Source organism: Xenopus tropicalis, chromosome 4, assembly GCF_000004195.4.
Source record: "Xenopus tropicalis strain Nigerian chromosome 4, UCB_Xtro_10.0, whole genome shotgun sequence".
Classification (NCBI taxonomy): Eukaryota; Metazoa; Chordata; class Amphibia; order Anura; family Pipidae; genus Xenopus; species Xenopus tropicalis.
The window spans coordinates 237,939-350,052 of NC_030680.2; the positions used below are offsets into that span (position 1 = coordinate 237,939).

The 112,114-nt window shown below is 50.3% G+C and overlaps 1 protein-coding gene across 20 annotated transcripts; it reads right to left on the reverse strand.

Moving 5' to 3' along the window:
- Positions 1-448: 448 nt before the first annotated feature.
- LOC101734942 (receptor-type tyrosine-protein phosphatase beta-like) lies at positions 449-83,534 on the reverse strand. Of its 20 annotated transcripts, XM_031900304.1 has the most exons (56): positions 83,166-83,533; positions 64,288-64,312; positions 62,505-62,729; positions 57,367-57,642; positions 56,450-56,722; positions 55,895-56,170; positions 55,019-55,291; positions 54,464-54,739; positions 53,555-53,827; positions 53,000-53,275; positions 52,084-52,356; positions 51,529-51,804; positions 50,653-50,925; positions 50,098-50,373; positions 49,182-49,454; positions 48,136-48,411; positions 47,224-47,496; positions 46,670-46,945; positions 45,191-45,463; positions 44,636-44,911; positions 43,719-43,991; positions 43,165-43,440; positions 42,025-42,297; positions 40,979-41,254; positions 39,817-40,089; positions 39,262-39,537; positions 38,346-38,618; positions 37,792-38,067; positions 35,862-36,134; positions 35,308-35,583; positions 34,432-34,704; positions 33,878-34,153; positions 30,055-30,327; positions 29,556-29,828; positions 28,510-28,785; positions 27,594-27,866; positions 27,039-27,314; positions 26,123-26,395; positions 25,077-25,352; positions 23,600-23,872; positions 23,046-23,321; positions 21,898-22,170; positions 15,924-16,061; positions 13,814-14,018; positions 11,452-11,582; positions 10,768-10,852; positions 10,198-10,239; positions 10,081-10,092; positions 9,901-9,988; positions 8,731-8,821; positions 7,945-8,018; positions 7,731-7,865; positions 7,380-7,499; positions 1,675-1,835; positions 1,113-1,248; positions 449-787 (listed from the first exon to the last, which is right to left on the reverse strand). In XM_031900304.1, the coding sequence occupies exons 1-56, from the start codon at positions 83,220-83,222 to the stop codon at positions 644-646; spliced, it is 12,573 nt and encodes a 4,190-aa protein (XP_031756164.1). In that variant the 5' UTR covers positions 83,223-83,533; the 3' UTR covers positions 449-643. The 20 variants fall into 20 exon arrangements, with proteins under 20 accessions (XP_031756164.1, XP_031756175.1, XP_031756168.1 ...); XM_031900315.1 differs by lacking the exon at positions 28,510-28,785 and having other exon boundaries at positions 83,166-83,534; XM_031900308.1 differs by lacking the exon at positions 53,000-53,275.
- Between the last annotated feature and the right edge of the window lie 28,580 nt (positions 83,535-112,114).

Below are 112,114 nucleotides of genomic sequence, written 5' to 3' on the forward strand. Positions count from 1 at the left end.
ATATATAACAAGCGATCCATTGGGCGGTACCAGTACCAGCAGGTTCCTGAGCTGAATAAATAATCACTTTGGTTAATATGTCAATCTCTGGGCACAGGGGGCAGTTAGTGGGCGCCATTCAGCCAATGAGCCTGAGTGGGACCCCCATTCCGTTATACACTCATTCATGTACCCGCAGAACAAACCCAGTGAGAACCCCCAGTTCAGGTTAGGGGGATCAGTTTGAGTAACTAGTAATTGGCTGCGTACCCCGGCACTCCTGTACCCCCTGCACCCCTGTACCCCCCGCACCCCCCTGTACCCCCCGCACCCCTGTACCCCCCGCACCCCTGTATCCCCCGCATCCCTGTACCCCTGCACCCCCCACATCCCTGTACCCCTGCACCCCCCACACCCCTGTACCCCCGCACCCCTGTACCCCCGCACCCCCCGCACCCCTGTACCCCCGAACCCCTGCACCCCTGTATCACACACAACATGGTGCCCTACTATGATTAAAATCACATTATCACATAAATTCATTCCATAATCACAAATAATAATAAGAACAAAACCATCCAAAGTGCTTTTTCCTTGGTCTCCCTGAAAGTCCAGTAGAGTCAGTGCTGGTTCTCCTGCCCCCCCCCGGGGCACAATTCCCTCATCAGACCCTTGAGTTACCCAAGCGGAGGGATCTGCTGACATTCTCATAGATTGCGCTCGAGTTCTGGTAGATCAGGTCCGGTTGGTTTGCCCTCTGGGCTCTGATGGCATCGAGTGCACATTGGTTCAGGAAGATGTACTGGTTCTGGGGGGAATACAATAAATAAAGCAAATGAGTAGAACTAAGGCAGATATAGGGGACCCATAAATGTCACTCGCCCAGATAATCACTCAGATCTCTGACTATTGGTTCATTGTTTCCTTCTTATATGAACAACCCAAATATTCTGGGCTGGAGCGTCCAATGAGAGAAGGCAGGGGCAGCAGGGGATTCTGGGACCCATTGCTGTAAGTGCTGCTCCTCTCAGGGATGCGCCATAGAAACAATACCCTGTGTGCCCATTAGGGGCAGTGTTGCCCTGCAGTTCCCTATGTGCCATATAGTGATCTCTCTAGCGCCCCCCGCTCACCTCCGTTTGCACCATCAGTACCCGGTGCACCCTCAGACTGTGCACGGTGCCAAACACGTCTACCGCGTCCTCCTTATCAATCTGTTTCATGATCCGATCCAGTGCGATTAATGTGCCGGTCCTGCCGACGCCGGCGCTGGGGGGGGGGGGAGAGATCGATATCAATGATTAGCCTTATTATAAGATAAATCTTTAACTCCGCGCACTCAGATAGTTTTTGGGGAGCCTGAGAACTTGGAGGGAAGGGAAAGGTGGGAGACGTTGCCCAGAGGGGGTAGGATGAGGGCAGGTACACGTGGTACAGAATGGGGCAGATATAGTGGGGCAGATATAGGGGTGTCTATGTTTGTACTGGGTGTTATTAAAGATAAGGAGGAAGGACACCCCTGTTCCAAAGAGCTTACAATCTAAATAAGTGAGTAACTTGGCATTGCCCCATCAGTGCCCAGGCTAGAGCAGGCATTATGCCAGTGCTCCCAGGTAGGACTCCCTACAGAGGGATTTGGGGGTGCTATGTGCCATAGAGGGGGCCCAACACCTCCAATGCCTGGAAGCCACTTACCTGCAGTGAACCAGCACGGGGGAGTTGGGGGGGGACAGTTTCACGTAGTCCCACAGTAAATTCCTGAAGCCAATGAGAACGTCGGTTGTTTTGGGGACCCCGTGGTCGGGCCAGGCGGTGAAGTGGAAATGGCGCACGTGTTTGCTTCGGTTTTCTCGCTTCTGTGGGGGGGGGTAACAGGTCAGTTAGTAAAATAAACAGATGTTTTTCTGCCCCCCCTCCCCCATAATCACAAAGCACCGCGGAGGAGCCATTTCTTGCCCTATAGCCCCCCCTCCCTCCCCAACTGAATGTGATCTGGGGGCAGAAACACCCAGAAACTGAACCCACCCCATCAGTACCATTACAGACCCCCCCTGTATCACTGATACCCCATCAGTACCATTACAGACCCGCCCTGTATCACTGATACCCCATCAGTACCATTACAGACCCGCCCTGTATCACTGATACCCCATCAGTACCATTACAGACCCAGCCTGTATCACTGATACCCCATCAGTACCATTACAGACCCACCCTGTATCACTGATACCCCATCAGTACCATTACAGACCCCCCCTGTATCACTGATACCCCATCAGTACCATTACAGACCCACCCTGTATCACTGATACCCCATCAGTACCATTACAGACCCGCCCTGTATCACTGATACCCCATCAGTACCATTACAGACCCGCCCTGTATCACTGATACCCCATCAGTACCATTACAGACCCAGCCTGTATCACTGATACCCCATCAGTACCATTACAGACCCCCCCTGTATCACTGATACCCCATCAGTACCATTACAGACCCGCCCTGTATCACTGATACCCCATCAGTACCATTACAGACCCAGCCTGTATCACTGATACCCCATCAGTACCATTACAGACCCGCCCTGTATCACTGATACCCCATCAGTACCATTACAGACCCAGCCTGTATCACTGATACCCCATCAGTACCATTACAGACCCCCCCTGTATCACTGATACCCCATCAGTACCATTACAGACCCCCCCTGTATCACTGATACCCCATTAGTACCATTACAGACCCCCCCTGTATCACTGATACCCCATCAGTACCATTACAGACCCCCCCTGTATCACTGATACCCCATCAGTACCATTACAGACCCGCCCTGTATCACTGATACCCATTAGTACCATTACAGACCCCCCCTGTATCACTGATACCCCATCAGTACCATTACAGACCCGCCCTGTATCACTGATACCCCATCAGTACCATTACAGACCCGCCCTGTATCACTGATACCCCATCAGTACCATTACAGACCCCCCTGTATCACTGATACCCCATCAGTACCATTACAGACCCAGCCTGTATCACTGATACCCCATCAGTACCATTACAGCCCCGCCCTGTATCACTGATACCCCATCAGTACCATTACAGACCCCCCCTGTATCACTGATACCCCATCAGTACCATTACAGACCCAGCCTGTATCACTGATACCCCATCAGTACCATTACAGACCCAGCCTGTATCACTGATACCCCATCAGTACCATTACAGACCCAGCCTGTATCACTGATACCCCATCAGTACCATTACAGCCCCGCCCTGTATCACTGATACCCCATCAGTACCATTACAGACCCAGCCTGTATCACTGATACCCCATCAGTACCATTACAGACCCACCCTGTATCACTGATACCCCATCAGTACCATTACAGACCCCCCCTGTATCACTGATACCCCATCAGTACCATTACAGACCCGCCCTGTATCACTGATACCCCATCAGTACCATTACAGACCCAGCCTGTATCACTGATACCCCATCAGTACCATTACAGACCCAGCCTGTATCACTGATACCCCATCAGTACCATTACAGACCCAGCCTGTATCACTGATACCCCATCAGTACCATTACAGACCCACCCTGTATCACTGATACCCCATCAGTACCATTACAGACCCCCCCTGTATCACTGATACCCCATCAGTACCATTACAGACCCGCCCTGTATCACTGATACCCCATCAGTACCATTACAGACCCCCCCTGTATCACTGATACCCCATCAGTACCATTACAGACCCCCCCCTGTATTACTGATACCCCATCAGTACCATTACAGACCCCCCCTGTATCACTGATACCCCATCAGTACCATTACAGACCCGCCCTGTATCACTGATACCCCATCAGTACCATTACAGACCCAGCCTGTATCACTGATACCCCATCAGTACCATTACAGACCCAGCCTGTATCACTGATACCCCATCAGTACCATTACAGACCCAGCCTGTATCACTGATACCCCATCAGTACCATTACAGACCCAGCCTGTATCACTGATACCCCATCAGTACCATTACAGACCCGCCCTGTATCACTGATACCCCATCAGTACCATTACAGCCCTGCCCTGTATCACTGATACCCCATCAGTACCATTACAGACCCCCCCCTGTATTACTGATACCCCATCAGTACCATTACAGACCCGCCCTGTATCACTGATACCCCATCAGTACCATTACAGACCCAGCCTGTATCACTGATACCCCATCAGTACCATTACAGACCCCCCCTGTATCACTGATACCCCATCAGTACCATTACAGACCCGCCCTGTATCACTGATACCCCATCAGTACCATTACAGACCCAGCCTGTATCACTGATACCCCATCAGTACCATTACAGACCCGCCCTGTATCACTGATACCCCATCAGTACCATTACAGACCCAGCCTGTATCACTGATACCCCATCAGTACCATTACAGACCCGCCCTGTATCACTGATACCCCATCAGTACCATTACAGACCCAGCCTGTATCACTGATACCCCATCAGTACCATTACAGACCCAGCCTGTATCACTGATACCCCATCAGTACCATTACAGACCCGCCCTGTATCACTGATACCCCATCAGTACCATTACAGACCCGCCCTGTATCACTGATACCCCATCAGTACCATTACAGCCCTGCCCTGTATCACTGATACCCCATCAGTACCATTACAGACCCGCCCTGTATCACTGATACCCCATCAGTACCATTACAGACCCGCCCTGTATCACTGATACCCCATCAGTACCATTACAGACCCAGCCTGTATCACTGATACCCCATCAGTACCATTACAGACCCACCCTGTATCACTGATACCCCATCAGTACCATTACAGACCCCCCCTGTATCACTGATACCCCATTAGTACCATTACAGACCCCCCCTGTATCACTGATACCCCATCAGTACCATTACAGACCCCCCCTGTATCACTGATACCCCATCCAGTACCATTACAGACCCGCCCTGTATCACTGATACCCCATTAGTACCATTACAGACCCCCCCTGTATCACTGATACCCCATCAGTACCATTACAGACCCACCCTGTATCACTGATACCCCATCAGTACCATTACAGACCCACCCTGTATCACTGATACCCCATCAGTACCATTACAGACCCGCCCTGTATCACTGATACCCCATCAGTACCATTACAGACCCGCCCTGTATCACTGATACCCCATCAGTACCATTACAGACCCAGCCTGTATCACTGATACCCCATCAGTACCATTACAGCCCCGCCCTGTATCACTGATACCCCATCAGTACCATTACAGACCCAGCCTGTATCACTGATACCCCATCAGTACCATTACAGACCCACCCTGTATCACTGATACCCCATCAGTACCATTACAGACCCCCCCTGTATCACTGATACCCCATCAGTACCATTACAGACCCGCCCTGTATCACTGATACCCCATCAGTACCATTACAGACCCAGCCTGTATCACTGATACCCCATCAGTACCATTACAGACCCAGCCTGTATCACTGATACCCCATCAGTACCATTACAGACCCAGCCTGTATCACTGATACCCCATCAGTACCATTACAGACCCACCCTGTATCACTGATACCCCATCAGTACCATTACAGACCCCCCCTGTATCACTGATACCCCATCAGTACCATTACAGACCCGCCCTGTATCACTGATACCCCATCAGTACCATTACAGACCCCCCCTGTATCACTGATACCCCATCAGTACCATTACAGACCCCCCCCTGTATTACTGATACCCCATCAGTACCATTACAGACCCCCCCTGTATCACTGATACCCCATCAGTACCATTACAGACCCGCCCTGTATCACTGATACCCCATCAGTACCATTACAGACCCGCCCTGTATCACTGATACCCCATCAGTACCATTACAGACCCGCCCTGTATCACTGATACCCCATCAGTACCATTACAGACCCGCCCTGTATCACTGATACCCCATCAGTACCATTACAGACCCAGCCTGTATCACTGATACCCCATCAGTACCATTACAGACCCAGCCTGTATCACTGATACCCCATCAGTACCATTACAGACCCAGCCTGTATCACTGATACCCCATCAGTACCATTACAGACCCAGCCTGTATCACTGATACCCCATCAGTACCATTACAGACCCGCCCTGTATCACTGATACCCCATCAGTAACCATTACAGCCCTGCCCTGTATCACTGATACCCCATCAGTACCATTACAGACCCCCCCCTGTATTACTGATACCCCATCAGTACCATTACAGACCCGCCCTGTATCACTGATACCCCATCAGTACCATTACAGACCCAGCCTGTATCACTGATACCCCATCAGTACCATTACAGACCCCCCCTGTATCACTGATACCCCATCAGTACCATTACAGACCCGCCCTGTATCACTGATACCCCATCAGTACCATTACAGACCCAGCCTGTATCACTGATACCCCATCAGTACCATTACAGACCCGCCCTGTATCACTGATACCCCATCAGTACCATTACAGACCCAGCCTGTATCACTGATACCCCATCAGTACCATTACAGACCCCCCCTGTATCACTGATACCCCATCAGTACCATTACAGACCCGCCCTGTATCACTGATACCCCATCAGTACCATTACAGACCCAGCCTGTATCACTGATACCCCATCAGTACCATTACAGACCCAGCCTGTATCACTGATACCCCATCAGTACCATTACAGACCCGCCCTGTATCACTGATACCCCATCAGTACCATTACAGACCCAGCCTGTATCACTGATACCCCATCAGTACCATTACAGACCCAGCCTGTATCACTGATACCCCATCAGTACCATTACAGACCCAGCCTGTATCACTGATACCCCATCAGTACCATTACAGACCCGCCCTGTATCACTGATACCCCATCAGTACCATTACAGACCCAGCCTGTATCACTGATACCCCATCAGTACCATTACAGACCCAGCCTGTATCACTGATACCCCATCAGTACCATTACAGACCCGCCCTGTATCACTGATACCCCATCAGTACCATTACAGACCCAGCCTGTATCACTGATACCCCATCAGTACCATTACAGACCCAGCCTGTATCACTGATACCCCATCAGTACCATTACAGACCCAGCCTGTATCACTGATACCCCATCAGTACCATTACAGACCCGCCCTGTATCACTGATACCCCATCAGTACCATTACAGACCCAGCCTGTATCACTGATACCCCATCAGTACCATTACAGACCCAGCCTGTATCACTGATACCCCATCAGTACCATTACAGACCCAGCCTGTATCACTGATACCCCATCAGTACCATTACAGACCCACTGGGGGTTAAACTCACGTGAGTGACAGTGAAGTCCCTGATGACCCACTCGGGCTGAACAGACTCCTCTATGAGAGACACGGAGATGTCGCCGAACTCCTTCTGCCCGCTGCTTGGCCAATACTGCTCACATTTTACCTGGAATAGATGGGGGCACAATGAATCAGCCCCTGGGTGCCATCAGGGTCGCCGACCCCAGCAACTAAAAGCCAGATGGGCAGTGAGACTCCATTATGAAGCTCTGTCTCGCCATGGCTGCTGGCAGGGACACTGCCCTCCTTTTCCAAGAGGCGCGGGCTATTGGCCACTGGGTGGGAACAATAAGTGCCCCCCTAGGAGAATAAGGGGGGGAGGGGGTGGAGTCAGTACCTTCCCCAGTTCCACGCATCGTGTCAGCATCACCGCGGCGCTAATGTTCTTCTCCCAAATCATGCGCCAGAAATCTGTGACGGTGTTGGGCAGGGGCCCTTGGGCAGCGATAAACTCCCTGCTCGTCATGTAACCCTGAAACAGCAGAATGGGGGCACCGTCAGTAAATAGCCCCCACCCCCTCACCCCCCTCCCTGGCACCCCCGGCACTTACTGGCATGTAATTGGCATTGATATAATCCTCCGTCTGGTGATTAGGAGCCGAGAGTTTCACCCGGGAATGATCGTCTGGGGGGGAGACACGGGGGCGGCTGTTAGTGAAGTAGCTAAATGGCAGCACCCACCTTACCGATCAGCTATTGGCCAATATTCTCACCCCTCTCATTGGTACCAGAGCCTCTATTGGTAGAAACATTTCCCAACTGGCCCTTTGGGGCTTCTGTATTTGTGATTATGGAAATGCTCTGAGCTCAGATACGGGGGGGCACTAGCTGTAAGTGACTATATTAGGGTTAATGGCCGACCCCAGAACTTAACCCCTTAACCACCAGAACAGAACAAGCGCTAGTCTGTCTCCAGCGTCGCACACACATGTGCATTCCAGTTGGGCTTTATACATACGTGTGACTATTAATAATAACTAACCCCGGGTAGCGCCCGAGGCACAGGGGTACAGGGTGCAAGTGAGCGGCACACTCACACACTCACTCACACACACACACACACACTCACACACACTCACACACACACAATAATAATGGTGTGAGGAGGTGCTGGGCCCCAAGGCAAGGTCCCCGGGTAGCGCCCGAGGCACAGGGGTACGGGGTGCAAGTGAGCGGCACACTCACACACTCACTCACACACTCACTCACACACACACACACACACTCACACACACACAATAATAATGGTGTGAGGAGGTGCTGGGCCCCAAGGCAAGGTCCCCGGGTAGCGCCCGAGGCACAGGGGTACGGGGTGCAAGTGAGCGGCGCAGACTCACAGGGCAGAACGTTATTGTATCTGTTCTTGGCTTTGTTCTCGGGCAGCTCGGAGGCTTCTTTAGGCTGAGAAATTCCCACCGATGAAAATTTCTGTGTTGAAGTAAAAGGAAGAAGAATAAGGGCGAGAATGAGTTCCATTAATGAGCGTTAGTGCCCCAGATAAGTAGCGCCGTTAGTGCCCCAGATAAGTAGCAGTGTTAGTGCCCCAGATAAGTAGCAGTGTTAGTGCCCCAGATAAGTAGCGCCGTTAGTGCCCCAGATAAGTAGCAGCGTTAGTGCCCCAGATAAGTAGCAGTGTTAGTGCCCCAGATAAGTAGCAGTGTTAGTGCCCCAGATAAGTAGCAGTGTTAGTGCCCCAGATAAGTAGCAGCGTTAGTGCCCCAGATCAGTAGCAGTGTTAGTTCCCCAGATAAGTAGCGCCGTTAGTGCCCCAGATAAGTAGCAGTGTTAGTTCCCCAGATAAGTAGCAGCGTTAGTGCCCCAGATAAGTAGCGCCGTTAGTGCCCCAGATCAGTAGCAGCGTTAGTGCCCCAGATAAGTAGCAGCGTTAGTGCCCCAGATAAGTAGCGCCGTTAGTGCCCCAGATAAGTAGCAGTGTTAGTGCCCCAGATAAGTAGCAGTGTTAGTGCCCCAGATAAGTAGCAGCGTTAGTGCCCCAGATAAGTAGCAGCGTTAGTGCCCCAGATAAGTAGCAGCGTTAGTGCCCCAGATAAGTAGCAGTGTTAGTGCCCCAGATAAGTAGCAGTGTTAGTGCCCCAGATAAGTAGCAGTGTTAGTGCCCCAGATAAGTAGCAGTGTTAGTGCCCCAGATAAGTAGCAGCGTTAGTGCCCCAGATAAGTAGCAGCGTTAGTGCCCCAGATCAGTAGCAGTGTTAGTTCCCCAGATAAGTAGCAGCGTTAGTTCCCCAGATAAGTAGCGCCGTTAGTGCCCCAGATAAGTAGCAGTGTTAGTTCCCCAGATAAGTAGCAGCGTTAGTGCCCCAGATAAGTAGCGCCGTTAGTGCCCCAGATCAGTAGCAGCGTTAGTGCCCCAGATAAGTAGCAGCGTTAGTGCCCCAGATAAGTAGCGCCGTTAGTTCCCCAGATAAGTAGCGCCGTTAGTGCCCCAGATAAGTAGCAGCGTTAGTTCCCCAGATAAGTAGCAGCGTTAGTGCCCCAGTAGCACTCACTTCATACTCCTCGCTAAAGCCCAGGTTAGTGTTGGCCTGCTGCTTCCGGAAATGCGCCTCAAAGCCGGACTTGGGAATGGGCTGGGACCTGTAAGAGAAGTACCGGGTCAGTGTGACCGGCCCAACAGGACCCAACAGGACCCAATAGAACCCCAGGGGTGGAAAGGCCAAACGACTTACGTTTTCGCTTGCCTGCAGAGAGAAAAGAGAGAGACGAGTTAGAGCTCCCCTTCCCACCAACATGGCGGCACTTCCTGTACGTTACTATGGAATAAAGAGACAAATAGCGCCACTCACTTGATGCTCGAGAACGGCACATTCTCTCCCTTCTCCTGATGTCTGTGGGAATAGCAGGAACCCAATGTCATTGTTATTCTTCCCTAGCGCTATCAGTGCAAGGGTAAATAAGCCTAAAAATGATCTGAATTGCTTTATTATATACTGTACTTACTGTCATGTCATGCCCCCCACCCCCTGATTGTGTTAGGGCATCCTTTGTGTGTCAGTGGCACTGCACATGCTCAGTGGGCTGCTGGGGAGGAGCTAAGCTTAGGGGGCGGGGGAAATCACATCTGTCACGGAAGCTAGTGCTAGAGGGCTGATTATAACATTCTGATGCAGACTGCACTGGTTTCTATGCTACCGTTCCACGTAGGAAAGCCTAAACAGGGTGGTTGATGTTAGGGGCGGGATCATCATGTCAGGGGGTGGGACTATGAATCAGCGATCCTGTCTGGATTTCTGGGCCGACTGTCTGGGTCAGAACTGGATTCTATGCTGCGCTGCCCTGAGTCCCATTTCCCTGTATTGCGCTGCAGCCTGTACTTATAACCATAATGCCAGTGTATTACAGAGAGTGGCTTTTACCTTCGTCTCCTCCAGATGAAAAAGGCCAGAATGGCAATGACCGTGGCTCCCAGGATGCTCCCAACCACGGCCCCCACAATCGGACCTAGAGGGGTAACAGGGGGCATTTATATTCATCAGCTCTACCTACTGCTTGTGAATAAGCCATACAGCCGGCCGGTACCTACATCATAGTGTTACATAGGGAACGTCACCATAGGGTCCAACAGAACCTGAGTGGGAGCTGGGGCGGACCATGACTAGGGTGCAAAGGATGGGTGCAATTCCCTAATTCCCCATGCTCAAACCCACAAGTGTGAATAGGAACGGTGCCCCTCCTGCAGCTACAATACCCCCCCACAGTGCCAGCATAGAATATATACAGTGGAACCCCAATCTTACGTTTCCGGGGGGGGCGTCATAACGGCAAAAAGTTTGGGGAAACGTTAAATCCGCAAAAAAAGAAAGCCGTTTGTCTGAATGGGACCACAAGGAAACAGGGAGGTAAAATTGGGGTTTTACTGATGAACCCCAACCCATATAAACCCAGCAGAGGGGCCCCAAACAAATGTAGGTCATCGCAAAAGGTTCCGCTTCAGTCAGCTCCCAGCCATGTTTGCGCCCCCTTGTGGCTGAACTCGAAATACTTCACTTTGTACAGGGAGAGCCACAAAGCCCCATGGGAGCTGTAGTCATTGCTGGTACCTGGATCCTGCTGAGCCAGTGGGGCAGTTGTGATGGGGCTTGAGTATTGGGTTGTCGCTACGCTGCTGAGACTCTCTATAACTCGGCTGTTGTTATCAAACAAAATGTTAGTAAATCCAGCAACCGCCAGCCTGAAAAAGACACAAAGCAGAGATGTTACCTGAATGCCTTGGGTTCCACTCACCTTGTACTAGAGCAAGGTAGGGTTCCCACTGGAGGAATAAGGTGTATTACAGAACTGGGGGGTAGGGTATGGGTGCCAGAGGAAAGTAGGGTTCCCAATGGAGTAATAGAGTGTATTACAGTACTGAGGGGGGGGGGGGTAGGGTATGGGTACTAGAGCACGGTAGGGTTCCCACTGGAGGAATAGGGTGTATTACAGTACTGGGGGTAGGGTATGGGTACTAGAGCAAGGTAGGGTTCCCACTGGAGGAATAGGGTGTATTACAGTACTGGGGGTAGGGTATGGGTACTAGAGCAAGGTAGGGTTCCCACTGGAGGAATAGGGTGTATTACAGTACTGGGGGTAGGGTATGGGTACTAGAGCACGGTAGGGTTCCCACTGGAGGAATAGGGTGTATTACAGTACTGGGGGTAGGGTATGGATACTAGAGCAAGGTAGGGTTCCCACTGGAGGAATAGGGTGTATTACAGTACTGGGGGTAGGGTATGGGTACTAGAGCAAGGTAGGGTTCCCACTGGATGAATCGGGTGCATTACAGTACTGGGGGTAGGGTATGGGTACTAGAGCAAGGTAGGGTTCCCACTGGAGGAATCGGGTGCATTACAGTACTGGGGGTAGGGTATGGGTACTAGAGCAAGGTAGGGTTCCCACTGGAGGAATAGGGTGTATTACAGTACTGGGGGTAGGGTATGGGTACTAGAGCACGGTAGGGTTCCCACTGGAGGAATAGGGTGTATTACAGTACTGGGGGTAGGGTATGGATACTAGAGCAAGGTAGGGTTCCCACTGGAGGAATAGGGTGTATTACAGTACTGGGGGTAGGGTATGGGTACTAGAGCAAGGTAGGGTTCCCACTGGAGGAATCGGTGCATTACAGTACTGGGGGTAGGGTATGGGTACTAGAGCAAGGTAAGGTTCCCACTGGAGGAATCGGTGCATTACAGTACTGGGGGTAGGGTATGGGTACTAGAGCAAGGTAAGGTTCCCACTGGAGGAATAGGGTGCATTACAGTACTGGGGGTAGGGTATGGGTACTAGAGCACGGTAGGGTTCCCACTGGAGGAATAGGGTGTATTACAGTACTGGGGGTAGGGTATGGATACTAGAGCAAGGTAGGGTTCCCACTGGAGGAATAGGGTGTATTACAGTACTGGGGGTAGGGTATGGGTACTAGAGCAAGGTAGGGTTCCCACTGGATGAATCGGGTGCATTACAGTACTGGGGGTAGGGTATGGGTACTAGAGCAAGGTAGGGTTCCCACTGGAGGAATCGGGTGCATTACAGTACTGGGGGTAGGGTATGGGTACTAGAGCAAGGTAAGGTTCCCACTGGAGGAATCGGTGCATTACAGTACTGGGGGTAGGGTATGGGTACTAGAGCAAGGTAAGGTTCCCACTGGAGGAATCGGGTGTATTACAGTACTGGGGGTAGGGTATGGGTACTAGAGCAAGGTAAGGTTCCCACTGGAGGAATCGGGTGTATTACAGTACTGGGGGTAGGGTATGGGTACTAGAGCAAGGTAGGGTTCCCACTGGAGGAATCGGGTGCATCACAGTACTGGGGGTAGGGTATGGGTACTAGAGCAAGGTAAGGTTCCCACTGGAGGAATAGGGTGTATTACAGTACTGGGGGTAGGGTATGGGTACTAGAGCAAGGTAGGGTTCCCACTGGAGGAATAGGGTGTATTACAGTACTGGGGGTAGGGTATGGGTACTAGAGCAAGGTAAGGTTCCCACTGGAGGAATCGGTGCATTACAGTACTGGGGGTAGGGTATGGGTACTAGAGCAAGGTAAGGTTCCCACTGGAGGAATCGGGTGCATTACATGGGTGTCAGTAGGACACATTAGTGCTGCTCCTGTGTCTATTTGTTCTTACTGTCACTGGATCACACTTTTGCCCCTGTTACTGGGTGTTAAGTTCTCAATCACATACATTTGGCCCCTCAGCCCTAACATCATTCTAACCTTTATGCTGTATATGCCATTAAAGGGGTATTTTGGGGGGCGGATGAGTCAATGAGATTCTGTGTAGCAGCTGACAGATATCAATTGGCCACAAATGGTGTCACGTTACCACAAAAAAGCCCTTTTCTCTTTCTTATTCAGAACTCTGGGCAACGCGGTGCAACCCTTTACTGGCCATACGATGCGTATGATGTGACATTTGCAGCTAATTACCTATAGGACGTTCCAGGCTGTAAAGGCCCGTTGTAGTAGCCCCGGGTTGTAGAATTATCCCCAATGGTGACGGTGTATGTGTCCTGCCCCGCGGATCTTCCATTCCTTTGGCCGAATTCCTTTATCTGCGACACATACGCGTTTGTATCCTTGTTCTTAAAGTCATAGTAGGTCTTGGACAAAATCCCGCTGGGAGGGCTTCCGGCTGCAGTGCGGAGAGAACTGTGAGTTTGGATTGTTAGCCTTGGCGCCCAGGCACATTGTGCACAATGAAACTGTCCCCAATAGGGATGTAGCAAACCTCGCCAAAAAAGTTTGTGAACCCGTTCGCCAAAAATCGTGAATATTCGCGAACTTTGCGAACCCCATAGACTTCAATGAGAAGGGGAACTTTAAAACCTAGAAAAGCCATTTCTGGCCAGAAAACTGATTTTAAAGTTGTTTAAAGGGTGCCCCGCCCTGGGCAGTGACATGCAGGGGGGGGATCAGGGGCAAAAACGTCTCTGAAAAATACGTTGTTGACACAGCGTTGCGTAAAACCTGGCAGACCTAGCGGAAATACGCTGCGTTTTTTGCTATTTCGCACTATTAGCACCATGGAAACGGGATCTAGTGAAAAACGCCATGTGTGGCTTGTGCAGCGTTTTTAGGCCGAGAAAAAACGCAGCGGAAAAACGCCACGCGGAACCCAAATTGCGAACATACGCGAAAAGTTCGTGAACTTGCGAACAACCGATGTTCGCGCGAATTAGTTCGCTACATCTCTATCCCCAAGGGGCAGATTTACTGAGTGGAAATGTCACCGTGATACATTGGGCGCCACTTTGTGTGGGCACCGCGTATTTACTAATTATGGTAATTCCGCCAGTGCGAGTGGAATGAGCCCCAATTTCCCAGCTGAGCCCCATTTGGGCCCAATCCAGCCTTTTCTTGAAGGATTTGGTTTCGGCTGAGCTGAATCCTAATTAGCAAAATTTGCATAGGGGGAAAAATGTTCAACCCTTACCAATGCTAATTAGGGTTTGGTTCTGGATTCGGCAGAATCCGTCAGGGTGGATATTCGGGGGTTCGGTGCTAATCATTACCTCTGGCAAAGACACGGCGATGTTGGCCGATGCACCCACATTTGTTGTACTTAATACATTCCTATTGCTGCGGCAAATTTTTATTTGTCACTTTAGTAAATATGCCGATAGGTGAGCAAAGTGTCCTCTGGGCAATGGGGTGCATTTTATGATTTGGGGTACATTTGAATATGCAAATGAGGGTTAGGATTGTGTTCGGCATTTGGCCAAATAATCACAGGGAGTTGGCACACTGGTGCTTGTTATGGGCTACCTAGTACTTGCCCAGCCTCTGGCCTTTGAGTCCCTGTAGCCTGAGCTGTATGGGGGGAAGGGACCCAGCTATAACCCTATAACGGTGCCAGCAGGGACCTGGGCACACTAATGAGCCTTCCCAGCCTGTAACAGATCTGCCTGTCCCCCCCAGAGCGAGGGCTTCTAGGAACCTGGGCCCCCAGTTACTGAATACCCCAATGCTGCCCCTGCTGCAGTCTGTGGGACAGAGAGCCTGAGAATGTGCTTTTCAGGGTTCCCCCAAGCCCACGTTCCCTACTATTAGCCACTCATGTTGCCTAACCCTGACAGACAGCGTGGCAGAGTTGATTGCACCAGGGAAATAGGTTACTGTAGCTTGAATGTTAAAGGCTGATTGGTAGGCTGTGATTGGCCGATCCACTGGTCTCTGCGCGTTTGTGTGCCAGCACTCACAGGCGTTGGGTTGGCCTGGGGGCAGAAACATGGATTTTGGTACAGAAATGAACAAATATGCATTTTCACAGCAAAATCCACTCCATGTGTCTGCACCCAGGCCAACCCAATGTCAGTGAGTGCTGGCACACAAACGCGGGGTACTGAGAACACACCGGGCCCCCCTGCAAACAAATGTTTTGAGGGGCCTGAAGTATATCAGTACATTAATGAGTCCAAGGAGAGCGGCTATAAAGGGAGCAGACCCCCACAGTCTGGGCCCCCCCGCCCCTGTGGCGCTGCTTCCTCTATACTTACCTCACTGGATGGGAACCAGTTTGCCAGTAGTTAGAACTTACCGTTGCTATCGGTTGTCACTATCACAGCGTACGCCTTTATCAGCCCAGGTATACTGCTAAACGCACTGAAGGTGTATGATATTTCCGTAGGTGACAGTGAGCTGGATGGCACAGAGGCAGGGGCCCCAGGGGTGGGAACTGAAAGGCACAATGAATTACAAATAACAGATATACAGCTTTATCAGCCCATTTACACTGCTAAACGCACTGAAGGTGAATGATATTTCTGTAGGTGACAGTTAGCTGGGTGGCACAGAGGCAGGGGCCCCGGGGGTGGGAACTGAAAGGCACAATGAATTACAAATAACAGATATACAGCTTTATCAGCCCATTTACACTGCTAAATGCACTGAAGGTGAATGATATTTCCGTAGGTGACAGTTAGCTGGGTGGCACAGAGGCAGGGGCCCCGGGGGTGGGAACTGAAAGGCACAATGAATTACAAATAACAGATATACAGCTTTATCAGCCCATTTACACTGCTAAACGCACTGAAGGTGAATGATATTTCCGTAGGTGACAGTGAGCTGGGCGGCACAGAGGCAGGGGCCCCGGGGTGGGAACTGAAAGGCACAATGAATTACAGACAAGAGATGTGATGCTGAAGCACAAACACAGCTTCCCAAATTGATTCATAGGGGCACCAGCAGCATGTAGGTGTGGTTTATTTGCTCTGGGGCGTGGCCTATTGAAAGGTGGGTGTGGTTTGTGTCAGAACATTTTCTTTTGTGTGCTAACTGAAATGAAACATAGATTTAATGGAGGTGTAAGACTGGAATAACATCTTGGGGAAATGTAATAAATGGGCCTACGTTTGCTACTTGCCCAGTAACCCATAGCAACCAATGAGCATGTATTGGTCAGCTGTTTGAAAACAATCACCTGATTGGTTGTTATGGGTTCCTAGATGTGGGCAAACGTATTCCGTTGCTCAGCATGTAACAAGCCTGAAAGGGGAAGGCGCCATTTCTGTTAAATAGTAAAAGAGAGAAGAGCAGCGTTGGTCAGTTATGTGGCGCCTGGGTAAGGGCCAATCGGTGGGCTCCTCTCACCCTGCCACCAGGGTCAGACTGGGGGGTGCGGGGCTTCTGCCTCAGGGTCCCCTGCACCCAGGCCTGGATTTGTGGCGATAATCCGCATAATAACCCTAGCTGTGCCAGTATAATTACTGTAGAAATGGCCAATAAACACCCCATTAACTCCAGACATGCCAGTAAGATCAGTGGCTAGAGTGAAAGCATTACGTACACCTGCACAAGTAGAAAATCAATAGCAAAGTTTTCTTCTTTCCTTGTGCTCCCATGCTGCTTGGCACTGTCTCTCTCTGCCTGGATTTAATGTCTGTAAAAAAAATCCAAGATGGCTGTGAGTTCCACAGTGGAATGCACAGCCATCTTGGATTTTTTTCCAAAGACCAGGGAGCAAACAGAGAAGAACAGAAGAGTCAACGCAGAGTGAGGAGGGCAGCAGTGATGGCATGGGGGGGGGTAGGCCTCAGAGGGAGGGAGGTAGAGTTGTCACCTGTCTGGGTCAAAACTGCCTGCCCGGTCTTCTGATCTTTATCTATCTGCCCCTCCCTGCCTTGTGACCTCACCGCCTGCCTATCCCCGCCCCTATGACATCACTGCCCTCCCCCTGTCAGTGTATGGAGCCCGGAAATGTGGCAACCCTAGAAGGAGGGAAAAAAATGAAATACATAGTGGCACAGCGGGCCCCCCAAATCAGTGGGCCCTGGCCAGGTGCCCCCTTAACTGGCCCTGAGGAGAATGAGCAGCAATTTTTAAGGAAGGCAGAGCTCTTGAATGAAGTGAGGGCCTGTCTTAGAATTACTGTCATTAACCAGTAACTAGTCAACTCCCGGCACCCACTGCCAAATGAAGCAGCCAAAGGGGGCCGGGAGTCAGAGGGCAGGTTTAGAAGGGTTGAGCAGATATAGTCCTGAGGAGTAGTGCTCCCATATAGAGGGGCTAATTCTAAGCAACCTTTCAACTGATCTTATCCTTATTATGTATTTTCTATAGTTTCTTAATTATTTTTCTGTTACTTTTTATTACTTACCTTTCTATTCAGGCCCTGTCCTACTCATATTCCAGTTTCTCATTCAAAACAGTGCCTGGTTGCTAGGGTAATTTGGCCAATAGCAACCAGATAGCTGCTGAAATTCCAAACTGGAGCTAATTCATTAAAAAAACACAAAAAACCCCTCCCTCCGGCTTGAAATTGAAGTCCTTCCATCACCCACTCAGAATGCAGAGCAGAGACATTGTTTTCCACATAGCCACAGACTCCCTGCCTCTGTCTCTGCTTCTGCCTCTACTTCTGCCTCTGCTTCAACTTCTGCCTCTGTTCTGCCTCTGTCTCTGCTTCTGCCCCTGCTTCTGCCTCTACTTCTACTTCTGCGTCTGTTCTGCCTCTACCTCTGCCTCTGCTTCTACTTCTGCCTCTACTTCTGCCTCTGCTTCTTTCTCTGTTTCTTCTGCTGCCTTTGTCTGTGCTTCTGCCTCTGTCTCTGCTTAGGCCTCTGCTTCTGTCTCTGCCTTTGTCTGTGCTTCTGCCTCTGTCTCTGCTTAGGCCTCTGCTTCTGTCTCTGCCTTTGTGCTTCTGCCTCTGTCTCTGCTTAGGCCTCTGCTTCTGTCTCTGCCTCTGTCTGTGCTTCTGCCTCTACTTCTGCCTCTGCTTCTGTTCTGCCTCTACTTCTGCCTCTGCGTCTTTCTCTGTTTCTGCTTCTGCCTTTGTCTGTGCTTCTGTCTCTGCTTAGGCCTCTGCTTCTGTCTCTGCATCTGTCTGTGCTTCTGCCTCTACTTCTGTCTCTGCTTCTACTTCTGCCTCTACTTCTGCCTCTGTCTCTGCTTAGGCCTCTGCTTCGGTCTCTGCCTCTGTCTGTGCTTCTGCCTCTGCTTCTGTCTCTGCTTCTACTTCTGCCTCTACTTCTGCCTCTGTCTCTGCTTAGGCCTCTGCTTCGGTCTCTGCCTCTGTCTGTGCTTCTGCCTCTGCTTCTACTTCTGCCTCTGCTTCTGTTCTGCCTCTACTTCTGCCTCTGCTTCTACTTCTGCCTCTGCTTCTACTTCTGCCTCTGCTTCTTTCTCAGTTTCTGCCTTTGTCTGTGCTTCTGCCTTTGTCTGTGCTTCTGCCTCTGTCTCTGCTTAGGCCTCTGCTTCTGTCTCTGCCTCTGTCTGTGCTTCTGCCTTTGCTTCTGTCTCTGCTTCTGCCTCTGCTTCTACTTCTGCCTCTGCTTCTACTTCTGCCTCTGCTTTTACTTCTGCTTCTTTCTCTGTTTCTGCTTCTGCCTTTGTCTGTGCTTCTGTCTCTGCTTAGGCCTCTGCTTCTGTCTCTGCTTCTACTTCTGCCTCTGTTATGCCTCTATTTCTGCCTCTGCTTCTTTCTTTGTTTCTGCTTCTGCCTTTGTCTGTGCTTCTGTCTCTGCTTAGGCCTCTGCTTCTGTCTCTGCCTCTGTCTGTGCTTCTGCCTCTGCTTCTGTCTCTGCTTCTGCCTCTGCCTCTGCTTCTGTCTCTGCTTCTGCCTCTGTCTCTGCTTAGGCCTCTGCTTCGGTCTCTGCCTCTGTCTGTGCTTCTTTCTCTGTTTCTGTTTCTGCCTCTGCTTCTGTTTCTGTCTCTGCTTCTGCCTCTGCCTCTACTTCTGCCTCTACTTCTGTCTCTGCTTTTACTTCTGCTTCTTTCTCTGTTTCTGTTTCTGCCTTTGTCTGTGCTTCTGTTTCTGCTTCTGCCTCTGAAGTGTCAAACCAAAGCAAAAATATTCAGAGCTCTCAACCAAGCCGATGCCTGAGAGAGATAATGATCTACTCCTGTTTTTTTTGCCCTGAATTCCTATTCACAATAAGGTCTCAAAAAGGCCCGGAGTGGATCATTATCTCCCTCATGACACGCCAAAAATGCAAAGTCTCGCGTTTTTGCGGATATCGGCTACATGTGACTGCACCTAGGCGTATTCAATGCTTTTGGGGTGCAGGCAAAGGTAGGAGACTTTTCAAGCGTAGGAGCGTATTATCGGTTGCGTTTTCGGCTTGCAGAGAATAAGTGTGGCATTAGCCTAAACTTGTGAGTCTCAGTTCCCCCAAGAGACCTGTTTAGCTTATTAGCTACAATTGTATCTCAGGTGTTGCCTGTTAACTTTTCTGGGCTTTGCCAAAAGCCCCCTTATCTCATTAGACTATTGCCACACGTTGTAGCGTATGACACATACAGTGGCTTGCAAAAGTATTCGGCCCCCTTGAACTTTCCCACATTTTGTCACATTACAGCCACAAACATGAATCCATTTGATTGGAATTCCACGTGAAAGCCCAATACAAAGTGGGGTACACGGGAAAGACCAATACAAAGTGGGGTACACGGGAAAGACCAATACAAAGTGGGGTACACGGGAAAGACCAATACAAAGTGGGGTACACGTGAGAAGTGGAGGGAAAATCAGACATGATTCCAAACATTTTTTACAAATAAATAAGTGCAAAGTGGGGTGTGCGTAATTATTCAGCCCCCCAATACTCTGTAGAACCCCCTTTTGCTGCAATTCCAGCTGCCAGGCTTTAGGGTATGTCTCTACCCGCTTTGCCCATCTACAGACTGAAATCCTTGCCCATTCTTCTTTGCAAAACAGCTCCAGCTCAGTCAGATTAGATGGTCAGCCTTTGGGAACAGCAGTTTTCAGATCTTGCCACAGATTCCCCATTGGATTTAGATCTGGGCTGTGATTGGGCCAGTCTAACACATGGATATGTTTAACCCATTGTTGCCCTGGCTTTATGTTTAGGGTCGTTGCCCTGCTGGAAGGGGAACCTCCGCCCCAGTCTCAAGTCTTTTGCAGACTCCAAGAGGTTTTCTCCCAAGATTGCCCTGTATTTGGCTCCATCCATCTTCCCATCAACTCTGAGCAGCTTCCCTGTCCCTGCTGAAGCCCCCCCAGAGCATGATGCTGCCCCCCCATATGTGACAGTGGGGATGGGGGGTCAGAGTGATGTGCAGTGTTAGTTTTCCGCCACACATAGCGTTTTGCATTTTGGCCAAAAAGTTCCATTTTGGTCTCATCTGACCAGAGCCCCTTCTCCCACATGTTTGCCCCCCCCCCCACATGGCTTGTGGCAAACTGCAAACAGGACTTCTTATGGTTTTCTGTTAACAATGGCTTTCTTCTTGCCCCTCTCCCATAAAGGCCAACTTTGTGCAGTGCCCGACTAATAGTTGCCTATGGACAGATTCCCCCCCCTGAGCTGTAGATCCCTGCAGCCCCCCCAGAGTCACCATGGGCCTCTTGGCTGCATTTCTGATCAGCGCTTGTTGGGCCTGTGAGTTTAGGGGGGGCCGTGCCTGGGTAGGGTTACAGTTGTGCCATACTCCTGCCATTTCTGAATGATCGGTGGAACAGGGCTCCGTGGGAGGTTCAAGGCTTTGGGAATCTGTTTGTAGCCTAAGCCTGCTTTATATTTCTCAATAACTTTATCCCTGACCTGTCTGGTGTGTTCTTTGGGCTTCATGGTGTTGTTGCTCCCAATATTCCCTTAGCAACCTCTGAGGCCGTCACAGAGCAGCTGTATTTGTACTGACATTAGATTACACACAGGGGCACTCTATTTAGTCATTAGCACTCATCAGGCAATGTCTATGGGCAACTGACTGCACTCAGACCCAAGGGGGCTGAATAATTACGCACACCCCACTTTGCACTTATTTATTTGTAAAAAATGTTTGGAATCATGTATGATTTTCCTTCCACTTCTCACGTGTACCCCACTTTGTATTGGGCTTTCCCGTGTACCCCACTTTGTATTGGTCTTTCACGTGGAATTCCAATAAAATGGATTCATGTTTGTGGCTGTAATGTGACAAAATGTGGAAAAGTTCAAGGGGGCCGAATACTTTTGCAAGCCACTGTATTTTGCCAATTGAGTGAGATCCCCAACAGGCAGGCAAAACTGGGGAGCATGGGAAGAGTAAAATGAATGGATGTGGATCCTTACTTGTGTACAGAGATATAGAAATAGGGTCACTCTGATACCCCAGAACTCCGACCGTTACTATCTGGATGGAGTAGTTGGTTCCAGACTGTAGATTGGGAATTTGCACAGAGGACTGATTCCCTGGATTTAATGAATACACGGTTCCTGGTAAAATGCTGTAGGTGACATTGAAGGAATACTGTGCGCCCGTCATATTCTGGGGTTGAGTCCAGTTGAGGGAGATACTGGTTGTGGTACTGCTGTTTGATATCCATGGCCCGGGGGCAGAGGGATCTGTGTAGGAAAAGGACAGAGAAATACATTGCATTGTCAGTTTGGAGGGCGCTAATACAAATACACAGACCTGTAGAGGAAGAAAGAGCCCAAGAAATGAGACCCCAGTGTAAGACAGAGGTGTCCAATCTCCCATGCTGTAGGACAGGGACCCCCAACCTTTTATACCCGTGAACCACATGGGGGTGCCAATATCAACTATAATTGGCTACTTAATAGCCCCTATGTAGACAGGCAACCTACAGTAGGCTCTGTTTGGCATTATACTTGGTGTTTATGCAACAAAGACTTGCCTCCTTACCAGAAATTCAAAAATGAGTCCCTAATTTGAGGCCACTGGGAGAAACATACAAGGGGTTGGTGAGTAACAAGTTGCCCCTGAGCCACTGGTTGGTGAACACTGCTGTGGGTAGATAAGTTAGGTTATAATAAAATTGTGATTTTACAAAAATTAATGAATCAGAGCCCATAGGCACACCAAGAGACAAAAAACTGCCTTGGGGCAACATCCAGCCTGCAGGACTCCAGTTGGACATCCCTGGCCTAAGGGAAAGCCTGTTTCTGGGGAGAGGGGAGCGCCTTATAACATACAAGCATATAAATGGGGGCTAGCGTTAGAGTCCAACAGAAAAGGGGAGCCCAGCTGAGCAGGGAGGAAACTGGGTCGGAACCACTGAGCAGAGCCCCTCTGTAGTGCTAAAGGCATAACCCTGTTAGTGGGTATTTGGGACCCTCAGGATATGCACAGTACAGTCCTACAGAGAATTGTTATGGGCACTTACAGACGCTCCCTTACTGCACATGATATATTTGCACTGAATATCAGCAAAGGAGATGTTTGTAACCTGTAAGCAGAATCCATGAATGCTACTCACATGTGGCTTGTGTAATAGGCAGGGAGGTATTGCTGAGATTCCCGCTGACTGTCTGTATTGTTACATTGAATTCCCTCCCAGGGAGTAAGCCTCTGAATACCACGGGGGGGGCAGATGTGTTTTGATTCCATTGGGCAGCATATGAGGTATCAGTACTTATGAGGGATACGACATAGAGCTCTACATTCCCAGGCGGGGGAACCCACAGAACCTCCAGGAAATTGGTAGATTTGTTATTTCTCACTGTGACATTGGCCGATGGGATTCTCTCAGGGTCTGAATGAGAAAAGAATGAAATATTCAGCTTTAATAACTGTAATGGATATGCACATTCACTTTCCCTATAACATTCCTTTTTTAATGAATAGAAATGGCTGAAGGTCCCTAAATCCATTTATTGGAATTTCAGGTGAGGGAATCTTAGCCAGTTACATTCCCAATCCACAAGGGCCACAGTGCACTAAATAGCAGAGAGCCAATGATATCCCTTCCCCAACAGGCAGGCAATACTGGGGAGCATGGGAAGAGTAAAATGAATGGATGTGGATCCTTACTTGTGTACAGAGATATAGAAATAGGGTCACTCTGATACCCCAGAACTCCGACCGTTACTATCTGGATGGAGTAGTTGGTTCCAGACTGTAGATTGGGAATTTGCACAGAGGACTGATTCCCTGGATATAATGAATACACGGTTCCTGATGAATTGCTGTAGGTGACATTGAAGGAATACTGTGTGCCCGTCATATTCTGGGGTTGAGTCCAGTTGAGGGAGATACTGGTTGTGGTACTGCTGTATGATATCCATGACCCGGGGGCAGAGGGATCTGTGTAGGAAAAGGACAGAGAAATACATTAAACCAGTAATTATATTGTACTGAGGGGTTTTTGGAGCATTTTTCAGTTTGGAGGGTGCTGATACAGATACACAGAGCTGTAGAGGAAGAGAGAGCCCAATAAATGACCCCAGAGCTTCTTCCCCTCAAAAGGAAGCTTACAGAGGACTTTCTTGGATGCGGAATGCAGAATCCATGCCTTTAACCCCAAGTCATGATGGGCAGATATGGTAAAAGTCACCATGTTTTTACAGCCAACTTTGCCATGTCTACAGATGCTTCCAGGCAAAAACTGCATGCCTTCTTAATGTCATCTAGTATCTGTATGGATTGCTCATTTACTGTTACTCCCTCCATACTTTGAGTAGTCTCCCCTGACTATAAAGATATGGCTTTAATAACTGAGATTAAGGCCCCTGCAACCCTATAGGGGCAGATCTAGAAAAATGGCAGTTTAGAGCTCAATACATAAAAACTCACCCACCTTCTATTCATTCCTATGGGATTTTTATCAATGGGTTAAAGGTAGAACTCACCATTTGATAAATACGCTTCTAAAAATCCCGTAGGAATGCCCCATAAAGCTTTTTCAACTCAGACTCTATTCTCTTCTCCATAGGCTGTCTAAGACCAGACAAGTCATTTATAGAGAGGGCCATCTCTTATGTCAGACAGACAATCGAAGCATCACCCGAAAAATCAACAGTTGGTTGTGAATCCTAAAACTCTGCACATTGTACTGGGACAGGATACATCTTTTCTATCCTCGGCTCAACTATCACTTTCCTAGGACCTTCCTGCCAATCTGCATTTAAAAGGTCTTTTCAGAGGTATGCACTTACCAATAACAACGTGACCCATCATACACCTGAAAGAGCCAAGAAACCATTTTCGGCAGCCAGTTTTACTCCCACATTGGCTCAGCGAATAAACTCCCTGGATAAGGTGCTGGAGCTAACTGATGGTACGTCACCGGGTCACTATTGGATTCGCGCACAATTACGAGAAGCCAGCAATGCTAACACTACGTCCCTGGCCACTAAGAACAACCCCAGGCTGAGCTATGGCAGCAACAACACTAGTTGTGCATTCAGCAGAGAGAGTTTAAACTGTGATGACCCAAAGGTTTATGTTGACTGGGGATGGCCAGAGAAATGTTTGTAACCTGTAAGCAGAATCCATGAATGCTACTCACATGTGGCTTGTGTAATAGGCAGGGAGGTATTGCTGAGATTCCCGCTGACTGTCTGTATTGTTACATTGAATTCCCTCCCAGGGAGTAAGCCTCTGAATACCACGGGGGGGTCAGATTTGCTTTGATTCCATTGGGCAGCATATGAGGTATCAGTACTTATGAGGGATATGACATAGAGCTCTACTTTCCCAGGCGGGGGAACCCACAGAACCTCCAGGAAATTGGTAGATTTGTTATTTCTCACTGTGACGTTGGCCGATGGGATTCTCTCAGGGTCTGAATGAGAAAAGAATGAAATATTCAGCTTTAATAACTGTAATGGATATGCACATTCACTTTCCTTATAACATTCCCTTTCTCAATGAGTGGAAATGGCTGAAGGTCCCTAAATGTGTTAATTGGAATTAAAGGAGAAGGGAAGGTAAAAACTCAGTAGCTTTTTCAGAAAGGTCTATTTAAATACAGCCATAAGCACTTACAGTAATGCTGCACTCTGAGTCCTCTATCAAAAGAAACACAGGATTTCTTGTCTCCTTTTATGTAAACTTTTTCTTTGAGTGTCTGACTTTTTAACTCAGAAATATCCTACATTCCTGGGGCCAGAGTCTGTGCAGCTCTTTCCTATCTCCCTTCTCCCCCCTCCCACAAGAATTCTAAGAGCTCTCTCCCAATCCCTTAGGAATGTGTAATCTTAGCTATAACAACTAGAGCTGCAGCAGGAAGCTACAAACACCAAGCTAAAATGGCAGCTGCAATATTAAGCAAACAGAGAAAGCTTCTAGGGCTCTAAACTCAGGTATGGTAATGCTTTCTGCAGAATAAATATAGCGTTCTAGGTGGCACTAATGTGGCAAATCTATTGGCAGTAAAATGCCAAAATGACTATCCTTCTCCTTTAAGGGTAAGAAAGTCTTAGTCAGTTACATTCCCAATACTCGAGGTGGACAGTGATCCAAATGGTAGAGAGCCAATGATATCACTTCCCCAACAGGCAGGCAATACTGGGGAGCATGGGAAGAGTAAAATGAATGGATGTGGATCCTTACTTGTGTACAGAGATATAGAAATAGGGTCACTCTGATACCCCAGAACTCCGACCGTTACTATCTGGATGGAGTAGTTGGTTCCAGACTGTAGATTGGGAATTTGCACAGAGGACTGAATCACTGGATTTAATGAATACACGGTTCCTGGTAAAATGCTGTAGGTGACATTGAAGGAATACTGTGCGCCCGTCATATTCTGGGGTTGAGTCCAGTTGAGGGAGATACTGGTTGTGGTACTGCTGTATGATATCCATGGCCCGGGGGCAGAGGGATCTGTGTAGGAAAAGGACAGAGAAATACATTAAACCAGTAATTATATTGTACAGAGGGGTTTTTGAAACATTTTTCAGTTTGGAGGGTGCTGATACAGATACACAGAGCTGTAGAAGAAGAGAGAGCCCAAGAAATGAGACCCCAGTGTAGAACAGAGCTGTTAAACATCCTAGAAGTTGTTTGTGGGCCGGGTTATACTAAAATGGTCATTATATAAAGTTAATGAATCAGAGCCCATGGGCACTACGAGAGCCATAAAAATACCTTGGGGGCACATCCGGCCTGCAGGACTCCAGTTGGATATCCCTGGCCTAAGGGAAAGCCTGTTTCTGGGGAGAGGGGAGCGCCTTATAACATACAAGCATATAAATGGGGGCTAGCGTTAGAGTCCAACAGAAAAGGGGAGCCGAGCTGAGCAGCTAGGAGATTGGGTCGGAACCACTGAGCAGAGCCCCTCTGTAGTGCTAAAGGCATAACCCTGTTAGTGGGTATTTGGGACCCTCAGGATATGCACAGTACAGTCCTACAGAGAATTGTTATGGGCACTTACAGACGCTCCCTTACTGCACATGATATATTTGCACTGAATATCAGCAAAGGAGATGTTTGTAACCTGTAAGCAGAATCCATGAATGCTACTCACATGTGGCTTGTGTAATAGGCAGGGAGGTATTGCTGAGATTCCCGCTGACTGTCTGTATTGTTACATTGAATTCCCTCCCAGGGAGTAAGCCTCTGAATACCACGGGGGGGTCAGTTGTGTTTTGATTCCATTGGGCAGCATATGAGGAATCAGTACTTATGAGGGATACGACATAGAGCTCTACTTTCCCAGGCGGGAGAACCCACAGAACCTCCAGGAAATTGGTGGATTTGTTATTTCTCACTGTGACGTTGGCCGATGGGATTCTCTCAGGGTCTGAATGAGAAAAGAATGAAATATTCAGCTTTAATAACTGTAATGGATATGCACATTCACTTTCCATATAAAATCCCCCTTTTCAATGAATGGAAATGGCTGAAGGACCCTAAATGTGTTTATTGGAATTTCCAATGAGGGAATCTTATCCAGTTACATTCCCAATCCACAAGGGCCACAGTGCACTAAATAGCAGAGAGCCAATGATATCACTTCCCCAACAGGCAGGCAATACTGGGGAGCATGGGAAGAGTAAAATGAATGGATGTGGATCCTTACTTGTGTACAGAGATATAGAAATAGGGTCACTCTGATACCCCAGAACTCCGACCGTTACTATCTGGATGGAGTAGTTGGTTCCAGACTGTAGATTGGGAATTTGCACAGAGGACTGATTCCCTGGATATAATGAATACACGGTAATTGGTGACATGCTGTAGGTGACATTGAAGGAATACTGTGCGCCCGTCATATTCTGGGGTTGAGTCCAGTTGAGGGAGATACTGGTTGTGGTACTGCTGTATGATATCCATGGCCCGGGGGCAGAGGGATCTGTGTAGGAAAAGGACAGAGAAATACATTAAACCAGTAATTATATTGTACAGAGGGGTTTTTGAAACATTTTTCAGTTTGGAGGGTGCTGATACAGATACACAGAGCTGTAGAGGAAGAGAGAGCCCAAGAAATGAGACCCCAGTGTAAGACAGAGCTGTTAAACATCCTAGAAGTTGTTTGTGGGCGGGATTATACTAAAATGGTCATTATATAAAATTAATGAAATAGAGCCCATGGGCACTACGAGAGCCATGAAAATACCTTGGGGGCACATCCGGCCTGCAGGACTCCAGTTGGACATCCCTGGCCTAAGGGAAAGCCTGTTTCTGGGGAGAGGGGAGCACCTTATAACATACAAGTATATAAATGGGGGCTAGCGCTGGAATCCAACAGAAAAGGGGAGCCCAGCTGAGCAGCTAGGAGATTGGGTCGGAACCACTGAGCAGAGCCCCTCTGTAGTGCTAAAGGCATAACCCTGTTAGTGGGTATTTGGGACCCTCAGGATATGCACAGTACAGTCCTGCAGAGAATTGTTATGGGCACTTACAGACGCTCCCTTACTGCACATGATATATTTGCACTGAATATCAGCAAAGGAGATGTTTGTAACCTGTAAGCAGAATCCATGAATGCTACTCACATGTGGCTTGTGTAATAGGCAGGGAGGTATTGCTGAGATTCCCGCTGACTGTCTGTATTGTTACATTGAATTCCCTCCCAGGGAGTAAGCCTCTGAATACCACGGGGGGGGCAGATTTGCTTTGATTCCATTGGGCAGCATATGAGGAATCAGTACTTATGAGGGATACGACATAGAGCTCTACATTCCCAGGCGGGGGAACCCACAGAACCTCCAGGAAATTGGTAGATTTGTTATTTCTCACTGTGACGTTGGCCGATGGGATTCTCTCAGGGTCTGAATGAGAAAAGAATGAAATATTCAGCTTTAATAACTGTAATGGATATGCACATTCACTTTCCTTATAACATTCCCTTTCTCGATGAGTGGAAATGGCTGAAGGTCCCTAAATGTGTTAATTGGAATTAAAGGAGAAGGGAAGGTAAAAACTCAGTAGCTTTTTCAGAAAGGTCTATTTAAATACAGCCATAAGCACTTACAGTAATGCTGCACTCTGAGTCCTCTATCAAAAGAAACACAGGATTTCTTGTCTCCTTTTATGTAAACTTTTTCTTTGAGTGTCTGACTTTTTAACTCAGAAATATCCTACATTCCTGGGGCCAGAGTCTGTGCAGCTCTTTCCTATCTCCCTTCTCCCCCCTCCCACAAGAATTCTAAGAGCTCTCTCCCAATCCCTTAGGAATGTGTAATCTTAGCTATAACAACTAGAGCAGCAGCAGGAAGCTACAAACACCAAGCTAAAATGGCAGCTGCAATATTAAGCAAACAGAGAAAGCTTCTAGGGCTCTAAACTCAGGTATGGTAATGCTTTCTGCAGAATAAATACAGCGTTCTAGGTGGCACTAATGTGGCAAATCTATTGGCAGTAAAATGCCAAAATGACTATCCTTCTCCTTTAAGGGTAAGAAAGTCTTTGTCAGTTACATTCCCAATACTCGAGGTGGACAGTGATCCAAATGGTAGAGAGCCAATGATATCACTTCCCCAACAGGCAGGCAATACTGCGGAGCATGGGAAGAGTAAAATGAATAGATGTGGATCCTTACTTGTGTACAGAGATATAGAAATAGGGTCACTCTGATACCCCAGAACTCCGACCGTTACTATCTGGATGGAGTAGTTGGTTCCAGACTGTAGATTGGGAATTTGCACACAGGACTCATTCCCTGGATTTAATGAATACACGGTTCCTGGTGAAATGCTGTAGGTGACATTGAATGAATACTGTGCGCCCGTCATATTCTGGGGTTGAGTCCAGTTGAGGGAGATACTGGTTGTGGTACTGCTGTATGATATCCATGGCCCGGGGGCAGAGGGATCTGTGTAGGAAAAGGACAGAGAAATACATTAAACCAGTAATTATATTGTACAGAGGGGTTTTTGAAACATTTTTCAGTTTGGAGGGTGCTGATACAGATACACAGAGCTGTAGAGGAAGAGAGAGCCCAAGAAATGAGACCCCAGTGTAAGACAGAGCTGTTAAACATCCTAGAAGTTGTTTGTGGGAGCATGGGAAGAGTAAAATGAATGGATGTGGATCCTTACTTGTGTACAGGGATATAGAAATAGGGTCACTCTGATACCCCAGAACTCCGACCGTTACTATCTGGATGGAGTAGTTGGTTCCAGACTGTAGATTGGGAATTTGCACAGAGGACTGATTCCCTGGATATAATGAATACACGGTTCCTGGTAAAATGCTGTAGGTGACATTGAAGGAATACTGTGCGCCCGTCATATTCTGGGGTTGAGTCCAGTTGAGGGAGATACTGGTTGTGGTACTGCTGTATGATATCCATGGCCCGGGGGCAGAGGGATCTGTGTAGGAAAAGGACAGAGAAATACATTAAACCAGTAATTATATTGTACAAAGGGGTTTTTGAAACATTTTTCAGTTTGGAGGGTGCTGATACAGATACACAGAGCTGTAGAGGAAGAGAGAGCCCAAGAAATGAGACCCCAGTGTAGGACAGAGCTGTTAAACATCCTAGAAGTTCTAGTATAAATAAATTTGAAGCAACTGGACTTGTTTAGTAATCATTGAAGACGTTTCACTACTCATCCGAGCAGCTTCTTCAGTTCAACTGACTGGTATGGGAAGTCCTCAGCATATATACTCTTCCACTAATCCAATCACAATGGCACTATGTAACTCTTCAGAAAGGTGACATCTGAAACTCACAGAGGTGTGAATGCTGGGGAGTTACTTTGAAAGGATTACCCAAGTATCATGCAACTCTTCAAACAGGTGTTACTTGTTAGAGTTGCATGAATGGATGTGTGAAGAGTTCTGAAACTGCCGGGGTACAGATGTTAGAACAGCAGTGTATGTAGCAGACAGATGGTGTCGAAGTCCCCCACCTCTGTTAAGGGATGGTTTCTCCACTTTGACATGAATGGCCTCTTTTACACCGCTTTCAAACCAGCGGTCTTCTTTGTCCAAAATTTGGACATTGCTATTTTCAAAGGAGTGTCCCTTGTCTTTTAGGTGTAGAAAGACAGCAGAGTCCTGGCCTGTAGTGTTCGCCCTCCTATGCTGAGCCATTCGCTTGGAGAGCAGTTGCTTTGTCTCACCAATGTAAAGGTCGGTGCACTCCTCGCTACACTGGACTGCGTATACAACATTGCTTTGTTTTTCCTTTGGTGTTGGATCCTTTGGGTGTACAAGTTTTTGTCTCAGTGTGTTGCTAGGTTTGAAAAACACAGGGATGTGGTGTTTGTTGAAAATTCTCCTGAGTTTCTCTGACACTCCTGCTACATATGGGATGACTATATTGCGCCTTCTCTCTGCCTCAGGACGGTTATTCCTTTTGGTGTTCCTGTTGGGCTTAGTTGCTCTTGTTTTGACAAAGGCCCAGTCTGGGTAGCCACAAGCTTTCAGTGCTCCTCTGAGATGTTTACATTCCTTGTCCTTGGACTCTGTATCAGTTGTTACACTTTCCGCCCTGTGGTGTAGAGTTCTAATGACACCCAGTTTGTGTTCCAGCGGATGGTGGGAATCGAACAACAGATATTGATCCGTGTGAGTGGGTTTCCTGTATACTTCTGTTTTCAAGATACCCCCCTCTTGAATGGATATCAAACAGTCCAAAAAAGCAAGTTTGTTCTCATGGACATCCTCCCTTGTGAACTTGATGTTGTTGTCCACTGAGTTAATGTGTTCTGAAAAGGCCGCCACTTCGTTGGATCTGATTTTAACCCATGTGTCCTCTACATACCTGAACCAGTGACTTGGTGTAGTTCCATTGAATGTGAGTAGGGCCTTCCTTTCCACTTCTTCCATATACAAGTTTGCTACAATGGGAGAAACTGGTGAACCCATTGCACAGCCATGTTTTTGCCTGTAAAATTGGTCCTTGTATTTGAAGTATGTGGTGTTCAGGCACAAATCTAACAATAAACATACTTGGTTGGGAGTGAGTTTCGTTCTGCTGCTGAGGGTGTTATCTTTCTGCAGTCGATTTCTTACAGTCTCAGTTGCCCCTGGGGTAGGTATACATGTGAATAGTGAAGTGACATCATATGATACCATAGTTTCTTCTGCCTCTAGTTTAACTCCTTGAATCTTGGTGACAAACTCTTTGGCATTTTGGATATGATGCACTGTTTTACCTACCAATGGGGCTAAGATGTTGGCCAAGTATTTAGCAATGCTGTAAGTCACTGAATTGATGCTGCTGACAATAGCCCTGAGTGGTGCTCCATCTTTATGTATCTTGGGGAGTCCATATAAGCATGGTGTAGCTTCTCTGGGGTACAGGCGGTGGTATAAAGCTCGATCAATGGCTTCCTCCTTTTCAAGTTGTTGTAGGCAATCTATCACCTTTTTCTTGTAACTGCTGCTTGGGTCTCTCCTTAAAGGTTCATATGTATTGCTATCACTGAGTAGGGAGGTCATTTTGCAGTGATAGTCAGTTGTGTTGAGCACAACTGTGCATCGCCCTTTATCTGCTGGCAGGATGGTGATGTTCGGGTCCTTACTGAGAGATGTGAGAGCTCTCCTCTCTTGTGTAGTAAGGTTAGAGGGGGGTGCTCTGGCACTTGACAATGCAGCTGACACTTTTAGTCTGAGTTGTTCTGCTTCCTCCACCTTTATATGGTTGTTATTGATGGCAGATTCTGTGGCTGTGATGAGCTCAACCACTGGGATGTGTTGTGGTGTCACTGCATAGTTTAACCCCTTGGCTAGCACGTCCTTTTCTGGTTGAGTAAGTACCCTGTCTGATAGGTTCTTAACCCATGTATCTTTGGTGTTCTTGGATGTCTCATCTTTCTGCCTCCAGGTTAGTTCTTCTGTCCTCAAACCGCTGCTACGTGACAGTAAGCTGGTGAACTTGCCTCTCCTTACTCTTAATGTGTTGGGCCATCTGTGCATGTTCAATGAACTGAACCACCCTTTCCAGAGTTACATCAGGTAGCTGTTTTGTCAGAGTCTGTTTCAGTTGTTCAATTTTCTGTTTAAGGGCCTCAATGGTGAAGTTGATCTGTCTAACCCGTTCATTTAGTAGATGTTTTTGGGCCTTCTGTAAGATATTGCTGGCTCTGTGACCTTTTAGAGTCTCTTCACACATCCATTCATGCAACTCTAACAAGTAACACCTGTTTGAAGAGTTGCATGATACTTGGGTAATCCTTTCAAAGTAACTCCCCAGCATTCACACCTCTGTGAGTTTCAGATGTCACCTTTCTGAAGAGTTACATAGTGCCATTGTGATTGGATTAGTGGAAGAGTATATATGCTGAGGACTTCCCATACCAGTCAGTTGAACTGAAGAAGCTGCTCGGATGAGTAGTGAAACGTCTTCAATGATTACTAAACAAGTCCAGTTGCTTCAAATTTATTTATACTAGATATACCATGACCTGGATGAATGAAAATCTTCATAGACATATCCTAGAAGTTGTTTGTGGGCCGGGTTATACTAAAATGGTCATTATATAAAGTTAATGAATCAGAGCCCATGGGCACTACGAGAGCCATGAAAATGCCTTGGGGGCACATCCGGCCTGCAGGACTCCAGTTGGACATCCCTGGCCTAAGGGAAAGCCTGTTTCTGGGGAGAGGGGAGCACCTTATAACATACAAGCATATAAATGGGGGCTAGCGTTAGAGTCCAACAGAAAAGAGTAGCCCAGCTGGGCAGCTAGGAAACTGGATCAGAACCACTGAGCAGAGCCCCTCTGTAGTGCTAAAGGCATAACCCTGTTAGTGGGTATTTGGGACCCTCAGGATATGCACAGTACAGTCCTACAGAGAATTGTTATGGGCACTTACACACGCTCCCTTACTGCACATGATATATTTGCACTGAATATCAGCAAAGGAGATGTTTGTAACCTGTAAGCAGAATCCATGAATGCTACTCACATGTGGCTTGTGTAATAGGCAGGGAGGTATTGCTGAGATTCCCGCTGACTGTCTGTATTGTTACATTGAATTCCCTCCCAGGGAGTAAGCCTCTGAATACCACGGGGGGGTCAGATTTGCTTTGATTCCATTGGGCAGCATATGAGGTATCAGTACTTATGAGGGATACGACATAGAGCTCTACATTCACAGGCAGGGGAACCCACAGAACCTCCAGGAAATTGGTGGATTTGTTATTTCTCACTGTGACGTTGGCCGATGGGATTCTCTCAGGGTCTGAATGAGAAAAGAATGAAATATTCAGCTTTAATAACTGTAATGGATATGCACATTCACTTTCCTTATAACATTCCTTTTTTAATGAGTGGAAATGGCTGAAGGTCCCTAAATCCATTTATTGGAATTTCGGGTGAGGGAATCTTAGCCAGTTACATTCCCAATCTACAAGGGCCACAGTGCACTAAATAGCAGAGAGCCAATGATATCACTTCCCCAACAGGCAGGCAATACTGGGGAGCATGGGAAGAGTAAAATGAATGGATGTGGATCCTTACTTGTGTACAGAGATATAGAAATAGGGTCACTCTGATACCCCAGAACTCCGACCGTTACTATCTGGATGGAGTAGTTGGTTCCAGACTGTAGATTGGGAATTTGCACAGAGGACTGATTCCCTGGATTTAATGAATACACGGTAATTGGTGAAATGCTGTAGGTGACATTGAAGGAATACTGTGCGCCCGTCATATTCTGGGGTTGAGTCCAGTTGAGGGAGATACTGGTTGTGGTACTGCTGTATGATATCCATGGCCCGGGGGCAGAGGGATCTGTGTAGGAAAAGGACAGAGAAATACATTAAACCAGTAATTATATTGTACAGCATTTTTCAGTTTGGAGGGTGCTGATAAAAATACACAGAGCTGTAGAGGAAGAGAGAGCCCAAGAAATGACCCCAGAGCTTCTTCCCCTCAAAAGGAAGCTTACAGAGGACTTCTTGGATGAGGAATGCAGAATCCATGCCTTTAACCCCAAGTCATGATGGGCAGATATGGTAAAAGTCATAATGTATGCACTTACCAATAACAACGTGACCCATCATACACCTGAAAGAGCCAAGAAACCATTTTCGGCAGCCAGTTTTACTCCCACATTGGCTCAGCGAATAAACTCCCTGGATAAGGTGCTGGAGCTAACTGATGGTACGTCACCGGGTCACTATTGGATTCGCGCACAATTACGAGAAGCCAGCAATGCTAACACTATGTCCCTGGCCACTAAGAACAACCCCAGGCTGAGCTATGGCAGCAACAACACTAGTTGTGCATTAAGCAGAGAGAGTTTAAACTGTGATGACCCAAAGGTTTATGTTGACTGGGGATGGCCAGAGAAATGTTTGTAACCTGTAAGCAGAATCCATGAATGCTACTCACATGTGGCTTGTGTAATAGGCAGGGAGGTATTGCTGAGATTCCCGCTGACTGTCTGTATTGTTACATTGAATTCCCTCCCAGGGAGTAAGTCTCTGAATACCACGGGGGGGCCAGTTGCGTTTTGATTCCATTGGGCAGCATATGAGGTATCAGTACTTATGAGGGATACGACATAGAGCTCTACTTTCCCAGGCGGGGGAACCCACAGAACCTCCAGGAAATTGGTGGATTTGTTATTTCTCACTGTGACGTTGGCCGATGGGATTCTCTCAGGTTCTGAATGAGAAAAGAATGAAATATTCAGCTTTAATAACTGTAATGGATATGCACATTCACTTTACTTATAACATTCCTTTTTTAATGAGTGGAAATGGCTGAAGGTCCCTAAATCCATTTATTGGAATTTCGGGTGAGGGAATCTTAGCCAGTTACATTCCCAATCCACAAGGGCCACAGTGCACTAAATAGCAGAGAGCCAATGATATCACTTCCCCAACAGGCAGGCAATACTGGGGAGCATGGGAAGAGTAAAATGAATGCATGTGGATCCTTACTTGTGTACAGAGATATAGAAATAGGGTCACTCTGATACCCCAGAACTCCGACCGTTACTATCTGGATGGAGTAGTTGGTTCCAGACTGTAGATTGGGAATTTGCACAGAGGACTGATTCCCTGGATATAATGAATACACGGTTCCTGGTAAAATGCTGTAGGTGACATTGAAGGAATACTGTGCGCCCGTCATATTCTGGGGTTGAGTCCAGTTGAGGGAGATACTGGTTGTGGTACTGCTGTATGATATCCATGGCCCGGGGGCAGAGGGATCTGTGTAGGAAAAGGACAGAGAAATACATTAAACCAGTAATTATATTGTACAGAGGGGTTTTTGAAACATTTTTCAGTTTGGAGGGTGCTGATACAGATACACAGAGCTGTAGAGAAAGCTCAAGAAATGACCCCAGTGTAAGACAAATGTGCCCAACATCTCCCATGCTGTAGGACACAGGTGTCAAACACAAGGCCCGCGGGCCAAATCCGGCCCACCAGGCCTTGCAATGTGGCCCGCACCGATCTCGCCGGCCGTACTTGCTATCTATTACGCATGCGCATAGAATCTATGCGCATGCGTAATAGATAGCAAATACGGCAGGCGAGATCACAAGCCACAAGTCACGCGAGATTCAGGAGGCGAGTGCTAAAGAGCGTGTGCTAAATAATACACAGGAGAGCGTATGGCCGTATGCTAAATAATACACAGGAGAGTGTGTGCTAAAAAGTACACAGGAGAGCGTGTGCTAAAAAGTACACAGGAGAGCGTGTGCTAAAAAGTACACAGGAGAGCGTGTGCTAAAAAGTACACAGCAGAAGCTGCCAGTTCCTGGCATAAAGTGCAGGCATAAAAATCAGAATCTGCTATCTGTACCCAGCCAGGCATTTATTGACTGACTCCATCTGCCAAATCAAGCTATCCCTGTGCAGTTTTCAACTTTTTCCTTCTAACGCAGATTTCCAATAAACTACATCTTTTACTGCCAATATTGATCCCAAAATGTCAAGGAAAAGAAAAGTTGACGGTGAAGGCAGACAATTTAAGTGAGTTGGTTAACAGCACTGTTAAGGAAAAGATTGTTCCACTCATTTTAAATTCACATTTCTGGTTAACGTTGTCAGTTTATGACTGTTCAGTAAACCATTCGGCCCGCGATTTAGGCTGGATTTTAGATTTTGGCCCCTTCTCTGATTGAGTTCGACACCCCTGCGCAGTGTAGGACCTTTGATACCCGTGAGCCACATGGGGGTGCCAATATCAACTATAACTGGCTACCTAATAGCCCCTATGTGGACTGGCAACCTACAGTAGGCTCTGTTTGGCATTATACTTAGTTTTTATGCAACAAAGACTTGCCTCCTCACCAGAAAATAAATAATGAGCCCATACTTTGAGGCCACTGGGAGCAACATGCAAGGGTTGGTGAGTAACAAGTTGCCCCTGAGCCACTGGTTGGTGAACACTGCTGTGGGTAGATAACTCGGGTTATACTAAAATTGTGATTTTATAAAATTAATGAATCAGAGCCCATGGGCACTACGAGAGACAAATGCCTTGGGGGCACATCCGGCCTGCAGGACTCCAGTTGGGCATCCCTGGCCTAAGGGAAAGCCTGTTTCTGGGGAGAGGGGAGCGCCTTATAACATACAAGCATATAAATGGGGGTTAGCTCTGGAATCCAACAGAAAAGGGGAGCCGAGCTGAGCAGCTAGGAGATTGGGTCGGAACCACTGAGCAGAGCCCCTCTGTAGTGCTAAAGGCATAACCCTGTTAGTGGGTATTTGGGACCCTCAGGATATGCACAGTACAGTCCTACAGAGAATTGTTATGGGCACTTACAGACGCTCCCTTACTGCACATGATATATTTGCACTGAATATCAGCAAAGGAGATGTTTGTAACCTGTAAGCAGAATCCATGAATGCTACTCACATGTGGCTTGTGTAATAGGCAGGGAGGTATTGCTGAGATTCCCGCTGACTGTCTGTATTGTTACATTGAATTCCCTCCCAGGGAGTAAGCCTCTGAATACCACGGGGGGGTCAGATTTGCTTTGATTCCATTGGGCAGCATATGAGGTATCAGTACTTATAAGGGATATGACATAGAGCTCTACATTCCCAGGCGGGGGAACCCACAGAACCTCCAGGAAATTGGTGGATTTGTTATTTCTCACTGTGACGTTGGCCGATGGGATTCTCTCAGGGTCTGAATGAGAAAAGAACGAAATATTCAGCTTTAATAACTGTAATGGATATGCACATTCACTTTCCTTATAACATTCCTTTTTTAATGAGTGGAAATGGCTGAAGGTCCCTAAATCCATTTATTGGAATTTCGGGTGAGGGAATCTTAGCCAGTTACATTCCCAATCCACAAGGGCCACAGTGCACTAAATAGCAGAGAGCCAATGATATCACTTCCCCAACAGGCAGGCAATACTGGGGAGCATGGGAAGAGTAAAATGAATGGATGTGGATCCTTACTTGTGTACAGAGATATAGAAATAGGGTCACTCTGATACCCCAGAACTCCGACCGTTACTATCCGGATGGAGTAGTTGGTTCCAGACTGTAGATTGGGAATTTGCACAGAGGACTGATTCCCTGGATATAATGAATACACGGTTCCTGGTGAAATGCTGTAGGTGACATTGAAGGAATACTGTGCGCCCGTCATATTCTGGGGTTGAGTCCAGTTGAGGGAGATACTGGTTGTGGTACTGCTGTATGATATCCATGGCCCGGGGGCAGAGGGATCTGTGTAGGAAAAGGACAGAGAAATACATTAAACCAGTAATTATATTGTACAAATGGGTTTTTGAAACATTTTTCAGTTTGGAGGGTGCTGATACAGATACACAGAGCTGTAGAAGAAGAGAGAGCCCAAGAAATGAGACCCCAGTGTAAGACAGAGCTGTTAAACATCCTAGAAGTTGTTTGTGGGCCGGGTTATACTAAAATGGTCATTATATAAAATTAATGAATCAGAGCCCATGGGCACTACGAGAGCCATGAAAATGCCTTGGGGGCACATCCGGCCTGCAGGACTCCAGTTGGACATCCCTGGCCTAAGGGAAAGCCTGTTTCTGGGGAGAGGGGAGCGCCTTATAACATACAAGCATATAAATGGGGGTTAGCGTTAGAGTCCAACAGAAAAGGGGAGCCGAGCTGAGCAGCTAGGAGATTGGGTCGGAACCACTGAGCAGAGCCCCTCTGTAGTGCTAAAGGCATAACCCTGTTAGTGGGTATTTGGGACCCTCAGGATATGCACAGTACAGTCCTACAGAGAATTGTTATGGGCACTTACAGACGCTCCCTTACTGCACATGATATATTTGCACTGAATATCAGCAAAGGAGATGTTTGTAACCTGTAAGCAGAATCCATGAATGCTACTCACATGTGGCTTGTGTAATAGGCAGGGAGGTATTGCTGAGATTCCCGCTGACTGTCTGTATTGTTACATTGAATTCCCTCCCAGGGAGTAAGCCTCTGAATACCACGGGGGGGTCAGATTTGCTTTGATTCCATTGGGCAGCATATGAGGTATCAGTACTTATGAGGGATACGACATAGAGCTCTACATTCCCAGGCGGGGGAACCCACAGAACCTCCAGGAAATTGGTGGATTTGTTATTTCTCACTGTGACGTTGGCCGATGGGATTCTCTCAGGTTCTGAATGAGAAAAGAATGAAATATTCAGCTTTAATAACTGTAATGGATATGCACATTCACTTTCCATATAAAATCCCCCTTTTCAATGAATGGAAATGGCTGAAGGACCCTAAATCCATTTATTGGAATTTCGGGTGAGGGAATCTTAGCCAGTTACATTCCCAATCCACAAGGGCCACAGTGCACTAAATAGCAGAGAGCCAATGATATCACTTCCCCAACAGGCAGGCAATACTGGGGAGCATGGGAAGAGTAAAATGAATGGATGTGGATCCTTACTTGTGTACAGAGATATAGAAATAGGGTCACTCTGATACCCCAGAACTCCGACCGTTACTATCTGGATGGAGTAGTTGGTTCCAGACTGTAGATTGGGAATTTGCACAGAGGACTGATTCCCTGGATATAATGAATACACGGTTCCTGGTAAAATGCTGTAGGTGACATTGAAGGAATACTGTGCGCCCGTCATATTCTGGGGTTGAGTCCAGTTGAGGGAGATACTGGTTGTGGTACTGCTGTATGATATCCATGGCCCGGGGGCAGAGGGATCTGTGTAGGAAAAGGACAGAGAAATACATTAAACCAGTAATTATATTGTACAAAGGGGTTTTTGAAACATTTTTCAGTTTGGAGGGTGCTGATACAGATACACAGAGCTGTAGAGAAAGCTCAAGAAATGAGACCCCAGTGTAAGACAAATGTGCCCAACATCTCCCATGCTGTAGGACCTTTGATACCCGTGAGCCACATGGGGGTGCCAATATCAACTATAACTGGCTACCTAATAGCCCCTATGTGGACTGGCAGCCTACAGTAGACTCTGTTTGGCATTATACTTCGTTTTTATGCAACAAAGACTTGCCTCCTCACCAGAAACTAAATAATGAGCCCATACTTTGAGGCCACTGGGAGCAACATACAAGGGTTGGTGAGTAACAAGTTGCCCCTGAGCCACTGGTTGGTGAACACTGCTGTGGGTAGATAACTCGGGTTATACTAAAATTGTGATTTTTTAAAATTAATGAATCAGAGCCCATGGGCACAACGAGAGACAAATGCCTTGGGGGCACATCCGGCCTGCAGGACTCCAGTTGGACATCCCTGGCCTAAGGGAAAGCCTGTTTCTGGGGAGAGGGGAGCACCTTATAACATACAAGCATATAAATGGGGGCTAGCGTTAGAGTCCAACAGAAAAGGGGAGCCGAGCTGAGCAGCTAGGAGATTGGGTCGGAACCACTGAGCAGAGCCCCTCTGTAGTGCTAAAGGCATTACCCTGTTAGTGGGTATTTGGGACCCTCAGGATATGCACAGTACAGTCCTGCAGAGAATTGTTATGGGCACTTACAGACGCTCCCTTACTGCACATGATATATTTGCACTGAATATCAGCAAAGGAGATGTTTGTAACCTGTAAGCAGAATCCATGAATGCTACTCACATGTGGCTTGTGTAATAGGCAGGGAGGTATTGCTGAGATTCCCGCTGACTGTCTGTATTGTTACATTGAATTCCCTCCCAGGGAGTAAGCCTCTGAATACCACGGGGGGGTCAGATTTGCTTTGATTCCATTGGGCAGCATATGAGGTATCAGTACTTATGAGGGATACGACATAGAGCTCTACATTCCCAGGCGGGGGAACCCACAGAACCTCCAGGAAATTGGTGGATTTGTTATTGATCACTGTGACGTTGGCCGATGGGATTCTCTCAGGGTCTGAATGAGAAAAGAATGAAATATTCAGCTTTAATAACTGTAATGGATATGCACATTCACTTTCCTTATAACATTCCCTTTCTCAATGAGTGGAAATGGCTGAAGGTCCCTAAATGTGTTAATTGGAATTAAAGGAGAAGGGAAGGTAAAAACTCAGTAGCTTTTTCAGAAAGGTCTATTTAAATACAGCCATAAGCACTTACAGTAATGCTGCACTCTGAGTCCTCTATCAAAAGAAACACAGGATTTCTTGTCTCCTTTTATGTAAACTTTTTCTTTGAGTGTCTGACTTTTTAACTCAGAAATATCCTACATTCCTGGGGCCAGAGTCTGTGCAGCTCTTTCCTATCTCCCTTCTCCCCCCTCCCACAAGAATTCTAAGAGCTCTCTCCCAATCCCTTAGGAATGTGTAATCTTAGCTATAACAACTAGAGCTGCAGCAGGAAGCTACAAACACCAAGCTAAAATGGCAGCTGCAATATTAAGCAAACAGAGAAAGCTTCTAGGGCTCTAAACTCAGGTATGGTAATGCTTTCTGCAGAATAAATATAGCGTTCTAGCTTGCACTAATGTGGCAAATCTATTGGCAGTAAAATGCCAAAATGACTTTCCTTCTCCTTTAAGGGTAAGAAAGTCTTAGTCAGTTACATTCCCAATACTCGAGGTGGACAGTGATCCAAATGGTAGAGAGCCAATGATATCACTTCCCCAACAGGCAGGCAATACTGGGGAGCATGGGAAGAGTAAAATGAATGCATGTGGATCCTTACTTGTGTACAGAGATATAGAAATAGGGTCACTCTGATACCCCAGAACTCCGACCGTTACTATCTGGATGGAGTAGTTGGTTCCAGACTGTAGATTGGGAATTTGCACAGAGGACTGATTCCCTGGATTTAATGAATACACGGTTCCTGGTGAAATGCTGTAGGTGACATTGAAGGAATACTGTGCGCCCGTCATATTCTGGGGTTGAGTCCAGCTGAGGGAGATACTGGTTGTGGTACTGCTGTATGATATCCATGGCCCGGGGGCAGAGGGATCTGTGTAGGAAAAGGACAGAGAAATACATTGCATTGTCAGTTTGGAGGGCGCTAATACAGACCTGTAGAGGAAGAGAGAGCCCAAGAAATGAGACCCCAGTGTAAGACAGAGGTGTCCAATCTCCCATGCTGTAGGACAGGGACCCCCAACCTTTTATACCCGTGAACCACATGGGGGTGCCAATATCAACTATAATTGGCTACTTAATAGCCCCTATGTGGACTGGCAACCTAGAGAAGGCTCTGTTTGGCATTATACTTGGTGTTTATGCAACAAAGACTTGCCTCCTTACCAGAAATTCAAAAATGAGTCCCTAATTTGAGGCCACTGGGAGAAACATACAAGGGGTTGGTGAGTAACAAGTTGCCCCTGAGCCACTGGTTGGTGAACACTGCTGTAGGTAGATAAGTTAGGTTATAATAAAATTGTGATTTTACAAAAATTAATGAATCAGAGCCCATGGGCACACCAAGAGACAAAAAACTGCCTTGGGGCCACATCCGGCCTGCAGGACTCCAGTTGGACATCCCTGGCCTAAGGGAAAGCCTGTTTCTGGGGAGAGGGGAGCACCTTATAACATACAAGCATATAAATGGGGGCTAGCGTTAGAGTCCAACAGAAAAGGGGAGCCGAGCTGAGCAGCTAGGAGATTGGGTCGGAACCACTGAGCAGAGCCCCTCTGTAGTGCTAAAGGCATTACCCTGTTAGTGAGTATTTGGGACCCTCAGGATATGCACAGTACAGTCCTACAGAGAATTGTTATGGGCACTTACAGACGCTCCCTTACTGCACATGATATATTTGCACTGAATATCAGCAAAGGAGATGTTTGTAACCTGTAAGCAGAATCCATGAATGCTACTCACATGTGGCTTGTGTAATAGGCAGGGAGGTATTGCTGAGATTCCCGCTGACTGTCTGTATTGTTACATTGAATTCCCTCCCAGGGAGTAAGTCTCTGAATACCACGGGGGGGGCAGATTTGCTTTGATTCCATTGGGCAGCATATGAGGTATCAGTACTTATAAGGGATATGACATAGAGCTCTACATTCCCAGGCGGGGGAACCCACAGAACCTCCAGGAAATTGGTGGATTTGTTATTTCTCACTGTGACGTTGGCCGATGGGATTCTCTCAGGGTCTGAATGAGAAAAGAACGAAATATTCAGCTTTAATAACTGTAATGGATATGCACATTCACTTTCCTTATAACATTCCTTTTTTAATGAGTGGAAATGGCTGAAGGTCCCTAAATCCATTTATTGGAATTTCGGGTGAGGGAATCTTAGCCAGTTACATTCCCAATCCACAAGGGCCACAGTGCACTAAATAGCAGAGAGCCAATGATATCACTTCCCCAACAGGCAGGCAATACTGGGGAGCATGGGAAGAGTAAAATGAATGCATGTGGATCCTTACTTGTGTACAGAGATATAGAAATAGGGTCACTCTGATACCCCAGAACTCCGACCGTTACTATCCGGATGGAGTAGTTGGTTCCAGACTGTAGATTGGGAATTTGCACAGAGGACTGATTCCCTGGATATAATGAATACACGGTTCCTGGTGAAATGCTGTAGGTGACATTGAAGGAATACTGTGTGCCCGTCATATTCTGGGGTTGAGTCCAGTTGAGGGAGATACTGGTTGTGGTACTGCTGTATGATATCCATGGCCCGGGGGCAGAGGGATCTGTGTAGGAAAAGGACAGAGAAATACATTAAACCAGTAATTATATTGTAAAAAGGGGTTTTTGGAGCATTTTTCAGTTTGGAGGGTGCTGATACAGATACACAGAGCTGTAGAGGAAGAGAGAGCCCAAGAAATGAGACCCCAGTGTAAGACAGAGCTGTTAAAAATCCTAGAAGATGTTTGTGGGGCGGGATTATACTAAAATGGTCATTATATAAAATTAATGAAATAGAGCCCATGGGCACTACGAGAGCCATAAAAATGCCTTGGGGGCACATCAGGCCTGCAGGACTCCAGTTGGACATCCCTGGCCTAAGGGAAAGCCTGTTTCTGGGGAGAGGGGAGCGCCTTATAACATACAAGCATATAAATGGGGGCTAGCGTTAGAGTCCAACAGAAAAGGGGAGCCGAGCTGAGCAGCTAGGAGATTGGGTCAGAACCACTGAGCAGAGCCCCTCTGTAGTGCTAAAGGCATAACCCTGTTAGTGGGTATTTGGGACCCTCAGGATATGCACAGTACAGTCCTACAGAGAATTGTTATGGGCACTTACAGACGCTCCCTTACTGCACATGATATATTTGCACTGAATATCAGCAAAGGAGATGTTTGTAACCTGTAAGCAGAATCCATGAATGCTACTCACATGTGGCTTGTGTAATAGGCAGGGAGGTATTGCTGAGATTCCTGCTGACTGTCTGTATTGTTACATTGAATTCCCTCCCAGGGAGTAAGTCTCTGAATACCACGGGGGGGTCAGATTTGCTTTGATTCCATTGGGCAACATATGAGGTATCAGTACTTATGATGGATACGACATAGAGCTCTACATTCCCAGGCGGGGGAACCCACAGAACCTCCAGGAAATTGGTAGATTTGTTATTTCTCACTGTGACGTTGGCCGATGGGATTCTCTCAGGGTCTGAATGAGAAAAGAATGAAATATTCAGCTTTAATAACTGTAATGGATATGCACATTCACTTTCCTTATAACATTCCTTTTTTAATGAGTGGAAATGGCTGAAGGTCCCTAAATCCATTTATTGTAATTTTCGGGTGAGGGAATCTTAGCCAGTTACATTCCCAATCTACAAGGGCCACAGTGCACTAAATAGCAGAGAGCCAATGATATCACTTCCCCAACAGGCAGGCAATACTGGGGAGCATGGGAAGAGTAAAATGAATGGATGTGGATCCTTACTTGTGTACAGAGATATAGAAATAGGGTCACTCTGATACCCCAGAACTCCGACCGTTACTATCTGGATGGAGTAGTTGGTTCCAGACTGTAGATTGGGAATTTGCACAGAGGATTGATTCCCTGGATATAATAAATATACGGTTCCTGATGAATTGCTGTAGGAGACATTGAAGGAATACTGTGCGCCCGTCATATTCTGGGGTTGAGTCCAGTTGAGGGAGATACTGGTTGTGGTACTGCTGTATGATATCCATGGCCCGGGGGCAGAGGGATCTGTGTAGGAAAAGGACAGAGAAATACATTAAACCAGTAATTATATTGTACTGAGGGGTTTTTGGAGCATTTTTCAGTTTGGAGGGTGCTGATACAGATACACAGAGCTGTAGAGGAAGAGAGAGCCCAAGAAATGAGACCCCAGAGCTTCTTCCCCTCAAAAGGAAGCTTACAGAGGACTTTCTTGGATGCGGAATGCAGAATCCATGCCTTTAACCCCAAGGCATGATGGGCAGATATGGTAAAAGTCACCATGTTTTTACAGCCAACTTTGCCATGTCTACAGATGCTTCCAGGCAAAAACTGCATGCCTTCTTAATGTCATCTAGTATCTGTATGGATTGCTCATTTACTGTTACTCCCTCCATACTTTGAGTAGTCTCCCCTGACTATAAAGATATGGCTTTAATAACTGAGATTAAGGCCCCTGCAACCCTATAGGGGCAGATCTAGAAAAATGGCAGTTTAGAGCTCAATACATAAAAACTCACCCACCTTCTATTCATTCCTATGGGATTTTTATCAATGGGTTAAAGGTAGAACTCACCATTTGATAAATACGCTTCTAAAAATCCCGTAGGAATGCCCCAAAAAGCTTTTTCTACTCAGACTCTATTCTCTTCTCCATAGGCTGTCTAAGACCAGACAAGTCATTTATAGAGAGGGCCATCTCTTATGTCAGACAGACAATCGAAGCATCAACCGAAAAATCAACAGTTGGTTGTGAATCCTAAAACTCTGCACATTGTACTGGGACAGGATACATCTTTTCTATCCTCGGCTCAACTATCACTTTCCTAGGACCTTCCTGCCAATCTGCATTTAAAAGGTCTTTTAGGAGGTATGCACTTACCAATTACAACGTGACCCATCATACACCTGAAAGAGCCAAGAAACAATTTTCGGCAGCCAGTTTTACTCCCACATTGGCTCAGCGAATAAACTCCCTGGATAAGGTGCTGGAGCTAACTGATGGTACGTCACCGGGTCACTACTGCATTCACGCACAATTACGAGAAGCCAGCAATGCTAACACTACGTCCCTGGCCACTAAGAACAACCCCAGGCTGAGCTATGGCAGCAACAACACTAGTTGTGCATTAAGCAGAAAGAGTTTAAACTGTGATGACCCAAAGGTTTATGTTGACTGGGGATGGCCAGAGAAATGTTTGTAACCTGTAAGCAGAATCCATGAATGCTACTCACATGTGGCTTGTGTAATAGGCAGGGAGGTATTGCTGAGATTCCCGCTGACTGTCTGTATTGTTACATTGAATTCCCTCCCAGGGAGTAAGTCTCTGAATACCACGGGGGGGTCAGATTTGCTTTGATTCCATTGGGCAGCATATGAGGTATCAGTACTTATGAGGGATACGACATAGAGCTCTACATTCCCAGGCGGGGGAACCCACAGAACCTCCAGGAAATTGGTGGATTTGTTATTTCTCACTGTGACGTTGGCCGATGGGATTCTCTCAGGGTCTGAATGAGAAAAGAATGAAATATTCAGCTTTAATAACTGTAATGGATATGCACATTCACTTTCCTTATAACATTCCTTTTTTAATGAATGGAAATGGCTGAAGGTCCCTAAATCCATTTATTGGAATTTCGGGTGAGGGAATCTTAGCCAGTTACATTCCCAATCCACAAGGGCCACAGTGCACTAAATAGCAGAGAGCCAATGATATCACTTCCCCAACAGGCAGGCAATACTGGGGAGCATGGGAAGAGTAAAATGAATGCATGTGGATCCTTACTTGTGTACAGAGATATAGAAATAGGGTCACTCTGATACCCCAGAACTCCGACCGTTACTATCCGGATGGAGTAGTTGGTTCCAGACTGTAGATTGGGAATTTGCACAGAGGACTGATTCCCTGGATTTAATGAATACACGGTTCCTGGTAAAATGCTGTAGGTGACATTGAAGGAATACTGTGCGCCCGTCATATTCTGGGGTTGAGTCCAGTTGAGGGAGATACTGGTTGTGGTACTGCTGTATGATATCCATGGCCCGGGGGCAGAGGGATCTGTGTAGGAAAAGGACAGAGAAATACATTAAACCAGTAATTATATTGTACAGAGGGGTTTTTGGAGCATTTTTCAGTTTGGAGGGTGCTGATACAGATACACAGAGCTGTAGAGGAAGAGAGAGCCCAAGAAATGAGACCCCAGTGTAAGACAGAGCTGTTAAACATCCTAGAAGATGTTTGTGGGCCGGGTTATACTAAAATGGTCATTATATAAAATTAATGAATCAGAGCCCATGGGCACTACGAGAGACAAATGCCTTGGGGGCACATCCGGCCTGCAGGACTCCAGTTGGACATCCCTGGCCTAAGGGAAAGCCTGTTTCTGGGGAGAGGGGAGCGCCTTATAACATACAAGCATATAAATGGGGGTTAGCCCTGGAATCCAACAGAAAAGAGGAGCCGAGCTGAGCAGCTAGGAGATTGGGTCGGAACCACTGAGCAGAGCCCCTCTGTAGTGCTAAAGGCATAACCCTGTTAGTGGGTATTTGGGACCCTCAGGATATGCACAGTACAGTCCTACAGAGAATTGTTATGGGCACTTACAGACGCTCCCTTACTGCACATGATATATTTGCACTGAATATCAGCAAAGGAGATGTTTGTAACCTGTAAGCAGAATCCATGAATGCTACTCACATGTGGCTTGTGTAATAGGCAGGGAGGTATTGCTGAGATTCCCGCTGACTGTCTGTATTGTTACATTGAATTCCCTCCCAGGGAGTAAGCCTCTGAATACCACGGGGGGGTCAGATTTGCTTTGATTCCATTGGGCAGCATATGAGGAATCAGTACTTATGAGGGATACGACATAGAGCTCTACTTTCCCAGGCGGGGGAACCCACAGAACCTCCAGGAAATTGGTGGATTTGTTATTTCTCACTGTGACGTTGGCCGATGGGATTCTCTCAGGGTCTGAATGAGAAAAGAATGAAATATTCAGCTTTAATAACTGTAATGGATATGCACATTCACTTTCCATATAAAATCCCCCTTTTCAATGAATGGAAATGGCTGAAGGTCCCTAAATGTGTTAATTGGAATTAAAGGAGAAGGGAAGGTAAAAACTCAGTAGCTTTTTCAGAAAAGTCTATTTAAATACAGCCATAAGCACTTACAGTAATGCTGCACTCTGAGTCCTCTATCAAAAGAAACACAGGATTTCTTGTCTCCTTTTATGTAAACTTTTTCTTTGAGTGTCTGACTTTTTAACTCAGAAATATCCTACATTCCTGGGGCCAGAGTCTGTGCAGCTCTTTCCTATCTCCCTTCTCCCCCCTCCCACAAGAATTCTAAGAGCTCTCTCCCAATCCCTTAGGAATGTGTAATCATAGCTATAACAACTAGAGCAGCAGCAGGAAGCTACAAACACCAAGCTAAAATGGCAGCTGCAATATTAAGCAAACAGAGAAAGCTTCTAGGGCTCTAAACTCAGGTATGGTAATGCTTTCTGCAGAATAAATATAGCGTTCTAGCTTGCACTAATGTGGCAAATCTATTGGCAGTAAAATGCCAAAATGACTATCCTTCTCCTTTAAGGGTAAGAAAGTCTTAGTCAGTTACATTCCCAATACTCGAGGTGGACAGTGATCCAAATGGTAGAGAGCCAATGATATCACTTCCCCAACAGGCAGGCAATACTGGGGAGCATGGGAAGAGTAAACTGAATGGATGTGGATCCTTACTTGTGTACAGAGATATAGAAATAGGGTCACTCTGATACCCCAGAACTCCGACCGTTACTATCTGGATGGAGTAGTTGGTTCCAGACTGTAGATTGGGAATTTGCACACAGGACTGATTCCCTGGATTTAATGAATACACGGTTCCTGATGAATTGCTGTAGGTGACATTGAAGGAATACTGTGCGCCCGTCATATTCTGGGGTTGAGTCCAGTTGAGGGAGATACTGGTTGTGGTACTGCTGTATGATATCCATGGCCCGGGGGCAGAGGGATCTGTGTAGGAAAAGGACAGAGAAATACATTAAACCAGTAATTATATTGTACAGAGGGGTTTTTGAAACATTTTTCAGTTTGGAGGGTGCTGATACAGATACACAGAGCTGTAGAGGAAGAGAGAGCCCAAGAAATGAGACCCCAGTGTAAGACAGAGCTGTTAAACATCCTAGAAGTTGTTTGTGGGCGGGATTATATTAAAATGGTCATTATATAAAATTAATGAAATAGAGCCCATGGGCACTACAAGAGCCTTGAAAATGCCTTGGGGGCACATCCGGCCTGCAGGACTCCAGTTGGACATCCCTGGCCTAAGGGAAAGCCTGTTTCTGGGGAGAGGGGAGCACCTTATAACATACAAGCATATAAATGGGGGCTAGCGTTAGAGTCCAACAGAAAAGAGGAGCCGAGCTGAGCAGGGAGGAAACTGGGTCGGAACCACTGAGCAGAGCCCCTCTGTAGTGCTAAAGGCATAACCCTGTTAGTGGGTATTTGGGACCCTCAGGATATGCACAGTACAGTCCTGCAGAGAATTGTTATGGGCACTTACAGACGCTCCCTTACTGCACATGATATATTTGCACTGAATATCAGCAAAGGAGATGTTTGTAACCTGTAAGCAGAATCCATGAATGCTACTCACATGTGGCTTGTGTAATAGGCAGGGAGGTATTGCTGAGATTCCCGCTGACTGTCTGTATTGTTACATTGAATTCCCTCCCAGGGAGTAAGCCTCTGAATACCACGGGGGGGTCAGTTGTGTTTTGATTCCATTGGGCAGCATATGAGGTATCAGTACTTATGAGGGATATGACATAGAGCTCTACATTCCCAGGCGGGGGAACCCACAGAACCTCCAGGAAATTGGTGGATTTGTTATTTCTCACTGTGACGTTGGCCGATGGGATTCTCTCAGGGTCTGAATGAGAAAAGAATGAAATATTCAGCTTTAATAACTGTAATGGATATGCACATTCACTTTCCTTATAACATTCCCTTTTTTAATGAATGAAAATGGCTGAAGGTCCCTAAATCCATTTATTGGAATTTCGGGTGAGGGAATCTTAGCCAGTTACATTCCCAATCCACAAGGGCCACAGTGCACTAAATAGCAGAGAGCCAATGATATCACTTCCCCAACAGGCAGGCAATACTGGGGAGCATGGGAAGAGTAAAATGAATGGATGTGGATCCTTACTTGTGTACAGAGATATAGAAATAGGGTCACTCTGATACCCCAGAACTCCGACCGTTACTATCTGGATGGAGTAGTTGGTTCCAGACTGTAGATTGGGAATTTGCACAGAGGACTGATTCCCTGGATATAATGAATACACGGTTCCTGGTGAAATGCTGTAGGTGACATTGAAGGAATACTGTGCGCCCGTCATATTCTCGGGTTGAGTCCAGTTGAGGGAGATACTGGTTGTGGTACTGCTGTATGATATCCATAGCCCGGGGGCAGAGGGATCTGTGTAGGAAAAGGACAGAGAAATACATTAAACCAGTAATTATATTGTGCAGCATTTTTCAGTTTGGAGGGTGCTGATAAAAATACACAGAGCTGTAGAGGAAGAGAGAGCCCAAGAAATGACCCCAGAGCTTCTTCCCCTCAAAAGGAAGCTTACAGAGGACTTCTTGGATGAGGAATGCAGAATCCATGCCTTTAACCCCAAGTCATGATGGGCAGATATGGTAAAAGTCATAATGTATGCACTTACCAATAACAACGTGACCCATCATACACCTGAAAGAGCCAAGAAACCATTTTCGGCAGCCAGTTTTACTCCCACATTGGCTCAGCGAATAAACTCCCTGGATAAGGTGCTGGAGCTAACTGATGGTACGTCACCGGGTCACTATTGGATTCGCGCACAATTACGAGAAGCCAGCAATGCTAACACTATGTCCCTGGCCACTAAGAACAACCCCAGGCTGAGCTATGGCAGCAACAACACTAGTTGTGCATTGAGCAGAGACAGTTTAAACTGTGATGACCCAAAGGTTTATGTTGACTGGGGATGGCCAGAGAAATGTTTGTAACCTGTAAGCAGAATCCATGAATGCTACTCACATGTGGCTTGTGTAATAGGCAGGGAGGTATTGCTGAGATTCCCGCTGACTGTCTGTATTGTTACATTGAATTCCCTCCCAGGGAGTAAGCCTCTGAATACCACGGGGGGGTCAGATTTGCTTTGATTCCATTGGGCAGCATATGAGGAATCAGTACTTATGAGGGATACGACATAGAGCTCTACTTTCCCAGGCGGGGGAACCCACAGAACCTCCAGGAAATTGGTGGATTTGTTATTTCTCACTGTGACGTTGGCCGATGGGATTCTCTCAGGGTCTGAATGAGAAAAGAACGAAATATTCAGCTTTAATAACTGTAATGGATATGCACATTCACTTTCCTTATAACATTCCCTTTCTCAATGAGTGGAAATGGCTGAAAGTCCCTAAATCCATTTATTGGAATTTCGGGTGAGGGAATCTTAGCCAGTTACATTCCCAATCTACAACGGCCACAGTGCACTAAATAGCAGAGAGCAAATGATATCACTTTCCCAACAGGCAGGCAATACTGGGGAGCATGGGAAGAGTAAAATGAATGGATGTGGATCCTTACTTGTGTACAGAGATATAGAAATAGGGTCACTCTGATACCCCAGAACTCCGACCGTTACTATCTGGATGGAATAGTTGGTTCCAGACTGTAGATTGGGAATTTGCACAGAGGACTGATTCCCTGGATTTAATGAATATACGGTTCCTGATGAAATGCTGTAGGTGATATTGAAGGAATACTGTGCGCCCGTCATATTCTGGGGTTGAGTCCAGTTGAGGGAGATACTGGTTGTGGTACTGCTGTATGATATCCATGGCCCGGGGGCAGAGGGATCTGTGTAGGAAAAGGACAGAGAAATACATTAAACCAGTAATTATATTGTACTGAGGGGTTTTTGGAGCATTTTTCAGTTTGGAGGGTGCTGATACAGATACACAGAGCTGTAGAAGAAGAGAGAGCCCAAGAAATGAGACCCCAGTGTAAGACAGAGCTGTTAAACATCCTAGCAGTTGTTTGTGGGCCGGGTTATACTAAAATGGTCATTATATAAAATTAATGAATCAGAGCCCATGGGCACTAAGAGAGCCATGAAAATACCTTGGGGGCACATCAGGCCTGCAGGACTCCAGTTGGACATCCCTGGCCTAAGGGAAAGCCTGTTTCTGGGGAGAGGGGAGCACCTTATAACATACAAGCATATAAATGGGGGCTAGCGTTAGAGTCCAACAGAAAAGGGGAGCCGAGCTGAGCAGCTAGGAGATTGGGTCGGAACCACTGAGCAGAGCCCCTCTGTAGTGCTAAAGGCATAACCCTGTTAGTGGGTATTTGGGACCCTCAGGATATGCACAGTACAGTCCTACAGAGAATTGTTATGGGCACTTACAGACGCTCCCTTACTGCACATGATATATTTGCACTGAATATCAGCAAAGGAGATGTTTGTAACCTGTAAGCAGAATCCATGAATGCTACTCACATGTGGCTTGTGTAATAGGCAGGGAGGTATTGCTGAGATTCCCGCTGACTGTCTGTATTGTTACATTGAATTCCCTCCCAGGGAGTAAGTCTCTGAATACCACGGGGGGGTCAGATTTGCTTTGATTCCATTGGGCAGCATATGAGGTATCAGTACTTATGAGGGATACGACATAGAGCTCTACATTCCCAGGCGGGGGAACCCACAGAACCTCCAGGAAATTGGTGGATTTGTTATTTCTCACTGTGACGTTGGCCGATGGGATTCTCTCAGGTTCTGAATGAGAAAAGAATGAAATATTCAGCTTTAATAACTGTAATGGATATGCACATTCACTTTCCATATAAAATCCCCCTTTTCAATGAGTGGAAATGGCTGAAGGACCCTAAATCCATTTATTGGAATTTCGGGTGAGGGAATCTTAGCCAGTTACATTCCCAATCTACAAGGGCCACAGTGCACTAAATAGCAGAGAGCCAATGATATCACTTCCCCAACAGGCAGGCAATACTGGGGAGCATGGGAAGAGTAAAATGAATGGATGTGGATCCTTACTTGTGTACAGAGATATAGAAATAGGGTCACTCTGATACCCCAGAACTCCGACCGTTACTATCTGGATGGAATAGTTGGTTCCAGACTGTAGATTGGGAATTTGCACAGAGGACTGATTCCCTGGATTTAATGAATATACGGTTCCTGATGAAATGCTGTAGGTGACATTGAAGGAATACTGTGCGCCCGTCATATTCTGGGGTTGAGTCCAGTTGAGGGAGATACTGGTTGTGGTACTGCTGTATGATATCCATGGCCCGGGGGCAGAGGGATCTGTGTAGGAAAAGGACAGAGAAATACATTAAACCAGTAATTATATTGTAAAAAGGGGTTTTTGAAACATTTTTCAGTTTGGAGGGTGCTGATACAGATACACAGAGCTGTAGAGGAAGAGAGAGCCCAAGAAATGAGACCCCAGTGTAAGACAGAGCTGTTAAAAATCCTAGAAGATGTTTGTGGGGCGGGATTATACTAAAATGGTCATTATATAAAATTAATGAAATAGAGCCCATGGGCACTACGAGAGCCATAAAAATGCCTTGGGGGCACATCCGGCCTGCAGGACTCCAGTTGGACATCCCTGGCCTAAGGGAAAGCCTGTTTCTGGGGAGAGGGGAGCACCTTATAACATACAAGCATATAAATGGGGGCTAGCGTTAGAGTCCAACAGAAAAGAGGAGCCGAGCTGAGCAGGGAGGAAACTGGGTCGGAGCAGAGCCCCTCTGTAGTGCTAAAGGCATAACCCTGTTAGTGGGTATTTGGGACCCTCAGGATATGCACAGTACAGTCCTACAGAGAATTGTTATGGGCACTTACAGACGCTCCCTTACTGCACATGATATATTTGCACTGAATATCAGCAAAGGAGATGTTTGTAACCTGTAAGCAGAATCCATGAATGCTACTCACATGTGGCTTGTGTAATAGGCAGGGAGGTATTGCTGAGATTCCCGCTGACTGTCTGTATTGTTACATTGAATTCCCTCCCAGGGAGTAAGCCTCTGAATACCACGGGGGGGTCAGATTTGCTTTGATTCCATTGGGCAGCATATGAGGTATCAGTACTTATGAGGGATACGACATAGAGCTCTACATTCCCAGGCGGGGGAACCCACAGAACCTCCAGGAAATTGGTGGATTTGTTATTTCTCACTGTGACGTTGGCCGATGGGATTCTCTCAGGGTCTGAATGAGAAAAGAATGAAATATTCAGCTTTAATAACTGTAATGGATATGCACATTCATTTTCCTTATAACATTCCCTTTTTTAATGAATGAAAATGGCTGAAGGTCCCTAAATCCATTTATTGGAATTTCGGGTGAGGGAATCTTAGCCAGTTACATTCCCAATCTACAAGGGCCACAGTGCACTAAATAGCAGAGAGCCAATGATATCACTTCCCCAACAGGCAGGCAATACTGGGGAGCATGGGAAGAGTAAAATGAATGGATGTGGATCCTTACTTGTGTACAGAGATAAAGAAATAGGGTCACTCTGATACCCCAGAACTCCGACCGTTACTATCTGGATGGAGTAGTTGGTTCCAGACTGTAGATTGGGAATTTGCACAGAGGACTGATTCCCTGGATATAATGAATACACGGTTCCTGGTGAAATGCTGTAGGTGACATTGAAGGAATACTGTGCGCCCGTCATATTCTGGGGTTGAGTCCAGTTGAGGGAGATACTGGTTGTGGTACTGCTGTATGATATCCATAGCCCGGGGGCAGAGGGATCTGTGTAGGAAAAGGACAGAGAAATACATTAAACCAGTAATTATATTGTGCAGCATTTTTCAGTTTGGAGGGTGCTGATAAAAATACACAGAGCTGTAGAGGAAGAGAGAGCCCAAGAAATGACCCCAGAGCTTCTTCCCCTCAAAAGGAAGCTTACAGAGGACTTCTTGGATGAGGAATGCAGAATCCATGCCTTTAACCCCAAGTCATGATGGGCAGATATGGTAAAAGTCATAATGTATGCACTTACCAATAACAACGTGACCCATCATACACCTGAAAGAGCCAAGAAACCATTTTCGGCAGCCAGTTTTACTCCCACATTGGCTCAGCGAATAAACTCCCTGGATAAGGTGCTGGAGCTAACTGATGGTACGTCACCGGGTCACTATTGGATTCGCGCACAATTACGAGAAGCCAGCAATGCTAACACTATGTCCCTGGCCACTAAGAACAACCCCAGGCTGAGCTATGGCAGCAACAACACTAGTTGTGCATTAAGCAGAGAGAGTTTAAACTGTGATGACCCAAAGGTTTATGTTGACTGGGGATGGCCAGAGAAATGTTTGTAACCTGTAAGCAGAATCCATGAATGCTACTCACATGTGGCTTGTGTAATAGGCAGGGAGGTATTGCTGAGATTCCCGCTGACTGTCTGTATTGTTACATTGAATTCCCTCCCAGGGAGTAAGTCTCTGAATACCACGGGGGGGTCAGATTTGCTTTGATTCCATTGGGCAGCATATGAGGTATCAGTACTTATGAGGGATACGACATAGAGCTCTACATTCACAGGCAGGGGAACCCACAAAACCTCCAGGAAATTGGTAGATTTGTTATTTCTCACTGTGACGTTGGCCGATGGGATTCTCTCAGGGTCTGAATGAGAAAAGAATGAAATATTCAGCTTTAATAACTGTAATGGATATGCACATTCACTTTCCATATAAAATCCCCCTTTTCAATGAATGGAAATGGCTGAAGGACCCTAAATCCATTTATTGGAATTTCGGGTGAGGGAATCTTAGCCAGTTACATTCCCAATCCACAAGGGCCACAGTGCACTAAATAGCAGAGAGCCAATGATATCACTTCCCCAACAGGCAGGCAATACTGGGGAGCATGGGAAGAGTAAAATGAATGCATGTGGATCCTTACTTGTGTACAGAGATATAGAAATAGGGTCACTCTGATACCCCAGAACTCCAACCGTTACTATCTGGATGGAGTAGTTGGTTCCAGACTGTAGATTGGGAATTTGCACAGAGGACTGATTCCCTGGATTTAATGAATACACGGTTCCTGGTAAAATGCTGTAGGTGACATTGAATGAATACTGTGCGCCCGTCATATTCTGGGGTTGAGTCCAGTTGAGGGAGATACTGGTTGTGGTACTGCTGTATGATATCCATGGCCCGGGGGCAGAGGGATCTGTGTAGGAAAAGGACAGAGAAATACATTAAACCAGTAATTATATTGTACAGAGGGGTTTTTGAAACATTTTTCAGTTTGGAGGGTGCTGATACAGATACACAGAGCTGTAGAGGAAGAGAGAGCCCAAGAAATGAGACCCCAGTGTAAGACAGAGCTGTTAAACATCCTAGAAGTTGTTTGTGGGGCCGGATTATACTAAAATGGTCATTATATAAAGTTAATGAATCAGAGCCCATGGGAACTACGAGAGCCATGAAAATGCCTTGGGGGCACATCCGGCCTGCAGGACTCCAGTTGGACATCCCTGGCCTAAGGGAAAGCCTGTTTCTGGGGAGAGGGGAGCGCCTTATAACATACAAGCATATAAATGGGGGCTAGCATTAGAGTCCAACAGAAAAGAGGAGCTGAGCTGAGCAGCTAGGAGATTGGGTCAGAACCACTGAGCAGAGCCCCTCTGTAGTGCTAAAGGCATAACCCTGTTAGTGGGTATTTGGGACCCTCAGGATGTGCACAGTACAGTCCTGCAGAGAATTGTTATGGGCACTTACAGACGCTCCCTTACTGCACATGATATATTTGCACTGAATATCAGCAAAGGAGATGTTTGTAACCTGTAAGCAGAATCCATGAATGCTACTCACATGTGGCTTGTGTAATAGGCAGGGAGGTATTGCTGAGATTCCCGCTGACTGTCTGTATTGTTACATTGAATTCCCTCCCAGGGAGTAAGTCTCTGAATACCACGGGGGGGTCAGATTTGCTTTGATTCCATTGGGCAGCATATGAGGTATCAGTACTTATAAGGGATATGACATAGAGCTCTACATTCCCAGGCGGGGGAACCCACAGAACCTCCAGGAAATTGGTGGATTTGTTATTTCTCACTGTGACGTTGGCCGATGGGATTCTCTCAGGGTCTGAATGAGAAAAGAATGAAATATTCAGCTTTAATAACTGTAATGGATATGCACATTCACTTTCCTTATAACATTCCCTTTCTCAATGAGTGGAAATGGCTGAAGGTCCCTAAATGTGTTAATTGGAATTAAAGGAGAAGGGAAGGTAAAAACTCAGTAGCTTTTTCAGAAAGGTCTATTTAAATACAGCCATAAGCACTTACAGTAATGCTGCACTCTGAGTCCTCTATCAAAAGAAACACAGGATTTCTTGTCTCCTTTTTTGTAAACTTGTTCTTTGGGTGTCGGACTTTTTCTCTCAAAATTATTATTATTATTAACATTTATTTATAAAGCGCCAACATATTCCGCAGCGCTGTACAATAAGTGGGTTTCATACATTGAACATACAGAGTAACATATACAGCAATCAGTAACCCATACAGGAGGGGAAGGGAGCCCTGCCCAAAAGAGCTTACACTCTACAAGGAGAAAGGGTTGAGACACAAGGTGTGAGAATGGGCGGAGCTGGGAGAGGGGGGGCACAGGGTGTTGCTGAACTAGATTAGGGTAAGCCTCTCTGAATAAATGGGTATTTAGAGATCTCTTGAAGGCAGAGAGATTGGGGGAAAGTCTGACAGTTTGTGGGAGCGAATCCCAGAGAAGGGGGGCAGCCCTTGCACAGGCTTGTGTGTGAGTGTGTGAGGGGGGAATGAGAGAGGAGTTGGGGAGCAGGTCAGTAGGGGGGTAACAAGCGGGTTGGGTGGTACCTAGAGATGAGTTCAGAGATGTAGGGTGGGGCAGAGTTATGGGCTGCTTTGAATGTGAGGGTCAGGAGTTTGAATTTTATCCTGGATGGTAGGGGAAGCCAGTGCAGGGATTGGCAGAGTGGCACGGCAGGGAGACTGGCAGAGTGGCACGGCAGGGAGACTGGCAGAGTGGCACGGCAGGGAGACTGGCAGAGTGGCACGGCAGGGGGACTGGCAGAGTGGCACGGCAGGGAGACTGGCAGAGTGGCACGGCAGGGAGACTGGCAGAGTGGCACGGCAGGGGGATTGGCAGAGTGGCACGGCAGGGAGACTGGCAGAGTGGCACGGCAGGGAGACTGGCAGAGTGGCACGGCAGGGGAGACTGGAAGAGTTGCACGGCAGGGGGACTGGCAGAGTGGCACGGCAGGGAGACTGGAAGAGTTGCACGGCAGGGGGACTGGCAGAGTGGCACGGCAGGGGGATTGGCAGAGTGGCACGGCAGGGAGACTGGCAGAGTGGCACGGCAGGGAGACTGGCAGAGTGGCACGGCAGGGAGACTGGAAGAGTTGCACGGCAGGGGGACTGGCAGAGTGGCACGGCAGGGAGACTGGAAGAGTTGCACGGCAGGGGGACTGGCAGAGTGGCACGGCAGGGGGATTGGCAGAGTGGCACGGCAGGGGGATTGGCAGAGTGGCACGGCAGGGAGACTGGCAGAGTGGCACGGCAGGGAGACTGGCAGAGTGGCACGGCAGGGAGACTGGCAGAGTGGCACGGCAGGGGGATTGGCAGAGCGGCACGGCAGGGGGATTGGCAGAGGGGCACGGCAGAGAGACTGGCAGAGTGGCACGGCAGGGGGATTGGCAGAGTGGCACGGCAGGGAGACTGGCAGTGTGGCATGGCAGGGGGATTGGCAGAGTGGCACGGCAGGGAGACTGGCAGAGTGGCACGGCAGGGAGACTGGCAGAGTGGCACGGCAGGGGGATTGGCAGAGTGGCACGGCAGGGAGACTGGCAGAGTGGCACGGCAGGGAGACTGGAAGAGTTGCACGGCAGGGGGACTGGCAGAGTGGCACGGCAGGGGGATTGGCAGAGTGGCACGGCAGGGAGACTGGCAGAGTGGCATGGCAGGGAGACTGGCAGAGTGGCACGGCAGGGGGATTGGCAGAGTGGCACGGCAGGGAGACTGGCAGAGTGGCATGGCAGGGAGACTGGCAGAGTGGCACGGCAGAGAGACTGGCAGAGTGGCACGGCAGGGAGACTGGCAGAGTGGCACGGCAGGGAGACTGGCAGAGTGGCACGGCAGGGGATTGGCAGAGTGGCACGGTAGGGAGACTGGCAGAGTGGCACGGCAGGGGGATTGGCAGAGTGACACGGCAGGGAGACTGGCAGAGTGGCACGGCAGGGAGACTGGCAGAGTGGCACGGCAGGGAGACTGGCAGAGTGGCACGGCAGGGAGACTGGCAGAGTGGCACGGCAGGGGGATTGGCAGAGTGGCACGGCAGGGAGACTGGCAGAGTGGCACGGCAGGGAGACTGGCAGAGTGGCACGGCAGGGAGACTGGCAGAGTGGCACGGCAGGGAGACTGGCAGAGTGGCACGGCAGGGAGACTGGCAGAGTGGCACGGCAGGGAGACTGGCAGAGTGGCACGGCAGGGGGATTGGCAGAGTGGCACGGCAGGGAGACTGGCAGAGTGGCACGGCAGGGAGACTGGAAGAGTTGCACGGCAGGGGGACTGGCAGAGTGGCACGGCAGGGGGATTGGCAGAGTGGCACGGCAGGGGGATTGGCAGAGTGGCACGGCAGGGAAGACTGGCAGAGTGGCACGGCAGGGAGACTGGCAGAGTGGCACGGCAGGGAGACTGGCAGAGTGGCACGGCAGGGGGATTGGCAGAGCGGCACGGCAGGGGGATTGGCAGAGGGGCACGGCAGAGAGACTGGCAGAGTGGCACGGCAGGGGGATTGGCAGAGTGGCACGGCAGGGAGACTGGCAGTGTGGCATGGCAGGGGGATTGGCAGAGTGGCACGGCAGGGAGACTGGCAGAGTGGCACGGCAGGGAGACTGGCAGAGTGGCACGGCAGGGGGATTGGCAGAGTGGCACGGAAGGGAGACTGGCAGAGTGGCACGGCAGGGAGACTGGAAGAGTTGCACGGCAGGGGGACTGGCAGAGTGGCACGGCAGGGGGATTGGCAGAGTGGCACGGCAGGGAGACTGGCAGAGTGGCATGGCAGGGAGACTGGCAGAGTGGCACGGCAGGGGGATTGGCAGAGTGGCACGGCAGGGAGACTGGCAGAGTGGCATGGCAGGGAGACTGGCAGAGTGGCACGGCAGAGAGACTGGCAGAGTGGCACGGCAGGGAGACTGGCAGAGTGGCACGGCAGGGAGCACTGGCAGAGTGGCACGGCAGGGAGACTGGCAGAGTGGCATGGCAAGGGGATTGGCAGAGTGGCACGGCAGGGAGACTGGCAGAGTGGCACGGCAGGGGGATTGGCAGAGTGACACGGCAGGGAGACTGGCAGAGTGGCACGGCAGGGGGATTGGCAGAAGTGGCACGGCAGGGAGACTGCAGAGTGGCACGGCAGGGAGACTGGCAGAGTGGCACGGCAGGGAGACTGGCAGAGTGGCACGGCAGGGGGACTGGCAGAGTGGCACGGCAGGGGGATTGGCAGAGTGGCACGGCAGGGAGACTGGCAGAGTGGCACGGCAGGGGGATTGGCAGAGTGGCACGGCAGGGGGACTGGCAGAGTGGCACGGCAGGGGGACTGGCAGAGTGGCACGGCAGGGGGATTGGCAGAGTGGCACGGCAGGGAGACTGGCAGAGTGGCACGGCAGGGGGACTGGCAGAGTGGCACGGCAGGGGGATTGGCAGAGTGGCACGGCAGGGGGACTGGCAGAGTGGCACGGCAGGGGGATTGGCAGAGCGGCACGGCAGAGGAGGAGCGGTTGGAGAGGTGTATGAGCCTGGCAGCAGTATTCATTATGGACTGGAGAGGGGACAGGCTTTGGAGGGGAAGGCCAATTAGCAGGGAGTTACAGTAGTCCAGGCGGGATATTATAAGAGAGTGAATAAGAATTTTGGCAGCATCTTGGGTGATAAATGATCGGATTTTGGAGATATTTCTTAGGTGAAAGTGACAGGATTTGATAAGTGATTGGATATGAGGGGTGAAGGACAGGGCAGAATCAGGGGGAACCCCAAGGCACCAGCCTGGGAAGATGGGGGGATGGGAGAATTGTTACCCTGTATAGATACCTCGGGAACAATGTGGGCGTTGGATGGGGGAAAGAGAACCAATTCTGGTTCAGAGAGGGTTAATTTAAGGGAACATTGGGACATCCAAGTGGAGATAGTGGCCAGGCAGGGAGAGACGCCAGTTAGAAGCTCTGGGTTGGTCATTTGTTAGTCGGGTTAGGAATATCCTTCATTCCTGGTGCCAGAGTCTGTGCAGCTCTGTCCTGTCTCCCTTCTCCCCCCTCCCACAAGAATTCTAAGAACTCCCTCCCCCTCCCTTAGGAATGTGTAATCTGAGCTATAACGACTAGAGCTGCAGCAGGAAGCTACAAACACCAAGCTAAAATGGCAGTAATGGTAATTATATTGTAGGGTGCTGATACAGATACACAGAGCTGTAGAGGAAGAGAGAGCCCAAGAAATGAGACCCCAGTGTAAGACAGAGCTGTCAAACATTCTAGAAGACGTTTGTGGGCGGGATTATACTAAAATGGTCAGTATATGAATTAATGAAATAGAGCCCAGAGGCACACAGAGAGCTATAAATATTTTATGGGGGGGCACATCCGGCCTGCAGGACTCCAGTTGGATATCCCTGGCCTAAGGGAAAGCCTGTTTCTGGGGAGCGCCTTATAACATACAAGCATATAAATGGGGGCTAGCGTTAGAATCCAACAGAAAAGGGGAGCCGAGCTGAGCAGCTAGGAGATTGGGTCGGAACCACTGAGCAGAGCCCCTCTGTAGTGCTAAAGGCATAACCCTGTTAGTGGGTATTTGGGACCCTCAGGATATGCACAGTAGAATTGCAGAATCAGTTCAAATATCAAAATATCACTGTTCCACAATGGTTCCCCCAACAGGATCAGGACAGGGGGGCAATAAGTAACTGTTGGGGCAGAGACTTACAGGTTGTGATGCTTTGGCAGCAGTTCAGCGATGAGTTCCCATACACAATAACATACTGGCTCCCGGGTGTGAGGTTAGAGACAGTATTGTTTGTTATTTCTGATTGTGGCACCGTTGTTCCATTTAAGTATTGCACACTCTGTATTGTCACATTCTCTGCCGGGTCACCCACTGTTATTTGGCAAGTTGTGCTGACTATAGAAACAGCGTTGCAGTCTGCAGCATCTATGATGGAGAGAAACACAGTCAGAGACACAACAGCACCCACAGCTCTACGCCAGAAACACCCGGTACTGCCCTGTATGTACTTACACATGGGGGGGTATGATCACTATATATAAATATATAGGGGGGGGGGGGGGCAGTAATGAAATAGAGAAAGTACAGGGAAGAGCGACTAAGCTGATAAAGGGAATGGGCTCAGTTATGGGGAAAGGCTGGCCCAGTTGGGATTGGTTACACTGGGGGGGGGGGGCAGTTAAGGGGGGGGTCACTATATATAAATATATAAGGGGGGGCAGTAATGAAATAGAGAAAGTACAGGGAAGAGCGACTAAGCTGATAAAGGGAATGGGCTCGGTTATGGGGAAAGGCTGGCCCAGTTGGGATTGGTTACACTGGGGGGGGGGGCAGTTAAGGGGGGGGTCACTATATATAAATATATAAGGGGGGGCAGTAATGAAATAGAGAAAGTACAGGGAAGAGCGACTAAGCTGATAAAGGGAATGGGCTCAGTTATGGGGAAAGGCTGGCCCAGTTGGGATTGGTTACACTGGGGGGGGGGGGGGGGGGCAGTTAAGGGGGGGTCACTATATATAAATATATAAGGGGGGGCAGTAATGAAATAGAGAAAGTACAGGGAAGAGCGACTAAGCTGATAAAGGGAATGGGCTCAGTTATGGGGAAAGGCTGGCCCAGTTGGGATTGGTTACACTGGGGGGGGGGCAGTTAAGGGGGGGTCACTATATATAAATATATAAGGGGGGGCAGTAATGAAATAGAGAAAGTACAGGGAAGAGCGACTAAGCTGATAAAGGGAATGGGCTCAGTTATGGGGAAAGGCTGGCCCAGTTGGGATTGGTTACACTGGGGAAGGGGCAGTTAAGGGGGGGGTCACTATATATAAATATATAAGGGGGGGGCAGTAATGAAATAGAGAAAGTACAGGGAAGAGCGACTAAGCTGATAAAGGGAATGGGCTCAGTTATGGGGAAAGGCTGGCCCAGTTGGGATTGGTTACACTGGGGAAGGGGCAGTTAAGGGGGGGGTCACTATATATAAATATATAAGGGGGGGGCAGTAATGAAATAGAGAAAGTACAGGGAAGAGCGACTAAGCTGATAAAGGGAATGGGCTCAGTTATGGGGAAAGGCTGGCCCAGTTGGGATTGGTTACACTGGGGAAGGGGCAGTTAAGGGGGGGGGTCACTATATATAAATATATAAGGGGGGGCAGTAATGAAATAGAGAAAGTACAGAGAAGAGCGAGTAAGGCAATAAGCAGTTACTATGTTGTGCAAAGTCTATTTTTGATTTTGATTTGATTTTTACTATGAAAATACATTTTCACTCACCTTCTTGTGGCTACCCTTTATCTCAAATATGAATTAGAGTGCAAGCTCCTGGAACAAGCGATCTGATGAGGGGTTGTTGCACATTGTTAATAGCAGGGGTGTGCTGACTGTAACTGGCCCCATTCAAGCCAAATTACAGACCCAAAAGCCTGTAACAATTTCCCTCCACCAGGGGGAGCCAATAACCCGTAGAAGGAGCAGGGTACTTACCAGTAACATCACACTGACCGGGCACCTTTAGGGGAGAATGAAAAAAGACCAATCGGTTGGAATTCAGATCATATAATATCTCTGTATCTCTGCAATTTGCTTTCCAAAAATCTCAGCTGCGTCCGGTAACAAATTCATTTGAAACATTCGCAGAGAGGGAAAATATTCTATAGAAATTCGGAACTTTTCTGCCATTATATATAAATATAAAGTTCCCCAGGGATAGAGATAGAGAACACAGTATGGCACAGTATGGCACAGTAAGGCACAGTAAGGCACAGTATGGCACAGTATGGCACAGTAAGGCACAGTATGGCACAGTATGGCACAGTATGGCACAGTATGGCACAGTAAGGCACAGTATGGCACAGTAAGGCACAGTAAGGCACAGTATGGCCACAGTTATGGCACAGTATGGCACAGTAAGGCACAGTAAGGCCACAGTATGGCACAGTATGGCACAGTAAGGCACAGTATGGCACAGTATGGCACAGGTAAGGCACAGTATGGCACAGTATGGCCACAGTAAGGCACAGTAAGGCACAGGTATGGCACAGTATGGCACAGTAAGGCACAGTATGGCACAGTAAGCACAGTATGGCACAGTATGGCACAGTAAGGCACGTATGGCACGTAATGGCACAGTAGGCACAGTAGGACGTATGGCACAGTAATGGCACAGTAAGGCACAGTATGGCCACAGTATGGCAGCACAGTATGGCACAGTAAGCACAGTATGGCACAGTATGGCACAGTATGGCCACAGTAAGGCACCAGTATGGCCACAGTATGGCACAGTATGGCACAGTAAGGCACAGTAAGGCACAGTATGGCACAGTATGGCACAGTATGGCACAGTATGGCACAGTATGGCACAGTAAGGCACAGTAAGGCACAGTAAGGCACAGTATGGCACAGTAAGGCACAGTATGGCACAGTAAGGCACAGTAAGGCACAGTATGGCACAGTAAGGCACAGTAAGGCACAGTAGGGCACAGTATGGCACAGTATGGCACAGTATGGCACAGTATGGCACAGTAAGGCACAGTATGGCACAGTATGGCACAGTAAGGCACAGTATGGCACAGTATGGCACAGTAAGGCACAGTAAGGCACAGTATGGCACAGTATGGCACAGTAAGGCACAGTATGGCACAGTATGGCACAGTAAGGCACAGTATGGCACAGTATGGCACAGTAAGGCACAGTAAGGCACAGTATGGCACAGTATGGCACAGTAAGGCACAGTATGGCACAGTAAGGCACAGTATGGCACAGTATGGCACAGTATGGCACAGTAAGGCACAGTATGGCACAGTATGGCACAGTAAGGCACAGTAAGGCACAGTATGGCACAGTAAGGCACAGTATGGCACAGTATGGCACAGTATGGCACAGTATGGCACAGTAAGGCACAGTATGGCACAGTATGGCACAGTAAGGCACAGTAAGGCACAGTATGGCACAGTATGGCACAGTAAGGCACAGTATGGCACAGTATGGCACAGTAAGGCACAGTAAGGCACAGTATGGCACAGTATGGCACAGTATGGCACAGTAAGGCACAGTAAGGCACAGTAAGGCACAGTATGGCACAGTATGGCACAGTATGGCACAGTAAGGCACAGTAAGGCACAGTATGGCACAGTAAGGCACAGTAAGGCACAGTAAGGCACAGTATGGCACAGTAAGGCACAGTATGGCACAGTAAGGCACAGTAAGGCACAGTATGGCACAGTATGGCACAGTAAGGCACAGTATGGCACAGTATGGCACAGTATGGCACAGTATGGCACAGTAAGGCACAGTATGGCACAGTATGGCACAGTATGGCACAGTAAGGCACAGTATGGCACAGTATGGCACAGTATGGCACAGTAAGGCACAGTAAGGCACAGTAAGGCACAGTAAGGCACAGTATGGCACAGTATGGCACAGTATGGCACAGTAAGGCACAGTATGGCACAGTATGGCACAGTAAGGCACAGTATGGCACAGTAAGGCACAGTATGGCACAGTAAGGCACAGTAAGGCACAGTAAGGCACAGTATGGCACAGTATGGCACAGTATGGCACAGTAAGGCACAGTATGGCACAGTAAGGCACAGTATGGCACAGTAAGGCACAGTAAGGCACAGTATGGCACAGTAAGGCACAGTAAGGCACAGTAAGGCACAGTATGGCACAGTATGGCACAGTATGGCACAGTAAGGCACAGTATGGCACAGTATGGCACAGTAAGGCACAGTATGGCACAGTATGGCACAGTAAGGCACAGTAAGGCACAGTATGGCACAGTAAGGCACAGTAAGGCACAGTAAGGCACAGTATGGCACAGTATGGCACAGTAAGGCACAGTATGGCACAGTATGGCACAGTAAGGCACAGTAAGGCACAGTATGGCACAGTATGGCACAGTATGGCACAGTAAGGCACAGTAAGGCACAGTATGGCACAGTATGGCACAGTAAGGCACAGTAAGGCACAGTATGGCACAGTATGGCACAGTAAGGCACAGTAAGGCACAGTATGGCACAGTATGGCACAGTATGGCACAGTATGGCACAGTAAGGCACAGTATGGCACAGTATGGCACAGTAAGGCACAGTAAGGCACAGTATGGCACAGTATGGCACAGTAAGGCACAGTATGGCACAGTATGGCACAGTAAGGCACAGTATGGCACAGTATGGCACAGTAAGGCACAGTAAGGCACAGTATGGCACAGTATGGCACAGTAAGGCACAGTATGGCACAGTATGGCACAGTAAGGCACAGTAAGGCACAGTAAGGCACAGTATGGCACAGTATGGCACAGTAAGGCACAGTAAGGCACAGTATGACACAGTAAGGCACAGTAAGGCACAGTATGGCACAGTAAGGCACAGTATGGCACAGTAAGGCACAGTAAGGCACAGTATGGCACAGTATGACACAGTAAGGCACAGTATGGCACAGTATGACACAGTAAGGCACAGTATGGCACAGTATGGCACAGTAAGGCACAGTATGGCACAGTATGGCACAGTAAGGCACAGTATGGCACAGTATGGCACAGTAAGGCACAGTAAGGCACAGTATGGCACAGTATGGCACAGTAAGGCACAGTATGGCACAGTATGGCACAGTATGGCACAGTAAGGCACAGTAGGCACAGTAAGGCACAGTAAGGCACAGTAAGGCACAGTATGGCACAGTAAGGCACAGTAAGGCACAGTATGGCACAGTATGGCACAGTATGGCACAGTATGGCACAGTAAGGCACAGTATGGCACAGTATGGCACAGTAAGGCACAGTATGGCACAGTATGGCACAGTATGGCACAGTAAGGCACAGTAAGGCACAGTATGGCACAGTATGGCACAGTAAGGCACAGTATGGCACAGTATGGCACAGTATGGCACAGTATGGCACAGTATGGCACAGTATGGCACAGTAAGGCACAGTATGGCACAGTATGGCACAGTAAGGCACAGTATGGCACAGTAAGGCACAGTAAGGCACAGTAAGGCACAGTATGGCACAGTAAGGCACAGTAAGGCACAGTAAGGCACAGTATGGCACAGTATGGCACAGTATGGCACAGTAAGGCACAGTATGGCACAGTATGGCACAGTAAGGCACAGTATGGCACAGTATGGCACAGTATGGCACAGTAAGGCACAGTAAGGCACAGTATGGCACAGTATGGCACAGTAAGGCACAGTATGGCACAGTATGGCACAGTAAGGCACAGTATGGCACAGTATGGCACAGTAAGGCACAGTAAGGCACAGTATGGCACAGTATGGCACAGTAAGGCACAGTATGGCACAGTAAGGCACAGTATGGCACAGTATGGCACAGTATGGCACAGTAAGGCACAGTATGGCACAGTATGGCACAGTAAGGCACAGTAAGGCACAGTATGGCACAGTAAGCACAGTATGGCACAGTATGGCACAGTATGGCACAGTATGGCACAGTAAGGCACAGTATGGCACAGTATGGCACAGTAAGGCACAGTAAGGCACAGTATGGCACAGTATGGCACAGTAAGGCACAGTATGGCACAGTATGGCACAGTATGGCACAGTAAGGCACAGTATGGCACAGTATGGCACAGTATGGCACAGTAAGGCACAGTAAGGCACAGTAAGGCACAGTATGGCACAGTAAGGCACAGTATGACACAGTATGACACAGTAAGGCACAGTATGGCACAGTAAGGCACAGTATGGCACAGTAAGGCACAGTAAGGCACAGTATGGCACAGTATGACACAGTAAGGCACAGTATGGCACAGTATGGCACAGTATGGCACAGTATGGCACAGTATGGCACAGTATGGCACAGTATGGCACAGTATGGCACAGTAAGGCACAGTAAGGCACAGTATGGCACAGTATGGCACAGTATGGCACAGTAAGGCACAGTAAGGCACAGTAAGGCACAGTAAGGCACAGTATGGCACAGTATGGCACAGTATGGCCACAGTAAGGCACAGTATGGCACAGTATGGCACAGTAAGGCACAGTATGGCACAGTAAGGCCACAGTATGGCACAGTAAGGCACAGTAAGGCACAGTAAGGCACAGTATGGCACAGTATGGCACAGTATGGCACAGTAAGGCACAGTATGGCACAGTAAGGCACAGTATGGCACAGTAAGGCACAGTAAGCACAGTATGGCACAGTAAGGCACAGTAAGGCACAGTAAGGCACAGTATGGCACAGTATGGCACAGTATGGCACCAGTAAGGCACAGTATGGCACAGTATGGCACAGTAAGGCACAGTATGGCACAGTATGGCACAGTATGGCACAGTAAGGCACAGTAAGGCACAGTATGGCACAGTATGGCACAGTAAGGCACAGTAAGGCACAGTAAGGCACAGTATGGCACAGTATGGCACAGTAAGGCACAGTATGGCACAGTATGGCACAGTAAGGCACAGTAAGGCACAGTATGGCACAGTATGGCACAGTAAGGCACAGTATGGCACAGTAAGGCACAGTATGGCACAGTATGGCACAGTAAGGCACAGTAAGGCACAGTATGGCACAGTATGGCACAGTAAGGCACAGTAAGGCACAGTATGGCACAGTATGGCACAGTAAGGCACAGTATGGCACAGTATGGCACAGTAAGGCACAGTAAGGCACAGTATGGCACAGTATGGCACAGTAAGGCACAGTATGGCACAGTATGGCACAGTAAGGCACAGTATGGCACAGTATGGCACAGTAAGGCACAGTAAGGCACAGTATGGCACAGTATGGCACAGTAAGGCACAGTATGGCACAGTATGGCACAGTAAGGCACAGTAAGGCACAGTAAGGCACAGTATGACACAGTAAGGCACAGTAAGGCACAGTATGGCACAGTAAGGCACAGTATGGCACAGTAAGGCACAGTATGGCACAGTAAGGCACAGTAAGGCACAGTATGGCACAGTATGACACAGTAAGGCACAGTATGGCACAGTATGGCACAGTATGACACAGTAAGGCACAGTATGGCACAGTATGGCACAGTAAGGCACAGTAAGGCACAGTATGGCACAGTATGGCACAGTATGGCACAGTAAGGCACAGTATGGCACAGTAAGGCACAGTATGGCACAGTAAGGCACAGTATGGCACAGTAAGGCACAGTAAGGCACAGTATGGCACAGTAAGGCACAGTATGGCACAGTATGGCACATTAAGGCACAGTAAGGCACAGTATGGCACAGTATGGCACAGTAAGGCACAGTATGGCCCACAGTATGGCACAGTAAGGCACAGTATGGCACAGTAAGGCACAGTATGGCCACAGTAAGGCCACAGTAAGGCACAGTATGCACAGTATGGCACAGTATGGCACAGTAAGGCACAGTATGGCCACAGTAAGGCACAGTAAGGCACAGTATGGCCACAGTATGGCACAGTATGGCACAGTAAGGCACAGTATGGCCACAGTATGGCCACAGTAAGGCACAGTATGGCACAGTAAGGCACAGTAAGGCACAGTATGGCACAGTATGGCACAGTAAGGCACAGTATGGCACAGTAAGGCACAGTATGGCACAGTAAGGCACAGTAAGGCACAGTATGGCACAGTAAGGCACAGTATGGCACAGTAAGGCACAGTATGGCACAGTAAGGCACAGTATGGCACAGTATGGGAAATGTATGTGGGTAATGTCATGTGTTTACCCATGTATACATTGGGGAACATATATAGGGGTGCACACGTCTATCCTACAGGGCCCCACACGTCTATCCATACATATATAGGGGTACGCATCTATCAGTCTCTCTGTGTGTATATTGGGGTACACAAACTCACCCATGCATACATTGGGGTACACATCTATCAGTCTATCAGTGTGTATATTGGGGTACACATCTATCAGTCTATCAGTGTGTATATTGGGGTACACAAACTCACCCATGTATACATTGGGGTACACATCTATCAGTCTATCAGTGTGTATATTGGGGTACACAAACTCACCCATGTATACATTGGGGTACACATCTATCAGTCTATCAGTGTGTATATTGGGGTACACAAACTTACCCATGTATACATTGGGGTACACATCTATCAGTCTATCAGTGTGTATATTGGGGTACACAAACTCACCCATGTATACATTGGGGTACACATCTATCAGTCTATCAGTGTGTATATTGGGGTACACAAACTCACCCATGTATACATTGGGGTACACATCTATCAGTCTATCAGTGTGTATATTGGGGTACACAAACTTACCCATGTATACATTGGGGTACACATCTATCAGTCAATCAGTGTGTATATTGGGGTACACAAACTCACCCATGTATACATTGGGGTACACATCTATCAGTCTCTCTGTGTGTATATTGGGGTACACAAACTCACCCATGTATACATTGGGGTACACATCTATCAGTCTATCAGTGTGTATATTGGGGTACACAAACTCACCCATGTATACATTGGGGTACACATCTATCAGTCTATCAGTGTGTATATTGGGGTACACAAACTCACCCATGTATACATTGGGGTAAATATATCAAGTTTTTTTTCAGTTGGTGCCAAGAACAAATTGTGAAAGTGAAATAGACAGATTCCGTGCGAAGGGGCAAATAGTTGGGGCAAATAGTTGCGGAGGAATTTGGAATTTCTTGTTCCACGAGTCACAGATAAAAGGGACTTTTCTGACAAACCCAGTGATCATTTTGCTTTATTCTTCCTGGTACAGAAAATTCCCTCATATTTCCTGTAACCCCACGGACTCAGTTCTACTTACGGGCCCGACAGAGTGCCTTATGGGAAACCACCCTGTGCCCCCCCCCGGCGCAGTCTGTCCCAGACCTATAGTCCTGCCCCCCCCCCCGTCAGCACCCTGACTGACACAGAGAAGACCCCCAGACCCCAGGGAGTACAGTGCAGAACAATATGGAGGAACAAACATGGCTGCACAGTGGGAATTCTGGGATATGAACCACATATCGACCAACCATCAGCGTCAGATAACGAGACACCCGAGAGGGGGAAGGGGATATGTTATTGGCCACTATTTACCGCTGACTTGGGGCGCCCCACGCTCTAACCCCCATATGTAATAGATGCCACTAAGTTTGCCCAGGAGCAGTAACCCATAGCAACCAATAAGATGTTTGCATTTAAACAGGGGACCAGTAAATGCTGATTGGTTGCTATGGGTTACTGCTCCTGGGCAAACGTACTGATCTTTATTACATAAGCCCCTGCGAGTAGCGCTGAGCATTCACACACGCCATTCTTACACACTGCTTGCCATTTTTATTATACTCCCCCTTTAGCGCATGGGGGCGGAGTCTCCCCCTATGGGTATCCGCAGGCAGAGAATGTGCCCCAGGAGCAGCGCCCTAAGGATCATTTAGTAGGTCCTATTGTCTCCCTGTGACTCCCACCCACCCAGTATAGGGTGCCATGGTCCCACCACAGGATCAGGATGCAGTACCAGTGGGACACCGGGGGCCCTCGTGTTTCATAGGACACTGCTGCCCTAGGAATGAAAGTACCTTGTACTGTAGAACTAAGGGGAAAGGGGGCAAAACTGAGGCAATGATACATAGAAGGAGACCATACCCCCCCCCCCTTAACTGCCCCCCCCCCCAGTGTAACCAATCCCAACTGGGCCAGCCTTTCCCCATAACTGAGCCCATTCCCTTTATCAGCTTAGCCGCTCTTCCCTGTACTTTCTCTATTTCATTACTGCCCCCCCTTATATATTTATATATAGTGACCCCCCCTTAACTGCCCCCCCCCCCCCAGTGTAACCAATCCCAACTGGGCCAGCCTTTCCCCATAACTGAGCCCATTCCCTTTATCAGCTTAGTCGCTCTTCCCTGTACTTTCTCTATTTCATTACTGCCCCCCCTTATATATTTATATATAGTGACCCCCCCTTAACTGCCCCTTCCCCAGTGTAACCAATCCCAACTGGGCCAGCCTTTCCCCATAACTGAGCCCATTCCCTTTATCAGCTTAGTCGCTCTTCCCTGTACTTTCTCTATTTCATTACTGCCCCCCCTTATATATTTATATATAGTGACCCCCCCCTTAACTGCCCCTTCCCCAGTGTAACCAATCCCAACTGGGCCAGCCTTTCCCCATAACTGAGCCCATTCCCTTTATCAGCTTAGTCGCTCTTCCCTGTACTTTCTCTATTTCATTACTGCCCCCCCTTATATATTTATATATAGTGACCCCCCCCTTAACTGCCCCTTCCCCAGTGTAACCAATCCCAACTGGGCCAGCCTTTCCCCATAACTGAGCCCATTCCCTTTATCAGCTTAGTCGCTCTTCCCTGTACTTTCTCTATTTCATTACTGCCCCCCCCTTATATATTTATATATAGTGACCCCCCCTTAACTGCCCCCCCCCCCCAGTGTAACCAATCCCAACTGGGCCAGCCTTTCCCCATAACTGAGCCCATTCCCTTTATCAGCTTAGTCGCTCTTCCCTGTACTTTCTCTATTTCATTACTGCCCCCCCTAGTCTATTACCCATAAGTACCCCAGCTCCTCCCACATTATGATATTGCCCAGTGCAGTCCCATTAAGGGTATAAGTGGGGTAACTGGGGTAACCAGGTGCATGACCTTACATTTACCCACACTGAATCCGATCTGCCACTGAGCCGCCCAGATGGCCAGGTTGCCCAGACCCTGCTGCAAGGTGCCCCACCCTGGGGGGAATGAATTGGGCGGCAGAGTTCTGTGCCAAACACCGATACATTACTTACAGTGCCCCCCATAAGTCATTAAGGTACAGAGAAAAGAAAAGAGGCCCCAATACAAACCCCCTGTAACAACCCTATTCTTGGCCATTCTGTAACTGGGGTTTCTTGCTGTATTTTTCATCATTAGGCAGGACTCTAGCCTGGCATTTAGCTTACTGTTCAGTTGCTAGTGTTCCTACAGTATGGGAGAGGCAGGGCTGGGGCAGAACAAGGACACTCAGGGCCACACTGGCTGCCGGGGGGAATGGGGGCTCAACACAAAGCCCCAAAGTAATTACAGAAACACCAAATACCAGAATAGAGAGCAGGATATTTACATTAATACACAACCCATTAGAACCTGCACAGAACCCGGACCTCAAACCAACAGAACCTGGACCTCAAACCAACAGAACCCGGACCTCAAACCAACAGAACCCGGGCCTCAAACCAACAGAACCCGGACCTCAAACCAACAGAACCCGGACCTCAAACCAACAGAACCCGGACCTCAAACCAACAGAACCCGGACCTCAAACCAACAGAACCCGGGCCTCAAACCAACAGAACCCGGGCCTCAAACCAACAGAACCCGGGCCTCAAACCAACAGAACCCGGACCTCAAACCAACAGAACCCGGACCTCAAACCAACAGAACCCGGACCTCAAACCAACAGAACCCGGACCTCAAACCAACAGAACCCGGACCTCAAACCAACAGAACCCGGGGCCTCAAACCAACAGAACCCGGACCTCAAACCAACAGAACCCGGGCCTCAAACCAACAGAACCCGGACCTCAAACCAACAGAACCCGGACCTCAACCAACAGAACCCGGACCTCAAACCAACAGAACCCGGACCTCAAACCAACAGAACCCGGACCTCAAACCAACAGAACCCGGACCTCAAACCAACAGAACCCGGGCCTCAAACCAACAGAACCCGGACCTCAAACCAACAGAACCCGGACCTCAACCAACAGAACCCGGACCTCAAACCAACAGAACCCGGACCTCAAACCAACAGAACCCGGACCTCAAACCAACAGAACCGGGACCTCAAACCAACAGAACCCGGGCCTCAAACCAACAGAACCCGGGCCTCAAACCAACAGAACCCGGACCTCAAACCAACAGAACCCGGACCTCAAACCAACAGAACCCGGACCTCAAACCAACAGAACCCGGACCTCAAACCAACAGAACCCAGACCTCAAACCAACAGAACCGGGACCTCAAACCAACAGACCATATGTGGATCACTGGGCCACTGGGATTAACAGAATGAGTCTGATAATCAATTAGATGAACCCCAATAAGGGAATGGGGGCACCTATTTGTAGCCAAGATGAGAGGTGGGCAGGAAAGGGTTACAGTGAGGATTAATGGCAAACGCCATGGAAACGGCCCTGTCACCACTGAGGTCATCGGCGCCATTCCAGGGAAACAGGAAGGGAGATTTAAATGACAAATTTGGGTTTATGGAAACAATAGGGACTGTGTTTGGCTTCTCTGTAAAACCCCGGCCTCCTGGGCCACCTACCTACTCACCCACCTCTGGCCCCACCCGGGGGAGGAGCCAAGCTTGTATACCCGGGGCCCAGTGTTACAGAATGGCCTTATTGCTAGGGAACGGGGGGGTATCATGGAACCTGTACTATGTAATATATGGAACAATAAATACAGATATACCCCCAGCCCAATAACCAGGGGTATGTGCCATATATATATATATAAATACAGATATACCCCCAGCCCAATAACCAGGGGTATGTGCCATATATATATATATAAATACAGATATACCCCCAGCCCAATAACCAGGGGTATGTGCCATATATATATATATATAAATACAGATATACCCCCAGCCCAATAACCAGGGGTATGTGCCATATATATATATAAATACAGATATACCCCCAGCCCAATAACCAGGGGTATGTGCCATATATATATATATAAATACAGATATACCCCCAGCCCAATAACCAGAGGTATGTGCCATATATATATATATAAATACAGATATACCCCCAGCCCAATAACCAGGGGTATGTGCCATATATATATATATAAATACAGATATACCCCCAGCCCAATAACCAGGGGTATGTGCCATATATATATATAAATACAGATATACCCCCAGCCCAATAACCAGGGGTATGTGCCATATATATATATAAATACAGATATACCCCCAGCCCAATAACCAGGGGTATGTGCCATATATATATATAAATACAGATATACCCCCAGCCCAAAAACCAGGGGTATGTGCCATATATATATATAAATACAGATATACCCCCAGCTCAATAACCAGGGGTATGTGCCATATATATATATAAATACAGATATACCCCCAGCCCAAAAACCAGGGGTATGTGCCATATATATATATAAATACAGATATACCCCCAGCCCAATAACCAGGGGTATGTGCCATATATATATATATAAATACAGATATACCCCCAGCCCAATAACCAGGGGTATGTGCCATATATATATATATAAATACAGATATACCCCCAGCCCAATAACCAGGGGTATGTGCCATATATATATATATATATATAAATACAGATATACCCCCAGCCCAATAACCAGGGGTATGTGCCATTATATATATATAAATACAGATATACCCCCAGCCCAATAACCAGGGGTATGTGCCATATATATATATAAATACAGATATACCCCCCAGCCCAATAACCAGAGGTATGTGCCATTATATATATATAAATACAGATATACCCCCAGCCCAATAACCAGGGGTATGTGCCATATATATATATATATAAATACAGATATACCCCCAGCCCAATAACCAGGGGTATGTGCCATTATATATATATAAATACAGATATACCCCCAGCCCAATAACCAGGGGTATGTGCCATATATATATATAAATACAGATATACCCCCCAGCCCAATAACCAGAGGTATGTGCCATATATATATATATAAATACAGATATACCCCCAGCCCAATAACCAGAGGTATGTGCCATATATATATATAAATACAGATATACCCCCAGCCCAATAACCAGGGGTATGTGCCATTATATATATATAAATACAGATATACCCCCAGCCCAATAACCAGAGGTATGTGCCATATATATATATAAATACAGATATACCCCCAGCCCAATAACCAGGGGTATGTGCCATATATATATATATAAATACAGATATACCCCCAGCCCAATAACCAGGGGTATGTGCCATATATATATATAAATACAGATATACCCCCAGCCCAATAACCAGAGGTATGTGCCATATATATATATAAATACAGATATACCCCCAGCCCAATAACCAGGGGTATGTGCCATTATATATATATAAATACAGATATACCCCCAGCCCAATAACCAGAGGTATGTGCCATATATATATATATAAATACAGATATACCCCCAGCCCAATAACCAGGGGTATGTGCCATATATATATATATAAATACAGATATACCCCCAGCCCAATAACCAGAGGTATGTCCATATATATATATAAATACAGATATACCCCCAGCCCAATAACCAGGGGTATGTGCCATATATATATATATAAATACAGATATACCCCCAGCCCAATAACCAGGGGTATGTGCCATTATATATATATAAATACAGATATACCCCCAGCCCAATAACCAGAGGTATGTGCCATATATATATATAAATACAGATATACCCCCAGCCCAATAACCAGGGGTATGTGCCATATATATATATATACTCCCCTCTCTCTCCCATTTGCTGTAAGCGCTTCCCGGTTACCTCACGGGACACTCCCCTCTCTCTCCCATTTGCTGTAAGCGCTTCCTGGTTACCTCACGGGACACTCCCCCTCTCTCTCCCATTTGCTGTAAGCGCTTCCCGGTTACCTCACGCGGACACTCCCCCTCTCTCTCCCATTTGCTGTAAGCGCTTCCCGGTTACCTCACGGGACACTCCCCTCTCTCTCCCATTTGCTGTAAGCGCTTCCCGGTTACCTCACGGGACACTCCCCCTCTCTCTCCCATTGTGCTGTAAGCGCTTCCCGGTTACCTCAACGGGACACTCCCCCTCTCTCTCCCATTTGCTGTAAGCGCTTCCCGGTTACCTCACGGGCACTCCCCCTCTCTCTCCCATTTGCTGTAAGCGCTTCCCGGTTACCTTCACGGGACACTCCCCCTCTCTCTCCCATTTGCTGTAAGCGCTTCCCGGTTACCTCACGGGACACTCCCCCTCTCTCTCCCATTTGCTGTAAGTGCTTCCCGGTTACTTCACGGGACACTCCCCCTCTCTCTCCCATTTGCTGTAAGTGCTTCCTGGTTACCTCACGGGACACTCCCCCTCTCTCTCCCATTTGCTGTAAGCGCTTCCTGGTTACCTCACGGGACACTCCCCCTCTCTCTCCCATTTGCTGTAAGTGCTTCCCGGTTACCTCACGGGACACTCCCCTCTCTCTCCCATTTGCTGTAAGCGCTTCCCGGTTACCTCACGGGACACTCCCCTCTCTCTCCATTTGCTGTAAGTGCTTCCCGGTTACCTCACGGGACACTCCCCTCTCTCTCCCATTTGCTGTAAGTGCTTCCCGGTTACCTCACGAGACACTCCCCCTCTCTCTCCCATTTGCTGTAAGCGCTTCCTGGTTACCTCACGGGACACTCCCCCTCTCTCTCCCATTTGCTGTAAGCGCTTCCTGGTTACCTCACGGGACACTCCCCTCTCTCTCCCATTTGCTGTAAGCGCTTCCTGGTTACCTCACGGGACACTCCCCCTCTCTCTCCCATTTGCTGTAAGTGCTTCCCGGTTACCTCACGGGACACTCCCCCTCTCTCTCCCATTTGCTGTAAGCGCTTCCCGGTTACCTCACGGGACACTCCCCCTCTCTCTCCCATTTGCTGTAAGCGCTTCCCGGTTACCTCACGGGACACTCCCCCTCTCTCTCCCATTTGCTGTAAGCGCTTCCCGGTTACCTCACGGGACACTCCCCTCTCTCTCCCATTTGCTGTAAGCGCTTCCCGGTTACCTCACGGGAACACTCCCCCTCTCTCTCCCATTTGCTGTAAGCGCTTCCCGGTTACCTCACGGGACACTCCCCTCTCTCTCCCATTTGCTGTAAGCGCTTCCCGGTTACCTCACGGACACTCCCCTCTCTCTCCCATTTGCTGTAAGTGCTTCCCGGTTTACCTCACGGGACACTCCCTCTCTCTCCCATTTGCTGTAAGCGCTTTCCTGGTTACCTCACGGGACACTCCCCTCTCTCTCCCATTTGCTGTAAGCGCTTCCTGGTTACCTCACGGGACACTGCCCTCTCTCTCCCATTTGCTGTAAGCGCTTCCCGGTTACCTCACGGGACACTGCCCTCTCTCTCCCATTTGCTGTAAGCGCTTCCCGGTTACCTCACGGGACACTCCCCTCTCTCTCCCATTTGCTGTAAGCGCTTCCCGGTTACCTCACGGGACACTCCCCTCTCTCTCCCATTTGCTGTAAGTGCTTCCCGGTTACCTCACGGGACACTCCCCTCTCTCTCCCATTTGCTGTAAGCGCTTCCCGGTTACCTCACGGGACACTCCCCTCTCTCTCCCATTTGCTGTAAGTGCTTCCCGGTTACCTCACGGGACACTCCCCCCCTCTCTCCCATTTGCTGTAAGTGCTTCCCGGTTACCTCACGGGACACTCCCCTCTCTCTCCCATTTGCTGTAAGCGCTTCCTGGTTACCTCACGGGACACTCCCCTCTCTCTCCCATTTGCTGTAAGCGCTTCCTGGTTACCTCACGGGACACTGCCCTCTCTCTCCCATTTGCTGTAAGCGCTTCCCGGTTACCTCACGGGACACTCCCCTCTCTCTCCCATTTGCTGTAAGCCGCTTCCCGGTTACCTCACGGGACACTCCCCCTCTCTCTCCCATTTGCTGTAAGTGCTTCCCGGTTACCTCACGGGACACTCCCCTCTCTCTCCCATTTGCTGTAAGCGCTTCCCGGTTACCTCACGGGACACTCCCCTCTCTCTCCCATTGCTGTAAGCGCTTCCGGTTACCTCCGGGACACTCCCCTCTCTCTCCCATTTGCTGTAAGTGCTTCCTGGTTACCTCACGGGACACTCCCCTCTCTCTCCCATTTGCTGTAAGCGCTTCCTGGTTACCTCACGGGACATCCCCCTCTCTCTCCCATTGCTGTAAGCGCTTCCCGGTTACCTCACGGGACACTCCCCCTCTCTCTCCCATTTGCTGTAAGCGCTTCCCGGTTACCTCCACGGGACACTCCCCCTCTCTCTCCATTTGCTGTAAGCGCTTCCCGGTTACCTCACGGGACACTCCCTCTCTCTCCCATTTGCTGTAAGCGCTTCCCCGGTTACCTCACGGGACACCTCCCCCTCTCTCTCCCATTTGCTGTAAGCGCTTCCTGGTTACCTCACGGGACACTCCCCCCCTCTCTCCATTTGCTGTAAGCGATTCCCGGTTACCTCACGGGACACTCCCCTCTCTCTCCCATTTGCTGTAAGCGATTCCCGGTTACCTCAGGGGACACTCCCCCTCCCTCTCCCATTTGCTGTAAGCGATTCCCGGTTACCTCACGGGACACTCCCCCTCTCTCTCCCATTTGCTGTAAGCGATTCCCGGTTACCTCACGGGACACTCCCCCTCTCTCTCCCATTTGCTGTAAGCGCTTCCTGGTTACCCTCACGGGACACTCCCCTCTCTCTCCCATTTGCTGTAAGCGATTCCCGGTTACCTCACGGGACACTCCCCTCTCTCCCATTTGCTGTAAGCGCTTCCTGGTTACCTCACGGGACACTCCCCTCTCTCTCCCATTTGCTGTAAGCGCTTCCCGGTTACCTCACGGGACACTCCCCTCTCTCTCCCATTTGCTGTAAGCGCTTCCCGGTTACCTCACGGGACACTCCCCTCTCTCTCCCATTTGCTGTAAGCGCTTCCTGGTTACCTCACGGGACACTCCCCCTCTCTCTCCCATTTGCTGTAAGCGCTTCCTGGTTACCTCACGGGACACTCCCCCTCTCTCTCCCATTTGCTGTAAGCGCTTCCCGGTTACCTCACGGGACACTCCCCCTCTCTCTCCCATTTGCTGTAAGCGCTTCCTGGTTACCTCACGGGACACTCCCCTCTCTCTCCCATTTGCTGTAAGCGCTTCCCGGTTACCTCACGGGACACTCCCCCTCTCTCTCCCATTTGCTGTAAGCGCTTCCTGGTTACCTCACGGGACACTCCCCCTCTCTCTCTATCCCCAGCTATAATATATATATCCCCAGGTATAATGTAGATATTTACAGGTATCTATAGCTATACTGTATTTATTTTCAGGTATATTTCATATAATCTTTCCTGTGTTTAGCAGGGTATAAGAGAGGGCCATAATAACCACAGCTGCCCGGCTCCTACCCCCCCGGCCCATCTGCCCCTTCCCTGCCAGGGGATCAGTCAGTGACACACAGAGTATCTGCGGTGACTCAAGGAAAAGATGTAAAAAGGGAATATTTCCTAATATATCAATGTTGTTGTGAGTAAGGGAGAGTTTTATCAGTGTAAGGCCCCCCTGCGCTCCCCCATCACTTGTATAATAAATGCACAATGGTTACATTTCAATCAAACTGCAGTCACCCCCGAGCCAGATATGGAGGGTCCCCAATTATTCTTCACATAACCATAACCAATCTTTTTATTCCAGGAAGAGCTTTGTACAAGTCATTCTGAATGGAGAAAGCCACATGACTAGTGAAATGTCAGCAAGTCCAGTTGGTTTTGACTTGTTGCTCCATGGGCACCATGGCCTGGATGAATGAGAATCTTCACAGACATATTGCAACTCATTTTGGGGAGAAAACAGCATGAAAACCATCAGACTTAGAAGCCACTTGCACCCTCAGATGGAGACAGCCCGGGCTCATACCCTGCAGCGCGGGCTCATACCCTGCAGCACTCGCTCATACCCTGCAGCACTCGCTCATACCCTGCAGCGCGGGCTCATACCCTGCAGCACTCGCTCATACCCTGCAGCGCGGGCTCATACCCTGCAGCACTCGCTCATACCCTGCAGCACTCGCTCATACCCTGCAGCACTCGCTCATACCCTGCAGCGCGGGCTCATACCCTGCAGCGCGGGCTCATACCCTGCAGCACTCGCTCATACCCTGCAGCACTCGCTCATACCCTGCAGCACTCGCTCATACCCTGCAGCGCGGGCTCATACCATGCAGCGCGGGCTCATACCCTGCAGCACTCGCTCATACCCTGCAGCGCGGGCTCATACCCTGCAGCACTCGCTCATACCCTGCAGCACTCGCTCATACCCTGCAGCACTCGCTCATACCCTGCAGCGCGGGCTCATACCCTGCAGCACTCGCTCATACCCTGCAGCGCGGTCTCATACCCTGCAGCACTCGCTCATACCCTGCAGCGCGGGCTCATACCCTGCAGCACTCGCTCATACCCTGCAGCACTCGCTCATACCCTGCAGCACTCGCTCATACCCTGCAGCGCGGGCTCATACCCTGCAGCACTCGCTCATACCCTGCAGCGCGGGCTCATACCCTGCAGCACTCGCTCATACCCTGCAGCGCGGGCTCATACCCTGCAGCACTCGCTCATACCCTGCAGCACTCGCTCATACCCTGCAGCGCGGGCTCATACCCTGCAGCACTCGCTCATACCCTGCAGCGCTTGGGATAAGTAACACAATAGGAAGCCTAAGTGACAGGGTGCTCTGCAGTCAGACAATGGCAGGCTGAGCAAGTTATACCTACAGTTTTATCACGATTATCCTTTATGCAATTTCAAAGGTAAAATTAAAACATCATGTTTTACTGTCCCTTTAATTGGTTCCGCAGTGATGCACCTGCTGGTTAGACAGTCGGTGGGACTGGGGCCGGAATGGGGACTTATTCCTGTTAGAGAGACTCCCTGCGCCTTACCATAGAGACCCTCGGCCCCTACCATAGAGACCCTCGGCCCCTACCATAGAGACCCTCGGCCCCTACCATAGAGACCCTCGGCACCCTACCATAGAGACCCTCGGCCCCTACCATAGAGACCCTCGGCCCCTACCATAGAGACCCTCGGCCCCTACCATAGAGACCCTCGGCCCCTACCATAGAGACCCTCGGCCCCTACCATAGAGACCCTCGGCCCCTACCATAGAGACCCTCGGCACCCTACCATAGAGACCCTCGGCCCCTACCATAGAGACCCTCGGCCCCTACCATAGAGACCCTCGGCCCTACCATAGAGACCCTCGGCCCTACCATAGAGACCCTCGGCCCCTACCATAGAGACCCTCGGCACCCTACCATAGAGACCCTCGGCCCCTACCATAGAGACCCTCGGCCCCTACCATAGAGACCCTCGGCCCCTACCATAGAGACCCTCGGCCCCTACCATAGAGACCCTCGGCCCCTACCATAGAGACCCTCGGCACCCTACCATAGAGACCCTCGGCCCCTACCATAGAGACCCTCGGCCCCTACCATAGAGACCCTTGGCACCCCTGTGTATGATCTCATTACATTCCCACAATAGATGGCAGTTTGAGAATGAATATAGAGTATTTACGCCCACAATAATACCCCCCCAGCAGGGCAACCAGAGGCTGCAGCAATGCCCCCCGTCCCCAGCTCTTACCTCTCTCAGGAGCAGTGCAGCCGTGAGTAGCAGCAAGAGGGGCCCCAACTGCCCCATTGCCCTCAGTGTTCTCCTTGTAAACTGCGCATTGCACGGAATCCAAAAATCTTCTCTCTTGGCTCTTCTGCGGGGATATTTCCAAGCACCCAAATTCTTTCCAGATATTCCCAGATATTCCCAGATATTCCCAAGGTTCCTCCAAGTGTCCTGCTATATCTTATACAGCTGCCCTCATTCAGTTATTCCCATGTATTCCCGGTTATCCCTGATATATCCAGTCTCTCCCAGTTATTCCCTGTTATCCCTGAGGTATCCGGCCTCCCCTGGTTATTCCCGAATATCCCTGAGTTATCTAGTCTCCCCCAGTTATTCCCAAATATCCCTGAGGTATCCAGCCCCCCCCCAGTTATTCCCAAATATCCCTGAGGTATCCAGCCCCCCCAGTTATTCCCTGTTATCCCTGAGGTATCCAGCCCCCCCAGCCCTGCAATAAATTACTGTAGATTAAACCTCTAGTTAATTCCACTTCCCTCAGTTGTATCTACATCCAGGTTCCCTCACTTCTCCCAGGTTCTATCAGTACTCCCAGGTTCCCACAGTACTTCACACAGCTCCTTCAGTTCTCCCTGGCACCCATAGTACTCCCAGGTTCTCTCAGTACTCCCAGGTTACCTTAGAACTTCCAGGTTCCCTTAGAACTCAAAGATTCTATCAGTACTCCCAGGCTCCTTAAGAACTCCCATGTTCCCTTAGTACTCCCAGGTTCTCTCAGTACTCCCAGGTTCTCTCAGTACTCCCAGGTTCTCTCAGTACTCCCAGGTTCTCTCAGTACTCCCAGGTTCTCTCAGTACTCCCAGGTTCTATCAGTACTCCCAGGTTCTATCAGTACTCCCAGGTTCTCGGGTTCTGTCAGTAATCCCAGGTTCTATCAGTACTCCCAGGTTCTATCAGTACTCCCAGGTTCTCTCAGTACTCCCAGGTTCTATCAGTACTCCCAGGTTCTCTCAGTACTCCCAGGTTCTCTCAGTACTCCCAGGTTCTCTCAGTACTCCCAGGTTCTCTCAGTACTCCCAGGTTCTATCAGTACTCCCAGGTTCTATCAGTACTCCCAGGTTCTCTCAGTACTCCCAGGTTCTATCAGTACTCCCAGGTTCTATCAGTACTCCCAGGTTCTATCAGTACTCCCGAGTTCTGTCAGTACTCCAAGGTTCTATCAGTACTCCCAGGTTCTACCAGTACTCCAAGGTTCTATCAGTACTCCCAGGTTCTACCAGTACTCCCAGGTTCTGTCAGTACTCCCAGGTTCTACCAGTACTCCCAGGCTCCATGGGACAGGACAGTCAGTAGTTGCAGTTCCTTATCTCTCTCTGAGCTTAATAGAAATCTGAGATCTTTTGAGGAAAACAGAGATATCTGGGTGGAGCCACTTGCTGTTTAACCTGTTCCCTGCTGGTGCAGTGCACTGACTTCCTTAGATCCAAGACAGGGGGTACAGATGTGTGGATTCGCCCGCAGAGCTGGCAGTCTGGCTGATGAGGGGTGGGGGTCTCCCCTTCACATTCCTTTGCCACTGTGAGGAAGTTGCTCCGTCCCCTGTGCCCCCTCCCTCTCACATTCCATTGTAATTTGGTTAGAAAGGAGGGAAATCAGCTCCCCTCCCTCTCTCCTAAATACGGCCATGAGTAGTGATCCGGCCATGAGTAGTGATCCGGCCATGAGTAGTGATCCGGCCATGAGTAGTGATCCGGCAGGGGCTGTGGGTCCCGACTGGGAATGTCCCCACCGTGTGTCTGGCAAAGGAAAGGTTAACCGCTAGAAATGACCTTGTGGCTAGGGGTGCCTTATGTGTGGCTAGGGGTGCCTTATGTGTGGCTAGGGGTGCCTTATGTGTGGCTAGGGGTGCCTTATGTGTGCCTAGGGGTGCCTTATGTGTGGCTAGGGGTGCCTTATGTGTGCCTAGGGGTACCTTATGTGTGGCTAGGGGTGCCTTATGTGTGGCTAGGGGTGCCTTATGTGTGGCTAGGGGTGCCTTATGTGTGGCTAGGGGTGCCTTATGTGTGGCTAGGGGTGCCTTATGTGTGGCTAGGGATACCTTATGTGTGGCTAGGGATACCTTATGTGTGGCTAGGGGTACCTTATGTGTGGCTAGGGATACCTTATGTGTGGCTAGGGGTGCCTTATGTGTGGCTAGGGATGCCTTATGTGTGGCTAGGGGTGCCTTATGTGTGGCTAGGGGTGCCTTATGTGTGGCTAGGGGTACCTTATGTGTGGCTAGGGATACCTTATGTGTGGCTAGGGATACCTTATGTGTGGCTAGGGGTACCTTATGTGTGCCTAGGGGTACCTTATGTGTGGCTAGGGATACCTTATGTGTGCCTAGGGGTACCTAATGTGTGCCTAGGGGTACCTTATGTGTGCCTAGGGGTACCTTATGTGTGGCTAGGGGTACCTTATGTGTGGCTAGGGGTACCTTATGTGTGGCTAGGGGTACCTTATGTGTGCCTAGGGGTACCTTATGTGTGGCTAGGGGTACCTTATGTGTGCCTAGGGGTGCCTTATGTGTGCCTAGGGATGCCTTATGTGTGGCTAGGGGTGCCTTATGTGTGGCTAGGGGTGCCTTATGTGTGGCTAGGGGTGCCTTATGTGTGGCTAGGGGTGCCTTATGTGTGGCTAGGGTTTACTTATGTGTGGCTAGGGCTGCCTTATGTGTGGCTAGGGGTGCCTTTTGTGTGGCTAGGGGTGCCTTATGTGTGGCTAGGGGTGCCTTATGTGTGGCTAGGGGTGCCTTATGTGTGCCTAGGGGTACCTTATGTGTGGCTAGGGGTGCCTTATGTGTGCCTAGGGGTGCCTTATGTGTGGCTAGGGGTACCTTATGTGTGGCTAGGGGTGCCTTATGTGTGGCTAGGGGTGCCTTATGTGTGGCTAGGGATACCTTATGTGTGGCTAGGGGTGCCTTATGTGTGGCTAGGAGTGCCTTATGTGTGCCTAGGGGTGCCTTATGTGTGCCTAGGGGTACCTTATATGTGGCTAGGGATACCTTATGTGTGCCTAGGGGTGCCTTATGTGTGGCTAGGGGTGCCTTATGTGTGGCTAGGGGTGCCTTATGTGTGGCTAGGGGCGCCTTATGTGTGGCTAGGGGTGCCTTATGTGTGCCTAGGGGTACCTTATGTGTGGCTAGGGGTGCCTTATGTGTGCCTAGGGGTACCTTATGTGTGGCTAGGGGTGCCTTATGTGTGGCTAGGGGTACCTTATGTGTGGCTAGGGGTGCCTTATGTGTGCCTAGGGGTGCCTTATGTGTGCCTAGGGGTGCCTTATGTGTGCCTAGGGGTGCCTTATGTGTGCCTAGGGGTGCCTTATGTGTGGCTAGGGGTGCCTTATGTGTGCCTAGGGGTGCCTTATGTGTGCCTAGGGGTGCCTGATGTGTGGCTAGGGGTGCCTTATGTGTGGCTAGGGGTGCCTTATGTGTGGCTAGGGGTGCCTTATGTGTGCCTAGGGGTGCCTTATGTGTGGCTAGGGGTGCCTTATGTGTGCCTAGGGGTGCCTTATGTGTGGCTAGGGGTGCCTTATGTGTGGCCTAGGGGTGCCTTATGTGTGGCTAGGGGTACCTTATGTGTGGCTAGGGGTGCCTTATGTGTGGCTAGGGGTGCCTTATGTGTGGCTAGGGGTGCCTTATGTGTGGCTAGGGGTGCCTTATGTGTGGCTAGGGGTGCCTTATGTGTGGCTAGGGGTGCCTTATGTGTGGCTAGGGGTGCCTTATGTGTGGCTAGGGGTGCCTTATGTGTGGCTAGGGGTGCCTTATGTGTGGCTAGGGGTGCCTTATGTGTGGCTTAGGGGTACCTTATGTGTGGCTAGGGGTGCCTTATGTGTGCCTAGGGGTGCCTTATGTGTGGCTAGGGGTACCTTATGTGTGCCTAGGGGTGCCTTATGTGTGGCTAGGGGTACCTTATGTGTGGCTAGGGGTGCCTTATGTGTGGCTAGGGGTGCCTTATGTGTGGGCTAGGGGCGCCTTATGTGTGGCTAGGGGCGCCTTATGTGTGCCTAGGGGCGCCTTATGTGTTCCTAGGGGCGCCTTATGTGTGGCTAGGGGCGCCTTATGTGTGCCTAGGGGTGCCTTATGTGTGGCTAGGGGTGCCTTATGTGTGGCTAGGGGTGCGTTATGTGTGGCTAGGGGTGCCTTATGTGTGCCTAGGGGTGCCTTATGTGTGGCTAGGGGTACCTTATGTGTGGCTAGGGGTGCCTTATGTGTGGCTAGGGGTGCCTTATGTGTGCCTAGGGGTGCCTTATGTGTGGCTAGGGGTACCTTATGTGTGCCTAGGGGTGCCTTATGTGTGGCTAGGGGTACCTTATGTGTGGCTAGGGGTGCCTTATGTGTGGCTAGGGGTACCTTATGTGTGGTTAGGGGTGCCTTATGTGTGGCTAGGGGTGCCTTATGTGTGGCTAGGGGTGCGTTATGTGTGGCTAGGGGTGCCTTATGTGTGCCTAGGGGTGCCTTATGTGTGGCTAGGGGTACCGTATGTGTGCCTAGGGGTACCTTATGTGTGGCTAGGGATACCTTATGTGTGGCTAGGGGTACCTTATGTGTGCCTAGGGGTACCTTATGTGTGGCTAGGGATACCTTATGTGTGGCTAGGGGTACCTTATGTGTGCCTAGGGGTACCTTATGTGTGGCTAGGGATACCTTATGTGTGCCTAGGGGTACCTTATGTGTGGCTAGGGGTACCTTATGTGTGGCTAGGGGTGCCTTATGTGTGGCTAGGGGTGCCTTATGTGTGGCTAGGGGTGCCTTATGTGTGGCTAGGGGTACCTTATGTGTGGCTAGGGGTACCTTATGTGTGGCTAGGGGTACCTTATGTGTGGCTAGGGGTGCCTTATGTGTGGCTAGGGGTACCTTATGTGTGGCTAGGGGTGCCTTATGTGTGGCTAGGGGTGCCTTATGTGTGGCTAGGGATACCTTATGTGTGGCTAGGGGTGCCTTATGTGTGGCTAGGGGTGCCTTATGTGTGGCTAGGGGTGCCTTATGTGTGGCTAGGGGTGCCTTATGTGTGGCTAGGGGTGCCTTATGTGTGGCTAGGGGTACCTTATGTGTGCCTAGGGGTGCCTTATGTGTGGCTAGGGATACCTTATGTGTGGCTAGGGGTGCCTTATTTGTGCCTAGGGATACCTTATGTGTGGCTAGGGGTGCCTTATTTGTGCCTAGGGGTGCCTTATGTGTGGCTAGGGGTGCCTTATGTGTGGCTAGGGGTGCCCTACAACTCCCTCTAACTGCCCCCAGCTCTTCTGTTACCCCTGCCCCCACCCCCAAATGTAATCATATTACCCTACAACTCCCTCTATCTGCCCCCAGCTCTTCTGTTACCCCTGCCCCACCCCCAAATGTAATCACATTACCCTACAACTCCCTCTAACTGCCCCCAGCTCTTCTGTTACCCCTGCCCCACCCCCCAAATATAATCATATTACCCTACAACTCCCTCTAACTGCCCCCAGCTCTTCTGTTACCCCTGCCCCACCCCCAAATGTAATCATATTACCCTACAACTCCCTCTAACTGCCCCCAGCTCTTCTGTTACCCCTGCCCACCCCCAAATGTAATCATATTACCCTACAACTCACTCTAACTGCCCCCAGCTCTTCTGTTACCCCTGCCCCACCCCCCAAATATAATCATATTACCCTACAACTCCCTCTAACTGCCCCCAGCTCTTCTGTTACCCCTGCCCCCACCCCCAAATGTAATCATATTACCCTACAACTCCTTCTAACTGCCCCCAGCTCTTCTATTACCCCTGCCCCACCCCCCAAATGTAATCATATTACCCTACAACTCCCTCTAACTGCCCCCAGTTCTTCTGTTACCCCTGCCCCACCCCCAAATGTAATCATATTACCCTACAACTCCCTCTAACTGCCCCCAGCTCTTCTGGTACCCCTGCCCACCCCCAAATGTAATCATATTACCCTACAACTCCCTCTAACTGCCCCCAGCTCTTCTGGTACCCCTGCCCCCACCCCCAAATGTAATCATATTACCCTACAACTCCCTCTAACTGCCCCCAGCTCTTCTGTTACCCCTGCCCCACCCCCAAATGTAATCATATTACCCTACAACTCCCTCTAACTGCCCCCAGCTCTTCTGTTACCCCTGCCCACCCCCAAATGTAATCATATTACCCTACAACTCCCTCTAACTGCCCCCAGCTCTTCTGTTACCCCTGCCCCCACCCCCAAATGTAATCATATTACCCTACAACTCCCTCTAACTGCCCCCAGCTCTTCTGTTACCCCTGCCCCACCCCCAAATGTAATCATATTACCCTACAACTCCCTCTAACTGCCCCCAGCTCTTCTGTTACCCCTGCCCCCACCCCCAAATGTAATCATATTACCCTACAACTCCCTCTAACTGCCCCCAGCTCTTCTGGTACCCCTGCCCCCCATATACTCTGGGCCCATGCAGTTGTGGGACGGGAGATCTAGTCAAGCCGTTAAAGGGAAAGTGCACCCAAACTGTAGGAGCTGCTGGATAACAGAATGCATTTTGTTCTTACAGTTTGTGAGATATGAATGGATTATTATCACCCCTAACTAAATGCCCCACGGTGCTGTGTATCAGAAGCGCAGGCAGTAGGGGGGGCTACACCCCAATATCCTGACCTGTGTGTCCTGGGGACACTTGGAGTGTGTGGGCTCATTAGCCAATCCAGGTCAGACCTTTAGGTTGGAGTAGAATAGGGAGCTGCCGTACTGGGAGAATTATACAGCAGCAGGTTGAAGCCGTGGGGGAGGAGCCTGGGGGGAGGAGCCTGGGGGTCAGTGTAGGAGGAAGTGTATTTGCTTTTTGCTGGTGGCACCGGCTCATCTTTTACATCTGATTTTCATGTGAGAAGTTAGAAGGGGAAATGGCAGTTTGTTGTGAGAGGGGCCAATTGTCTGTGTGCCCAGGGGCCAATTGTCTGTGTGCCCAGGGGCCACGGTGTGTCAGGGGCCAATTGTCTGTGTGCCCAGGGGCCACGGTGAGTCAGGGGCCAATTGTCTGTGTGCCCAGGGGCCACGGTGTGTCAGGGGCCAATTGTCTGTGTGCCCAGGGGCCACGGTGAGTCAGGGGCCAATTGTCTGTGTGCCCAGGGGCCAATTGTCTGTGTGCCCAGGGGCCACGGTGTGTCAGGGGCCAATTGTCTGTGTGCCCAGGGGCCACGGTGAGTCAGGGGCCAATTGTCTGTGTGCCCAGGGGCCACGGTGAGTCAGGGGCCAATTGTCTGTGTGCCCAGGGGCCACGGTGTGTCAGGGGCCAATTGTCTGTGTGCCCAGGGGCCACGGTGTGTCAGGGGCCAATTGTCTGTGTGCCCAGGGGCCACGGTGTGTCAGGGGCCAATTGTCTGTGTGCCCAGGGGCCACGGTGAGTCAGGGGCCAATTGTCTGTGTGCCCAGGGGCCACGGTGTGTCAGGGGCCAATTGTCTGTGTGCCCAGGGGCCACGGTGTGTCAGGGGCCAATTGTCTGTGTGCCCAGGGGCCACGGTGTGTCAGGGGCCAATTGTCTGTGTGCCCAGGGGCCAATTGTCTGTGTGCCCAGGGGCCACGGTGAGTCAGGGGCCAATTGTCTGTGTGCCCAGGGGCCACGGTGAGTCAGGGGCCAATTGTCTGTGTGCCCAGGGGCCACGGTGAGTCAGGGGCCAATTGTCTGTGTGCCCAGGGGCCACGGTGTGTCAGGGGCCAATTGTCTGTGTGCCCAGGGGCCACGGTGTGTCAGGGGCCAATTGTCTGTGTGCCCAGGGGCCAATTGTCTGTGTGCCCAGGGGCCACGGTGTGTCAGGGGCCAATTGTCTGTGTGCCCAGGGGCCACGGTGAGTCAGGGGCCAATTGTCTGTGTGCCCAGGGGCCAATTGTCTGTGTGCCCAGGGGCCACGGTGTGTCAGGGGCCAATTGTCTGTGTGCCCAGGGGCCACGGTGAGTCAGGGGCCAATTGTCTGTGTGCCCAGGGGCCACGGTGTGTCAGGGGCCAATTGTCTGTGTGCCCAGGGGCCATGGTGTGTCAGGGGCCAATTGTCTGTGTGCCCAGGGGCCACGGTGTGTCAGGGGCCAATTGTCTGTGTGCCCAGGGGCCAATTGTCTGTGTGCCCAGGGGCCACGGTGAGTCAGGGGCCAATTGTCTGTGTGCCCAGGGGCCACGGTGAGTCAGGGGCCAATTGTCTGTGTGCCCAGGGGCCACGGTGAGTCAGGGGCCAATTGTCTGTGTGCCCAGGGGCCACGGTGTGTCAGGGGCCAATTGTCTGTGTGCCCAGGGGCCACGGTGAGTCAGGGGCCAATTGTCTGTGTGCCCAGGGGCCAATTGTCTGTGTGCCCAGGGGCCACGGTGTGTCAGGGGCCAATTGTCTGTGTGCCCAGGGGCCAATTGTCTGTGTGCCCAGGGGCCACGGTGTGTCAGGGGCCAATTGTCTGTGTGCCCAGGGGCCACGGTGAGTCAGGGGCCAATTGTCTGTGTGCCCAGGGGCCACGGTGAGTCAGGGGCCAATTGTCTGTGTGCCCAGGGGCCACGGTGTGTCAGGGGCCAATTGTCTGTGTGCCCAGGGGCCACGGTGAGTCAGGGGCCAATTGTCTGTGTGCCCAGGGGCCAATTGTCTGTGTGCCCAGGGGCCACGGTGTGTCAGGGGCCAATTGTCTGTGTGCCCAGGGGCCACGGTGAGTCAGGGGCCAATTGTCTGTGTGCCCAGGGGCCAATTGTCTGTGTGCCCAGGGGCCACGGTGTGTCAGGGGCCAATTGTCTGTGTGCCCAGGGGCCACGGTGAGTCAGGGGCCAATTGTCTGTGTGCCCAGGGGCCACGGTGAGTCAGGGGCCAATTGTCTGTGTGCCCAGGGGCCACGGTGTGTCAGGGGCCAATTGTCTGTGTGCCCAGGGGCCATGGTGTGTCAGGGGCCAATTGTCTGTGTGCCCAGGGGCCACGGTGTGTCAGGGGCCAATTGTCTGTGTGCCCAGGGGCCAATTGTCTGTGTGCCCAGGGGCCACGGTGAGTCAGGGGCCAATTGTCTGTGTGCCCAGGGGCCACGGTGAGTCAGGGGCCAATTGTCTGTGTGCCCAGGGGCCACGGTGAGTCAGGGGCCAATTGTCTGTGTGCCCAGGGGCCACGGTGTGTCAGGGGCCAATTGTCTGTGTGCCCAGGGGCCACGGTGAGTCAGGGGCCAATTGTCTGTGTGCCCAGGGGCCAATTGTCTGTGTGCCCAGGGGCCACGGTGTGTCAGGGGCCAATTGTCTGTGTGCCCAGGGGCCAATTGTCTGTGTGCCCAGGGGCCACGGTGTGTCAGGGGCCAATTGTCTGTGTGCCCAGGGGCCACGGTGAGTCAGGGGCCAATTGTCTGTGTGCCCAGGGGCCACGGTGTGTCAGGGGCCAATTGTCTGTGTGCCCAGGGGCCACGGTGAGTCAGGGGCCAATTGTCTGTGTGCCCAGGGGCCAATTGTCTGTGTGCCCAGGGGCCACGGTGTGTCAGGGGCCAATTGTCTGTGTGCCCAGGGGCCACGGTGAGTCAGGGGCCAATTGTCTGTGTGCCCAGGGGCCACGGTGTGTCAGGGGCCAATTGTCTGTGTGCCCAGGGGCCACGGTGTGTCAGGGGCCAATTGTCTGTGTGCCCAGGGGCCACGGTGTGTCAGGGGCCAATTGTCTGTGTGCCCAGGGGCCAATTGTCTGTGTGCCCAGGGGCCACGGTGAGTCAGGGGCCAATTGTCTGTGTGCCCAGGGGCCACGGTGAGTCAGGGGCCAATTATCTGTGTGCCCAGGGGCCACGGTGAGTCAGGGGCCAATTGTCTGTGTGCCCAGGGGCCACGGTGTGTCAGGGGCCAATTGTCTGTGTGCCCAGGGGCCACGGTGAGTCAGGGGCCAATTGTCTGTGTGCCCAGGGGCCAATTGTCTGTGTGCCCAGGGGCCACGGTGTGTCAGGGGCCAATTGTCTGTGTGCCCAGGGGCCACGGTGAGTCAGGGGCCAATTGTCTGTGTGCCCAGGGGCCACGGTGTGTCAGGGGCCAATTGTCTGTGTGCCCAGGGGCCACGGTGTGTCAGGGGCCAATTGTCTGTGTGCCCAGGGGCCAATTGTCTGTGTGCCCAGGGGCCACGGTGTGTCAGGGGCCAATTGTCTGTGTGCCCAGGGGCCACGGTGTGTCAGGGGCTGGTGAATATTTTATAGAAAGCACAGAGCCTGTTTGTTCTTCCTCTGTGAATCATTAACTGCAAGCTCTGGGGCCAAACATTAATCCCAAACCAAAGCTCTCTCTCCCCCCTGAGATCAGACTGGCACAGTGGCGCTGTATGGTACCTTATCTGTATAACCAATGGGATCAGACTGGCACAGTGGCACTGTATGGCACCTTATCTGTATAACCAGTGGGATCAGACTGGCACAGTGGCGCTGTATGGCACCTTATTTGTATAACCAGTGGGATCAGACTGGCACAGTGGCACTGTATGGTACCTTATCTGTATAACCAGTGGGATCAGACTGGCACAGTGGCACTGTATGGTACCTTATCTGTATAACCAATGGGATCAGACTGGCACAGTGGCACTGTATGGCACCTTATCTGTATAACCAATGGGATCAGACTGGCACAGTGGCACTGTATGGTACCTTATCTGTATAACCAATGGGATCAGACTGGCACAGTGGCACTGTATGGCACCTTATCTGTATAACCAATGGGATCAGACTGGCACAGTGGCACTGTATGGCACCTTATCTGTATAACCAATGGGATCAGACTGGCACAGTGGCACTGTATGGTACCTTATCTGTATAACCAATGGGATCAGACTGGCACAGTGGCACTGTATGGTACCTTATCTGTATAACCAATGGGATCAGACTGGCACAGTGGCACTGTATGGTACCTTATCTGTATAACCAATGGGATCAGACTGGCACAGTGGCACTGTATGGTACCTTATCTGTATAACCAATGGGATCAGACTGGCACAGTGGCACTGTATGGTACCTTATCTGTATAACCAATGGGATCAGACTGGCACAGTGGCACTGTATGGTACCTTATCTGTATAACCAATGGGATCAGACTGGCACAGTGGCACTGTATGGTACCTTATCTGTATAACCAATGGGATCAGACTGGCACAGTGGCACTGTATGGTACCTTATCTGTATAACCAATGGGATCAGACTGGCACAGTGGCACTGTATGGTACCTTATCTGTATAACCAATGGGATCAGACTGGCACAGTGGCACTGTATGGCACCTTATCTGTATAACCAATGGGATCAGACTGGCACAGTGGCACTGTATGGTACCTTATCTGTATAACCAATGGGATCAGACTGGCACAGTGGCGCTGTATGGTACCTTATCTGTATAACCAATGGGATCAGACTGGCACAGTGGCACTGTATGGTACCTTATCTGTATAACCAATGGGATCAGACTGGCACAGTGGCACTGTATGGTACCTTATCTGTATAACCAATGGGATCAGACTGGCACAGTGGCGCTGTATGTGCCCAACCCAGTGTGTGTGAGTGAGTTTGTGAGTGAGTGTGTGTGAGTGAGTGAGTTAGTGTGAGTGTGTGTGAGTGTGCCACCGTTGTGCCCCTATGGAGGGCAGGGCACTGCCATGGGATATTGCTGGGGCTGTGGGTGCAGAACCCTGTGAGTGAGGGGGGGGGGCGTTAGTGCAGGAGTAGTACATTCCTGCCATTGCTCACAGGCAGCCGAGACCTTTGTACCCAGAAATCTCACTCAGGAATGTTTTTTTGTTGTTTTTCCCCATTCCTCACTGATTCCCCACTCAGTACCGACCCGGCCTGTTCCACCGGCACCTGGTTCCCCCGCTTTGGGCTATTTTGGTCTCTTCCCTTTGTCCCATTCACGCTTCAGCGCAAACAATTCGGGTGCCACCCACCCCATAATTCTGCCCTTAGGGGCAACTGTCAGCGCCATTCCCATTGGCCTTTAGCTCCCAGTCCCTGTGGCCCTCACGTTATTTACCCACGCTTTATATCTAGGGGCGTAAGGGCCCCGGCCCCCATTGCCTTTGTATTAATGTGCCCTTTAATCTGCCCTATCAGCCCCTGGCACAGGTACGGCAGGGGTAATAGTAGGTGCGGCAGGGGTAATAGTAGGTGCGGCAGGGGTAATAGTAGGTACGGCAGGGGTAATAGTAGGTACGGCAGGGGTAATAGTAGGTACGGCAGGGGTAATAGTAGGTACGGCAGGGGTAATAGTAGGTACGGCAGCCCCGTCTCTTATGGAACTCAGGGGTAATAGTAGGTACAGCAGCCCCGTCTCTTATGGAACTCAGGGGTAATAGTAGGTACGGCAGCCCCGTCTCTTATGGAACTCAGGGGTAATAGTAGGTACAGCAGCCCCGTCTCTTATGGAACTCAGGGGTAATAGTAGGTACGGCAGCCCCGTCTCTTATGGAACTCAGGGGTAATAGTAGGTACGGCAGCCCCGTCTCTTATGGAACTCAGGGGTAATAGTAGGTACGGCAGCCCCGTCTCTTATGGAACTCAGGGGTAATAGTAGGTACGGCAGCCCCGTCTCTTATGGAACTCAGGGGTAATAGTAGGTACGGCAGCCCCGTCTCTTATGGAACTCAGGGGTAATAGTAGGTATGGCAGCCCCGTCTCTTATGGAACTCAGGGGTAATAGTAGGTACGGCAGCCCCGTCTCTTATGGAACTCAGGGGTAATAGTAGGTACGGCAGCCCCGTCTCTTATGGAACTCAGGGGTAATAGTAGGTACGGCAGCCCCGTCTCTTATGGAACTCGGGGGTAATAGTAGGTACGGCAGCCCCGTCTCTTATGGAACTCAGGGGTAATAGTAGGTACAGCAGCCCCGTCTCTTATGGAACTCAGGGGTAATAGTAGGTACGGCAGCCCCGTCTCTTATGGAACTCAGGGGTAATAGTAGGTACAGCAGCCCCGTCTCTTATGGAACTCAGGGGTAATAGTAGGTACAGCAGCCCCGTCTCTTATGGAATTTGGGGGGTAATAGTAGGTACGGCAGCCCCGTCTCTTATGGAATTTGGGGGGTAATAGTAGGTACGGCAGCCCCGTCTCTTATGGAACTCAGGGGTAATAGTAGGTACGGCAGCCCCGTCTCTTATGGAACTGGGGGTAATAGTAGGTACGGCAGCCCCGTCTCTTATGGAACTGGGGGTAATAGTAGGTACGGCAGCCCTGTCTCTTATGGAACTGGGGGTAATAGTAGGTACGGCAGCCCCGTCTCTTATGGAACTCAGGGGTAATAGTAGGTACGGCAGCCCCGTCTCTTATGGAACTCAGGGGTAATAGTAGGTACGGCAGCCCCGTCTCTTATGGAACTCAGGGGTAATAGTAGGTACGGCAGCCCCGTCTCTTATGGAATTCGGGGGTGGCACTTGGGGTCTCTCTGCGTTTGTGGGTTCTGTGAGTTTCACTAGTGGCTGTGGACCATATCTATCATTACACTCAGTGCCAAGGGACCGGCTGTGATTAATTCTGACCACTAGGTGGCGCCAAAGTTCCCCTGGTGATGAGAAGCTTTTATTTTAGTGATGGTCTCTGCCCAGCTATTCCCACGTATAGGGGTGTAAAACTGGGGGTCAGGCTCGGCCACAGAAAGGAAAATTCAGGGTAGGTGACCAGCAACCCTCCCCGACAGTCTTCCCCAGCAATAATTGCAGGGTCACTGGCTTTTCCCCTGTCGTGCCCCCGTTAGTCTCCTTTCCCATCACTTACTGCCCCCCGTGTGTAATGTCTGTCCCCGGGAATCTTTCTCTCTTCCACTTGTAATTAAAGGAACAGTAACACAAAAAATATAATGTCTTGCACTGGTACAGCTGGGGTGTTTGCTACAGAAACCCTACTATAGTTTATATAAATACCCCGCTGTGTAGCCCCGGGGGGCAGCCATTCCTGCACTGGTACAGCTGGGGTGTTTGCTACAGAAACCCTACTATAGTTTATATAAATACCCCGCTGTGTAGCCCCGGGGGCAGCCATTCCTGCACTGGTACAGCTGGGGTGTTTGCTACAGAAACCCTACTATAGTTTATATAAATACCCCGCTGTGTAGCCCCGGGGGCAGCCATTCCTGCACTGGTACAGCTGGGGTGTTTGCTACAGAAACCCTACTATAGTTTATATAAATACCCCGCTGTGTAGCCCCGGGGGCAGCCGTTTCTGCACTGGTACAGCTGGGGTGTTTGCTACAGAAACCCTACTATAGTTTATATAAATACCCCGCTGTGTAGCCCCGGGGGCAGCCGTTCCTGCACCGGTACAGCTGGGGTGTTTGCTACAGAAACCCTACTATAGTTTATATAAATACCCCGCTGTGTAGCCCCGGGGGCAGCCATTCCTGCACCGGTACAGCTGGGGTGTTTGCTACAGAAACCCTACTATAGTTTATATAAATACCCCGCTGTGTAGCCCCGGGGGCAGCCATTCCTGCACTGGTACAGCTGGGGTGTTTGCTACAGAAACCCTACTATAGTTTATATAAATACCCCGCTGTGTAGCCCCGGGGGCAGCCATTCCTGCACTGGTACAGCTGGGGTGTTTGCTACAGAAACCCTACTATAGTTTATATAAATACCCCGCTGTGTAGCCCCGGGGGCAGCCGTTCCTGCACTGGTACAGCTGGGGTGTTTGCTACAGAAACCCTACTATAGTTTATATAAATACCCCGCTGTGTAGCCCCGGGGCAGCCATTCCTGCACTGGTACAGCTGGGGTGTTTGCTACAGAAACCCTACTATAGTTTATATAAATACCCCGCTGTGTAGCCCCGGGGGCAGCCATTCCTGCACTGGTACAGCTGGGTGTTTGCTACAGAAACCCTACTATAGTTTATATAAATACCCCACTGTGTAGCCCCGGGGGCAGCCATTCCTGCACCGGTACAGCTGGGGTGTTTGCTACAGAAACCCTACTATAGTTTATATAAATACCCCGCTGTGTAGCCCCGGGGGCAGCCATTCCTGCACTGGTACAGCTGGGGTGTTTGCTACAGAAACCCTACTATAGTTTATATAAATACCCCGCTGTGTAGCCCCGGGGGCAGCCATTCCTGCACTGGTACAGCTGGGGTGTTTGCTACAGAAACCCTACTATAGTTTATATAAATACCCCGCTGTGTAGCCCCGGGGGCAGCCATTCCTGCACTGGTACAGCTGGGGTGTTTGCTACAGAAACCCTACTATAGTTTATATAAATACCCCGCTGTGTAGCCCCGGGGGCTGCCGTTCCTGCACTGGTACAGCTGGGGTGTTTGCTACAGAAACCCTACTATAGTTTATATAAATACCCCGCTGTGTAGCCCCGGGGGCAGCCATTCCTGCACTGGTACAGCTGGGGTGTTTGCTACAGAAACCCTACTATAGTTTATATAAATACCCCGCTGTGTAGCCCCGGGGCAGCCATTCCTGCACCGGTACAGCTGGGGTGTTTGCTACAGAAACCCTACTATAGTTTATATAAATACCCCGCTGTGTAGCCCCGGGGGCAGCCATTCCTGCACCGGTACAGCTGGGGTGTTTGCTACAGAAACCCTACTATAGTTTATATAAATACCCCCGCTGTGTAGCCCCGGGGGCAGCCATTCCTGCACTGGTACAGCTGGGGTGTTTGCTACAGAAACCCTACTATAGTTTATATAAATACCCCCGCTGTGTAGCCCCGGGGGCAGCCATTCCTGCACCGGTACAGCTGGGGTGTTTGCTACAGAAACCCTACTATAGTTTATATAAATACCCCGCTGTGTAGCCCCGGGGGCAGCCATTCCTGCACCGGTACAGCTGGGGTGTTTGCTACAGAAACCCTACTATAGTTTATATAAATACCCCGCTGTGTAGCCCCGGGGGCAGCCATTCCTGCACTGGTACAGCTGGGGTGTTTGCTACAGAAACCCTACTATAGTTTATATAAATACCCCGCTGTGTAGCCCCGGGGGCAGCCGTTCCTGTACTGGTACAGCTGGGGTGTTTGCTACAGAAACCCTACTATAGTTTATATAAATACCCCACTGTGTAGCCCCGGGGGCAGTCATTCCTGCACCGGTACAGCTGGGGTGTTTGCTACAGAAACCCTACTATAGTTTATATAAATACCCCGCTGTGTAGCCCCGGGGGCAGCCATTCCTGCACTGGTACAGCTGGGGTGTTTGCTACAGAAACCCTACTATAGTTTATATAAATACCCCGCTGTGTAGCCCCGGGGGCAGCCATTCCTGCACTGGTACAGCTGGGGTGTTTGCTACAGAAACCCTACTATAGTTTATATAAATACCCCGCTGTGTAGCCCCGGGGGCAGCCATTCCTGCACTGGTACAGCTGGGGTGTTTGCTACAGAAACCCTACTATAGTTTATATAAATACCCCGCTGTGTAGCCCCGGGGGGCAGCCATTCCTGCACTGGTACAGCTGGGGTGTTTGCTACAGAAACCCTACTATAGTTTATATAAATACCCCGCTGTGTAGCCCCGGGGCTGCCGTTCCTGCACTGGTACAGCTGGGGTGTTTGCTACAGAAACCCTACTATAGTTTATATAAATACCCCGCTGTGTAGCCCCGGGGGCAGCCATTCCTGCACTGATACAGCTGGGGTGTTTGCTACAGAAACCCTACTATAGTTTATATAAATACCCCGCTGTGTAACCCCGGGGGCAGCCATTCCTGCACTGGTACAGCTGGGGTGTTTGCTACAGAAACCCTACTATAGTTTATATAAATACCCCGCTGTGTAGCCCCGGGGGCAGCCATTCCTGCACTGGTACAGCTGGGGTGTTTGCTACAGAAACCCTACTATAGTTTATATAAATACCCCGCTGTGTAGCCCCGGGGGCAGCCATTCCTGCACCGGTACAGCTGGGGTGTTTGCTACAGAAACCCTACTATAGTTTATATAAATACCCCCGCTGTGTAGCCCCGGGGGCAGCCATTCCTGCACTGGTACAGCTGGGGTGTTTGCTACAGAAACCCTACTATAGTTTATATAAATACCCCGCTGTGTAGCCCCGGGGCAGCCATTCCTGCACCGGTACAGCTGGGGTGTTTGCTACAGAAACCCTACTATAGTTTATATAAATACCCCGCTGTGTAGCCCCGGGGGCAGCCATTCCTGCACTGGTACAGCTGGGGTGTTTGCTACAGAAACCCTACTATAGTTTATATAAATACCCCGCTGTGTAGCCCCGGGGGCAGCCATTCCTGCACTGGTACAGCTGGGGTGTTTGCTACAGAAACCCTACTATAGTTTATATAAATACCCCGCTGTGTAGCCCCGGGGGCAGCCATTCCTGCACCGGTACAGCTGGGGTGTTTGCTACAGAAACCCTACTATAGTTTATATAAATACCCCGCTGTGTAGCCCCGGGGGCAGCCGTTCCTGCACTGGTACAGCTGGGGTGTTTGCTACAGAAACCCTACTATAGTTTATATAAATACCCCGCTGTGTAGCCCCGGGGGCAGCCATTCCTGCCACTGGTACAGCTGGGGTGTTTGCTACAGAAACCCTACTATAGTTTATATAAATACCCCGCTGTGTAGCCCCGGGGGCAGCCATTCCTGCACTGGTACAGCTGGGGTGTTTGCTACAGAAACCCTACTATAGTTTATATAAATACCCCGCTGTGTAGCCCCGGGGGCAGCCGTTCCTGCACTGGTACAGCTGGGGTGTTTGCTACAGAAACCCTACTATAGTTTATATAAATACCCGCTGTGTAGCCCCGGGGGCAGCCATTCCTGCACTGGTACAGCTGGGGTGTTTGCTACAGAAACCCTACTATAGTTTATATAAATACCCCGCTGTGTAGCCCCGGGGGCAGCCATTCCTGCACTGGTACAGCTGGGGTGTTTGCTACAGAAACCCTACTATAGTTTATATAAATACCCCGCTGTGTAGCCCCGGGGGCAGCCATTCCTGCACTGGTACAGCTGGGGTGTTTGCTACAGAAACCCTACTATAGTTTATATAAATACCCCGCTGTGTAGCCCCGGGGGCAGCCGTTCCTGCACTGGTACAGCTGGGGTGTTTGCTACAGAAACCCTACTATAGTTTATATAAATACCCCGCTGTGTAGCCCCGGGGGCAGCCATTCCTGCACTGGTACAGCTGGGGTGTTTGCTACAGAAACCCTACTATAGTTTATATAAATACCCCGCTGTGTAGCCCCGGGGGCAGCCATTCCTGCACTGGTACAGCTGGGGTGTTTGCTACAGAAACCCTACTATAGTTTATATAAATACCCCGCTGTGTAGCCCCGGGGGCAGCCATTCCTGCACTGGTACAGCTGGGGTGTTTGCTACAGAAACCCTACTATAGTTTATATAAATACCCCGCTGTGTAGCCCCGGGGGCAGCCATTCCTGCACAGGTACAGCTGGGGTGTTTGCTACAGAAACCCTACTATAGTTTATATAAATACCCCGCTGTGTAGCCCCGGGGGCAGCCATTCCTGCACTGGTACAGCTGGGGTGTTTGCTACAGAAACCCTACTATAGTTTATATAAATACCCCGCTGTGTAGCCCCGGGGGCAGCCATTCCTGCACTGGTACAGCTGGGGTGTTTGCTACAGAAACCCTACTATAGTTTATATAAATACCCCGCTGTGTAGCCCCGGGGGCAGCCATTCCTGCACTGGTACAGCTGGGGTGTTTGCTACAGAAACCCTACTATAGTTTATATAAATACCCCGCTGTGTAGCCCCGGGGGCAGCCATTCCTGCACTGGTACAGCTGGGGTGTTTGCTACAGAAACCCTACTATAATTTATATAAATACCCCGCTGTGTAGCCCCGGGGGCAGCCATTCCTGCACCGGTACAGCTGGGGTGTTTGCTACAGAAACCCTACTATAGTTTATATAAATACCCCCGCTGTGTAGCCCCGGGGCAGCCATTCCTGCACTGGTACAGCTGGGGTGTTTGCTACAGAAACCCTACTATAGTTTATATAAATACCCCGCTGTGTAGCCCCGGGGGCAGCCATTCCTGCACCGGTACAGCTGAGGTGTTTGCTACAGAAACCCTACTATAGTTTATATAAATACCCCGCTGTGTAGCCCCGGGGGCAGCCATTCCTGCACCGGTACAGCTGAGGTGTTTGCTACAGAAACCCTACTATAGTTTATATAATACCCCGCTGTGTAGCCCCGGGGGCAGCCATTCCTGCACCGGTACAGCTGGGGTGTTTGCTACAGAAACCCTACTATAGTTTATATAAATACCCCGCTGTGTAGCCCCGGGGGCAGCCATTCCTGCACTGGTACAGCTGGGGTGTTTGCTACAGAAACCCTACTATAGTTTATATAAATACCCCGCTGTGTAGCCCCGGGGGCAGCCATTCCTGCACTGGTACAGCTGGGGTGTTTGCTACAGAAACCCTACTATAGTTTATATAAATACCCTGCTGTGTAGCCCCGGGGGCAGCCATTCCTGCACCGGTACAGCTGGGGTGTTTGCTACAGAAACCCTACTATAGTTTATATAAATACCCCCGCTGTGTAGCCCCGGGGGCAGCCATTCCTGCACCGGTACAGCTGGGGTGTTTGCTACAGAAACCCTACTATAGTTTATATAAATACCCCGCTGTGTAGCCCCGGGGGCAGCCATTCCTGCACTGGTACAGCTGGGGTGTTTGCTACAGAAACCCTACTATAGTTTATATAAATACCCCGCTGTGTAGCCCCGGGGGCAGCCATTCCTGCACCGGTACAGCTGGGGTGTTTGCTACAGAAACCCTACTATAGTTTATATAAATACCCCGCTGTGTAGCCCCGGGGGCAGCCATTCCTGCACCGGTACAGCTGGGGTGTTTGCTACAGAAACCCTACTATAGTTTATATAAATACCCCGCTGTGTAGCCCCGGGGGCAGCCATTCCTGCACCGGTACAGCTGGGGTGTTTGCTACAGAAACCCTACTATAGTTTATATAAATACCCCGCTGTGTAGCCCCGGGGGCAGCCATTCCTGCACCGGTACAGCTGGGGTGTTTGCTACAGAAACCCTACTATAGTTTATATAAATACCCCGCTGTGTAGCCCCGGGGGCAGCCATTCCTGCACTGGTACAGCTGGGGTGTTTGCTACAGAAACCCTACTATAGTTTATATAAATACCCCGCTGTGTAGCCCCGGGGGCAGCCATTCCTGCACTGGTACAGCTGGGGTGTTTGCTACAGAAACCCTACTATAGTTTATATAAATACCCCGCTGTGTAGCCCCGGGGGCAGCCATTCCTGCACTGGTACAGCTGGGGTGTTTGCTACAGAAACCCTACTATAGTTTATATAAATACCCCGCTGTGTAGCCCCGGGGGCAGCCATTCCTGCACTGGTACAGCTGGGGTGTTTGCTACAGAAACCCTACTATAGTTTATATAAATACCCCGCTGTGTTGCCCCGGGGGCAGCCATTCCTGCACCGGTACAGCTGGGGTGTTTGCTACAGAAACCCTACTATAGTTTATATAAATACCCCGCTGTGTAGCCCCGGGGGCAGCCATTCCTGCACTGGTACAGCTGGGGTGTTTGCTACAGAAACCCTACTATAGTTTATATAAATACCCCGCTGTGTAGCCCCGGGGGCAGCCATTCCTGCACTGGTACAGCTGGGGTGTTTGCTACAGAAACCCTACTATAGTTTATATAAATACCCCGCTGTGTAGCCCCGGGGGCAGCCATTCCTGCACTGGTACAGCTGGGGTGTTTGCTACAGAAACCCTACTATAGTTTATATAAATACCCCGCTGTGTAGCCCCGGGGGAGCCATTCCTGCACTGGTACAGCTGGGGTGTTTGCTACAGAAACCCTACTATAGTTTATATAAATACCCCCGCTGTGTAGCCCCGGGGGCAGCCATTCCTGCACTGGTACAGCTGGGGTGTTTGCTACAGAAACCCTACTATAGTTTATATAAATACCCCCGCTGTGTAGCCCCGGGGGCAGCCATTCCTGCACCGGTACAGCTGGGGTGTTTGCTACAGAAACCCTACTATAGTTTATATAAATACCCCGCTGTGTAGCCCCGGGGGCAGCCGTTCCTGCACCGGTACAGCTGGGGTGTTTGCTACAGAAACCCTACTATAGTTTATATAAATACCCCGCTGTGTAGCCCCGGGGGCAGCCATTCCTGCACTGGTACAGCTGGGGTGTTTGCTACAGAAACCCTACTATAGTTTATATAAATACCCCGCTGTGTAGCCCCGGGGGCAGCCATTCCTGCACTGGTACAGCTGGGGTGTTTGCTACAGAAACCCTACTATAGTTTATATAAATACCCCGCTGTGTAGCCCCGGGGGCAGCCATTCCTGCACTGGTACAGCTGGGGTGTTTGCTACAGAAACCCTACTATAGTTTATATAAATACCCCGCGGTGTAGCCCCGGGGGCAGCCATTCCTGCACTGGTACAGCTGGGGTGTTTGCTACAGAAACCCTACTATAGTTTATATAAATACCCCGCTGTGTAGCCCCGGGGGCAGCCATTCCTGCACCGGTACAGCTGGGGTGTTTGCTACAGAAACCCTTTCCGTAATTCAGACCTTTCTGGATAAGGGGTCCAATACCTGTACTTTAAAGCACTTTCATACTTACTAGTAATTACCCCCCCCATTAATGGGATGAGCCCCACAGCTTGGAAACCATTGCTGTAATTCCTATAGTCTGTGTAGCAAGTTGCTCTAAGTTACCAACACACAGTGACATGGTGCAATATTGCCCCCTACAGCCCGTAGGAAATGCCTGCAGCCACAGGGTAACAGCAGCAGCTTCTGTACAAGGGGCAATTAATTCACACAGTGAGGTCGATGGGGTAGGTGGGTGGGACTGGGCTTGACCCCACTCGGTACAGGCAGGTAGGGGACTCGGGAAAGGGGTTAGAGGTCGGCCACCTGTCTGAGTAAGGAATACAGACCTTTCTGTATCTTTATGTTTTTCCCTATTAATGTTATGGGCATCAAGCAACACCCTTACCAGCCGGCCAGTACAATACCAGCCCAGTAGCCACCCTTACCAGCCAGGCCAGTACAATACCAGCCCAGTAGCCACCCTTACCAGCCAGGCCAGTACAATACCAGCCCAGTAGCCACCCTTACCAGCCGGGCCAGTAAAATACCAGCCCAGTAGCCACCCTTACCAACCAGGCCAGTACAATACCAGCCCAGTAGCCACCCTTACCAGCCAGGCCAGTACAATACCAGCCCAGTAGCCACCCTTACCAACCAGGCCAGTACAATACCAGCCCAGTAGCCACCCTTACCAGCCAGGCCAGTACAATACCAGCCCAGTAGCCACCCTTACCAGCCAGGCCAGTACAATACCAGCCCAGTAGCCACCCTTACCAGCCAGGCCAGTACAATACCAGCCCAGTAGCCACCGTTACCAGGGGTCCCGCTAGATAAGCTGCTGATTGGGCTGCAGGGGCAGAAATCTCCCCATGTGGGAGCAGCTTCACTCTCCAATGGATAATGTAACTATAGGGGGGAAACGAGCGCCCCCTGCTGCCCGCTGCAAACACACCAAGCTGGCCGGGCACAATGGGAGAGCGACAAGAGACATCTCACACTACGGGAGGCAAGAGACTGTCTGGCCTGAGACATCTCACACTACGGGAAGCAAGAGACCAGCTGTGCCCCCCCCGGCTCAGGCTGCTCCCCAGCTGTGCCCCCCCCCGGCTCAGGCCGCTCCCCAGCTGTGCCCCCCCCGGCTCAGGCCGCTCCCCAGCTGTGCCCCCCCGGCTCAGGCCGCTCCCCAGCTGTGCCCCCCCGGCTCAGGCCGCTCCCCAGCTGTGCCCCCCCCGGCTCAGGCCGCTCCCCAGCTGTGCCCCCCCCGGCTCAGGCCGCTCCCCAGCTGTGCCCCCCCCGGCTCAGGCCGCTCCCCAGCTGTGCCCCCCCCGGCTAAGGCCGCTCCCCAGCTGTGCCCCCCCCGGCTCAGGCCGCTCCCCAGCTGTGCCCCCCCCGGCTCAGGCCGCTCCCCAGCTGTGCCCCCCCCCCGGCTCAGGCCGCTCCCCAGCTGTGCCCCCCCCGGCTCAGGCCGCTCCCCAGCTGTGCCCCCCCGCCGGCTCAGGCCGCTCCCCAGCTGTGCCCCCCCCGGCTCAGGCCGCTCCCCAGCTGTGCCCCCCCGGCTCAGGCCGCTCCCCAGCTGTGCCCCCCCCGGCTCAGGGCGCTCCCCAGCTGTGCCCCCCCCCCCCCAGCTCAGGCCGCTCCCCAGCTGTGCCCCCTCGGCTCAGGCCGCTCCCCAGCTGTGCCCCCCCCGGCTCAGGCCGCTCCCCAGCTGTGCCCCCCCCCCCAGCTCAGGCCGCTCCCCAGCTGTGCCCCCTCGGCTCAGGCCGCTCCCCAGCTGTGCCCCCCCCGGCTCAGGCCGCTCCCCAGCTGTTCCCCTCCCCGGCTCAGGGCACTCCCCAGCTGTGCCCCCCCCGGCTCAGGGCACTCCCCAGCTGTGCCCCCCCCGGCTCAGGGCGCTCCCCAGCTGTGCCCCCCCGGCTCAGGGCGCTCCCCAGCTGTGCCCCCCCCCGGCTCAGGGCGCTCCCCAGCTGTGCCCCCCCCGCCGGCTCAGGCCGCTCCCCAGCGTTGCCCCCCCGCCGACTTAGGCTGCTCCCCAGCTGTGCCCCCCCCCCGGCTCAGGCCGCTCCCAAGCTGTGCCCCCCCCGCCGACTTAGGCCGCTCCCCAGCTGTGCCCCCCCCCCCGAACCATTGCTGTCTTGAATAAACACACAGGGGCCAAGCCCCACTGGCATCACCGCTTGTTGTGCCGGCACTACACATTAGTACTGCTTTCAGCTAACCTATTTTTTCTCCTACTCCCATGTAACTGGAGGAGTCCCAAGCCGGACTTGGATTTCTTACTATTGAGTGCTATTCTGATACCTACTGGGAGCTGCTATCTTGCTCCCTTCCCATTGTTCTGCTGATCGGCTGCTGGGGGGGAGGGGGGGGTATCACTCCAACTTGCAATGGGACCGGTTCCCCTGTAACAGACCCTACACCAGTCGCTGCAATGGGACCGATTCCCCTGTAACAGACCCCAAACCAGTAGCTGCAATGGGACCGGTTCCCCTGTAACAGACCCCACACCAGTAGCTGCAATGGGACCGGTTCCCCTGTAACAGACCCCACACCAGTCGCTGCAATGGGACCGGTTCCCCTGTAACAGACCCCACACCAGTCTCTGCAATGGGACCGGTTCCCCTGTAACAGACCCCACACCAGTAGCTGCAATGGGACCGGTTCCCCTGTAACAGACCCCAAACCAGTAGCTGCAATGGGACCGGTTCCCCTGTAACAGACCCCACACCAGTCGCTGCAATGGGACCGGTTCCCCTGTAACAGACCCTACACCATTAGCTGCAATGGGACCGGTTCCCCTGTAACAGACCCCACACCAGTAGCTGCAATGGGACCGGTTCCCCTGTAACAGACCCCACACCAGTCGCTGCAATGGGACCGGTTCCCCTTTAACAGACCCTACACCAGTAGCTGCAATGGGACCGGTTCCCCTGTAACAGACCCCACACCAGTGGCTGCAATGGGACCGGTTCCCCTGTAACAGACCCCACACCAGTGGCTGCAATGGGACCGGTTCCCCTGTAACAGACCCCACACCAGTCGCTGCAATGGGACCGGTTCCCCTGTAACAGACCCCACACCAGTCGCTGCAATGGGACCGGTTCCCCTGTAACAGACCCCACACCAGTGGCTGCAATGGGACCGGTTCCCCTGTAACAGACCCCACACCAGTCTCTGCAATGGGACCGGTTCCCCTGTAACAGACCCCACACCAGTGGCTGCAATGGGACCGGTTCCCCTGTAACAGACCCCACACCAGTGGCTGCAATGGGACCAGTTCCCCTGTAACAGACCCCACACCAGTGGCTGCAATGGGACCGGTTCCCCTGTAACAGACCCCACACCAGTAGCTGCAATGGGACCGGTTCCCCTGTAACAGACCCCACACCAGTGGCTGCAATGGGACCGGTTCCCCTGTAACAGACCCCACACCAGTCTCTGCAATGGGACCGGTTCCCCTGTAACAGACCCCCAAGCCGGACTTGGATTTCTTACTATTGAGTGCTATTCTGATACCTACTGGGAGCTGCTATCTTGCTCCCTTCCCATTGTTCTGCTGATCGGCTGCTGGGGGGGAGGGGGGGGTATCACTCCAACTTGCAATGGGACCGGTTCCCCTGTAACAGACCCTACACCAGTAGCTGCAATGGGACCGGTTCCCCTGTAACAGACCCCACACCAGTAGCTGCAATGGGACCGGTTCCCCTGTAACAGACCCCACACCAGTAGCTGAAATGGGACCGGTTCCCCTGTAACAGACCCCACACCAGTCGCTGCAATGGGACCGATTCCCCTGTAACAGACCCCACACCAGTGGCTGCAATGGGACCGGTTCCCCTGTAACAGACCCTACACCAGTCGCTGCAATGGGACCGATTCCCCTGTAACAGACCCCAAACCAGTAGCTGCAATGGGACCGGTTCCCCTGTAACAGACCCCACACCAGTCGCTGCAATGGGACCGGTTCCCCTGTAACAGACCCTACACCATTAGCTGCAATGGGACCGGTTCCCCTGTAACAGGCCCCACACCAGTCGCTGCAATGGGACCGGTTCCCCTGTAACAGGCCCCACACCAGTCGCTGCAATGGGACCGGTTCCCCTGTAACAGACCCCACACCAGTAGCTGCAATGGGACCGGTTCCCCTGTAACAGACCCTACACCAGTCGCTGCAATGGGACCGGTTCCCCTGTAACAGACCCTACACCAGTAGCTGCAATGGGACCGGTTCCCCTGTAACAGACCCCACACCAGTAGCTGCAATGGGACCGGTTCCCCTGTAACAGACCCCACACCAGTAGCTAAAATGGGACCGGTTCCCCTGTAACAGACCCCACACCAGTGGCTGCAATGGGACCAGTTCCCCTGTAAAAGACCCCACACCAGTGGCTGCAATGGGACCGGTTCCCCTGTAACAGACCCCAAACCAGTGGCTGCAATGGGACCGGTTCCCCTGTAACAGACCCCACACCAGTGGCTGCAATGGGACCGGTTCCCCTGTAACAGACCCCACACCAGTGGCTGCAATGGGACCGGTTCCCCTGTAACAGACCCCACACCAGTCGCTGCAATGGGACCGGTTCCCCTGTAACAGACCCCACACCAGTGGCTGCAATGGGACCGGTTCCCCTGTAACAGACCCCACACCAGTGGCTGCAATGGGACCGGTTCCCCTGTAACAGACCCCACACCAGTCGCTGCAATGGGACCGGTTCCCCTGTAACAGACCCCACACCAGTAGCTGCAATGGGACCGGTTCCCCTGTAACAGACCCCACACCAGTCGCTGCAATGGGACCGGTTCCCCTGTAACAGACCCCACACCAGTAGCTGCAATGGGACCGGTTTCCCCTGTAACAGACCCCACACCAGTCTCTGCAATGGGACCGGTTCCCCTGTAACAGACCCCACACCAGTGGCTGCAATGGGACTGGTTCCCCTGTAACAGACCCCACACCAGTCTCTGCAATGGGACCGGTTCCCCTGTAACAGACCCCACACCAGTCGCTGCAATGGGACCGGTTCCCCTGTAACAGACCCCAAACCAGTGGCTGCAATGGGACCGGTTCCCCTGTAACAGACCCCAAACCAGTCTCTGCAATGGGACCGGTTTCCCCTGTAACAGACCCCACACCAGTCGCTGCAATGGGACCGGTTCCCCTGTAACAGACCCCACACCAGTGGCTGCAATGGGACCGGTTCCCCTGTAACAGACCCCATACCAGTAGCTGCAATGGGACCGGTTCCCCTGTAACAGACCCCACACCAGTCTCTGCAATGGGACCGGTTGCCCTGTAACCGACCCCACACCAGTCTCTGCAATGGGACCGGTTCCCCTGTAACAGACCCTACACCAGTAGCTGCAATGGGACCGGTTCCCCTGTAACAGACCCCACACCAGTCGCTGCAATGGGACCGGTTCCCCTGTAACAGACCCCACACCAGTGGCTGCAATGGGACCGGTTCCCCTGTAACAGACCCCACACCAGTAGCTGCAATGGGACCGGTTCCCCTGTAACCGACCCCACACCAGTCTCTGCAATGGGACCGGTTCCCCTGTAACAGACCCTACACCAGTCGCTGCAATGGGACCGGTTCCCCTGTAACAGACCCCACACCAGTAGCTGCAATGGGACCGGTTCCCCTGTAACAGACCCCACACCAGTCTCTGCAATGGGACCGGTTCCCCTGTAACAGACCCCACACCAGTCTCTGCAATGGGACCGGTTCCCCTGTAACAGACCCCCAAACCAGTCTCTGCAATGGGACCGGTTCCCCTGTAACAGACCCCACACCAGTTGCTGCAATGGGACCGGTTCCCCTGTAACAGACCCCACACCAGTCGCTGCAATGGGACCGGTTCCCCTGTAACAGACCCCACACCAGTAGCTTGCAATGGGACCGGTTCCCCTGTAACAGACCCCACACCAGTCTCTGCAATGGGACCGGTTGCCCTGTAACAGACCCCACACCAGTCTCTGCAATGGGACCGGTTCCCCTGTAACAGACCCCACACCAGTGGCTGCAATGGGACCAGTTCCCCTGTAACAGACCCCACACCAGTGGCTGCAATGGGACCGGTTCCCCTGTAAACAGATCCTACACCAGTAGCTGCAATGGGACCGGTTCCCCTGTAACAGACCCCACACCAGTAGCTGCAATGGGACCGGTTCCCCTGTAACAGACCCCACACCAGTCTCTGCAATGGGACCGGTTGCCCTGTAACAGACCCCACACCAGTCTCTGCAATGGGACCGGTTCCCCTGTAACAGACCCCACACCAGTAGCTGCAATGGGACCAGTTCCCTTGTAACAGACCCCACACCAGTGGCTGCAATGGGACCGGTTCCCCTGTAACAGACCCTACACCAGTAGCTGCAATGGGACCGGTTTCCCCTGTAACAGACCCACACCAGTAGCTGCAATGGGACCGGTTCCCCTGTAACAGACCCCACACCAGTGGCTGCAATGGGACCGGTTCCCCTGTAACAGACCCCACACCAGTCGCTGCAATGGGACCGGTTCCCCTGTAACAGACCCCACACCAGTCGCTGCAATGGGACCGGTTCCCCTGTAACAGACCCCACACCAATCTCTGCAATGGGACCGGTTCCCCTGTAACAGACCCCACACCAGTCGCTGCAATGGGACCGGTTCCCCTGTAACAGACCCCACACCAGTGGCTGCAATGGGACCGGTTCCCCTGTAACAGACCCCACACCAGTCTCTGCAATGGGACCGGTTCCCCTGTAACAGACCCCACACCAGTGGCTGCAATGGGACCGGTTCCCCTGTAACAGACCCCACACCAATCTCTGCAATGGGACCGGTTCCCCTGTAAACAGACCCCACACCAGTCGCTGCAATGGGACCGTTCCCCTGTAACAGACCCCACACCAGTGGCTGCAATGGGACCGGTTCCCCTGTAACAGACCCCACACCAGTAGCTGCAATGGGACCGGTTCCCCTGTAACAGACCCCACACCAGTCTCTGCAATGGGACCGGTTGCCCTGTAACCGACCCCACACCAGTCTCTGCAATGGGACCGGTTCCCCTGTAACAGACCCTACACCAGTAGCTGCAATGGGACCGGTTCCCCTGTAACAGACCCCACACCAGTCGCTGCAATGGGACCGGTTCCCCTGTAACAGACCCTACACCAGTGGCTGCAATGGGACCGGTTCCCCTGTAACAGACCCCACACCAGTAGCTGCAATGGGACCGGTTCCCCTGTAACAGACCCCACACCAGTGGCTGCAATGGGACCGGTTCCCCTGTAACAGACCCCACACCAGTAGCTGCAATGGGACCGGTTCCCCTGTAACAGACCCCACACCAGTCTCTGCAATGGGACCGGTTGCCCTGTAACAGACCCCAAACCAGTCTCTGCAATGGGACCGGTTCCCCTGTAACA

Bases quoted from the DNA above. Each gene is read 5' to 3' on its own strand.
- LOC101734942 (XM_031900304.1), bottom strand. From the start codon at position 83,222: ATGGGGCAGTTGGGGCCCCTCTTGCTGCTACTCACGGCTGCACTGCTC. The intron at 64,313-83,165 runs GTAAGAGCTGGG...TCTCCCCTAAAG, and splicing joins CTGCACTGCTCCTGAGAGAG to GTGCCCGGTCAGTGTGATGT. The intron at 25,353-26,122 runs GTAAGGATCCAC...TTTCTCATTCAG, and splicing joins TTCTATATCTCTGTACACAA to ACCCTGAGAGAATCCCATCG.